The following is a 144,179-nucleotide window of genomic DNA, read 5'->3' on the forward strand; positions in this document are numbered from 1 at the left end:
TTTTCGTGTCTTCGATGTCTGACCGACCTCTAAGTGCTCCACAGTGCTTGCTTCAGCCACCTCAATGATCATTGGAACAAATTGTTTTCATCTGCTCGTTCTGATAGGGTGGTGGTGGGGAGGGAGAGAAGAGGTTGTTCCCATGCTTGGGGTAGACACCTTACCTAACTCATCCACAGATGTGTGGCCTGTTACCTTCAATCGAGGGTAACCAATGTTTAAAAGGTAGACTTGAAGTCAACCTGCTTTATGTGCCAAAGAGTTAGTGCCTGAGGCAAAGAATCTTGTTGAAGTTGAAAAGCTTGTTCTAGCCAAGATTCTGAGAAAATAAGACAGGCTGCTTCTTGAGGGGGGAAAAAAAAAACCAACCAGAGGTGTTCTCTTCCCACTCCCCCTCCCATTCTTGGTGAGATTGTTGCTGCTTTTCTTTTAAAGAAAACAAAAACTGTAAAAAGCTTCAGGTATTTGGACTAAAAAAGCGTAAGAGTCCAATCTTCCCATGAAGAAGATAAGAATTCTTGGAGAAGGAGAAAGCAAAGAGAAGCTCTTCAAACACGTCTAGTGGAACAGCGGCCAACAGAGACCTTGTTTTCAGCAGAGCATTGTCAGGCAGAGACAATGTATTTGGATAAAACTTTGTGTAGACTGTGCACCTAGCAGAGACCAACAGAGAGCAGGTCCAGTGGAAGCAGTGTGATGACATCACCAGAAAACTTTAGGGGCCCTGTAGGATAAAGCCTAAGCCGCCTTTCTACATGTGCATCTTGGCTACAGGTATTCACTACCCATTTGCTTTTCTACAAGTATTCCCAGACCATAGATGTTCCCTTTGTTTATGTCTCTCCATAGTGTATCTTGGCATACATATGTAGGAACATACGTATTCCCTATGTGTATTCATTCTTACTATTGGAAGAGTATATACTTGTGGAGGAGTGTGCTCTAGGTCTATCATGGGAGAAATACTTTATAGCTACTTTTCTTATTACATTATTGCATTAAATGCCGTGTTTTGGTAAAGTAGTTAATAAGATCTAATGAACTCTGGTTTAGTTTATTCATTGAAAAAACATTCATTAAGCAAATATTGTGTGTCCTGCACTTTCCTAGGCACAGAAGAGACAAAGGCAAAAATGAATCAGTATTTGTCCTCCAAGAAGGAATTCTACTAGAGGAAAGCAGTATGAACAAAGTACATACCAAGTAATGGAGTGAGTGGTAAGAATTGAGAACAGACTCTAGGTAACACTTTAGTTGAGTCTGGAGGGAAGCTAGGGATTCTGTGGAAGTAGAGGAAAGGTAGAAGTTTTTTCCAGCCTGTGCACAGGCATTGATGTGGGCAATGTAATCTCATGTGTGAGGAATAATATGTAGAGTAATAATGTGTAGTGAGTCTAGAAAGGTACGTGTGAGAGGCAAATTGTGAGAGTCTGTATTTTTTTCTAGAGCAAATGAGAGCAACCATTTTATTCTAGAGATACCTGGGAACCATAGGAGCTTCTTGAGCTGGAAAGTGACATGTACTTTATGAATATAAATCTGGAGATAATGTGGACCCATAGAATGTCTTGAACCTATTTTAGCTTTGTCAGATGAGCCACTGTGAAAGTTGAGGAGAGGAGTACTACAAATAAATAAAAGAGCTGCATGAGTTATTTTCATTGCCACTAAGTATTAAGGTAGTTAGCATAGGCATTTACTTTGTTGACCAATTGGAAAATATCAATTTAGTAGGCCATATTAATAATAGTAACAACAAAAATGATATCAATATATGTGTAAAAGGTTTTTTATAGAACAGCCATTTATATTTTTTAAAAAACACACTAGAAAACATAGGAGCAAATAAACCGTTCCTTAAAATAATAATACCAACTAAAAACAAGAGACAATATTACATATAATGGAGATAAATGAGGACTTTCCAATAAGATCAGGAGTAAAGCAACAATGTTCATTATCACAACTATTATTTGATGTAGTACTAGAAACACTAGGTATAGCAATGAGACAAAAAATTTAGGGAATGAGTATTGTCAAAGAGAAAACAAAATTAACATTTTTTGCAGATTGCTATGATGGTTTACTCAGAAAATCCTAGAAAGCCAATTAAAATTAATTGGAAAACCCAGTAAAGTTGAAGGATATAAAATAAACCCACATAAATCATCAGCATTTCTGCATTCTACTAACAAAACCCAAGTGGAAAGAGATAGATTCCATTTTAAATAACTAAAGAATGTATAAAATACTTGGAAGCCTACCTGCCAGGAACCATATGAAAACAACCTTGAAACATTGTTTACGGAAACAGAGATAGGCCTAAATGACTGGAGAAATATTGGTCATGGGGAGTCCAGGCCAATATAATAAAAATGACAATACTACTTAAATTGATTTATAGTATAGTACTTATTCAGTTGCATATCAAGCTATCAAAAGATTACCTCATAGAGCTACGAAAATGATAAAATTCATCTGGAGGAAAAGAAGGATTAAGCATCTCAAGGGAAATAATGGGAAAAAGTGAAGAGGAAGTTAACGTATCAGTACCAGGTATCAAACTATACTCTAAAGACATAACAAAATTATTTGATATTGGTTAAGAAACAGGCCAATCAGTGGAACAGATTAGGCATAAAATGTATAGATTCAAATGAATATAGTAGCATTATATTTGATAAACCAAACACCTTGGCTGCTGGGATAAGAATTCACTATTCAACAAAACCTGCTAGGAAAACTGGAAAACAGTCTCAGAGAAATGAGATAAGGAACAAGACCTTGCATCATATACCAAGAAAAACTCTAAGTGGGTAAATGACTTAGATATAAAGGGTAACATCATAACAAATCAGAGGAGAAAGGAAGAAACTACTTTTCACAGCTATGGATAGGGGAAAATTTTATGAACCAAGAAAAGAATAGAAAGGATTAGAAAAAGATAAAATAGGGGGCAGCTAGGTGGCGCAATGGATAGAGCACCTGCCCTAGAGTCAGGAGGACCTGAGTTTAAATCTGGCCTCAGACATATAACACTCACAAGCTGTGTGACTCTGGGCAAGTCACTTAACCCCCCGATTGCCTCACCAAAAAAAAAAAAAGATAAAGTGAACAGTTTTGATCATATAAAATTTAAAAGCTTAAATTAGAAGAGAATCACAACTAGAGAAATATATTTGCAGCAAGTTTCTTTCATAACCAGTTTAATTTACAAGATATGTAAGAACTGATTAAAATCTGTAATAATAAGAGTCATTATACAACTGGTGAAATAGTCAAAGGTTACAAACAGGCAGTTTTCATATGAAGAAATCCAAACTGTCAATAACCATATGGGGAAAATGCCTGCAAGGTTCTCAGATGTGGCCTGTACCAGATTAAAATGTAATTGAGAAATATTTTTTAAAATATGTAAAAACACAATGGAACATAAATCAGTCAATATGCAGCCAGCAGAGATGCTTATATATAGTTTCGTGGCCCCTGGTTCTGTTTGAGTTTGACACCATGGATATAAAAGATATCAAGAAGAACATATATCACCTGAAGAGAAAGTGAGTTGGTCATGTATCGAGACTCCAGGATAACAGTGGACAACTACAATCAGAGGAAAGTCAAGTGCAGATTTCCCCTTCCCTTATTAAGGCTCTCAGTAGGCTGCTCTGTAGCTCCATGGACAAGAATCACAGTCAATAAATAAGAAGGCATGGAGGAGTTGTGATCTTTACAGGGGGGAGGACATTATGGACCTGATGAAGTGTGAATGAAGAACTTTTGTGAACGAGAAGGAAGGAGACATTACTATAAAATAATTAATAGGGTTTGGTGTCTGGATCTAAGGAATAAATGTGGTATAGTAGGAAGAGCACTAGATTTGGAGATGGAGGACCTGGTGTCAAATTCTGTTACTGCAGTTTACTTTGTATGTGACCTCAGATAAGCCAGCCTCTCTGGGTTTCCGTTTCCTCAGTTGTAAATTGAAGGAGCTGGGGTTAGATGACCACTGATGCAGCTAGGTAGCACAGTACAGAACCTAGAGTCAGGAAGACCCAAGTTCAAATCCCACTTCAGACATCTATTAACTGTGTGACCCTAGGAAGTCATTTAGTCTCTGTCTCCTTTGGTTTTCCCAACTGTAAATTGGGAATAACAATAATAATAGCACCTACTTCATCTATTATGGTGATCAATGAAATAGTATTTGGAAAAGTCCTGGCACAGTCCCTCCCTCTGACTCCTCTCCTTTCAGAACAAAATGTGTTAAATGACTCCAAGATTTCAAAGCTAAAAAAATATAAGTGCCATTAATAGAAATGGAGAAGTTAGGGAAGTACTGTAAGAAATGATGAAACAGACAGACAATGTCAGAGGAAATTAGAAAGATTTTTATGAACGGACAAAGTGAACAGAACTAGAAGAACAATATATACAGTGTCCTAAAGGTCTTAGTGCAATTTAGCAAGGCTTTTGGGATACCCAGTACAGTGATAGCAACATTATAAAGAAAAGCACGATGATAAACCACAGACACACTACTCTCCTCCTGACAGAGGTGGCAAACCTAAAATGTAGAAAGAGACACACTTCTTGTACATAGCTAATGTGGGAATCTGTTTTGCCAGACTGTATAGATCTATGCTGAGGGATTTGTTTTTTGGATTTAAAAAAATTTTGCTCAGCTAGGAAGAGGGTAATAGGAAGGACACATTAATTTTAAAAATGCTTGTTGATTGAGCATACTCAGCAGCCTGGACAGGTTTGGGTGCCTGGCAGGTTGGGTCTCTTACCTGCAGCATAGAGAGGGGGTAGACCCTGGGAGGCCAGTGAATGATCCTCAGGCCTGGAATTCGGGGAGTATGAGGGAGTGGCCTCAGCAGAGAGGTCAGGGCCCTCAGTGACCGTCACTGTCATCTACAACAATGAAAAACATAACATTCAAGTTGTAAGACAGCAAGAAAACAGTGAACCAAGCCTTTAGGACATGGTTCTTCTTATTGAACAAGTTACCGGAGTTCCACTTGCTTTTCAGAAATTAATATATAAAAAGGAAAGTCTCTAAAAGAAATGGAACAGCCACTGTCAACACTTGGTGTGAAAAATGGTTAAAGTGTGAAAAATGGTTAACATAGTGATGTTGATTGGGAAGAAGAACAGAGGAAGAGGCTGAATTAAAGAAATTAAGAGACTTGGAGAAGTCAGTGGAGAAGATTGCTGATCAGTTAGTAGGTGTTAATGAAGAACTTGTTGGTATGCAGAAGGTTTTCTAGCCAAAATCTTGTGAGCTGAAGCTCTCAGCAAACTTGACAAGAGAGTAAAAGGAACTATTTCTTTTTTTTGTTTTGTTTTTAGGCAGTTAGGGTTAAGTGACTTGCCCAAGGTCACACAGCTAGTAAATGTCAAGTGTTTGGTCTGAGGCTGTATTTGAACTCAGGGCCAGTGCTCTATCCACTGCACCACCTAGCTGCCCCTAAAAGAAACTATTTTTACAAAGGAACTTTATAAAGTAACTAGTTTATGACGATCTTGGAACAGATTGATTCATTAACTCTTCCAGAAACTTTCAGAGACTGTAGACTGAAAACAAAGGGATTGGTGAAAAAGGTTCAGGCCTTCCTCGCTCAGTGTGACACTGTTGAAAGAAGTATTGGACAAGAAATGGATAAGCTGAAATCAAAAAATCTGGCCCTGGCTGAATGAGAATTCTGTATAAATTAGAGAGTATGATTGCTCTGAACACGAAGAAAAGTTTTGTAACACATGCCTACCTTTATTTTTAGATCATGCCTGGTTTTACTGGTACCCATTGGGAGTTGTTTTCTGAATATCAGATTTATTCCTCAAACCCATTCTTCACAGGTCCTTGAATTATTTTTGTGTGTTCTGATCCCATACGTGGTTATCCCTTTTCAAGCCTCCAGGGGCCAACAGCATTGCAGGAGGACGGGAGAAAGGTTTTCTTTGTTTTTTTTTTGTTTTTCCCAAACTGAATATAAATCAGAGGTGGCTATTTGTATCCTTTGTGGGATGAGTGGATGTTTTGCTTTGTCTCCTTTTAGCCTCATGCTTAACTGGGGAGGTACTGACTAGGTCATATTGAAACTCTAATTAACTCCTACACTCCCACATAGATGACTGCAAAACAGCTCGTTAATAAAAGTCACATGAGTGGGGCTAACAACAAGTCAAACCAGGTGTTTGGTGCTGTGTAGATCGAAACACAAGCTGACACCCTTTTAACATTTTTCAATGGGCTGTGTTGGTCTATTATATATACCACTGATAAAGCATTAGGAGTTGTTATTCCACATGGCCCTGGCACAGTGGACAAATGGGTTATGGGAGCCAATAGCTGCACAGAGGCCAATCCCCAAGGTCCGGAAGCCTGGTTCCAAAGGGGAGTTTGGGAGAGGGTAGAGAATGTAAATGTGGTGACCTTTGGAGCTAAAAAAAGAAAAACTGGGCAGGTACTAAGAAACACAAAAGTCTCAGAAGCAGGCAATATGTATTTTCTTCAAGGATATCTCTTTTGTTTCAATCTGTATCTTTTGTGATATGTTTTCTTTACTTCTCATTATATTATTATTATTATTATTATTATTATTATTATTATTATTATTATTATTATTATTATTAAAATGTAAGTTCAAATGACATGCCAAACGAACAGATCTGGGAGTTTTTCTTATTTAAAAATAAAACAATAATCATTGTAAAAAAATGCTTGATACTTGAAAAATAAACATAAGCTAAAAAAGCCTATCAGCAGAAGGAGTTTCCATATTGGTGAAATAAAGAAAATATATATTTTTTAAAGTTAGGGAGGAAAACTGCCTTGTATGATAGAAAAAAAAGAATTCAATTTTATGTGTATGGAATTTGAAGAAATGATGTTGTAGCCAAATTAAAATACTCTATTTCTCTAGACATTAGAATATCAAAGCTCAGAAAGTAGACCTTCCAGTTTCTGGATCTCATAGTCTTCTGCAAATAACTACAAGAGAACAACCTGACTTTGTTATGGGTGGTTGGTGTTTTTTGGAACAAGTCGATGACGTCTTTTCCAATCCAGGGGACAAGATTATCTGAAAAGGCAGAACGTTTTTATAAGTGCAGTGCCAGAGCTGTGTGCATTTTCTGGTGAAGAGCTTCAGTGATTTAAACTTTTCCCCAGCATCAGGGAAAGAGGGTAGAGAGATTTGAAAAGTCAGGTGACTTAGAAACAGCAGGAAAATGCTGTAATTTTTCTAGAAGCTGCCTTGTTGAGCATGTTCCTCCTCTTGACCAGTTTCACAATCCTGGCAAAATAGCCCTATCTGAAGGGAAGGCAGTGTCCTGGAGTGCAAAGTGCACTGGCCCAGAATCAAGAGATCTGGTTTGGGTTCCCTGCTGGCCCTCAGGCTCTTCAAGAGAATGAGGAAGTGAGGCAGCTTCAGTTAGGGCCAGCCTGGTCAGGGAGATCCGGGGGACAGAACAGAACCAGAAAGCATGTCCTGCTTAGCTCAGAAGCCCCAGGATGTTCACAGACGCATCATATTCACTCCATACTGAACAGGAATCCTTGCCTGAATGCAACAAATGGCTGTAGGCTCTTTGCATAATTCAAATCCTCACAGGAGCATGGTGTTTTAGGAACTGAAAAGGCTTGCAAGATCATCCATCTTCACTTCTCGGGGAGTGGGAATCTCTTCTATGGTGTCTTTGTCTAGAGGCTGAAGACGCCCTGGAGTTTGTTATGCTCAGAAGCAGCCTGTTACACTTCTGCACTATTTCTCTAAGATGGTTTTCTTTCCACTGTGAAGGAAGGGTCAACGCGTCCCTACCCCATTTTAGCTGTGATACTTTAACTAGGTGAGAACAGGTTTCAATTAATCAAAAGACTTTAGAATGAATTGCATAAGAAGTGGGTTCAGATAGGCCACAGCACCAGGATGGTCTATGAATTATCCAACAAGTTGAGAAGTTGGAGCAAGTGTGGAGTTCTAGCTAAACAACCCAAGAGGGAACTACATGGGAGTAGGGGAGGTGGAAAGGGGAAGAAAAGCCCTCATCTTCAGTCTCTGCCAGGTCTCCTCCCTCCTCCCTGTTTGGCCAGGGGAAAATCTCCTACCCTCAAAGGATCCAGAGGATGTTAGACTTCCCGTTTTTCCATCAGTGTCCTAGAACACCATGCAGACAGCAGAACAGTGGTTCCCCTTTGTGTGGTCAGTGGCATCCCTTGATGGTCTGGAGGCAGTGTCTGAATCACTGGGAGCCAATTGACAGACTGAATTCACTGATGCTACATGAAGCCCAGTGAAGAGACTACACCATGCCAACCTGGAAGTTCTTAAGCACCCCAAGGATAGGAGGAAAGGACTTCCATCAGACAGGAGCTGTTACTCCTTTGCCATGTGCTCTCCAAGCCTCAGTTTTCCTCTGGACTGTATGTACTTGGAGGAGAGTGTTGTAGACTTTGGGGGGGATGTTTTATACCAACTCTTCTTATCGTGCCACTTAGAAAATATTCCCTCCTAAAAGCTATTTAAACTTGCTGACTAAATGATTCAAGGCTGATAATCTTGAGGGAAAACATACTGGTGGGGATGAGCCAATGTCATGAGATAATTACCAACTTTGAGGGCTATGCCTAGAACCCTGAGAGGGAGATGTAACCAGCTTATCCCTAGAAACTTGATTCATCAGTAGAAGTGAAAGTTGGAATAAGAGCTTTTATGAGCTACAGCTGAGGTGTTAAACACACAGCTGCTGCATTGCAGCCAATATTCCCCCTGTACTAGATGAAAATGTAACTAGGAAATATTTAACAAAATAAAAATACAACGGAGCATAAATAATATTAAGATGTGGTTTTCTCAGTCAACATGTGGCTGTAGGGGTCCGTATGTATGGTTTCATGGCCCAGTTTCTACTTGAGTATGACACCACTGGGCTAGGAGGTCAACCATACATCTGCCTCTGAGACTCTCATCTATTCCTCCCAATTCTGCCCTTTGGGGCCAAACAGAATAAGCTCCAGTAGAAGAAGCTCCTTGAAAGCAGGGGCAGATTTTTTTCTTTTGTTTTCATATCCCTAGCTGGCATCTAGCACTTGTGCCATGTACATAGTAGGCCCTCGGTAAGTGCTGGTCAGAGGAATGAATTGTCTTTCTTCAATACAACAGTTATCACAACCTTCTGATCTGCCATGTTCCTAGTTTCACTGATTGATAGGTAAATAATTTATTAAAAGATTACTAAATTCCAATGTGCTAAGTGCTGGGGATACATATACAAACAAGCAAGACAGTCCCTGACTTCAAGGAGCTTATATTCTATTGTGGGAAGGTAATGCATAAAAGAGAGCTGGAAAGGGATAGGAGTGGGGGAGGGATGTAGTAGCGTGGTGTGGAGTTGGGGCCCTGATTCTTGCACAATAAGGCAAAAATTCTGCTAAACCAGGTTGTGAGTGATCAACAGGCCTTAAACCTGTCAGTAAATTATTGGGATGTCTGCTACAAGCATGTGAAATATCAGGACCCAGTGGTCTAGGTAAGGTTCTGGTAGAGGGAGGTGAGAATGATAGCTAGAGTGTAGACAGCATGGTGTGGGGATGACCACTGGGAAGTTGTCTACCTTTACTGTACAGTTTTAATTCATAAAGAAAATTATAAAAATGTATAAACTAATACAGACAAGATTGGTATACGATCACTCTAGCATCAGTCAAAAATGCATAGATCTAATATAATGTGGCTCTTCAAAAAGTTGTGTTCCGGGAATACAACAGTAAATGGCTCTTCTCTGATTACAGTGGAAAGAGGACTAATTCATTAGTCAAAGGACCTGGGTTCTAATCCTACTTTTGATTCTTATCAGTTTCCTCATCCATAATTATATTTGATCCTCAAAACAGCCCTGTGATATAGATGTTATTTATAGCTGAAAAAAACCCTAAAAACCTGAGGCTGAGAGGGATGAAATTACTTTCTCAGGGCCATATACAGCTAATAAATATCTGAGTCACAATTTGAGTTCCAGTCTTGGTGACTCTAAGTTCAGGGGGGGTTTTGGTGATTTTTTTCTTCTTTTTTTGAGGGAATTGGGGTTAAGTGACTTGCCCATGGTCACACAGCTAGTAAGTATCAAGTGTTTGGTCTGAGGCTGGATTTGAACTCAGGTCCTCCTGACTTAGCTCCTGTGCTTTATCCACTGTACCACCTAGCTGCCCCCAGGGTTTTTTTCTACTGTGCCATTTAGCTAGTGAAAGAAGGGAGTCGGACTAGATGGTCTTTGAGTTTCTTTCACCTCTAAATCTATCAGCCTGTGATGACTGACTCCTAGCTATTCTTTGAAGTCCTTCTGTAATATTCTGCATGTAAGGTGATCATTTCCAGATTCTAGACCATAGGAAATCGAATAATGTTTGTTTCCATGTGCTAAGGCTTCAAGACTCATCTTAAATAAAACTTTGGTGAGTAGAAAAATACAAAATTGTCTGAGTTTTAAAATATTTAAAACATTTACCTGTGGTTTACACAGCACAGAAGAATTTGTGTGTAATACCCACTTAAAGTAGTCTCGTCTCTTCCTTGGAGTTCTCCAGCATTTTCCTCACCAGATCACCCCGATGGTGACAGACAAGAAATGGGAGGGCCAAGGAGTGAACTGCCTACAACCTTTAATGTAAAAGGAAAGGCCAAAAGATCAGTAATTATTGTACTGAGTAGGTCACTTAAAACCAAACGAGTGGAGACCAGCATGCCCTGATACCAAAAAAGATACACCAGAGAGAGATGGGCAATGAAATTGTAGCCTCTCAGGTAAAGAATCTTTCTGCCTGTTAGGATGCAGAACTCTCCCTCTTTTTTTGGGTATGCAGAGATCAGAGGCTGCAGCATCCTGGATCTCAGAGATATGACAATGACCTATCTTATCTGAGTCAGAAAAGAAGACTGATATGGCTTGGTAGAATGCTGAGCATCGCTTTAGAAAATAAAAACCATTTCTGACCTTGAGTTCTTTGATGGAGTGCTTACTTAGACATGAGCCAATGGGTGGTGGTAAAAGGTTTTTACTCCTTCCATTGATTTTGAGAGTGGAACACAGGAATGTGGTCTCCTACAGGGTCACTCAGGTGTGCTAAGAAGGTGGGAATGGACAAATAAATGTTTTTCACAGTGTTAGCAAAGTGAGCGAGCAACATTTTGTAATATTCCGTTTCAATTGTTTTGTGATTATTCTTTCTATTCACATTGTTCTAGTCTGTTCACATTGTATAATGTTGTTTTCTTGGCTCTTCTTAATTCACTTGATGTCAATCAATAAACTTACTAGTTCACATAAATCTTTCCATGTATTACATTCATCACAATTTGTTTGTTCCATTCCCCAACCAGTGGAATCTAGTTCTTTGCTACCATAAAAAGCACTATTGTAAATATTGTGGTATATAAGGCCTTTCTCTTTGTCAGTAATCTCCTTGGGGTCTGTTCCTAGCAGTGCAGTTTCTAGGTCATATAGTATATATTTTAGCTATTTTATTTGCATAATTCCAAATTGCTGTCCCAAATTATTGTACTATTTTACAGCTCTACCAGCTAGTGTGCCTATCTTTCCATAACTCCTTGAATATTAATTATTCCTATCTTTTGTCACCCTTGCCAATTTTCTGGATATAAAGTAAAATCTAAGGATCATTTTGATTTACATTCCTCTTATTATTAGTAATTTGGAATATTCTTTCATGTAGTTGTTAATCGTTTGCAATTCTTCTTTTGAAAACTGTTTATTCATATCCTTTGACCACCTATCTATTGGGAAATATCTTTTGGTGCTATACATTTCTGTTAGTTGTACTCATTATCTTAAATACCAAGCCCCTTTCTGAGAAATTTGATAAAAATATTATCCTTCCATTCCACTGCTTCCTTCCTTATCCTCAGTGCATTAATTTTGTTTGAGGAGAACAGAATCTTAATGGCAAATGGGAGCATGAGTTAATTGTGTTAAATTTATTTCAAGTCCAATCAGCAAGCATTTATTAAGTGCTTCTATGTGCCAGGCACTATGCTAACCATAGGGGATACAAATATAAGCAAAAAGAATGATAATCCCTATTCTCAAGCAGCTTGAATTCTAATATGGGAAGATAACACATAAAAGAGAGCTAAAAAGCTGGAAGAATGAAGGATGCCTGGCGGTCTAGAACCTTCCTCAAAATGGAGGTTCTGGGACAAACTCTCCAATGGAAGAAGGGAGCTTCAGGGCAGAAGGAAAAGGAAGCTATTATGAAATATTATACGATAATGATGTTTACATTTAAAAAACCTAGATCAAACTAAGAGGAAGCCAAGAAGACCCTGGAATATCACTTCCTGTCCCAGGTAGACCCAAGAGGCAGCCACATCTGTGAAGGAGGATTGGAGCTAGTAGCCCATGGTTAGGCAAAGTACTTGGTGACTTACGCTGAGTTTAGTATCTGAGGGTCCCAGCCTGGAACTCTTGGAGGTAGATAGATAAGCATTGATAGTCACCTGCCTTACTCCTCCAGGGCCTATGAAAGGGGCAGGTACATCAGCATAGAGAGGAAAGCAATCTCTACCAACCATATACCCTTTTTTAAATGTGGGTAGACAAAGTTATTTTTCAAATGATCAGGTTTTCACAGTTTTATACATCTAGTAAAAATGTAAATTTTAAATTTTAAAAGTTATTTTTTGCTAGACAATTCTATCATCCAGCAATTTATGTAGAATTGTCTAGAATTTGCTAGATAGTGTTGGTCTCTGGGAAGATTTTTCCAATTTTTCTGTTTGTTTTTTTTCATTGAATAAACTTATGGACTATGGTATAGTCCAGAACATGAGAGGTTTGGGGAGAAAGTTGGTCCATTTATGAGCTACTTAATAAGACTTTTTACCCTCATTATGCTATTGTAGAGAAAATATGGAGAAAAAAACCCCACAAAACTTGTGTGCTGTGAATTTAAGAAGAGCCATTTCACCAAACCTTAAAGGTCAAAGAAACAGAGCTACTACAGGGTTGTATAAATAGACGCAGATATTCAGTCTGTTTTATTTATTCAACAAAAGGATAAACCCACTGATTCTGTCTGGTGGAGGCCACTACTGTTTCAGAGATTTCCTGCCCCCACTAGAATGTTCCGGATGAGATTAACAACAGAAAAAACATCCCCACTGGAGCAAACCTGATCAGTGACCACTCCTGAGACCCTAAGGTTAGCACATTCTCCCCAAAATCACCTGACAACCTGGCCCTATTGCTCATCCTGCCAAATAAGGAAAGCAGCTGAGCATTCTCACCGGATAGACTACTTTTGCTTTTATATCATCTTAAGGCTGTGTGAAACACTATGTATCATATCTGTGTATCTCCCTTTGTCCCTTGGCATTGCTATCTACCTAGCAACTGTCTATCATCTGATTCAAATCAAAAATTTTTAATCCTGCAGTCCTAATCTCTTGGATTAATTGACCTCCAATCAAACAAATCAAGGTGGGTAGAATCCTCCAGAAGGATTTTAGGATATCTGAGTTGAGGAATTTCCCAATATCATAAAAGAATCTTGGACCATGAATCCTTTTCAAAGCAAAACCTTAAGGACAACATGAATGAAAGTGTGGCCCACCATTGTGTTTGTGTGGTTATTGATCTGGCATCTGAGAAAGCTGAATTTGATAGCTTGTCAGACGTCAATAAGCATTTTTTAAAGGTCTTATGTTAGCTACTGTGACTAAAGTCACGAAAGTTGGGGACTTGTGCCCAACAAGCTTGAATTTCCCTGGAAGTATACAATACATAAACAGGGTGTCCTAAAGGCCTTAGCGCACTTTTAAGCCATTTAGACTGCACTAAGACCTTTGGGACACCTTGCATATACAAAGAAAGCGAAAGCTCTAATACCTGTGAGATAATAAAAAGCTTCTCTTTGTAGATAGCACTTGAATACTTAGAAAACAGCACAAATTCTTGACAAAATGGAGCCTACTGCTTTTACAAACCCAATTGATAAATTTGGGGGGAAAAAAGGGAGAAAAATGAATTGACTTACAGAGGTTGATGAAGTGCCACAATTTAAAAAAAAATCATAAAGATAATGGAGAATGATGAAGCCTTGGATAAGCCTAAGTTGGCTTTTGATTTAGCCATTCTTTTTGCAGAAAAACACCCTTGTCATTTTTGGGAGTTTATACGATTGTATATTCTTCCTCTATTTTTAAAGAAAGCATGTGAGAAGACAAATGAGCAAACTGAAACTGGCTAGATTCAAAATAAGAGCAGTCTGGGCATGTTCAATAGGTCAGGAAAATGTCAGTCAAATCTCATATACCTTGTACATCTGCAGCACAATGATAATTGATGCTTGTAAGGCACCCTAATAGCTTCAAAGCCTTTCTGGATCAAAGATTTTTTTTTTAAAAAATCAGATTATTAAGTTTTTCTATATGTATGTATATTTTTAAAGTCATTTGAGTACACAACATTGGACCTTACTGGCATAGCGTTATACGATTAATTATTGCCTGGAAGACTTTGGGATCATATTGAAGTACCTCATGAAAGAAACTACACCACATTGTACAGCTCTTTTAGCCTGGCCATGGTGAATAGAATGCTGATGCTGGAATCAGGGGGACATAAATAAAAATCATACCTCTGACTCTTCCAGCTGTGTCTCCTTGGGCAAGTTATTTAATCACTGAATGCTCCAGGTAACAACTAGGGTGGCTCCACTTCCCTGCGGGAAATTCACAAGCCAAGAGTCCACCAGCCACATCAGTGAAATCTGTTCCTTCAGTATTCTAATTCTTTTAAAACTGATAACGTACAGTAGGGAATAAATGATATCTCAGCAAGAATTTAAAAAAATTAATCAAAGTCATTGGATCCTAGAGTTGAAGGAATTAACAATGTTGGTTTACTGCTCTCATCTGCAAGTTTTTTCAGTACTGGAGGATGTAGATTGTCCAAGTTAAGAGACTTAGCTCATTTAGAGGAGCTGCGTAGTCTTCTTGTGTGCCGTTGGGTTTAATTTCCTCTTAATCATTTTTGTTCACTCCTTTTCGGTCTGAAGATTATTCACCTTGACAAAAATGATGGGCCCCAAACAGGGCGTCAGTAATTCTCTTTACTCTGAATAAAAAATTTGTTTCAAGGAGGAGAGGTATTCCTTTCATGTTATTCTTTCTTCTCTAATAATCACTTAAAAGTCCCCCTTTTTTTTATTGTCCTTAGCATTTTTTTTACAAGCTACAGCTCGTTCTTCACTTTAGTCTTTTTAAGACTATTTTTACAGGGTGATGCCACTCTTAACTATTTGCCCTACATATCCTTTTTGAGATCTGAGTCCCTGTGTAGCTGAATTGACCTCTGTATTAAATGTTCCCTCTTCTTTTTCATCAGAATTATTTGCAATTATGTGATAACATAATGAAATGAGATTGGCAAATTTCATTTTCAATCAAGAGCCACTTCCTGAGCTGACTTCCTTTTTGGAAGTGGGATCATACCAGTATTTTCTTCTTCTTCTTCTTCTTCTTCTTCTTCTTCTTCTTCTTCTTCTTCTTCTTCTTCTTCTTCTTCTTCTTCTTCTTCTTCTTCTTCTTCTTCTTCTTCTTCTTCGGCTAGGCAATGGAGTTAAGTGACTTGCCCAGGGTCACACAGCTAGTAATTGTTATGTGTCTGAGGCCAGATTTGGAATCCAAGGCTGGTGCTCTATCCACTATGCCACCTAGCTGCCCCTATACCTATATTTTCTGCATTTTTTAAAAGTTCAAAATTTCAAAGCTTTCCTAACCAAAGCACCCTAATTGCAAATCTTTTAAATTCCCTAGGGTACTAGTTAAATCAATTTCTGTTGCCAGGCGTTGCATGACAACAAATTGAGATGTGATGCCCATAAAACAAAGACCACAGTTGCTAGGGAAAGAGAATACTTCACTTGATTAAAATTCTAAGTTGCTATCTTACACACTTGTGCTTTCTAGTAGTTTATGAATGTTTATTGTCTGTCAATTGCTTCCCTCTAGTGGTAAAATGTAGCCTTGCTGTAATTTACTTTTAAAAAGCTATTCCTTAATACTAAATTTGCATTGTATAATGTTCTTTTGTAAGATGTAACTGTTTTATATGATTATTGTAACCTATGATTTTTGGCATATTTATATTGGATCATACCTGAGTCATTGCGATCACTAAACATCTAATGAAATTATATATAAAGTAGTAGTTTTGTCATTTCTTCATTTAGAACCTTAGGATTTTGGAACTGGACAGAGAACTTACAGATCATTTAGATCAACTCCTTTTGCATAGGTGAGGAGACTGAGGCCTAGAAAGGTGAAGGGATTTGCCCAAAGTCATGAAAATACTAAGTGACATAGTCAGGATTCATACCCAGGGTCTCCCAAATCCATATTCAGTGCCCTTTTTAAAAAAACCATACTAGGGGGCAGCTAGGTGGCACAGTGGATAGAGTACTGGCCCTGGAGTCAAGAGTATCTGAGTTCAAATTCGGCCTCAGACACTTGACACTTACCAGCTGTGTGACCCTGAGTAAGTCACTTAAACCCATTGCCTAATGCCGTAAAAAAAAAAAGCCATACAATTATTTTTTTATGCCTTATTAATAATTTAAGATAAAAATTATTTTCTTTAGCAATTTGTAAAGTATTTGAGGCATGCACTCAAATTATCTTATATTCACTTATCTCATGTACATGTTATACCTCATCCCCGAATCCAATATAACAAATAAAAAAAAAAAGCATAAGCTCCCAAGGACAGACACATTTTAATTTTTGCCTTTGTAGTCCGGTGCCTTGCACATGACCAGCACTTAACTGTTGCTATTTAAATTGAATTATTGTTAAATAACTTTCAGTCTCTTTAAATGTCTAGCTAATATGCTCAAGTCCCCCTGACACTGACAAGTTAATAATTAATTTTGTTTTGTTGTGCTTCTCTCCCTATATATATATCTCAATGGCAACTCTTTGGTCAGAGACACGTGTTTGTCTTTTTTTTTAATTAAAAAAAATTTTTTTTTAGTGAGGCAATTGGGGTTAAGAGACTTGCCCAGAGTCACACAGCTAGTGAGTATTATGTGTCTGAGATAGAATTTGAACTCAGGGCCAGTGCTCTATCCACTGTGCCCCCTAGCTGCCCCCGTATTTGTCTTTCTTGTGCACGCTTTTGTAATGTTCTAATTTGTGAGAAAACCCTAAGTCCCCTACAGCAGACCGGAAACTAGGATGGACCAGGATTGATTTTATATAGTGGAGAGCAGGTAGAAATACTCAAAGAATTCCAGGCTACCAAATGAACAAGTAGACTGATTCTCAGAAGCCATCATTCACTTCTAAAAAGAGACTACGTAAAAGCTGAGCTAACCCTAGAATTCAATACCCATTGTTGCTTACTATCCCTGCTGCAGTGAAGTTTGTTAGCTTGACGTTCTGTCACACTATTTCTCTGTGAGGGACAAAGGTGGAGAAGAATGATGGATCCAGGCAGTTCTAATGATGAGTCCCAAGGAAGGCTGCATCCCCCAGGAATCACGTTAGCCAAAGTGATGACTTCATAGGTTATGGACGATAGTGTGTTCATTCAGCTGTACCAAGAGGAGAATTTAGTTACAGGGCGATTGTTTCTAAAGCATAGTTTGTTAGGCTCATGTCTAGTAATGTGAATAGCTTGAGTCTTCCAGGGGCAGATTGGATGGGTGTCTGCAGGACCTAGTGGGGCTGTCAGAAATCCTAGTCCTGGAAATGCCTGGTTGTGAGGCAGACCTGGTTCTATTGGTTTGTGTGATCAGTCAGTATTCTGTGAGGGGTTAATGTCACATCAGTTAGAGACACTCCTTGTTTCTAAGAATGCATACAAGAGAACTAAATTACAAACTGAAAGCAAAAAAAAAAATGAGGTTTGATCAGTGTTTCAGTAAGAACTCAATCAAAGGCCAGTTTCCTTATCTGTAAAGTGAAAGTGTTGAATTAAGTGATCTTTAAAGTTCTCATTTACTCAAACATTCTACATTCTTTACCTTGAAATCTCTTCTGGCTCTGATATTCTATGATTTTAGTCAATGTCTGATGATCATTAGTCTCTTGGATTTCCAAGAGGTCTTACAGCTGACAATTGCTGCCTTCTCTTTTACTTCTTCTGTGGGGTATATGAATCTGACCAAAGGTTCAGTTTCCTCATCTGTAAAGTGGACTACATCAGGGGGTCTTAACCTTTTTTGTGCGCTGATCTCTTTGAAAGTCTGGTGAAGCTCAAGTACCTCTTCTCAGAATAATGCTTTTAAAAAATCATAACAGAAAGAAATGTTAAATTTTAGCTAAAATTTTAAATGCTAAATTTTAATCAAGATGGAGTGAAAATAAAGACATTCAAGTTCATGGACCCTCTGAAATTTATCTACTCCATGGAGTTTATGGACCCCAGAATAAGAACCTCTGGACAAAATTATCTCAAAGCTTTCTTCTAGTTCTGCTATTCTATAGTGCATTTCCTAAGGCCCTTCCTAGCACTGACATACTATGTTTTATGTCCTAAGGTTCTTACTAGCTCTACTTTGTGTAAGATCCACATATGGCCAGGGCATATGTGTGTTCAGGACAACTTATACCTTTGACACAACGAAGCTATTTTCTCTACTGAGATAAGGTTCTCTGTGTCATGCTTTCTGCTACCCTCTTTTGGGCTTCAGCTACTATATGGCCTCATGGGGAGACAATTTGCCAGTTTTTTTTAGCTTGATAGCCCTAAGGACTACATTATTTAGCTCTTTTATGACGCCATCTCCTCACACTCCTAAAACCATAGCTCATGAGTGCCCCCACCATGTTGCTTTCTTTAGACAGCCAGAAGATATCATTAGCTCAAAGCAAAGGGCATTACTGAAATGGTATAGCAGGAAGAGTAGCAACAAAACGTCTTTCCCATAAACATGCAGCATGCTATCTCATATGTACAGTCATAATCAAGAAGGAGAATGGACATGTTTAGAGGCTATAAGTAGAGAGGTACACACATAAGAAACATGTGACCAGTGTACACACCAGGATGGACAACTCATTTGTCTAATTCAGCATGACCACTGAGGTCCTCCAGTGGTTCCTTACTGACCTTGATCTTGTAGTCTCTTCCAGATGCCACTGTACTGGATAGAGTATACACATACATATATACATATGTACACCCATAATATCTATATCTGTTTCTATTTCTATTTTTATTGATTGGCTCCACTATCTTTATTTTTTACTCAGTTGAAATCCTCAGTGGCTTTGCCTGTCAAGTAGGATGCTACTTAGGAAACTCAAGCGGTCTACTTCCTTTTCCATGGAGCAGAACGCAACAGGAAATAACCTCTCTCTTTAGAAGATCTAATACCTAATGCCTTGAACTCTCTAACTCAGAAACTCTTTACTTTGGAATTACCTATGAGGTAACCCTAAAAGCTGGTACAGCCCTGGAAATCTCCCTTTTCTACCAGAAGACTAGATTCTGGGATCATGCTATCTAGGAGATTCAGAATTCCCTTCTTCCCTACACAGAAGGTGTCTTTGAATTGCCCTCTCAGACTGCATGCACATGTCTTCTAAGGTCATGTGTTTCTGCTATGAGACACCATGACTGAAGAGGTAGGAGGAGGGGAGAGAGAAATCCGTTTATCCCCCCTTGCTATGTTCTCTAAGAGACACAAGTGGAATGGTGAAGAGCTGGTCCTCCAGAGCTAACTCTTTCCTTCAGAACTATTTCAGAGGGAGACCAACCTGCTTTTTAAAGGCCACCAGGATCATAATTGATAATCACCCACCAGAAGTCCCCTGGGTCCCATCAGCTGCCTTCCTCTAATGGCCAGTGTCATATTATGTTATCAGGTTGTCTAGGAAACTCATTCTCATTCTGTTAGTAGGTTACTTAGGTAAAACCTTTAAACTATTTATACTTTATATTAGAAAAAACTCCCCAATTTGATCAGGGATTTCTTTCTCCTCTCTTCCTTTATACCAAAAGGATTCACAGTAGCTCTGTGACTGTTTCCTCATGCCTTTAAAAAAGCCTAGAAAATCAAAAGTAGCTGAATGATCCTACAGCCTTGGGTACACAGATGCTTCTCACTTGTTTGGCCTTTAAAAAGCACCACAAAAAGATGAGGTTGTAAGAATAAAAATGGGATAGCTAGGCAATGCAGTGGATAGAGTACTGGGCCTGGAGTCAGGAAGACCTGAGTTCAAATCTGGCCTCAGACACTTACTAGCTGTGTGACCCTGGGCAAGTCACTTAACCCTGTTTGCCTCAGTTTCCTCATCAGCAAAATGAGCTGGAGAAGGAAATGGCAATCTACTCCAGTATCTTTGCTAAGAAAACCCCAAGTGGAGTCATCAAGTTGGACGTGACTGAACACCAAGGAGTAAGAATATAAGTCAAGTCATAGAATTTGAGTTGAATAGAATTGTAGAGGCTATCCAAGCACCTCATTATACATGTCATGGGAACATGGTCTTTGAGGAAAATGTCACAAATATCTTGTATGAGCTTCCTGAAGCCTTGAAGCCTTGTCAGGTTCCCCAAAAGATACCTTGAAAATATTTTTAAAAAACCATTTCCACATTAGTCATGTTGTAAAGAAGAATTAGAACCAAAGGGAAAAACCACAAGAAAGAAGAAATGAGAGCGAGAGCGAGAGCGAGAGCGAGAGCGAGAGAGAGAGAGAGAGAGAGAGAGAGAGAGAGAGAGAGAGAGAGAGAGTAGTATGCTTCCATCTGCATTCAGACTCCATAGTTCTTTCTCTGGATATGGATAGCATTTTCCATCATGAGTCTTTTGGAATTGTCTTAGACCCTTGTATTGCTGAGAAGAGTTAAGTCTATCAAAGTTATTACTCACACAATGTTACTGTGTACAATGTTCTCCTGGTTCTTCTCACTTTACTCAGCATCAGTTCATAAAAGTCTTTCCAGGTTTTTCTGAAGTCTGCTTGCTCATAATTTCTTATGGAACAATAGTATTCCATTACATTCATACACCACAGCTTGTTCAGCCATTCCCCAATTAATGGGCATCCCCTCAATTTCCAATTCTTTGCCACCACAGAAAGAGCTGCTATAAATCGTTTTGTACATGTGGGTCGTTTTCCCATTTTTATGATCTCTTTAGGATACAGCCCAAGAAGTGGTATTGCTGGGTGAAAGGGTATGCACAGTTTTACAGCCCTTTGGACATAGTCCTTGAAGAATTTGTTACTAAACCACCTGTTTTTAACCAAGTCTTGTGGAAAAAGGTAAAGTTCCTTTATAGAGAAAGCAGAGCAGATTGTAGAATATATTAGGATACTAAATGGGGACTCCCTCTTCTTCAGCCATCAACTTAATGTCAACAGAGGCTGGGGTTTGGTCCAAAGGGAGAGGCTGTAATTCAAATAGTATAATTGGTAATAGCATAATGGACAATTGTGATTATTGTTGGGGATGGAATAGAGTGGATGTCTACTTACATAGAAAGGAAGCCTTTGATACCTGGTTAGACATTGAATGTGCAGTAGGTGTGATTTTCAGCAATTACAATTTTAAAATTTTTCATTTTTTGTTATTTGGAACTAAATAAAGGTAGCATGGTATAATAGGTAGAGAGCTGAATTTGGAGTCAGAAAGATCCATGCTGAAATCCTGCCTTAGGTACTTATTAGTGACCATGGGTAAATCACATAATCACACATCTGAGCCTCAGTTTCTTTATTTGTAAGATGAGGATGATAATAGCACTTATTTTAGAGTTGTTATCAGGATCAAATGAGATATTTGTAAAGTGTTGTTCGTTTAGTCAGTAAACAAGCATTTATTTAGTGCTTTCTATGTGCTAGGCATTGTGCTAAGCAAAAAAATAAAGGTATTTGCACACCTAAAAGTACTATATAAAGTTAGCAATTAGAATTTAGGTAAGGCCAATTGTATGTAGCTCTATTGTAGGATCAGAAGATCATAGATCTAGAACCCTAAAGGACCTTTGAAGTAATCTGCTTCTAACTCCTTCATTTTACAAATGTGGAGACTGAGGCCCAGAGAGGTTAAAGGATTTGCCTGAGGTCACACAGGTAGTAAATAATTTGAACCGGGTTTGTATGTAATAATATGATCCGTGGATGTTTTATATTGTGTGACTGCATATAGTCTGTGTGCCTGTTATAATGTCTATGTTACTCACATTTTCAAAGAATACAACTTTTAAGTGGGAAGAAAGCAGGTATATTTGTATTTGATGGACTTTGCAGAAACTGCTTTTTGTTGTTGTTATTCTGAACTTGATAACTACAGCAAAATGAACATTTCCATGTTCAAAAAACAGAAAAAGATTTTATATATACATATATGTATGCATACATATTTATGTGAAACTGCAGATCTCTACTACATACACCAAGTAGCAACATGCCAACAATAAGCTCATGAGTTTACATTAACTTTTAAATATATAATAAATTCAACATGTAACTTTCAAAGCTGTCCTATTTGTCTGTGACTCTTTCTGGACTCTGTTCTGTTGTCTTCTTTGCATTTAAAAATTGATTGCTACCAATAAAAACATCTTGGTAATTAATCTTCCTTTTATTACACACATTTTCATGAACTAAAATATTTTCTTATTTTCACTAACAGCCTAGATAAAGAATTGTTTCACTAACATTATATTTTTAAAAATTAATATACTAAATCTCATTAGCTTTGGTATAACTCAGTACAGTTAATATTGGCAACAACAATTTATATGCATACTAATAACCTTAAAATAAATATTAACATCGACATGACCACATTAATCAGAAAATAGGAATATGATTAGTGTTTTCTTCATATGTAAATTCTTTTATATGAAGATAATAAAATATTAAAGACATTAATTTGTCCATTTCTAAATATCCTTTTATCACCAAAGATTTGTTCATATGAGAGCCAGAATATTCTAGATCCCTGAAAACAAGGTGGATCTGAGTGTTCTTCACCTGCTCTGGTCACATGTGGCTCCATTTTGGCATATGAACCATCACTGAATATATAGAGACCATATTGGAATGTCTTACCCCTCAATTATTTTTTCCCCCAATATCAATGGTCTTTTTTTTTTTAAATTTAGAACTGGAAAAAAACTTTAGAGATCATCTAGTACAACTCTCACATTTTTGCAGATGAGCAAAAGACCTGCCCAAGGGCATACAGGTAATAAGGAACCAAGTCAGGTTTCAACTTCTAGTACACTAGCCAGCCCTAACCACTCCCCCACAATCTTCTCAGCCCCCAAGGTACAAACAATATCTAGGTAGAGAAGTCACTTAGTGCCATGGATAAGTCATTTTGCCCCTCTGAGCTTTAGTATCCTCATCTGCAAAATGGGTGTAATACTACTTGCACAGACTATCCCACAGAGATGTTATGAGGAAGAGGTCTTTGTAAGCACTGAAGTGCCTAAGAAACGTGAGGATGTTCTGTACATTGGGAATGCAAATTAATTTTTACATTGGCCTAAGCAAAACAGGGTTGGAAAGGCTAATCTGCTGTTAAAAAAAATAGAAGTGGTTTTGAGAGTTCATTACTGTTCTGAATGATCTGTGGTAATGTTCCTTACATTAGCAGACAGCTTAGAATTGATTATGTGAAGCCTAAAAGAGCTGGACAAATCACAGATATGACATGATTCATCATTGTCATCTCTGAGCCAGGGAGATGGGTTCACTGAAAGATATGCTACTTCTGAGCACTGAAGTTATGCTTTCTGTGGGACATCTGTAGAGAGGGGAAAAAAATAGCAACAGCTTGGTTTGAACTGTCCTTAAAATCACAAAGATTCTTTATTTACAGTATCTCATTTGACTATCACAACAAACCTAGGAGATAGGTACCAATTCTTATCCTCATTTTACAGATAAAGAAACTGAGGCTCAGAGAAATTATGAGAGTGGTCATGTAGCCAATTAGTGGCAGAGTTTAGATTTGAACTCAGAACTCCAGCCTCTGAATCCAGGGCTCTTTCCTCTGACATTCAGTACAACGCAACAGAGCAGAGGAAATCCTACATAGGTATACTGAGGCATAGCATTAAGCTCAAACTTCTATTTTTCAAGTGAGATGGAGCTTCCAGGGGTAGAGTAGTGTTGTAGACAGGTGACCTTGGTATCAAGAAGACCTGGGTTCAAGTCCTATCTTGGACACATACTAGTTGTGTGACCTTGGGCAAACTAATGAACTGCCCAGGGCTCTTAGGCTGCTAATACTTGGCTATAAGTTACAGATGAGTTGCAGGTCTGCATTCTGGGCAGTGAATTTCCTCCTGGGGTGTTTCCTGCCTTGTTGAACACAGAGCTAGACTTAAAAAAATATGGAATTTATGTGCTTGTTTGTGGTGGACAGAAGGGCAGTGTTATATTTTACTTGGCCTGAAGACAAAAGTGGAAAATCTTCTTCACATCTGGGTTGATTAATACAAGTGTGGACAGTTTAGGAAAACTTTGCTACAAACATCTGTGCCTACCCGACAGATCCTGAGAAAATGCTTCACTTTGCAAACAACTCTCTCCAGGATTCCTATGATGAGTAATTCAATTTATGGACCTATTTACACAACAAGAATGAATCTATTTCATTCAATAGACGTTTGTTAACCAATAGAATGCTAGCATCTCCACCACCATGTTCTTTTCTGTTTCCCTTAAAAGAATACAGCATACATCAGTTGGAGGATATCTTGACTTTCCTAGGTCCACACATTTCCTAGGATGAGAGTCTCTAGAGAAAATGCCATTATTGTACATCTTTGATTACATCATTAATTCCTTTTTCAGGCAATGAGGTCCATGCAGCATACAATTTACAATCCCTGGTTATAATTACTGACAGTTTCCATTGACTTTTATAGAATCTATAAAATCACTGCCAATTAATTAGTGGCCAAAGCATTAATGATGAAAGGTCTTCATCCAGATCAGAAGCATGAGAACCCCCAAAATTATGCCTTAATTAATTTCACAGAACACTTTTTAGGAAGAGGATACTGTTAGGGGAGGCAATTAATACAAGATATCCTCTGCTGTCACAGTTGCTTCTTCTATTTTGGTCTTTATCTCAGGAAGGGGAATCTGACTTATGGCTACCACCAGCAAATTTGCTGCGTGAGCAGTAGCACTTGCCACACAGATCCAGAAAGACTCTTCGTACTGTTCCTCCAAGACGACAAACTGAAAGATCTTTTCCTGAAAATTGGCAATTCTGTCTGTGAGGTCATGGAATTTCACAGCCGCCATGAAGCTCCCAATGGCCAAAGCAACGACACCACCTACAACCAAAGGGAGATTCAAAATTCATGTTGGCAATTAAAGACTTCATGGTACCTTGTTTAAATTGTAGCATCTTGGTTAGGATTGAACCAAATTTTATATAGGCTAAATCAAACCTTTGAAAGCCCCATATTAAACACTGTTCATTTTCAATCTGTGAGGGAGTCATGCAGCAAAACCACTCTGATCCAGTCTAAGGAGGAGTGAGTCCAATCTGAATTAGGAAATGTTTTTTGAAGAAATGCAATCTTATTATTTAGAAATACCTATAGCAGTATGAGCTAGGCTAATAAAGTACTATTACATAGAAGTCATATTGAATCTATTCTAATAAACAGATAAGAATCTGTTATAAGTAATTCATTAGTTGTTTGAAATGGCTGCTAGTAAAGTATTTGGAAATGGCTCACTCTTGTCAATAGATTAACCTTCCTGCATTTTTAATTACATCATTAGTTGGAATTTCAGCCTTGTCTCTTCTGTTACCCCAAATTCCAAATTCATGGGATCCAATTCAATTTAGTAATAATCCTCAAACATCTTTTATGAGCAAGGCGCTGTGCTGAAGGAGATACAAGTAACAAATAGCTGGAAGAATGGAATCAGACACAACTTGCTCACCACAGAACATAAATCATAGGATAAAGTTAGACACAGGACTGGAGTTCTAGGAATTTAGAATCTGATGGGGAAACGAGTGTACAAATAAGTATAACACCAAATTTTGCTATATTTTGTTGATGATTTATATTTAGTGACTTGTAAGAATAAATGAGACAGAACTTCCCTTACCCCTTACATGCTACAATTAATTCTTTATGCCTATTCATAGGGTTTGTAGACTTAGAGCTGGAAGAAACCTTAAAGGTTATATACAGGCTCACCTCCTTCTTTTACAGACAAGGAGTTAAGTGACTTGTCCAGGTAGTAAACAGCAGAGCCGTGATATGAATCCATGTTTTCTAAGTCCAAATTCAGAATTCTTCCTACAGCACTGTACTATGGGGACACTCATATTAAAAACTTAACTGAATAAAGAAACTACAAATCCTTAAACACCTGAGGATGTTCCCATGGGCCTCATGGAAGAGAGGCTGGGTTCAAAGAGAGTTTCCAACTATACTGTGACTCCTTCTACCTTGTTTCTGGATATCTTTTCAGCTTGCATTTCCACTTATTTATTTGGCACAGGGCTTATCACCTCCTTATTTAGCCCTGATTAGCTTTTTCCATAGATAAAGGGTAAGGAGAGGAGATAAGAGTAGCTAACAAGTACAAAGAGAAAGGAAAGAAGAGAGACCCATATACCACCCTTTCTCTGGCTCAGAGTTGTAGTTTTGACCTTGGGATCCTATCACAGGATGGAGAGCTGGAAGGGACCTTAGAGATCCTACCCCCAATTCTATAGATAAGAAAAAATAAGGATTAAAGAGGAATAGATAGTAATCTGGGTTGCAAACCACTGGCCTCCAATGCCAAATCCCATTCTCTTTCTACTCTGTTCTGCAGCCTCTGCCCCATTCTGCTTCTCACCACCGACTTCAGGTACCCACCTGATTTTGGAATGCACCCCCTCCCAACCCCACCAATGGTAGTCCTTGGAGTAGGGGGATGTAGTTAGACTAGTCACTGTGAACTGATCAAAAATGGTTACAAGTTCAGGTTGGGTTGATGGAAAGGATCAGCTTGGGGGAGGTCAGGGATATGCTCTACTCTGTAGAATCAATCTTGTGGTATGTTGTATGCTTACTGAAAAGCCCTCCAAGATTTTCAAGTTCAATACTGATTATTTTTTCCCATCTCCAAATGGATTTGACCTTTGGTGGTCAGCACTCTTACCACAATCAATTAATTAATCAATTGTAGTAGGCACTGGGGATACAAGCAGAAAGAATGGAACAATCCCTACCTTCAAGGAGCTTACCCTCTAGTAGGGAAGCCACCTGCTTTCTCCTATCATCTTTGTTTGATGCTGCTATTGAGCCTTCAGCTCCTGAGCGCCATCCATAGAGCCTTCATCATGCCTCCAGCTTGTATCCCCTTCCCCCCCTCGTCTCCCCATTTCCTTTCTTCTCCTTAGTCCCTGCTCTTTCAGCATCATTTTCTCTTGTCTTCTCTTCCTCCCCATCCCTCTGTCTCATGCCCTGAATCACTCATGAATCCAAATAACCATGTATATATTTTTGGGTAAACAAAAATAGATTATTATAATAGCCTGAGTAACTTAAAACCATGAAAAATAGATTTTAATGGATAAACTTAGGGAAAATCAGAAACTGATCTTAAATGGCAAAGGTATAGTAACCACAATATTGTAAAGACAAACAACTTTGAAAGACTTAGGAACACAGTGCAATATCAGCTGTGATTCTAGTAGATTTGTGATGAAACTTGGCTGCCCACCTCCTGATAGAGAAATGCTGGACACAGAGTGTAGTTTGAGATATACACACGTCTATATATGACATGTGTACATGATGTTTATATAAATATGTGTGTAAACATGACACAAGATGTGTGTATATGTGTATGTAAATATGTATATACATATATTTATATTTATGTATTTCATGGTCATTGCAAGAATTTGTTTTGCTTAACTATACATATTTGAAACAGGTGTTTTATTTTTCTTGCTTCTCAATCCAGGAAAGGGTGGAGGAAACAAAGAGGGCAGAATTTGAAAAAAATAAAATTAGAGAGAAACGAAGAAATAGCAAGCATTTTAATGCCTTCTTACAGTAAAGTTAACTGTATTTCCATCACAGTTTGACAATTATGTGGACCTGAAACAACTTAAGAGTGTGTCTTACCTGCAAGTACATTCCACAGACATATACCAGCAGGGCCATTTACTGCACGATACGGGACCTTTATCATATTGAGGACTGCAAACCCCATACTGACCAGGGCCAAGGCCATGGCCACAAAAAGGAAGATTAAAATCATTACATGAAGGCCAGTGTTCAGCTGTTTCACCATGTGAGGAAAGACTGGGGAGAAAGAAACAATCATTGTTGTATTTCATTAAAGGGTATTAAAGTACTATACTATGGGCCTATGGTATTTTAGTTGTTTCTTTGTAAAGTGCAAGTGACATTTATTATGAATGCAGTAATGAATTGGGGAAGGGCCAAAGCAAGCAGGCACCCTTCTAGGAAAAACCTTCATCTTTTCCTGTTCTTGATACATGGATTCATTGCTGCTCATTGTGAGGCCAGAACCTTTAGACTCCTGTCTTTAGGCATTAATATTGCGCACAAACAGCTGAAAAACAAATGATCACAGGTAGCAATCTAAATTGACTTGACCTTTTGATCTAGTTATCTTTCCTCAATGCTGATTCACACCACTCCTTTCTCCTCTTACATGGTTCTTTTTCAAAGGAGAACTGGCATGAGGGCTAGGTTGGTATTGCTTATGGGCATTGAGCAACCTGAAATATAGGTATCATAGGATTTAAAGGACTTGGAACATCATCTAGGCCAAGTCCCTCATTTTGTAGGTGAGGAAACAGATTCCTAGAGAGTTAACCTGACTTATACAGGGTCATATAGGTAGAATGGAGCTGACTTGGGCCTTTTGACTCCCAACCCTGTGCACTTTCTGCTACAGTGCATTCCAATGTTACATTACCAAATGCTTCCTGTCTAGTTATACCCCTGCTTTAACTAGGAATTTTTGTACCTGGGGTGACAGGCACATAAAGCACCATCAGAGGAGGAGCTGAGGGATCTGGTGGGGTAGGTAGGGAGAGAGTTATGTCAGCAGAGCTTTCAAAGCTAATTGGATGGTACCAAGCTGCCACTGTTCTGAAAAGAGAACAAGTAAGTTACTAAGGATAGTTGTCCTTGATTGCCACCCCAGGGCTCTGAACTTTCTTTCAGTGCTGGAGGAGTCCTGATCCTCACCTGGGCCAGGACAGACATGTTTCCACATTTGAATCTAACATCTGGTAGTGGGGCAACGACGTCCTCTTCCTCCCCTACCTTTCGCGGGTAATTAGAATAAACTGCCCTGGAGACTACACATCCTTTTCTACCACCATGCTCCTATGGATACTTTGGTATCAGTTTTGGAGGGAGGGTCCGGGTTCTGGGCCCATGGCAGGCCTAGGGGAAGTGGATATGCCTGGCTCCAACTTCCCCAGATGTCGAAGGAAGGACAATTTCAGCCACAGGAGGGCCAGATGCATAGCTATTTGCCCCCACACCTAATATGGGGCATTAGGGGAGAGATGTAGCTTTTATCAGGAGCCTTACTTTGGTGCACTCACGTTTGCCTACCCAGTTTTGAGCTCTGGAACCATACTTAAATTTGTTGTTCCTTTGCTCCCTCTTCCATTTTTGATGCCTGTCTCAAAACATATGCTCTATAACTTGTTCTGCATCAGTCCCCTAGATATCATAATTGGTGCCATGTTCTCCCGGTATAGATTAGAATAGTAATTGATAACAGTCTAGCCAGACTGGATGCCTTCTGCTAAGGAAAGAAGACAGATGGACAGAAACAGCTAAAATGACTAATGAATCCAATAAGTGTAGTCCTTGTCACCAAAGGAATTCTGTCAACAAGAGTTTATTCTAATCTGACCTATTTTATGACTTGTGTGTTTAAGAGTGCCTAGGGTCTGCTTATCCTAGATAAGTGCCTTTGTAAAAAGCTAACTTTTGTCCACTTTAGTATAAAACCCCCAGAGACCCTAACCCCCTCAGGCCATTGAATGTGTTTATAGCTCAGGACAGAGCCAATATCTTGGGTTTCTCCTAACAAGAACAAAACTAGGGGCAGCTAGGTGGCGTAGTGGACAGAGCTTGGAATCAGGAGGACCTGAGTTCAAATGTGGTTTCAGACACATAACACTTCCTAGCTATGTGACTCTGGGCAAGTTACTTAACCCCAAATGCCAAAAAGAAAAACAAAAAACAAGAACAAGACTGGAACCCGACAGCAGCAATGAGGAGAAAGTATAGCACGCCTATAGGACATATTCACTATGTGTACTGAAAATGGTTTCTATGTCATTAATAAAGCCTGTAGTAAGATTTGAGGTGGATATGACCACATTTCTGTTCCTTGAGATCCAGAAAACTAATGTAACTACATAGATGTACAGTAATTTTTAATTGAATTTCAATTTTTTTCTTCATATCTTTTAGAAATTTTTTGGCCTACATATTTTTAGTATACAGTAGACTAAAGTTATGATTTGGCTGAGTGGAAGTTACTGTTTTCACCCACACAGTCATGATAGGAAGTGTGAATTTGTAGGAAACTAACAGGAATCTAAGTGCTACATAGATGTCATTCATATTTATCATTATTGTTACTTTGTTTTCATTTTTTTGATGGGGTTCAGGTAGAAAGGATCCTGGGAAAAGTTACTATCCTACTTATTTTTCCTTTATATTCAAAGTTCTATAGACTGTTGCACAGGTAGACAAAATTATTATCGGTATCATTACCTTCTACTTCAGTTAAATAGCAGACTTTGATACTTGCGGCACAGGCCACTGTACTGAAACCAGTTTCTCCTAGTTTGTCCCTGGTTTCTCTTTGGTTAAAACCAGTGGTCCCTTCTTTGTCCTCATCCTTCCGTATATCTCAGCTTCATCGGACACTGTTGACCTAACCCTCTTTTTTCCATTCCTGCCTTCCGTGACACTATGTAATCTTCAATCTGTTGTTGTCTCTCTGACGATTCTCTCCCTGTTTCTTTTCTGGGCTATTTTTCCCTTGTGGACTAAATGTCGAGGGGCTCTAAGGTTCATTCCTAAATCCTCTGCTCTTCTCACTCTACATCCTTCCTTAAGGGAGTCCATCCCTTTGCATCTTCAACCATCTCTATGCAGATGACTCTCAAACGTATGGAAGTACTGACGTTATTCTCTTTTGAGCCCTATATTTCCAGGTATCTCTAGGAGATCTCCCCTTACATGGAGATTTACTTACAATTTCCGATGACATCTGAAATTTAACACTAGAAAATGTCTTTCCCTTCAGTCATTCTTTCCCAGTTTTCACCCCAGTTATTTGGGAGTCCTTGCCTCTCCTCCTTGGCTCTCATTTCTTTGTGATGTCTTTTAGAGTTCTTGCTGTTCGTTGCCTCAACTACTACCCCTCATTCAATTCAGTTTAGTTCAACAAACATCTGGTGCTGTTGGCTCTGCCTCAGCTGTCTGGTTGGTCATCCTACCTCCATAATATTAGATCAGAGGATTTGAAGCTGGAAGGAACCTTAGAGATTATCTAGTCCAATTCACTTGTTTTATAGATGAGGAAACTGAGGTCCAGAGAGTTAACGGCGACTTACCCAAGCTTACATAAACAGCTATGTGATTCAAACTCATATTACCCCGTTCTAAAACCTGTATTCTTTACAGTATACTGGACTGGCTTGTAATTTTCTCCATCTAAAACACAACTGCTAGGATAATCTTCATGAAACAATTTTTATTCATATTTCTCACCTGCTCAAGGGCCTAAAGTCCTATTAAGTATTTATTCATCCATCCATCCATCCATCCATCCATCCATCCATCCATCCATCCATCCAATGGGATGAGCAAAATTAGAGAATTTACCGCAAATGTTTACATGGACTCTTTGTGCCCAACCTGTGGTAGAGCATTCCAAGCTCATATTGGTTTGATCAGCAACAGTCGGACACACTGTACCTTGACTCTAGTATAGTGATGTCATTTTGGTCCTCTTTGAGAATGAAGGACAACCAACCATCTCTCTGTCTGTCTGTCTGTCTATCTATCTATCTATCCATCTATCCAATCTGTCCAGTTCCAAATTCTCTCCCTCCCTCCACCTCTCCCCCTCCCATTGAGAAGGCAAGAAATACCACATCCACTATACATATGATTTTTTTTTTTAGGCAGTTGGGGTTAAGTGACTTGCCCAGGGTCACACAGCTAGTAAGTGTCAAGTGTTTGGTTTGAGGCCAGATTTGAACTCAGGTACTCCTGACTTCAGGGCCGGTGCTCTATCCACTGTGCCACCTAGCTGCCCCCTACCTATGATTTTTTTTCAAACACAAACAGCTCTACTTGGCCTTTAACTAGTTCCACTAATTTATATGGCTGGTCTCATTTTATTGTTTCATAAAATTTAGAGGTAAAAAGGGCTTTAGAAATCATCTAGTCCCACATTTTCATTAAAAAAAATTAGGAAATGGAGTCTAAGAGAATGGCAGTGACTTGTCCAAGGACACATGGATAATAAAGAGCAGATCTGGGCTGCAAACTCAAGTCCTCCGACTCCAAATTCCCCACACTGAATCTTTCCATTACATACCACTGACACCGACTCCTTGTGAAGGTATTGGAGCAGGCGGGAGAACCTGAAGCCTTGAGGCCACATGTGGCCCTCTAGGTCCTCAAGTGTGGCCCTTAAAGTTTAGATTCAGTCAAAAGGCCACACTTGAGGACCTAGAGGGCCACATGTGGCCTCAAGGCCACAGGTTCCCCACCCCTGTATTAGAGTTTGAGAATGATGGCAAAAGGCTAACAGGTGTGATGGCAGGCTTCGAGGGCTCACAGTTACCCCCGTTCTCTAGGAAAAATCAAGACTTGCTTATTAGAGAAGTGGAGTATGGTAGGCTCCAGATCTGTCTACAGTTAAAAAAAAAAAGCTGTTCTCAAATCCTGGCTCTGCTACTTACTACATGTGTGAGCTTGGGCTTCTCTTCTCTGGGCCTCAGTTTCCGAATCTGTAAAATCAGGGGATTGAAGTAAATGATCCTATGATCCCTAGGTGTGTGAGTGCCTGTGGAGTTTTGCAAAGCAGAATGCACCAGTGGGAGGAAAGAATGTCTGGAGGACAGAGTAAATGCATGGGGGTGGGGGGAAGAAGGTGGAGGGAAGAGGAGGAGGGAGAAGAGGAGCCTTCCAAAACTGAAAATACACAAGCTGAGTGTGCTAGTGGATATCACCTGGAATCTCATATCCAGAGATATCACTAGAAAGGTTCTGGAAGAAACAGAGAATACTCTAATCCAGTGCAACAAGCATTTATTAAGCTCCGACTACGTGCAAAGCCCTATGCTAGGCTAGACCAAAAAAAAAAAGTCCCTGCTCTCAAGAATCATTCTTCTGGTAAGATACAAAGAATAAACAAATAAACACATAGAAAATGACTTGATGAGAGACCCTATTAACAACTAAGAGGATCAGAAAATATTTCCCATAAGAGAGGAAGGCAGCTAAAGGAAGCTAGAGATTAAGTGGAGGTAAAGGAGTACCTTCTGGGTAGCTAGCTAGGTGGTGCAGTGGATAGAGAGCACCAGCCCTGGAGTCAGGAGGACCTGAGTTCAAATGTGACCTCAAACACATAACACTCATCCTAGGCAAGTCAGTTAACCTCAATTGCCCTTACAAAAAAAAAAAAAGGAGTAGCTTCCAGGCAGGAGGGGCAGCTTGTGCAAAGACACAAGGAAATGGAGTGACAAGTTTGGGGAATGGCAGGTAGGCCAGATGGACTGAAACACAGGGCATGGAGGGGAGTAATGTGTAATAAACCTGGGAAGGGAAATTTGAAGGGCTTCAAATGTCATGTTTGTATTTTATCTTAGAGGCAATATAGAATCACTGAAGTTTCTGGAGCAGAGGAATATATGGTCAGATTTGGCTTTGGTAGCCAAGCAGAGGCTAAATTAAATAGTCCCTCTGCACTCTGAACTGGAGTACCATTAGGAGGCAATTGTAATAATAGCTAGCTTTTATACAGAGTTTTAAGATTTGCAAAGTGCTATTTCATTTGATCCTCATAATAACCCTGTGAGGTAAGTGTTACTATTATCTCCATTTTACTGATGAGAAAACTGAGGCTGAGAGAAGTTAAGTGATAATAGTCCAGGTGAGAGGTAATGAAGGCCTGAACTAGTGGGGAGGTTGTATAAGTGAAGGGGGAAGATTCAAGAAACCCATTGAGGTAGAATTGATAAGGCTTGGCAATCTGGCAACTTGGCCATGAAGGAGAGGGGGAAAGAGAAGGGTCTAGTAGGATAATTGAATTTGTCAAACCTTTATTAGAAGGATAGTGTGGTTCCCTCAACAGAAGTAGGAAAGTTTAGAGAAAGGGTGGAACTGGGGAGATAAGAGTGTCTCTGTTTTGAATATGTTGAGTTTGAGATGCCTACAGAGAATCCAGATAGAGATGACCAGTCTTTGGTGATTTAAGACACGAGTCCAGGCGAAAGACCAGAGTTGGATTCATAGATCTTGGAGTCACATTCACGGCGATAATAATTAAACCCATGGGGACTTCCTCCTCCTTTTTCTATCTCCTCCCAAAATAAGTTATGGCTAGACCATAGTTACTCACTAGTGAATAAAAGCTGCTCCTTGGTTCTCTTTTTGAATTCCTTCCTATCCCCAACTAGATAAGATACTTTCATATACAATCCTTGGGTTTTTTTGGGGGTGGGGTGGAGGGTTGTTCTTTTAATATTGAAATGTTGATGTTGATATTGATGTTGGGAAGGAGTAAAGTTTGGCTGCCCAGCCAAACCTGTTCCCCAGTGACTAGTGGTAGTTACATTAGTTTAAAGAAATAATCTTAGGGTAAATAAATGGTCCTGGATTTATCAAACCAACTCATCAAGAAGTATTTATTAAGTGCTCACTATATACCAAGCATGGTGCTAGGTCCTAGAAGAACAAAGATAAAAATGAAATGGTTCTTGGCCACACTCCACTAGGGGAAGCCAGCAGCCATTCAGACAAGTAAATACAAAAACTAAGCTGTGTGAAAATACAAACCAGCTTTGGAGGGGACAGCAGTCATAATTTGGGGGAGGGGGATCAGGGAAAACCTCTTGTAGGAGACGTTACTTGAGCTGGTCTTTGAAGGGAGTCAGGAATTCCAAGAGGCTGGGTGAAGACCTACCCTTGGCTGGAGAAAGTCTGTGAACCTGGCTGCATAGCTGGCTGTCACTTTGCATCCCAGATGCAAGCCAACAAAGGAAAGAAACTGCCCAGGGCTTCCAAATGGAGCTGTATCTAAAACACCTTGAAGAGATGGGTATCTGCCTCATTCAGAAGTTTCTCCAGATGAGGAAATAGTCAAATAATTTTTTCTAACATCCCACTCAACTATTATTATTATTATTCACTCAGAGGCACTGCTGGTTTGAGGGGGATGATTGTTCTCTTTCTCACTGGTCTTCCTCTGGGACAAATACATAGTGTATGATTGCTTGTAAGTGAGTGTTCCAGACTCAGAGACTCAGAGACAGTAGGCTGCTTTTTCTGTTACAGGAGAGACTCACAGAACAGCCATATTAGTCCTGTGGTAGAAAAATGAAGGAATAAAGTCCATGTATTTCGTGGAGCAACCACTTCCTACCCCCACTCCACACTCTGTTGGTCCCAAATTGCAACTGCTATTGCCTAAGGCTTCATGTTATGTTCAATAGAAAGTGAGGAATACCCTCAACATATTGGCGGATGCGCTGTGGGAAAACAAGGACAAGAGATACCCAAGAAGAGCAGGGATGGCTCGAGATCTGGGGTGTTGGAAGGAATAGTCTCATCAATGAGACCATGGATCCATTTGAGTATCTGAATATTACCTTATGCTAAGTGTCAAAGGTGGGGGTTGGGGGCAGCTAGGTGGTTCAGTGGATAGAGCACTGGCCCTGGAGTCAGGAGGACCTGAGTTCAAATCCGGCCTCAGACACATAATATTTCCTAGCTGTGTGACTCTGGGCAAGTCACTTAACCCCAACTGCCTCACTAAAAAAAAAAAAAGAACAAAAAAGAATAAACCCCCCCCCAAACCAAAGGTGGGGGTTGAACCTAGACCCTTAGACTCTAGAGCCAATTCTCTTTCTACTGTATCAGAGATCTCCCTTAAATACACTGACTGTATTGGAGGACAGTAGATGTTCAGAGGTCCTGGTTGACCTCTGCGCTGCAAGTTACTTAAACTGTTCCAGGGCCAAACTTTTCTCGTAAAATAAATTCCTTAAGAAAATAGAGACTGTTTTTTTCTTGTTTCTTTTTTTTGTGCCTGGAATATAGTATGAACTTGATAAATACTTATCAATTGGTGAATTGAAAAAATGAGCGGTTTGGACTAAATGACCTCTAAGGAGCTTTCCAATTCTAAATCTGTGATGATCCTTTGTTAAAAAAAAAAAATCATGGTGACAAAATCAGAAAAAATACACAAAAAAGAAGAAGAAATCAGAAGGGATCATTGATGTCTATATATAATGGGAGGGGTATGTGTGTGTATGTGTGTGTGTGCATGATACCTTTATTACACAAAAGTGAAAGGACAGAAAGGCTTAGATGGAAGGAATAATTTGATACCTGGGTGCACTGTTTTATCTGAATCCTTAGGATCATAGGATTTCAAGTTTGAAGGGATCATAGAGTTCATTTAGTCCAACTCCTCATTTTTACAGATGAGGAAATTGAGGCTCAGAGAGGTTAAACAAATTGCCCAGGGTCACATGGGTTCAGTAAGTGGTAGAGTCAGAATCGAGCCCAGCTCTTTAAATGCCAAATCTAATTCTTTTCACAATCTATTTCCTTCCTTACCTCATGTTCACCTGTATCCCCTGTGTTGTGAGGCGCAAATGAAATAATGGGCGTAGAGCACTTTGCAAACCTTAAAGCGCTATATAAATGTCAGTTTTATTGTTATTGTTATTGTTATTATTATTATTAGTCTGGTGATGGCTTCATTCTCTGAGCCTTCTACTATTGCTTTGCCCAAGCAATGTTTAGAGTGATACAAGGATATATTGGTAATTGCTTAAATCACCAGAAAAATGTATGCAAACACAATTTTAAATTTGATTTACATTATTGACACTTTCTTAAAACTAGATAATCAACAAAATGGGAAATTGAACCCTGATTTGTAGCAATTGAGGATTTCTTCAGTGTAAATGCTCACAATGGAAATTTAACAATCTATTTTAGAAGGCCTGTGTCCTTATAGTTTTTTATTTTTATTATGAACTTAACAAACATAAAAAACAAACATTTTAATGTACAAAAAAGAGGACTGCGTATGAAACTGTGAATTTCTGTTAGTTTTTAAAGTGCATATTAAATGTTTAACATGATAGTGTTAGTGCCTTCCCTCTGTTAATTATGTCATATTTATCCTGTAGATAGCCTGCTTTGTATAGATTTTTTTTACATGCTGTCTTATCTGTTAGATTGTAAGCTCCTTGATGGCAGACACTGGTTTTTTTGGGGGGGTCTCGTTTTATATCCCCAGTGTTAGCACAGTGCATGGCACATAGTAGGCACTTAAATGTTTATTGATTGAGGGTAACAAAACTGTCCTGCTTGTCTATGTCCCCTTCTGAGCTTCCTTCTTTGCTCTTCTGAACATTTTAAAAAATACTTTTTCATCTTTATCACTACCCACCAACTCCCTCCATATCTGTCTCTACTTAACAGAAGCCTTGACTTGTAATGAGTAAACAAAGTCAAGCAAAACATATCCACACATTGCTCGTGCCTGAAAATGTATGTCACACTCTGTACCTCATGTTTAACATGTTTAGCAGTTTTCTGAAGTCATGATTGGTTGGTCTATTAATCAGAGTTCTGAAGTTTTTTTAAAAGTTGTTTTCCTTTACATTATTGTCGTTTTGAAAATCATTCTTTTTATTCTAATCACTTGCATCAGTTCATAGAAGTTCTTCCCAGGCTTCTCTGAATTGTTAATATTCATCATTACTTACTGATGCTCCAGTTATCCCCAAGAATAGGGCATCATATTTACCAGTATCTTCCTCCTATGTCTCTTACAGGATTATGGGGTTTCATAACTTGACTCTAATCTCTTTCCAGATTGAGTTCACATTTCTACCCATCATGTATTCTATCTTCCAGCCACACGGACCTTCTTACTGGTCCCTGTACATAGTGTTCCAACTACTACTGCCTATGCAGAAGATGTTCCCCCATGTCTGGAATAATCTTCCTCCTCACTTATTTTTAAAAAATAGTCACAAATCTACAGCTTAAAGGGACGTCTGAAGCTAGCTAATCCAACATCATAATTTTCTACTAAAGGAAACTGAGGCCCCGAGAATCAAAATGACTTCCCCAAAGTCATGTAAGTAGTTTCAGAGATGAGATTTGAACCTAGGTCTTCTGACTTCCCAGAGAGTATTCTTTCCACTGAGCTATTCTGTATCTTATCTCTGTGTATTTATCTTACTATTATGTACTTATCTATGTTTTTATCTTACTGTTTCTCAAATGTTCCCCTTATCTGGGTTTTGGTCAGGTTGTGTCACCTGTGCTTGGAAGGCACTCCCTACACACCTCTGCCTCTAAGACTGCGTAGCTTCTTTCAAAGCCTAGCTTAAAGGTCACTTCCTACATGAAGCTCTTCCTGATCTTTCTAGTTCCTAGTGTCTAGCCAATGAAATCCCCTTGTATTTACTTTGTAGATATGTAATATCAACTTATATTCGAATAGATTATTTCCCTGAACCCTCATCCCCCAGTAGAATTAAGATTTTTTTTTTAGGCATTTGAGGTTAAGTGACTTGCCCAGGATCACACAGCTAGTAAGTGACAAGTGTTTGGTCCGAGGCTGGATTTTAACTTAGGTTCGGTGCTCTATCTACTGCGCCACCTAGCCGTCCCTAGAAATAAGCTTCTTGAGAATAAACACTTCCATTTTTTTTTAAACTTACAACCTCAGTGCCTAGTACAGCAAGTAACTGGAATGTGCTGGGTGTGTAATAAATGCTTGTGGATTGATTGATTATATAAGGCATATAGATGTTCAGGGACTTGTTGGAGATGATGCTGTTAGCAAGTGTTAAAGGTGAGATATGAATGTAGGTATTCCTGCCTCTAGGCCCAGCACTCTGGTATCCGCTAAAGCCATGATGCCTCTTTTTATTTCACAGATGAGGAAAATGAGACCCAGAGAAGAGACTTGTTCATATTTACACAAGGAATAAGGATGAGGTCACTTGGATAGGTAGTAACCAAAGGCAGGGTTCAAACTCAGGTCCTTTGCCCTCTTTTTGTTAAACCAACTTGTCTTTCTCTCTCTCTCTCTCTCTCTCTCTCTCTCTCTCTCTCTCTCTCTCTCTCTCTCTTTCTCTGTGTGTGTGTGTGTGTGTGTGTGTGTGTATGTGTGTGTGTGATATACCTCTTCTCATACCTATATATCCCTGGAAGGTCACTGTCATTAAATGTGGTCACAGAAACTTACATCTCAATTTAAAAAATTCTCTACCACTTCAAATTCTTAAATAACAACATTAACTAACAGTAAATTCTTAAATAACAACAGCACATGTTTATGTATCACCATAATTTGTAAAGCACTTTCTTCACAATAGTCCTTATGAGGTAGGTAGAGCAAGCATTATTATCCCCATTTTATACATGAGGAAACTGAGACTCAACCAGATGAAATGACTTGTTGAAAACCACACAACTGTTCAGTGCCAGAGGACTTCTGACTCACAGTCCAGTGTTCTTCCCACCAATAATAATAATAATAATAATAATAATAATAATTCACATTTCTTTGAGGTTTATAACAGTATACTATCTTTGTTCTCATGGAGAGCAATGGGAATTTTCATTGGCTATTTCCCTGCCTGGAATAGACTGCTCATCTCTTCTTCCGGCCTATCATGGCTTCCTTCAAGTCTCAGCTAAAATCCCATCTTCTAGGAGAAGTCTTTCCTGATCCTCCTTAATGCTAGTGCCCTTCCTCTCTCGATTGTTTCCAATTTATCCTGTATGTTTACCTTGTCTCTACGTGGTTGTTTACATGTTGTCTCCTCCATTAGACTGGGAGCTCCTTGAAGAACAGGGAGTATTTTTTGCCTTTCTTTGTATTCTTATTGCTTTCTTAGTGCCAGGCATAGTCAGCACTTAATACTTATTTGAGGACCAGATGACTTACTGACAGTTTAGCACATAGTTTGGTCCACTGGGTGCCGTCTCAGCAAACATTTCTTCCCTCAGGAGACAAACAAATGCTACATTTAATGAAACTTATTAGTTTAAAAGATTTTAAACCAGTTTCCAGGGCATGCAGAGAAGCGTGCGATACTCACTGGTGAATCGGGAGTGCCGGCCACCCAGCCCACATTGCCGCACTTTGCAGCCCCGGAAGAGTCCGTAGTAAATGTCTCCAATGAATTTAACTAGCTCTGGATCTGTGGCATTGACCAGATCCACTCCGGTCTGACAGAGGATCTTCCCGCTCATCCACTTGGGGACTGCCATAGCAATGATGATCAACAAGAAGGATGAGAAGCTCAGCAGTGAGGCCAAGCCGAACCACGTCTTCTTAAAACATCCAGGCATCCTAGTGGGTTGAAGAGATCATCCCCGAGGCCACGCGGCAGCGGCAAGGGACAGCGGCATCCTCGCAGCCAATGTCAGCTTTTCAGTACAGGACATTTTAAAGTGCATTTCCCCCTCTCCTTTTCCTTTGCTGCCCAAGCACATGTTTATTATGACAACATCCTGAAATGGTTGCACCGACAGCCTTCATTAGACTCAAGTGTGCGCAGAGGATGGTGTTTGTTCCCTGAAGGAAGTAACCCTATATCAGCCTCCGACTAGTGTTTCAGCTGATGGTTTAATTGTCTCCTGTTTTAAATATTCAAATGACACTGGGGTGCTTATCATAAGTACTTGAAAGAGCAAAACCAAGATGAGATTGTAAGGAAGTGTCAAAGAGGTGTGAAAAGAAGCTGAGGAGGAAAATCAAGTGATTGGGTACAAGAATTTTGCTGACAATGAGACTGTATCAAATGTCATCTCTTTTATCCCTGACAAGACCTTTCTCTCTTTCTCTAAATGTCACTGCTGTCCGATCTCTTGGGACAACTAATAACAGGAAGAAATGACCTTCCTTTCTCCAAGACATTTAATTGAAGTGTATAAACAGTGCTTTATGACACCTGGATTTGTCAGTGGGTGAATCTTCTGAGTGTAAAACTGCAACATTAATCAGTTTGGGGATTGATGATACTGAGCAAACCGAGTAATATGTACTGGAAAGAGCACCAGCCTTGGAGGAAAAACAATTCTGGCTTTGGCACTAACTAGTGAGGTAGTCATTTAACCTCTCTGACCATCAGTTTCCTCATCTGCAAATTGGGGCTGATGATACCTACACTATCTGCCTCACAGGGTTGTCATGAGGCCAGTAAAGCAAGATATACATGGGTGCTATTATTATTATTGATGTTGTTGTTGCAAGGCAATATATACAGTGGTCAATAAAGATGTAAGAAGATAAATAGGCTATATTCTTGCCCTCGTGGGGTTTATAATCTAGTAGCAAAGACAAGACAAATACACAAATAACTGTGGTATCATGCAAGACATGATACATATATTTGAGATCATAGGATTTAGAGCTGAATGAGACTTTACCGAACATCCAATACAGTGGGTCTGTCTCAAACTTTTTGGTCTGAGCACCCCTTTGTTCTCTTAAAAAATATTGAAGACTCCAAAGACAGTTTGTTTATGTGGTTTATAGCTATTGACAGTTCTCACATTAGAAATGGAAACTAACCAAATGTTAAAATATGTATTCATTCATTAAGAAATAATCATATAAAACCAATATAAAAATAACCAATATAACAATATAAAGCAAAATAAAAATAAAAATATATATTAACATATTTTTATGAAAAACTATGATATTTTCCTAAACAAATAAAATAGTGAGAAGAGTGGCATTGTTTTACATATATATTTTTCAAATCTCAAATTTCTGGCTTAATATTAGACAGCCAGATTCTCTCAATCTGTTGTGATATATTGTTTTGGTTGAAGTATATTAAAAAATTGAGCCTCACACAAATATGTAATTGAAAAGTGAAGGAGTATTTGAATAGACAAATAATGCAAATACAAATAATGTATTAGTACAAAAAATTTTTTGCCTTATAGAAACCCTGAAAGGTTCTTGGGTTCAAAGACAATGCTTTGAGAACCACTGATCTAATGCAACTGCATCATTTTATAAGAGGAAACTTGGGACTTTAAAGTAAAATGACTTGTCTAAAGTTATTAATCAATCAAATACTTATTAAATGCCTACTATGTTCCCAGTAGTGTGCTAGGCCCTGGAGATACAAGGACAAAGAGTGAAACAATCTCTGCTAGCAAGGAGTTTACATTCCAGTGACAGAAACATGTGTGTGTTTGTATACGTATATATGTACATATATATAATACATACATTTAACTACTTTGTATTAATTCACTTTACACATATATTATGGCAATGATTAATATATTTTATATTTATATAAAATGCTTATATTTTATATTTACAATATGTTTTATACAACATATTATATTTTAATGTAATATATAGCATATAAACTTAAAGTGAATCAATACAAAGTAGTTAAAGACAAGGTAGTTGGGAAAGGAAGGCACTAGCAGGTGGAGGAATCAGGAATGACATCATCATAGAAAAGAGGAGCTTTATGATGTAGAAGTAAGGATGGAATGCATTCCAGGCACGGAGGAAGAGTTGTATAACAGGGAAGTAGCCAAATTGATATTACACGTTGTATATCTATATCTATACCTATCTATCTATCTATCTACATACACCTTATGACTCTTGGAGTCCTACATAGTAGACACAGAATGTCACAATGCCTCATAAGATGCCTTTCTTAAGCATCCAGTGAAAGAAGATAATATCTGGGATGTTCACAAGATGGCCCTCTCTTTGAGCCCCTATGCTCTAGGCCCCGCAGTTCTGCTCTGATGTATATGTGGTACAGCCTCCCCAAAGGCTGAAATATCTCCTCCGGAAATGAATGGGTGGTCAGCCAGAAAGGTCCAGACTGTTTACTTCCTGCTGCATTAGGCTTCCAGTGGCAGCGCTGAGCATTTAAATCCTTTTGGGCCAGGTTTGCAATCTTGGATGATTTGGAATATTGCTCAAAATATAAAAAATATGAAATTTACAACTCAAGTCACCACTTGCATCTGTAATCTCTCTTAGTTAATTATCCCCTATATCCATAGGACATAAATATGCATCATACTATGGCCACAAGGTTCATTAAATATAACAAAAATCATTGGATCATAGATTTAGGGCCAGAAGGGACCAGAGTGTACATCTTGTGCAAACATTTTACAAATGAGGAAACTGAGGTTCAGGGGTTAAGTAACTTGTGTGGAATGTAGGCTCATTGAGGGTTGGGATTGTTTCATTTTTTGTACTCTGGATTAGAGACTATACCAAGAGAAAGAAAGGGAAGAATGGTCAGAGAGATTTTTCTTCTTCTCTAGCTCACTGGCTAATGGGATTTTTTTCAGTATTTGCCAGTCTCTACTCCGGGATCAGACTTGCCTCAGTGGAGCTGATCTCCACCCTACTTTAGGGTCACAGTCTTGCTTCTTTCATCCTCTGATCTGAATCACCGGACATAGGCTCTTGGGCCCTGGCGTCTTGTAGCCACCATGGTGTGACAGTCTCAATCCTCCAGGCAGTCTGACCACACCAGCTGCTTGTTCCCCATGCCCTATTAGCAAACAGGAAAGTGAAATTTTAAGGACAACACAAGGAAATGGAGGCAGTCAAATTCGGAACCCAGTGTCCACACCTCTTCCTTTTCCCGTGGCCTTTTGCTCTTTTCGAGTGTGCATTCCCCTGGTTTCCCAGCGAGGGCATATGGTGCCATCTCCAAGCTTTCTTTCTCCGTTAAATCACCACCCTGAACCTGCAAGCACATAATTTGATATAGATAAGAAAGCATGGCACGGACACAGGTTATGCTGGGTTATGTGCTTTAACCCCCAACTCCATTGCTTTATCATTCTACATAGTACTCATATGGCATAATAATGACAAATGTATATAGCAACTTATGCCTACAACATACCTTCCATATATGATCTCATGTGATATTTACAAAACCTTGAATCATTTTGGTGTCATTTTCCCCATTTTTCAGATGGGATAACTGAAGCTCAGAGTGGTTAAGTTACTTGTACAAAACAACATAGTGAGTGAGGATCTTGGGCTTGAATCTGGCTTACGTCTTTTAATTCCACGTAAAGAGCTTATTCTACTACATGCCAGGAGCACGCCTGGCAAAGGTACACCTTGGCTGTGGCTGATATTAGGATAAGCAAAACACATAAAACCAGGGACATTCTGAAATTATGGTATGTTTTGAGTCTTCTACAAAAGACATGCAAATGAAATATGTTATTATGATTATGTGCATATAATGTTCAATTCATATAATTAGTAAGAGTATAATTATTGGAGGAGGGGGTTCTTAACCTGGGGGCCATGAACTGGTTTTAAACATTTTTTGATAACTTTTTCAATATAATTGGTTTCCTTTGTAATCCTTTGTATTTTTATTTTTGTGCATTTAAAAACATTATTCTGAGAACAAGTCTTCATCAGAATGCCAAACGGTTCTATGACACGCACAAAAAAAGATTGCACAGCTCTGGACTGGGGGGGGGGGAATTCAGGAAGGCTTTAGGGAGGAGGTGACATTTAACTTAGATGTAAAGGATATTAATAGGTGAAGACAGAGGAGCAGAATATTCTAGCTGTAGGGAACCCAGATTAAATTGACTTCTGTGGACAAAGGAGAGGTCTACGGGCTATTCCTTTTTCTTTCAGATAAGTCAGACAATAGCCCTTTAAATATTATGTCTATTTTTTATTTATTACATAAATAAGTGGCACAGTGGATAGAATGCTGGGCTTGAAGTCAGAAAGACTCCTCTTTCTGAGTTCAAATATGGCTTCTGACACTTGCTAGCTATGTGATCCCAAGCTTAATTTTCTTGTTTGCCTCAGTTTCCTCATCTGAAAAATGATCTGGAGAAGGAAATGGCAAACCCTTCCAGTATCTCTGCCAAGAAAATCCCAAATGGGGTCATGAAGAGTCAGACATGACTGGAAAATGACTAACAATAATATCTACTTAAATTTTTATCTGCTTGGACAAAATCTTTATGTGTCTATGGCTGGAAGCTACCAAACACTTATTTTTAGAGCTTATCCTACCTGCGTTATTTTCATTTACTTTTCCCACCTCACTTAGGGCTCAGAGATCTAGAACTGGGAATGGACCTTAGAGTACAGTTAGATCAGACATTCTTAACTTGAGAATGATGAACTTCTCTATTTTTAAAACAAAGTATTTTTAAAAACAGTATTTCAATATAGTTTCCTTTGCAATCCTATATATTTTACTTTATATATTTAAAAACATTGTTCTAAGAAGAAGTTCTAAAGGCTCCCATCACAATGACACAAAAAACTGTTAAGAATTTCTGATCTAAGGGGGCAGCTAGGTGGTGCAGTGGATAGAGCACCAGCCCTGAAGTCAGGACCAAACACTTGACACTAGTTGTGTGACCTTGGGCAAGTTACTTAACCCCGTGCCTGAAAAAAAAAACAGCTGATCTAGACCAATCTTTTCACTTTACGGAAGAGGAAGCTGAGACTTAGGGAAGCTAAGTGATTTGTCATACACGGAAGAAATTTTAGAAGTGTAATTTTTAATTCAAGTCTTTTGACTCCAAAGCTATTTTCCTTCCACCCTGTCACAAGGGTGGAGAAAGCAAGGGTTACAGCCATCTATAGTGTTGTAGGAGGACTGAAATGAGATAATGTATTTAAAATTCTTCATAAACATGAAGGGCTAGAAAAATGTAACCACTAGGTGGCACTAGTAACAACTAATTTGATCTTGTTCACTCGAAGAAGCCGGATGGGGGAAGCCACTTTCTTGGGCTATGTATCCCTCTAACCAGGGGAAGGAACAAATTCCAGTCTATTCATGTTTCTTAGATAGCGAGCCATCTTCTATAAACTAATCTCTGTCTCTGTCTCTCTGTCCCTTTCTTTCTCTCTCTCTCTCTTCTCTCTCTCTCTCTCTCTCTCTCTCTCTCTCTCTCTGAGTGGCCCCAGTGGTCATGGTATTTTACAGGGTGTAGTTAGTGTGGCTTTACCCAAACAAAATAGCCATGAGTCCCTATCCCATCAGCAAACCCCTACCTCTTCCCTGAATCAACTGTAATTTGCAGAGCTCTTTGTGGCCATATTCTACCGGAATAAACAGACATGCCTAAATATAATGCCTATATTATACACATAAGTACATATTTTTACATTTAGGTACAGAATCAATAAAAGGAATAAAATAACACATAGCAGAATACCTACCAAAGCTTGCAGCTTTTTTCAGACTCAGGAAATCTGTAACCAGTCTACAGACACACTCCAAACCCAGGAACTATGGGAAAAACAATTCTCATTCGCTACTGCCTGGTTGAGAATTGTGTCACGTAGGCCGCCCCCCCCCCTTTCCTTGTCAATTCAGTTTTATTGTGTGAGCAATCATTATATGGGACTCAAACAGATATGTCAACTCTTCTTTTTGTGATAAAAGTATAAGAAGGGCAGGTTTATCTTGGTTCTCCTTCTACCTGTCTGATTATTTCTTCTCGGGCTCTGCTGCAAGATTGTTATTCGGGTCCTATCAGTGGATATTCCCCAAGGATTTATCCTGGGCCTTCTTTTCTCTCTCTATACCTTTCTTGTTGATATCATCAGTTCTCATGCAGTTAACTCTCTCTGCAGATAACTCCTAGATCTATGTATCCACCTCCAATATTTCTCAAGAGCTCTAGTCCTACACTAGTAAATATCTGTTAAGACACCTGTACCAAGTTGCCCTATAGACATATCACACCCAACAGATCTAAAACAGAACTCATTATTTTCCCCTAATAAACCGACGTTTCCCATCTTAGAGGCATCTTCAACTCATTCACCTCCACCTCCCACCAAATATGCAATCGGTTACCAAATCTTGTTGATTATACCTTGAAAACATCTCCTATAGGGATAGCTGTGTGACACAGTGGCTAGAGTGCTGGCCCTGAAGTCAGGAGGACCTGAAATGAAATCCTGCCTCGGACACTTACTAGCTACATGACCCTGTTTGTCTCAGTATCCTCATCTGTAAAATGAGCTAGAGAAGTGAATGGCAAACCACTCTTGTATCTTTGCCACGAAAACCCAAATGGGGTCAGGAAGAGTCAGACACAACTGAACCACAATGTATCCATCTCCATTCAAATTGCTACCATGACACTTCAGGCCCTTGTGACCTCTTATTTGGATCAACCTAATTTCTTCCCAACTACTTTCCCTCCTTCCAGTGTCTCTTAGCAATAATCCATGCTCCACACATGGGCTAAATTAATCTGACTAAATCACAGGTCTGACCACATCATTCCCTTTATTAAGAAGCTTCAGGCCTCCCTATTAGCTCTAGGCCAAAATACAAACTCCTTAGTGGGACCCTTCACAATCTGTCTCCAGACTGCCTTTCCAAGCTTGGTTAGAACTAGTCTTCATGCCCTCTATATTCTAGCCGAAGCCTACCTGTCCTCTGAACTCAGAATTCCATTTCCTGCCTCCATGACTTTGCATAGGCTATTCTCTATGCCTAGGATACACTCCATCATAACTTCTACCTCTTCGAATTCCTGTATTTGTCAAGGTTCAACTCACATGCTTCTTATAGGAAGCCTTTCCCGTTTCCATTAGATGTTAATTGCTCTCTCCTCAACCAATCAAATACATAATTCTATATTTATGTGTTCTATTCTCCCCTCCCCTCCTTGAAGACAAGACATGTCATTTTCATTTTGTCCCAGTGCCTGGCGCACAGAAGGCACTTAATGTTTGATGGGTTGGCCTAGACTGGATTAGTTGGTTTTCTGGGGTCCAGAAGAGCAAGTCCCATCCTTTTCCCACATGACAGCCATTCAAATATTTAAAGACAGCTAACTTCCCCTCCCTCCAGGCTATCTCCATTTCCTTCAACCAGTCCTCATATGGCTTGATCTTTGAGTCCTTCATTATCTTGTTCACCTGTGGATACTCTCTAGTTTATCAGTGCTCTTCCCAAAACATGGCACCCATAACTGAACACAGTACACTAGACAATGGACTCATGTATACTTCTGTTGACTTCTTGTTTCTCTAGTTCATTGTACTCACTTAGATAATTGGGGAACTTCCTGTTTAATACCACCCAGTCTGCTATCACCAACTCCCCTTGCATCTAGCTCAGAGAGCTATCCCTATAGGAGAAGGTATAATCAACGGGATTTGGTGGGACCTGAAGGAGAATGAGTTGAAGATAAAATGAACAAGTTCATTTACATATCAGAACCCAGAGAGCTAACAGTGACTGCCAGGGATGAAACTTTTTGCTCAGGGCCCAGCATAACTTCAGCCACTTTCAGTGTATGTTTATGATGCCCAATGGAGCTCTCCTGTATGTCTCTGATGTAGTTGCTTCTGACTGAGCCCCCTGCTTTTCTGGATGTCACATTCTTGGTACTACTCTGCCTTTAGCTCCTCTTTCCCCCCATTCCCAGCAGATGATGCCTGGCACTTTCTTTTGATTCTCCAACTGAGATCATCTTCTACCCAGTAGAAATCCTGACACTGAACTCTTCCCTGTTGATTTCCTACTTATCCTTTACAACCCAACAAATGCTACTTCCTCCATGAAACCTTTCCAGCTAGAAATGGGCTCCTGAGAAAAAAGTGAGGCTAGTGTCTTTGCACAGCCCTCCCTCACTTAAATCCAATTCACTTGTAAGCATGGCATCACCTTACTGATGCCACGGGAATGAAGGACAAACAGCAAACAACAACCTCTCCCCTCACACCACACACAACACTTTGTTTTGTAATTCTGATGCGCTTATGATATAATGTTGTATTTTATAGCTACACATGTTAGTGTCCTGTTCTCCTCCTAGATCCTACTAGACAGTAAAGTTCCATGAGGCTAGAGACTTCGGCTTATCTAAATTTCCTATCTCCCCCAACACTTCATTCTGTGCTGGGGACACAGCTGGTGCTTAATTTTATGATGATTCGTGTTATAAATGTTGTCCCACATCTTCCTCCGTTAGGCCTCTACATCACTGCCTTTCCCCACCCCCAGGTGAAATTAATCTCTTCTTCCTCAAATTTCTCTTGCAGGGATGTCTTCATTTCCCTTATCACATTCTCTGTGTATCATAACTAATTTGTAGACACGTGTCTTCCCTCCTGTTAGACCGTAAGTTTCGTTAAAGCAGGATTTGTTTTATTTATCTATGTCCAGGACCAGTCGATGATTCGAGAGAGGGACCTATTATGTTCTAGTGAAACTTTGTAGCTTCCTCAGAGCCTAGTAAAGGGACCAGGTACAATGCAGTGGTTTTTTGAATGAACGATTTGTAGAACTGAGTTCTGTACACAGCTCCCTGGGCTGCTAAGTATGAAAGAAAAACCTCAGGAGAATGGTTTCTACCCCTGGTGACAATAATAATAAGCAAAACCTTAGTGTTCACAGATAGAGGCGTTCCCCATCTCCTTCCACTTTACTCTCTCCCGCTTTGATCCAATGACATTGGGCTCCTCCCTCACACTGGACGCTCCAGCTCCGGACTCTGCGTTTTCATTGGCTGACCCTCCGATCCGTAATTCTCCCCTTCCTTACCTCCGACCCTGGCTCCTAGCCCCCAACCATTAGCCTTCTTCCTTAATTGTAGCGCTCCCCCCCCCCCGTGGATCATCGTCACGGTAACTTGCACATACCCCTTGTGCCTAGTTGTGTGCACGGCGTCTCCCCCCCCTTGGGCTCCAGCCTTCCTTCTTGGAGGCGGAGCCCGTGCTGCCCCTTTCTGCCCTGGGCCTGGGTGCGACGCGGCGCACCCCCCGAGGTCAGCCAGACTAGGCGGCAGCAGCGCTTCCCGACGCGCAGAGCGGAGCGTACCTCCTGTCTGTCTTGCTCGCTTAGCACGTGTCGTGCGGGGTGGAGGCGGGGCCGGCCGGAGGAGCGGCGGGGGCGGACGGGGATGATGGCAGCCGCGGCTGGGGACGCGCGCCGGGTGCTGGTGTACGGAGGCAGGGGCGCACTGGGCACCAAATGCGTGCACGCTTTCCGGGCCAAAGACTGGGTAAGCAGACCGCTGCTCCGCCGCCGCGCGGCGTTTCTTTGTGCGTGGGACTTAACGGGGGAAAGTAGCATTTGTATGTGTGCACGTGGGGGGGGGTTGGCCTTTCCGAACAACCGAGCCGGGGGTGGGTTTCCTTGTCTGTGGGCACGGCCTCACTTCTTGTGTACTTCCGTGCACACACGCACGCCTATGCATGCGTACACGGCTCTGTTCGTGCGCATGTTCCCGCTTCTAGGGTACCCCAAAATACACATAGGTCCCTTCCACTCTGCTCGCGTGCTTGCCCCCGGTTTTGGGATACGCCAAAATACCCGAACCCCTCCCCTGTTCTCGTATGCATGCTCCCGCTTTTGGAATACTGCAAAACACATGGACCCCTACTCTGTGATCGCGTGCATGCCCCTGCTTCTAGGATACCCAAAAACATATGGACACCCTCCTCTCTGGCGCATGCTCGGATGCGCCCACGCATTCCCCTCCCCCGTGTCCACGCCCTCCGTTCTCTGCTACCTTCTTGCTCTTGTAAGGGTGGGGTTGAAACATGGACCTGAGGGGCGGGTATTTTACCTCCTAGGCTTAAAGAGACCTAATTCTTGTAATGGGGTGTTAAAAGTGTACGTGGCTGCACCTCTCGGACGCACCTACCTGTGCACTCCCCAGCCCAGCAAGGGTCCTCATATTGGCTGGCAGGGACAGGGTCTCCTGGCTTGGAGGGACAGAGGGGAAGATGGGCCACAGGGAAAGGGCACTGGGGAGACTGGGTTGCTCCTGTGTCGTCCACCCACTTCATTTCCCTCTTCCTTGGGGAAGAGGAAAGGAGGGGAAGCTGGGGTGCAGCCCCAACAGGAGGTTGTAGTTTGCAGAGTTTGTAGATTAAGGGTGGGATGGAAGACTGGGTGAATTTGGGGGGCCGGGGTTCCTACGTGGGCTTTGTTACTAATAGACTCTTGAAACCTCGGGCAAGGCACTAAACCCCTTCGAGTGTCAGTTTCCTCTTGTGTCAAATAAGGAAGTCTGCATGATCTCTAATATCCCCTCTAAACCCGGATTTTCAGAGGACTAGGGCTCCCCCCTCTTTACTTTTGTGCTTTTAATTTAAGGACATTCCCCTTTAGCACCCGTAGTCTGTAGTCCTGGGACACAGGCTTGCAGTTAGGTTCCTTTTGTTGTTATTACTACTTTTACAAATTAAATGTGCAAATCTGATTGACACCTTCCTTTTCTTCCTCCCTCCCTTCCTCACCGCGGCAGTGACAGGCTGGCATTGACAGTGTTAACTTCCTGGGAGTGAAGGGAGAAATTAGATCTGGCAGGCTGGGGTCAAGGTCCTTGTACTTGTCCATATGGGGCCTCCTGCCGGCCTAATAGAGGCTAGGCCCACACCTGTGCTGGACACAAGATTTTTCTTTTTTTCCTGGGGATTTTGACAGCAAGTGAACACCTTAAGGAAGATTTGCCAAAACATTTACGCGTTGAAAGAGGAATCTGTCCCTATTGAGAACATTCATAGCTCGTTTGACCAGTAAAATTTATTTTTCATCTGTAGGGTCAAATGGGATAGTCAGGACTGTGAGGGAATTCCCACTTGAATGAGCTCCAAGATCCCTTTAGGAACTGAGCATCTCAGGCACGGTCAAAGGAAACTTAGCTTGGACAGTGAGGGATCAATGAATGTGGGGTAGATAAAGAAGGAATAGGAGGAGAATTACTAGGCATTTACTATGTGTGCCAAGCACTGTGCTAAGGGCTTCAGAGTACTAGTGAAAAAAGGAACTCGCACTTTAATTGGGGGAAATAATGCTGGGTGTATATGAAGGCCTTGGAATGTAAGAGGGGCAAAGACAGAGGTTCTGAAGAAGAGTAGCCTGAGTCACAGCAGAACAGGGATTTTGAGTTTCCTAATGCAGGGGTGCAGATGAAGGGGAAAGGGGTCTGTTGACCTGTCAGGAGGGGAAAAGGTAAAGAAGCCATCAGCAAGGAGCTTTTAGGTGACTCTGGGCTTAGGGGAAGGGCAAACTGCCCTGATTCCAGACCTGGGCAGTGTCTGGAAAACAATAATGTTAGCCACGGATTTTTATAGAGCTTTAAGATCAGTAAAGCATTTCTGCAGAACATCACTATGAGGTAGGAAGTGCAAGTGTTATTTTATCCCATTTTAACAGGTGAGGAAACTGAGGCTCAAAGCCCTTTTTTGTTGGTGGTTCCACAGCCAGGATTTGAACCTAGGTCTCCTGACACCATGTCCTGACAACCGTGTCCAGCATTACACTGCTTCTTAGATACGTGTAGAAGACCTTGACTCCAGAGGCCTAATCAGTTAATGTTATAGGGAAAATCCCTTCCATGGAAGCGATGTTTACATTAGCACTAATTCCATCTGTCACCTTAAAGCGATCCCCTCCACTTTTCTGGGTCTCAGTTCTTTATCTCTAAAATGAGGGACTTTTGGGATCTGGACCCCAAAAAAGAAAAGCTCTGGACGTTCTTACATGGCCAAAACTCTGGCATTCGTCCATCTTTGTGGCTACACCCAGTCTCCCAGTTCTGTTACCCTTAACTAGTCCTCCATTGTCTTACCTCCCTATGGCCTCCTGCCACTTCCCGCCTTTTATCCTAGCTAGGCTAGACCATGTGGTCCAGGTCCCTGGCGTTCTATTACTTCAAGTCCCCACAGACTACTTGGCCTTCCCTAGATCCCTCCCACAGTCTTTCTGTATATAAGGTCCATCTTGTCTCCATTAAGTTGCTTAGAGTCTTAAAATCTAAACACTGCTCAGATTCTTATAATCTAGCCAATAGCTCACTAATGTTCAGACTCCTTAAGAGTCTACCCAATATGGCGGATGTTCTAATAAACCTTGTCTTTGGTTGAGAAAATAAAAAAAATTAAAAATTAAATTAAAAATAAATTTTAAAAATTAAAAAAAATAAAACGAGGGACTTTGACTGGAGGACCTTTAGAGTAATTTCTAGCTCAGATGTTCTGATTTGTCCCTCTTGATCTTTTCAAGGTTTGGCTCATCATTTGATTGTAGTTCCTTTGCCATTATTTTTTATTTAAAATTTTTTTTTTAATAGAGCTTAATCAATTTTAAATCTGGAAGAGATTTAGGAGATGACCCAGTGTTACCTCTTCTCTCTCCTCTCCTTCCCTTTACATTTGGGAAAACTGAGGTTCAGAAATATTAGGTGATTTGCCTAATATGAAAAAGTGGTAGAACAGGGACTGGAACCGAGGTTCCTGATTCCCAGGCAGAGGTCCTTTCTCCAGTTTTGAAAGGCCTCTGTTTTGGGGCAACTGTGTTAGGTTATAGGGAGAGTAAGTTTGATGGTAAAACAGGAACTTAACTCTTTCAAAGTTGTTTGTCTTTACAATGTTTTATTTATATATATACATATATAAATAAACATATATATTGTCATGAGAGACTTTGTTAAATGCCTTTCTAAAATTGAGGTATTCACTTAACCCTGCTTGCCTCAGTTTCCTCATCTGTAAAATGAGCTGGAGAAGGAAATGGCAAACCATTCCAGTATTTTTGCCAAGAAAACCTGAGTGGGGTCATGAAGAGTCGGACATGACTGAAACAACACAATGTGTCTGGCATTCTGGGGGGCAGCCAGGTATTTCACTGTATGCTAATGCAGGCCCTGGAGTCACAAAGACCAGAGGTGTATTTACCAGCTGTGTGACCCTGAGCAAGTCACTTAACCGCTGTCTGCCTCAGTTTCTTCAACTGTAAAGTAGGACTAATAGCAACTGTCTCCCTGGGTTGTTGTGAGAATCAAATGAGATGATAATTGTGAAAGTGCTTAGCACAGTGCCTGGCACATAGTAGGTACTATATAGATGCTGGTTATCATTATCCTCCCTATTACCGATCTCTTTATTTTGTTAAAAAAAAAAAAGAAGTAAACTATGTTAGTCTAGCATGACCTGTCCTTGATGAAATCTTGCTGGCTCTTTGTGATTCCTGCTTGTGTTTCTAGATGTTCAATCTCTATCTTTTTAATAGCTTTTTCTAGAATTTTACAAGAAATTAAAGTCAATTTTTCTTATTCTTCTTTTTTCTTTTTTTGAAAATCAGGGCCAAGTTTACTCTTCTCCATCCTGTGATCTCAAAGATTGATGACAGTGACTTAGCAGTCACATCCTGACAGGTTGTTCACCACCCTGGGACTGACCCCTTCCAGTTCATCTGGGCCTGGTGACTTGTACTCAATGGGCCCTGTGTTGTGCCCTTACCCGATCCCTAATTCTCTTGGGTTTCAACTGCCTGTGCACCTTTTTTGTTCTATTTACAATCCAAAGGTTATTTTATTTAGCAGAGAAAACAGAAGAAAATAAAAGCAACAGAAGTGCTTCAATCCAATCAGTTAGTTAATCATTCAACATTTATTAAATGTCTTCTATAATATGTAGCATGTTCCACATTTTTGTTGACCTGAGCTTTCCCAGGTGAACCTTTAACATTCCTGGAGTGTTCTAACAGGACCCTGCTAATTTGCCCAATTTGAAAATTTGCTCTCCTTTGAATAATCGTCCTGGGCCTCTTACTGGTACTGGCTAACGAGATGGGTCCCTTGAATAGTTTGAAAACATTACTAAATTTTTTTTTCAGCTATTCTTGGCCACTTAGGAAGTGGTTGCCATTGATGGTATTTTTCTGTCTGGGTCTATTACAGAAGCCATGTTATGTTATGTTATAAGGTAAGGGACTTGACCTATGGGTTCAACAGTTTGAAAAATTCCCAGATGAGGAAACTCCTTATTGCACTTAGCGTAGGGTTAGGAATTGCCTAGATCACTGAGAAGTCATCATTTCCCAAGGTCACACAGCCAGAATGTGTCTGACATAGGACTCGAATCCAGATCTTTCTGAATCTGGCACTGTCTCCCTAGCCACTCTACCATGCAGGCTCTCATAATGGAGTTAGAGAAGAATGCATGACCTTGGAAGAATCAATTGACTTTTATGGGCCTTGGTTTATTTTTGATCTAGATGGCCTTGAGGGTCCTTTCGATCTTCAATGATCCTACAGTCATTGTTTCTATCCTATCTGTAATTTTGAGACTCTGCTCTTCCTTTTTTAAAAACCAGGGCGTTTGTTCTTTTTCAGTCTATACTCTCCCTCTAGTAGTCAGGAAGACCTGGATTCAGATCTGGCCTCAAACTCACTCACTCCTGGCTGTGTGACCCTGGGAAATAGATCAGGGAGAGCTAATTTAAGAATTATTAGACTACCTGAAAGCCATGAAACAGAGCCTAGACATCGTATTTCAAGAAATCATAAAAGAAATCAGCATCTACCTCATTGAAGTTTTTGTAGATATAAATAATGAAGTGAAATCATAAGTCTAGTCCAGGGTACAGCCTCAAGGTGACATGTGACCCTGTGGGTCCTCAAGTTTGGCCATTTAACTGAATCCAAACTTCACAGAACAAATCTCCTTAATAAAAGGATTTGTTTTGTAAAACTTGGAATTTGTTAACAGGCCACACCCAAGGACCTAGAAGGCCACAGGTTCCCCGCCCCTGGGACTCTAGTCTCTTTTATGTTGCTAGGGAAACGTTTTCCGGAGTGTAGGTTAAATTTGCTAAGAGCTCCTCTCTTTCTTCAGCTTGTCCCTCTGGAAAAACAAACAATCTATCTGCATCAAGAGTGAAAAACAAACCTACCAGCTGCCTCCAACCTAAAAACTCAACTTCTCACACTCCCGGCCCACCTCTGCATACATGGAGTCTGTGGTGATGGTGGTGAGCAACCCTGAAAGAAGGGGAGAAGAAAAACTAAAATAAACTAGGAGATAAACAATAGTGAAAATGCACATTTTAAAATCCCTCCTGTCCACTTATTTCTCAGAAATGCTTGCCTCTGCTCACAGTGGGTCCCACCAGGACCCTCATTTGATCTCTCAACAACTCTGTGAGGTAGGAGCTATTGTTAGCCCTGAGGCAAACAGAGGTTAAGTGACTTGCCCAGTCTTCTCACTTCGGGTTGTGAGATATATGGATGTTGCCTCTGCATATCACTTAAGCAGAGGTTGGAGTCAGAGAAAGAGGTTTTTTTTTTAAAATTATTATTTCCACAGAAAGCCAGGTGGAAACTTTAAGGAATGCAGTCTGGGGGTTAGGTGGAAGTTGAACCAAAGGGAGTTACATTAGAAAAATAAAACTCTCTTGGTGGTGCATAGACTAACAGGTGGAAAACCGGTTCTAAGGTTAACAAAAAAGGGTGTACCCAAGTAAGGGTTGGGGTCACCAAATTGTGGGGAGTGGGAGATGTGGGGAAATTAGGCACTTCTGATAGGCTATAACCTCTATTGTACCCAACGAATGGGGAAACAGGAAGGAAATTCTAGTGGGGAATAGGGAATAAAAAGGTATGCATTTGTTCATGCACATGCTGCCACATGCATGCTTTCACATTTTTGGGATGCCTGGCCTTCTCAAGTAGTTAATACAACTTCTTCCTGATTCAACAATGGCTTTGTGGAATTCGTAATATTGATATAGATAACAGGGTCCACCGTAATTGTATTTCGCTATCCCAAGCTCTGCCTCTGCTAACTCATCCTGTGACTTTGGGTAATTCTCCACCTTCTGGATCTCCATTTCTTCATCTTTGAAATAAGGGAACATGAGGAGGTTAGGGTTTTTTGGAGAAGAGAGGCCTTATCACAGAGTATTGAAAAGCCTGGAATAGTTTATAAACTACCCTTTCTAGTGGGCTTTTTTGGAGGTTCCTCAGCTGCCACATTGTCTTATAAAGATAAACAGAGTTGTGTCTCTTTACTAAATCTTTTGCTTTCTTGTTCACACTAGTGGGTTGCCAGTATTGACGTGGTAGAAAATGAAGAAGCCAACGCCAGTGTGGTTGTTAAAATGACTGACTCCTTCACTGAGCAAGCTGACCAGGTGATCATAAAAATGTTCCAGGACAAGATAGAGTATTGTGAATTCAAAATTCAAATTTATTCGGCAATTATTAGACACCATAGTGGGTGAAAATTATTAGGGACTATAGTGCGTGACAGCCCTGTGTTTATGACTAATTTATCTAGTAATGACCATAGTAATAATAGTTGTTATTTGTAGAATAATTTACAAAACAGTGCTTTAAATATATTATCTAATTTGATCCTCACAACACTGTGGCTATAGATAGGTAAGTATTATCAGTCTCATTTTACAGATGAGAACATTGAGTTTTTAACTCATCTTGGGTTTGAAGAGCCTGTACTAATGTCTCCTGCCTCTGAACTGAGTGCTACAAAAGTAAAACAGAATCAGTAGATAACAGAAGCACTACAGAGTTCCCTGAGGGTTCAGAAGAGGGAGTAATTACTTGGGTAGGGTGGGGAGAGAGTGGGTATCAGGGAAGATTTATGGAAGAGGTGGTATTTGACCTGATTCTTGAAGGATGGTTAGGATTTAGCAGGTAGAGATGAGATGGGGTGTAGGAAATGAGTGAGAAATCTTCACTGAAATAGAACTTTAGATGTCATAATAAAAACTACTGTCATTCCTCATTAGAGAAATGTATGACTAGAAAAGGAGATGAGGAAGGGAGTAAGATTCCTTCTCTTCCCATTCTCCCCTCCCCACCCCCCAGCATTAAAGATAGCCAGGTAAACAGAAATTTGGATTTTATTTTATTTTTCTCTGAGTCTCACAGAGAGAAATTTCAGTCTGAATAGGTATAAAATCATCCATCTGAGGAGGGAAATATACCTAATAGATAGCAATTTGCAGACAATGAAGCAGAAAGCTTCGGATCCCAGGAAAACTACAGGCGACAGAAAAATAATCCTTTGAGGAGATTTTAGTGCAGGGACACTACTCCGTGTCTGAAATAAACAAGGCCCGGTGGTTAGCAGCTGGTTCCGTGCCCTCATGTGCATAATGTGCACAAATACCCAGGGAGAGAAGAAAGGTTCTCCACAGCTGGGGTAGAGACACTCAGCAGAGGGAACATGCAGCTTAAGGATGAGTAGAGGGGAGTTGGGAGCCAAGTCTAAAGTAGTTGATGATAAAACGAGGGAGCTGAGGGAAATGGGTTTCTCTTGGAAGGCGTGGAGTGGGTTAAAAAAATGAGGAGGAGGAAATGAGCCTGGAAAGCCCTATCTGCAGAGGAGTAGTTTAGGCCAAGAGGTTGGCAGGAGGAGAGGTAATGGACTTAAGCATAGGATGGGGAAATGTCTTGATTTAAAAAGATGCTCCCAGTAGCAATTGGAAGATGTTGCTGCCGGCCTTCTGAGATATCATGAACAACATGAATGTTTTGTTCTGGGATCTCGGTGAAGAAGTAGAATGCCTCAGATATGTCTTCAAAGCCAAGAGTGGTGCGGAAAGAGTGCCGGGTTTGGATTCAGACAATCTGGGTTCCAGTCCCAACTCTGTAGCTCATTACCAGTATGTGTCCTTGCATCCATCTTTCACCCTCTTTAGGCTTAGGTTCCTCATTTGCAAAATGAAAAAGGTACACTAGTTGACTTCTAAGGTCTCTTTTCAACTCTAATATAATAAAAATAATTATAGCAGCCAGCATTTATGTAGTGCTTTAAAAATTCACAAATTTTTACAGATTTGCAAAAACTTTGCAAATAGCATCTCATTTTATCCTCACAACAACCCTGAGAGGTGGGTGCTGTTGTTATCCCCATTGTACAGGTGAGGAAACTGAGGGAGACTGAGTAAATCATGCTTGTTAACTGCTTGATTCTCTGACTTTCTGAAAAGCATGTAGTTTGTGGCTGCCGTTAATTGATTAGTTCTCTGAGATCTGCAAAGTTTCGTCATGGTTATTCAGTTTACAGACATAAGGCATCTCAGTTTGCAGTCTGTTTGATATTAGAAATTGATTAAAATAAATTAAAAGGAACCCAGGAGCTTGGGCCAGTAGAAGCCTATTCAGGTTTCATCCTTTGATGGTAGTCATCTGGGAGGGAGTTGGAGGGGAGAGAAGAGAAGGAAAAAAAAGAAATTTACATGATAATTTTGTTGTAAGTTTGAAAAGAGTAGCAAATTGGGCACAGTAGATTTGTAGTTTCATGTACAGTCTTTTTTTAATTGTACTATGTTACGGAAATGCTTGTTTTATTACATAAATTTAAAAAATCTTAAAAAACAAAACAAATTTAAAAACCTGCAAAACTTTGTTTCGCTTTGTTGAAGGTGACTGCTGATGTTGGGAAGCTTTTGGGCGATAAGAAGGTGGATGCCATTCTCTGTGTGGCTGGAGGATGGGCAGGAGGCAGTGCCAAAGCTAAATGTAAGCCTTTTTCTTTCTGCATGATTCATTCCTCCATTTGTTCAACACATCGTGCTTCCATGTGCTAGGCACTGAGGGAGAGAGACAAAGATAACTGAGGCTCCCCTCTCAGGGAGCCAGTGTTTGGGAGGGAGGTGCAAGCAGACTCCTGTGCCTGAAGGATCACTACTGTAACTACAGGTGTAGCCCAGAGGATGATAGGAGAATGACAAGGCACCGAATTCAGCAGGAGGGCAGGAAAAAAAAAAAAAGAAGCTCATTTCCAAATGCTGCTGACGCTGACTGAGAGGCCAGCACTTCTTTTCATTGGCGAACAGATGGTCTTTGAGTAATTCCATTCCATTCAACAAACATGTATTATGTGCCTGCTCTGTGTAACTCAGTGTTGTCCAACTCAGATAAAAATGGGGGCCACTAGACAGTACATAAGGGTCCCTGCGGGCCACATTTTGATTTAGAAAACCATGTATTAACATTATCTGTGTTCCTTTGTATCTTTATTTTGTTAAATAGCTCCCAATTACATTTTAATCTGATTCAGGCTAAACTCAGGAAGGGGGCCTGCATGTTTGACATCTCTGGTCTAGCCAGCAGTTCTTAAACGTCAGGTAGCAGTCATGGGGTCGTGAAAAATTTGGTAACAGCAAAAGGTTTCTGAATGCGCAGCGAGCAAAAATTAATTCAAAATCAAACGTGTAATGAATCCAACGTGTTTCTGGCAGCGCTTGCCCACGTTTCAGTGCAACTTCACTGCAGCCATGGTTCTGAACACAAAGCATGAGTACTTTGCCCTGTGCATTGCCATGCAATGCTGATAAACTGCTGAAAAATGTGAAAGAGTGGAAAAAGTTGAAGAAGCCCTGGACTGGAGAGTATACCAGCTACGAAGTGGTATTCTCTAGGTCAGCAGTCATCCATTTTCCTATTACTATGGAAATGTTTGTTTCTTTTCACAAAGACTTGTTGATTTAACCACATATACTTCTGCGTGATATGACCTGGGAACTTGCAAGCAGAGTTTGAGATCTCTCCTCCCTTCCCATCAGTAAGGACCCACCTATAGCATATGTTGGGGATGATTTCAGAAGGAGGGCAGAGCTCAGATTGACTAGGACAGGGAAAGGCTGCTCTTCTCATCCCCTGTTCCCCACAACATGTCTGTGTGTGTTTTGAAAGCCATCATCGTTCTGTTGTGTCCAGGATATTAATTCCTCCTGGGTTTGGGTCTGTTGTTCCCTAAACATCAGTGTGTAATTCAGGTAATTATCAAGAAACAGACTCCCACCTGGGGGTGGATGAGTCATACTAATGATTTTGCTAAATGGACTCCATGTTCAACAGCCTCTGTTTTGCAGACGCCTTTCATCCTAATTGCAATCTCTCTTTGTCTGTTTTTTTATGTTCTTTTTAAACATCATTATCTCTTTCTCAGACCAAAATACCTCTCTCTGGCCTCTACCCTTCTATATGTGTTGTTTTCTCCATTAGAAAGTAATAGGGACAGACTGCATTATTTTTGTGTTTTTATCCCTAACAATGAGTAAGTATATCTTGGCATATAGAATGCCTTTAATAAACCAACCTTCCTTCCTTCCTTCCTTCCTTCCTTCCTTCCTTCCTTCCTTCCTTCCTTCCTTCCTTCCTTCCTTCCTTCCTTCCTTCCTTCCTTCCTTCCTTCCTTCTTTCTTTCCTTCTTTTTTCTCTTTCTCCCTTTCTTCCTTCCTCCTTCCATCCCTTTTTCCATCCTTCCCTTTCCTCCCTCCCTTTCTCTCAAGTAGACTGTTCCTTTATATGAAATAAAAACAAATCAACACATCAATAATATCTTAAAATATGTACCCTTTTCTTTTCTGAAAAGGTCACCACTGCTGTGGTGCTTCCTCATCAGTCCTGTGGTTACCACTGGTCACTGCCATGCCTAGAGTTCTTAGCATATATATTTGCAGTGATAACTCACTTTATAAAGCATGTATGGCTTACGAAGCAGTGTATTTCTGCTCTGTGGATAACTGAAGCCCAGTGCTTTGAAGGAGTTAAATCAGTTGCCCATGGACACACAGTACGTGGGGAAACTGGTGCTTCGGCCTAGGCCAAGGGTCGGGAACCAAACTTGGATTCAGTCAAAGGACCAGCACTTGAGGACCTAGGAGGCCTCATGTGGCCGCAAGGTTTCAGGTTCTCCACCCCTGGCCTAGGTCTTCCGACACAAAGTCCAGGGCTTTCTCCTTCCACTGCTACCTGTCCCTGTTGGTACCCCAGGCTTGGGGTATTGGGGAGCTCAGATGATATAATGAATATAAGGCTCTTTGCAAACTTAAAGTAATTTATAAATGCCAGTAGTTATTATTATCATGCTCAGTATTATAGTACAGTCACCAGGCCTCCCATCCAAGGGAGGAATTCATTCCCTGAGGTTGTTGATCGATACAGAATTCTGCTGGTAAATACTTAACAGCTTAGCTGGGGAGATAACTCAGGCACAAGCACTTTTAAATTCATTCTTTTTTTAACATTTTCTTAACTCCAGACAGTCAGCCAAACAGTAAAGCCTGGATTCGTAGCAGATTGTAGATTTCTAAGGTGAAAATACTCACACTGAAAATTAAAAAATCAGTCTGAGAACTCCCCTGGCCAGGTCCCTGTGGAAGCTGCTCCAGAAACATGTCCCTTGCCGTACCAGTTTAAACTTGTTCCCTGCCCTGCACCACCTCTGCTAGCTAGTGCTTAGATTTTGCCACCTAACCCCTGGGATTGCATGGGTGGGCAATTGGGCTAGATTAATAGCTCTTACACCACCAGTTAAGGGAGTAGTGGTATGGTGTAATTGTGGCCAGAGACCATTCAGACCTGGGAGTTAACCTCTCTCTCCCTCAATTTCCATATCTGTTTAGTTGTGTCTGACTCTTCATGACCCAGTGTGGGGCTTTCTTGGCAGAGATACTGTGATAATTTGCCATTTCCTTCTGACTGATGTTGAGGCAAACAGGGTTGAAGTGACTTGCCCAGGGTCATACAGCTAGTAAGTGTCTGAGGCCAGATTTGAACTCAGGAAAATGAGTCTTCCTGACTCCAGGCTGGGCATTCTATCACCTGCGCCACCCAGCTGCCCCTTTCTGATCTGTAAAGTGAGGTTAATAGAATCATAGGATCTTAGAGCTAGAAGGGGCTTTAGAGGTCATGTAAGTCCTCCATTCCCCTTAGTTATAGCCCAGAAAGGATAACTTCCTCCAGCTTATATTATCAATTGATGGTCAAATTGGGGTTTAAACCTTCTAGTTCATGGTTCCCTTTGTGCTCCCCCCTTCTTCCTAATACTGGCTGTTACCTTATGGGAGTTATCTAAGGCTTAAGATGATTAAATTTATCATTAATGTGATTACTTGTTATGTATCTCTTTCCTCCTTAGAGAGCAGGAACCCTTCATTATTTGTTATAGCAGAATCCTGCAGGCGCTTAATAAATGTTTGTTAAATTGAATTAAATGAGAACATATATGGGAAACTGCTTATAACTTTTCATTGCTGGGAAGATGAAAGAAATTAAGGGAATATATGGAGGCAGAGATAGACCAGTTCATGCTTCAGTTTCGATTCTGGCCAGTTTGTTATCTTTAGTTCCAGTTTCCTTTGGCTAAGTGGAGAGATTAAGCCCTAGGGCTCTTCCTTGGTAATTGCTAGCTGCCCTGATGATGGGGCATCTGGTGCGATTTTGGTGGAACCCAGGGTTCCTTGTCGTGTCCCATTTCATGTTGCTAGATTGAGGACAGGGCCTCTAGCTGCTTTCTTGTCACACCACACTTTTGTTACTAATGGAAGGATGGTGGCATCCACACCATTGTAGACTGCGCGAGAAGACCATAAAAGGAATTCATTTCTATGGCAGTGGTCTTCAAAGAGGGGGCCTTAGAATGACTCCAAGGGGGCTGTGGCTGACTCCAGTCAGAGATGGGAAGATTGTTTGCGTTCCCCCCTTTTCCTTTCACCCTCCCATCCATTCAGTCTTAGGCTTGTCTTCTGCACAATGGCTCCATCCTCTTCAACACTCCCTCACTTCATCCACTTCCTCTCTCACAGCCAAGCTTCAGTGACCTTCAGTGTTAGACTTTCAGCAATTATGGCTTTACTTGATCCCAGTCGAGTGAGCCGGCAAATTTCCAGTACTCCCTCATGTACCCCCTCCCTATGCGCCCTCCCCCCCCCGCATGTGGGATCTACCAGTGATCTCTAGGTAAGAGGATGGATGCTGAGTAGTGAATCATCCCTCCCCTAAACATGCCTCATTTTTCCAGTGGAAAAGACTGAGTTACAGAATGAATAGGTATGGGTTTGTTGTGATTGCATTATTTTCTTCCTGACCCAGTTCTGAAAAATGAATCCAGTCATTAGTTGAATAGATTCTCATGTAAAATATAATATTATATATAGTATTAATACATATTAATATATGGTTATATATAATTAATATACAATCTATATATTACCAATATATAGATCATAATCTATAAGTATTAAAATAATAAAACTAGAACTAAAATATTATATTTATAATCTGTACTATTAATATGTACTAATATACTGTTAATAGCTATTACATAAGAGGTAAGAAAAAAATTCCCTAAAAACTCTGAAATTCCCAGTGATCCTAGGTCTACCATGGCCATCATTAATAACATAATCAATGGTAGTGATGATCAACTGTGAAAGACTTAGCTGCTCTGATTAAGATGATGATCCGAGACAACCCAAAGGGCCCATGATGAAAAATGCTATCTACCTCTAGAGAGGAGAACTGGTGAACTCTGAATGCAGATGGAAGTTACTTTTTTTAAACTTCTTTTCTTTTTTTTTTTTTTGGCAACATGGCTGATATGGAAATGTATTTTGCACGATTTCACATGTATCATTGGTATTGTATTGCTTACCTTCTGAAGGGGTGGGGAAGGAGTGGGAAGGGAAGAATTTGAAACTCAAAATTTAGAAAAGTGATTGTCAAAAATTTTTACATATAATTGGGAAATATTTAATGAAATAAATAAAAATATATTAAAATAATAACATAATCATAATATGCTCTCTGACCTTTATGTAGAACTCTTTAAGGTTGACAGCATTCTTCTGAACTTCCTTGTATCTGTGGAGCAAAACTGATAGTTGGTCTTTCAGGGTATAAGGTATGCCTTGTTCCACAGCCATGGTCCCCTCTTCACTGCTCAGAGGAGGAAGTGTGTTTCCTCCCCAGTTCTGTAGGACTAAGACTCTACATCCCAGTTCAGTGGTTCCATATCACCTTACGTATCCTTTACCTTGTGGTCTTGCTGGAACTGCTTCTCTTCATTCTATTTTCTTTCCTCTGTGTCACTTAAGGTCGTAAGATCATGAGTTTAGAAACGAAGAAGGCTTCAGAGGCTACCTAGACCAAACTCCTCCCTTTACAGATGCGGAAACTGAGGCCCAGGGAAGTTTTTGTGGTCCTTGTCCAAGCTCATGCAGGTACTAAGGGTCAGAGGTGATCCTCGAACCCAGGTACTCCCCAGTCTAGAACCAGCGCTTTTCCTGTTCTGCGTTGTGTTGCATATAAACATTACTTCATCTCTCTGCATTCCTCCTATTTATCATTTCTTTATAGTTTCATAATAGCTTGTTATTTTAAAACTGCACAGTTGGTTTGACCGTTCTGCTTTTGGTTTCTTCTTCAGAAGAGGCTCTACCCAGGACCTTTTTTTCTTTTATTAAGCCCCTTTGGGTCAAAGGGTATGAACAGCTTAGTTACTTTTCATTTATAATTTCAAATTGTTTGCCAGAAGTGGTTGTACTAATTCTCAGTTCAGCCAGCCATGTATTAATTTGACCAATCAGATTTTAGATTTTTTTTTTCAATCCATTTAGTAAGAAATGATTTGATACTTGAAATGACTCTTTCAGGGCCCAAGTATTAGAATAAGTGTGGAATTACAATCTTGACTTCCCTTTTATAGAAGAATTTAAAGCTGGAATTAAAAGCCCAGCCATAAAAAGTTATGACTCTGTAAAAGTCCAATTTAATGACTATATGGGGATATTCTTACAGATCCTTATAATAGGTTTAAACTTTATTAGATACGTTGGATCTTATAAATAAAATATTCTTCCATAAATTGTAACAAGCTTTGCATTTAAGCCAGTTCACCAAAGTATAATAATTTAATAGCTAAAAATTTCCCATTTAATTTTTAAAAATAACATTTCTCATAAGAAACTATATTACAAGAAGGATAAAGGACTGAAGCTTCTCATTTGATGGGGGAGAAAAAACAATTTGGTATAAATTCATAGATAGTCTCGATTCCTGTTTTGGCTGGAGTTTGAATATAAAGGTGACAATGTTGCTACCTGGGTAAGAAGAGTGTAGGGACAGATGCCATCAAATGGCCTTAGAGGCATATTTGATCATGTTGGCTGGTGGCAGAATCGTTTGCTTTGCTGCCCAAATGAGCCCAGCTGGGCACTCACTCCACACTATTTAGACACAGAATCGCTTGCAATTTTTCTACCAAAAACAGGTTGTATGAGACATTGGTTTTCACTATTAAACAAAGTCCAGAGATAGGGGAGGAAATGTGTTTGCTGAATGAGGAGGCAGTGATATGAGTAGAGTAGAACCATAAGACTGGAGGTGTGACCCCAAGCAGGAATTCTCTTCACAACCTCCTTGAAAAATTGTCTCTAGTTTCTACTTGGAAGACCTGCAGTGATGGAAAACTCACTACCTAATGGGCAAATCTTTCTGTTTTTGGACAGCTCTGATTATTAGGATTATATTTAGCCTAGGGTTGGGGGAAATTCTTTATAGAGGGGGGGAATAAGCATTTATGTGGGACCTACTGTGTGACAGGCACTGTGCTAAAAACCCTTTTACAAATGTTATTTCATCCTCACAACAACTGCGTGAGGTAAGTTGAGGAAACTATAGGCAAACGGGGTTAAGATACTTGCCTAGGGTCACACAACGAGTAAGTGTTTGAGGCCAGCTTTGTACTCATCTGCCAGCAGTCTAGCCACTGTGCAACCTTGCTGCCTCATTACTGTAGACAGCTCCTGGTATGGAAATTCCTTTTAACCTATGCAGATCAGTGATTTAAGTTTTTAGTGAGTTGCCTGGGGCACCAAGAGGTAAAATGACTTGTGCAGGATCACATGAGTAGCTATGGTACAAAATAGATTATGAGTAGATAAGAGGCATAAAGTAAGGAGATAGGGGTTGGGCAGCGAGATGGCACAGTGGATAGAGTGCCAGGCCTGGAGTCAGAAAGACTCCTCTTCCTGAGTTCAAATCTGGCCTCAGACACTTACTAGCTGTGTGACTCTTGGCAAGTCCCTTAACCCTATTTGCGTCAGTTTCCTCATCTGTCAGATGAGCTGGAGAGGGAAATGGCAAATGACCTCAGATGGGGTCATAAAGAGTCTGAACAGTAACAATGGTTATTTGTGATGATGATGGTTGTGAGTGAAGTAGAGGACGGAGTTGAGATCAGGAAAGGTTTTATTGGGTAAGTGTCATTTGATCTTGTTCTCAAAGGATAGGTCAGATTTCAGCAGGTTGAGATGAGATGGTATGTAGGGAATGTGTGAGGAAGAACTTGAACCCAGGTCTTTCTGATTCCAAGGCCAGGCTTCTGTTCACTGTACTGTCCTTCCTGTAACTTCTACCTTCAAGTCCTAATTTTGCCTTCTTTAGCTACCCAGAATTAAAGTCCATTAGAATGTGAAAATAAGGACTGGCTTTTTTGTCTTCCTTTGTATCCCCAGTGCTTAGCACAGTTCCTGACACTTAGTGCTTAATAAATTCACGTTGATCGTCTCAGCTCCCTCCTATATGATAGCCTTTTGAATCTTTGAAAAAAGGTATTGTTCTCCTGTGTGTATGTATATATACATATGCATATGTATATCTGAATATATATATATATATATGTGTGTGTGTATGCGTATGTGTATATTTAGGGATGGAGGAGGAAATGGCAAACCATTCCAGTGTCTTTGCCAAGGAAACCTCATAGATGTCATGGTCCACAGGGCCGTGAAGGGTCAGATACAACTGCACAACAGCCATAACAACAACATTTAGGGAAATTTTACAGCAGGAAATGAAATACACTTTCCTATAAAAATCACTGCATGTGTTAAGTGTGTTTGGCTATGTGATTTAATATTTAGTAATTTAGAGGGACACATGTTGCTAGCTTCAAAATTTTCTCATTGCGCGTCTATTCACATACCATCCTACAACTCTGAGGGATGCTGTTTTATACCATCTTAGAAGCTCAGAGTTGGAAGGGATCTCTGAAGCCGTTTAGACTAACCTGTACCGCAGCAAGAATCCCCCTCTTCAACCCACCTGAGAAGTGATCTTCTACCTGGGAGCCCTTCATTGACCGGGAGCTCAATCCCTCCCCCAGGTCAATCCATTACATTTTGGATTAGCTCTGGTGGTTTGGGAATTTTTCCTTACTACAAGTCTAACTGTCTTCCATAGGGGATTGCCAACTTTGTGATCTTGGACAATGTGTAAGGTTACTCTTTAGGCCTCAGTTTTCCTTCTGGTAAATGGGGGTATCAGCACCCACCTTACAGAGGTGTGGTGGATATCGAATGAGATAATGTGTGTATATCTTTGAAAACAGCTCTGTATAAATGCTAGCTCTTGTTCCTTCCTCTTCCTTCTGCCTTCTTCCTTTTTCTCTTCCTCCTTGTTCTTGTTCCTTCTAATTCTGCCCTCTGGAACCAAACAGAACACATCTCATTTCTTTTACATTTGACAGCCCTTCAGCTGAAGATAGTCAGCATGTGCCCTTAATTCTTCTTTTCTGCAGGATAAATATTCACAATTCCTCCAACTAATAATCCTCCCAGGCCACGAACTAGAGACCCTTTATCCTCCTGGTAGCCCCCTTCCTGTCATTCATTCCTAAGATGGGACAGTGAGAATCAGAACAATGAGGTAAATTGTTTGGGAAATAACTGGCATAAAATAAAGAGTGAATTGAAGTAAGCTCTTTATTTCTCTGCTGTTGGTCATTAACCAGGTGTGTGTGTGTGTGTGTGTGTGTGTGTGTGTGTGTGTGTGTGTGTGTGTTTTTACCCACCTCTAGCTCTCTATAAAAACTGTGACTTGATGTGGAAACAGAGCATGTGGACCTCAACCATTTCTAGTCACCTTGCAACCAAACACCTTAAGGATGGAGGCCTGCTGACCTTGGCTGGGGCTAAGGCTGCTTTAGATGGAACGCCAGGTAAGTTGACCAGACAGCTGAGTAATAATAGTGTCTGGAGGAGAATGTTGGTAAAGTTGGATGTGGGTGGGATCTTGGGTATTGGGTTGGGGTGGTGTTTGAGCCTTCCTGCTCTTGATTTTAGGATTGCATACAGGCTCTGATTGCTCCTTATTTCCCTTTAATGGTCTTTATGAATCTCTCCATGAATTTTTCCAAACTCTTTGAATCTTTTTTCTTCCTTAGTTTCTTGCATGTATGAATGGGGATGGTCACATAATGAGATGCTTGTATCAATATCCTTTGAATAGAGAAAAAAATTAATCTTATTTATAACAACCTTTTTCCAGTTTCAAGGGGGTATCTCCTATTTCATGTTTTGGAATTTGGTGCATAAGTCATCTCCCGAGTACGAGTTGGCCAAAGGAAGTTTTTCTTTGGTGGTGTCTCACCTCCATTTATACAGCTACTTTTCAATTTTTTGATGGTGTTATCTTCTGTCCTTCTGGCCGTCCAAAGCCTGAGTGCGTCACCCAGACCTGTGCTACTGTGTGATGTGCAGTGACCCGAAATTACCTGTATCTTTGCTCCTCCCTCCCCACCTCCTGCTCTGGCTGTGCCGTAAATTCTGATTGAACCGCTTCAGACTCTTCCTACAGGGAAGGACGTTGGTGTTTTTCTGACTGATCACATCTTTTCTGGGCTTTGGTTTCACAGACTGAGAAATCCTAACCTTTATTAGCTTCTGCTCTTGTTCCTGGAGGATAACATGCATCAGATAGTAATTCAGGGATCACGGATATAGAACCGGAAGTCACCTCACACATCATCTGGTCCAGCTCTTTATTTTACAGATGAGGAAAATGAGATTAAGGGAGTTTGAGTAACTTGCCCAGAGTTACATAGGAAGTGGCAGGTGGGATTGAACCCAGTTCTATTGACTTCAGTCAGTGAGAGGTTGAACCTGCCCCTCCTAGATCTTGGCTGATTTCCCAGTGAACTGTGACAGGAGAGATTTGGGTCAGATACCAGTTAGTGAAGCATTTTCTTCTAAAAATATTTTTTGTAATGAACAATAAGCAACAAAATGAGCTTTTCATTACACAAAGGAGAGGATTGTTTGTGATACTGAACTTCTATTACAGTTTTTTTATAGTGTATAACAGTTTACACAGAAGTAATTAAATTGCCGTATTTGATCTTGTCCAAGCTATTTTTTTAGAGTATTTTAAAAATGTTAATTTCTCTTCCCTTCCTTTACTCACTCCTCTTCTTTCCTTCTCCTCTTCCTCTATTCTTCCTCTCCCTGTGTTCTCCCTCTTCCTCTCTCTTTCTCCCTCTCTCCTTTTTCGTCTCTCTGTCCTTTTTCTCCCTCTCCCTTTTTCCCTCCTCTTTCTCTTGCACCTTCCTCTTGTCTTCTCTGTCACCACCCTTAGAAGCTCTACCTTGAAAGAAATAGTAAGCATAGTCAAACAAAATAAAGTTTGTTAAGCCTTTATTATTATTATTATTATTATTATTATTATTATTTTGGTGAGGCAGTTGGGGTTAAGTGACTTGCCCAGAGTCACGCAGCTAGGGAGTGTTATGTGTCTGAGGCTGGATTTGAACTCAGGTCCCCCTGACTCCAGGGCTGGTGCTCTATCCACTGCTCCACCTAGCTGTCCCTAAGCCTTTTTAAAATATATGAAATGCCTACTATGTGCTTCCCTCACAGTTGGGAGGGGAAGGATTTCACTGGGGTACAGGTACATGGAACCCCTTTCTTTCCTCCTGCCTTTTGCTTATTATATTTATTTCTTCCAGAAAATTGTTCACTTGGCTTTTATTTCCCTTGTTCTTGTAGGCATACTCAGTAAGGAGAAGAGATTTTTTAGTATCATTTTAGGAGTTTAATTTAGCTCTCTGAACTGTAAAAATTTTACTACATCATCATTCTTCCCTGTCTGCCTGTGTTAAAAGTAGCCGATTAAATATCGCAGAATAGCTTAGAATCTCTCAGGGGCTGGGGCCCAATCTTTAGCCAGTGTTGTAATCAGTGTATTTAGATGTTAGGGATCGAGGGCTAAGGGACTGGACCTGTGATTGTATTGGTATAGAAATTCTCAGATGAGGCAGGTTGGTTACCCCCCCACTGCAGGTTGGTACCATAAGCAACATTTAGTCGTAGAAAGTTGCCTGTTGGCTTGTGTTCTCGATGGGTGTGGGGAAGAAAGGGAAGAAGATAATTTGGAACTCAGAAATTAAAAAAAAAATGTTAAAAACTGTTTTTACACATAATTGGGGAACAATAAAAAGTTAAATTAGAAAGTTGTCCAGGACATTGGGGTTGAGTTGCCCAGGATCTCAAGCTAGTGACTTGAACCCAGGTATCCTGGCTTTGAGATTACCCCTCTAATCCACTGGTCCATGCTACCTCTCATTTAGATGTTAGATAATTAAATTAATTGAAATCTTTTTATTTAGCATACAGTAGAGGCACTTAGAAAACAAGTAGGGGGATGAATAAGAAGGGAACCTGTGTAGGAATTGAGATAAATACATTTTCTATCCTGCCACCCTCTGAAATGGCTTTATTATTGTTGATAAGTCAACTTTCTCTTAGTTGAAACTTTTAAAGAGGAAGCAAAAATTTTATTGATCATTACCACTTCTGTACTTGTCATGATCTTCCCACCCATAAGTCTGATGACCTTCAGTCTGTACTAAATATTGGGAACAGGACTGTGCAAGTTGATGTTTCATTCCACCTTTGATTTCATTTCCCCTATACACCTTAAGCAGGCACAGTCCCAGGGAAACCTGCAAGCAATTTAAATCTGGAGGAATCAGGGTTAACCATCCCTTCAGGCCAGCAGGATTTCGCCAACAATTTAGAGAAACAGTAATGCTATTTAAGAAAAAAGAAAGGGAAAAAAACCCCACCTCCAAATTATTTCTCTGTTTATCGCAAAGATTCTTTTATCATGTCCTCTACTAAAGCTTTATTCATATGGGGTGTACTGAAGAGGGTTCTCAGGGGTTCTCTGGTGGGGGACAATTTGGGGGATTTAAGAATAGGCTCGTCAGCAGACAGCGTGTTTGAGACCAGCCTAGCTGAATTGAGAGAGAGTTAGGAGATGCATTTCTCAACCATAGCAAGATAGAAGTCTTTCAACTGTACTAAGTATTTTGCTTTGCATTCTACTATTGTTAAAAAATTGTAATGATAATGATGGCCTAACATTGAGTGTTTAAAGATGCAATGGCTGAACATTGGAATGAAAAATTATGTAGATCGTTTGTCAGGGAGGAAGTATTCATCCTCCCCCACCGCCACCTTCTCACCATACTGCTTAGATAAATTAGACCTTTCATTCGCATGTTGTCCACAGGATGAAACTATTATCTATTACGAGTTACTTGGTTATTTGTTTCCTCCCTCCAGAAAGTACTCAGATCACTTGTTTAAAATGAAAAGAAAAAGTGAACTTTTGGGAGAATTCCCTTGATGCTTTTTTGGAGAGGCTCAGGGCCTAGAATTTAATTCTCTTTCATGTTGTGAGCTGGATGGTTTCAATCACTCTGGAGATTCTAAGTCATCAAGGATTACCGCTGGCCTCTTGCAAAACACGTGCGACCGATTAAGCAGAGATGCCAGTGGAATTGTGAAACATGCTGGTTGTTTGTCTAGAACAAATAAATACCTTACTGAGGACTTGGCCCCATATTGCAATTATACCTTGTTGTTGAAGCAGTGATAGGTTTTCCTCTCCGGGCTGCTGTATTTCATGAACTTTTGTTACTCCAACAGTGGGTTGTAATGTAAACAGGCCTTTGCTGGCCTTACTCTGTGTCAGTACTGTTTAAGTACAGTCTCATAATTTTCTGTGCATCCAGATTTTAGGAACAGAAGCCATGGTGTATCTCAGTATTAAATTCACCTGATAAGAGTAATATGTGCTAATAAACAATAGTCTTGATACTTGACCGGCCCCCTTTCTTTTCCTTTTATAAAATGTAAATTTGATTAAAAAAAATTAACAAAAATGTATGTTCTTTCTTTCTACCTCTTTCCTCCCATTGTAAAAAAAACCCAACCCACTTCCATTTCCAGTACTGCTTTACATGATTTCTGGGGCATATCCTTTTTGGGAATGGACTGTACCTTATTTGCACTTACCCTCAGTCTTTCTATTTGGCTCTTTGGGACCCTGGCAGCTGTGATTCCTCTGAGACCATGGTGTTTATTATCCAGAACCATGTAGTATCACTGGGAGACTTTGGGTGTTAAAAAGATGGGCCTTAAGACAATCCCAAGGGACTAATGATGAAGCATACTATTCACCTCCAGAGACAGAACTGCTATTGATTGAATACAGACTGAAGCATGCTATTTTTCACTTTTTCTTTCATTTTTTTCTTTTATTTGAGTCTTGTACAAAATGACTAATATGGAAATGTTTTACATAATTGCACATGCATAATCTATATGTGATTGCTTCCTGCCTCAGGGAGGGAGAGAATAGAATTTGGAACTCAAAACTTTAAATAAAAATGTTTAAAAAATTATTAAAAAAAATAGAAAGATGGACGTTGTTGCAGATAAGTGCTTAGGATCTTAGAAAGGGCTGCACAGTATCCCCCAAACTGTTAAACCTGGTGTCCTGTTCGTTTCTGGACCCAGACCACTGTCCATCTATAGCTTCTTTCCAAGGCAAAAAAGTACTGATGAGCTAATTCAGTGAGTTGTCAAATCCCATTCTGTTAAGTTCTGGCTATTTGAGAAAGTATACCTGAAGTTTTGCTTTCTGACACCCTTGTAGATGCATGGATAGATTTTTTTTCTTTTTCTCCACTAATGAGTATTATCTCTGCAGCTACTAAATTTGAATTATTCTTGCAGACAACAATTATACTCATAGACAACTGCACTTATTTCCTCTGTGTTCTCGGTTCTCATTTCTATTTTTTTTTTTTGGTGAGGCAGTCGGGGTTAAGTGACTTGCCCAAGGTCACACAGCTAGTAAGTGTCAAGTATCTGGGCCGGATTTGAACTCAGGTCCTCCTGACTTCAAGGCTGGAGCTCTATCTACTGCGCCACCTAGCTGCCCCTCATTTCTGTTTTCTTACTGCCCACTTATTTCTCAATCTCTTGCAGTTTGGCGTTTGACCCCTTGCTCAATTGGAAAGTCGAGGTTAACTAAGGCTACTAGTGATCTTTGGACTGCTTAATGTAATGGACTTCTCTCAGTTCTTATCCTTTTTGAACTCTGAAGCTTTTGACATTGGTGACCACTCCCTTCTCTTGGTTTTGTCTCCTTCCTGGGCTTTAATGACTCTGACGATCTCCTGATTCTGTTCCCTGCTTGACTGTTTCTCACTATTCCTTGCTGGATCGATTTTCTTCTCACTTTTTCATCATGTGGTTCCCAGGTCTCTGTCCTGGACAACTTTCTCTTTTTCTACCTTCTCTCTTGGTGACTTCTTCAACTCCCATGGGTTCAAATATCATCTCTATTCAGATAAACCCAGATCCATGTGTCCGGCCCTGAACTCTCTCCTGAGTTCCAGCTCCACATCACTGGCTGTCTTTTGGACAGCTCCATCTGGATATCCTATCAGAAGATCAAACTCAACAGAACTCATTCTCTCTTCTTCTTCCTTGTCCCCAGAATCCTTCCAGTCACCTGGATTCACAACTGAAGCATCAGTCTCAGTGCTTCTTTCTCTTTCATTTCCCCACCTCTTGTCTTCTTTCTACATAATATTTTCAAAATGATTAGCACATAGTAGTAAGTGCTATAAATGTTAGCTGCCATCATCATCATCATTATTATTTTCATTATTATTATTATTATTATTGCTTTCATTGTACCACCCAAGTCTCTCAAAATTTTATAGATGAAGAAATTAAGCTCAGAGATGTTAATTGTCCTGCCCAACGTCACTTGGCTGTAGGTGGCAGAACTGGGATATTGTTTTTATTTCTTGTCCACTCACACGGCTACCAAGTGAGTTCAAATCCTCATCACTCTTGGCTGTACTTTTGTAATGGCCTGCTTAGGGGTTATTACAAATATGGGTCAGCATTCCCCTCTGTCTTCGCTCTTCTTCCATCTTCCACACTGGTGAAGCTGACATCATCAAAACAAAAATCTGATTATGGCATGCCCTTGATCAAGAACCTTTAAGAGCTCCCTGTTTCTTTTAGAGCAAAATGCCGAGTTCAGATCTTGACCTTTAAAGCCCTCTGCAATCTGGATATGGACTTCATTACTTCCCCTTGCACATTCTGTGTCCTAGCCAGAGGAGTCTACTTGCCATTCCATCTCCTACCAGCATGCCATTATACTGTCTGTCCCCCAGGTGTGGAATATGCTCTCACCTCTCTTCTACCTCTCCTCCACCTCTTAGAATCCTTAGCTTCCTTCAAGGTTAGGTGGTACCTTCTGTTGGAAGCCTTTTCTGCTTTCCTTGGTTGCTAGGGCCTTGTCCCTTCTCAAATTACCTTTTATTATTTATTTATATGTTGCATTTCCTATTAGATTGTAAGAAAGTAGGCTAACTCGGGGCAGTGACTGTTTTTGTATTTCTCAGCTGTGAACAGAGTAGACCATTGATACATGTTTGTTGAATTATTTAGGAATGTGTGTGAATTATGTAGGAATACATATACAAGTGTGGAAAATGGGCAATCCATTTTCTATGGATATATACAGGGAGTCTCAGTACCCTTAAGAAGGTTAAATGCAAGAGCTAATCATTGTCCCATAATTATTGATACTACTGCTACTACTACTACTAATAGTAATAGTAATAGTATTATCTTGCCTGTATGTGGCCCTTAAAGGCATTTTAGTGCATTTTAGAGACATTGCTTGTGACCCCTCAAAACAATCCTGTGAGTTGTAGATAGAGTCATTATTATTTCTAGTTTATAGACCAAAATAAGATCAACTAAAATAAAATCAGAGAGGTTGAGTTACTCACCCAAGGTCACATAGCTAGTAAGGTGTGGAGCTGGGGCTGGAACCCAGGTCCCCTGACTCCAAGTCCAGTACTCTCCTTATTTGACCTCTCTGTTTCACACCAGCCAGAGATGGAGGATACACTGCCCACACTTTGCTCATCACAGCAGCTCAGTTATCTTGATTTCAGACCTTTTCTTTTGCTCTTTAAGATAGCCTTGGAAAGGGTGAGGTGATTCAACACTTGAATCATCATCTGAAGCATCTCTGGCTCTAAGGCATTTATTTGAGATTTGTTTCTTCGAAGAGTAAGGAGGGTAGGAGACTGTGTCTTTGAGTTGTTTTTTTTTTGAAGTACAAACCCTGGATGGGAACAGTATCTTAACTGATTTCCAAACGAGCATCTTTCCTCAGCATTAAGGATGCTGCAAGATATACAGGGATCTGCATCTTGCAGGAGTTTTATGATGCTGTTCTCTTAGAAGCAGGCTAAGTTCATAGCTCAGATGCTGCCATTGCCTACCCTTTAAAGCATTGCTTTCAGACTGCCTCATCCATGAAGCTTCCTCTCTTCCCCCAGCTAGAAGTGGTCTTTGACTTTTTTGTAGCAGAATTGTTTCTCTTTGTGTCTTCAAAATTTCATTCTTGAGAGCATCTCATTCCTCTTGGATTTCATTCCCCTGTAGAATTTCAGGCTATGGGGTCTTTTAAAAAACTTCATAAATCTAGTTTTATTATTATTTTTGGAATTTGTAAGCATTTATGTTTTCTTTCTCCTCTTCCCCCCTCCAGCCTGAGACGATTATCTTTGAAAGATCTCTTGGCCAGGGCTCTTCATCTCTAAAATGGAAAGATGATACATCTTGGGAATATTAAGACAAAGAACCCAGTGGTTCACTTCATGTCTAGTAGAGTTTTAGTTACAATACATGGTGAAAAAAAGATAGATCTGCCTCGTACAGCTCACAGCCCCTTCTTCCTCCACTGTTGAGGACTCAGGGTTTCCATTCCTGAATACCTGGTGGCTTTCAGAAGCCCTGCCCCTTGCACAAAGCTCTGTCTCTTCCTGGCATTGCTGCTCCAATTTTGAGAATACTCCATATGCTTGTAGAGTACTTTATTGTTTTCCTAGTACTTTCCCTTACACTTTTTCATTTCTTTACAACTATTTAGGATTCTAGATCTAGAGATGGAGGAAATTTCAGAGAGCCTCCACTCCATCCCTGTCATTTTACAGAAGAGGAAACTGAGGCCTGTGGAGGTTAAATGACTTGACTAAGGTCCCACAGGGAGTAAGTGTCACAGGGAAGATTTGAATCCATGTCCTCTGACTTCAGAGCTAATACTCTAGCTCTGGTGCAGTGAATAGAGTGCGGGGCCTCGAAGTCAGGGAGACTTGAGTTCGAATGTGGCCTCAGACACTTACTAGCTGTTTGACCCTGGACAAGTCACTTAACTTCTTTTTGCCTCAGTTTCCTCATCTGTAAAATAGGGATGATGATAACACTCACCTTCCAGGGTTGTTGTGAGTCTCAAGATAATATTTTCAAAGTGCTTAGCACATAGTAAATGCTATATAAATGTTACCTGCTATTGTTTTTTCACTGTTCCACACAAGTCTCTCAAATTTTATAGTTGAAGAAATCGAGCTCAGCAAAATTAAGTGTCCTGCCCAAGGTCACTTGGCTATAGGTGGCAGTACTAGGATATGAGCCTGGTTCTTCTGACACCTTTTCCAGGGTCTTTTCTGCTCCAGTATTATCTACACAGAGATTAAGTGACTGTACTATATCACAGACTCATTTAGTGACAGCTGGAACCCCGGTCTCTCAAATTCCAGTTCTGTGTTCGATATATTTTTTGTTTTTTGGAGGCAATTGGGGTTAATGCCCAAGGTCACACAATTAGTAAGTGCCTGAGGCCTGATTTGAACTCAAGTCCTCCTGACTCCAGGACCAGTGCTTTATCCACTGTGCTATATTGTGAAGGTCTGCTGCTGGTGAGAACTTGGGCATGCATGTGTCCATGTACAGCTTTTCTGCATAGCTCAGGTTTAGACACAGGGAAGAGTAGACGTCCTGTTCCAAGCTCCTGAGATCGGGTGTGTGTTTATAAAGGAACCCCTCGTCTGTACCGGGTTCACCCATTTCTTTAGCAACCCATCATAAGCAAAACGATCTCTTTTCTGTCTCCCCAGGAATGATCGGCTACGGCATGGCCAAGGGAGCAGTCCATCAGCTGTGTCAGAGCCTGGCCGGGGACAACAGTGGCATGCCGCCGGGTTCCGCTGCCATCGCCGTTCTTCCGTAAGTGACTGCATCATCTCCTCTGCCATTGTCTAGGTCAAGGTTCGAGCATAGCTGGGGTTCACCCTTCACCAGGGGCCAGTGTGTAAAATGGAATCTGAGCATATTTAAAATTGTTGTAGTTACTCTTTGTTGTGTAGATGTTTTTAAAATACAGAGACTATCATCTTTTATTTGGTTATAAAAATGCCCTTGGTTTATTTTATTTGGACAAGTTTTCCATTGTCAGCAGTGAGCTGTTTCTGAATACCAAGTGGCCTTGGGAAATTCCTTCTCTAATCTTTTGAATCGATCAGTGTTCAATCGATATACATTTATTAAGTACTTATTGTGTGCCAGGCACTGTGCTGAGTGGTAGGAATACAAAAAGAGACAAAAGACAGGAACATACAGTCTAATGGAGTAGAAAACATACAAAAAAATGGAGACAAAGCTAGTTATATAAAGGATCACTAGGAAATAATTGATGGAGTGGAGGCACTAGAATTAAAAGGGGTTGGGGAAGGTTTCTAGGAAAAGGTGGGGTTTTAGTTGGAGCTTAAAGGAAGCCAGGGAGGTCACGAGGCAGAGTTGAAGAGGGAGAGTAGTGCAGGTATGGAGGACAGCCAGAGAAAGTGCCCGGATTTGGGAGATACATTAGCTTGTTTGTGGAATGGCCAGGAGGCCTGTGTCACTGGATTGAAGAGTTTAACTGCTAAGTGGGCTTAAGAAATCAGAATGTTATAATGCCCAGCTCTGGTCACATCGGCACTCCAGTGCCCCCAAACCCTCGGTAATTACCAGGTTTAGTCTGATTCTTTATCCTGACTTTCAGAGCCCTTTACAGTCTAGCTCCAACTCTCTCTCTAGCCTTATCTCACGTTTCATCTCTTCACATACTCTGTGTCACCCAGATTGGCCTCCTGGAAGCGTGTCCTGGGCTTTTCACTCACCTGTGCCTTTCCTCATGGTATTCTCTGTGTTTGGAATTCCTTCGCCAGCTTTCCCTCTGTGACACATGTACTTTGGAGGCAGAATAATGTCATGGGTAGAGGGTTTGTCTTGGAGTCTGGAAGCCCTAGGTTAGAATCTTGCCTCAGACATTTAAAAAGGGTGCAGTTTGGGCAAGTCAGACCCTCTGGGCCTCAGTTTCCTTCTCTGTAAAGTGAGGGAGTTGTATTTGACCAATCTGTGATGCTATGACATCCTTCAAGACACCACTCAAATGGTGTGTCTTGTGAAATAAGAGGAGTTCTCTCTCATTCACTTGATCTCATAGTCCTTTGTGTCACTAATACATGTTCTAGTTTGCATTCTACTCCATTTATGTACTTGTGTTTGCCACTCCTATTAGCTTTAGGGCTCCTTGAGGACTGGGCTGTGTCTTATTTTACTTAGTATTTTTTTGCTGTCTTGCAGCAACCAGCAGGGTGCATTTTGTAGACTGGATACTAACAAATATTTACTGAGTCAGTGAATGAATTACACAAAACATAGATGACCATTTCTTTCCTTTTTTGGCAAGGGATGGCTCTGTATTAAAAAACAAAACAAAACTCCCCCAAAACCAGCTAGTTGGAAATAATGCTGTTACATTCGGGGAGGGGGTATGAAGTTTTTAGAACATGTTCAAGTGTTTAACTCAGCATGGCCACTTCATGTCCTTTTTGTCTTGTACCTAGTGCTAGAGAAATTGATTGGATTGTGCAGAAATCCCTGGCCTTCCAAGTGAAAAATAGTTTCCTTTCCTTTCTGGTTATCAGAAATACTGAAGAAGATGGTTTGGATTCCTGTCTGATCATTTTTCCCATTTGATATTCTCAGGATCTTTTGTATCTGATTGATAGATCTTATTGGTTGTTTGAATTTCATTAAAACATCCATGTGACTTTCTTTGAAAGGCGAGGGTATTTAATGAGTCACAGGACCGGCAAGCAGGTGGACTTTTGGAGTAATGTCTAGCTCAATACAAACATGTAAGTCTGTTGAAAATAATTTCTGTAGATTGAACACGTAATATTTAACAGTGAAGGATTACACTGGAATGGCCCTTCCTTGAAGCCAGCTGCCATGTTTAGAAAATATTGCATCAGGAGGGTAATAGAGTGAATGAGGGAGAGAGATACATGCCATTGGAGCTTCTGTTGAGTACAAAGTAGAATCTGGATGTGTTTTAGGCTCCCAGGTGCTGCCATTTCCTTGTCCGTACTCTTGAGTTGAGCCTTAGTTTTCTCATCTGTAAAATGGGATGGCGTAGGGCTAGACTAAATGATGTTTACTCTTTTTTTCTTTCTTTTTTTAATAATTTATTTTGATTTATCAACAATTGCTTCCCTAAGCATTTGAGCTTTAAATTTTTCTCCCCCTCCCTCCCCAAGATGGCATGCAATCTGATATAGGCTATACATATATATTCCTATTAAACATATTTTCACATAAGTGATGTTGTAAGGAAGAATTAGAACCAATAGGAGGAACCACCAGAAAGAAGAAACAAAACACAACAGAAGAAAAAAAATAGCAAATAGTATGCTTCAATCTGCATTCAAACTCCATAGTTCTTTCTTTGGATGTGGATAGATAGCATTTTCCATTGTGAGGCCTTTGGAAATGTCTTAGATCCTTGTATTGTTGAGAAGGGTTAAGTCTGTCAACATTAGTCATCACACAGTGTGGCTGTTCCTTTCTACCTCTAACCCTGGACACCTAGCCTGAGTCAGAAGAGAAATCTTGTTATATTTGCCCAACAGAAATAGTCTCTGCCCCTACCCCTCTTCATTCAAGCATCACTCTTGTTAGCCTTTTCTGAGGGTTGGAGGCAAAATTGTACTTCTGCATTCTAAGCTGGCCACATGTGGGTGTGTAGGTATTGGACTGCTATTTTTTTTTTTAAAGTTTAGGCCAGTTTTTAGATGGGCAGGGTCTTGCCCTATCAAGCTGCTTCCTTAGTCTACTCATAGAAACTATCCTTTGGGCAAGGCCTACTGTCCTGGACAGAGTTGACATTCAGTAATATGGGATTGGGATGGGGAAGGTATAGGGTGGTGTGACATAGTTCTGTATTGCTTCATGTTGAAATGAATAAGCATGCACACCACTCATTTTTTTTTTCAGTTTTTGGTTTGGCACATAGTAGTCACTTAATAAATGCTTTTTGACTTAACATATTCATGCAACCAGCATTTATTAAGCACCTTCTGTTTGTAGGGTACTGTGCTAAGCTCTGGGGACAAAGATGGAACAGTTCTTGCTCTCAAGAGCCTTACATTCTTTTGGGAGAAAATAGCATGTCCATAGACAAACTAGGTAGTTTCTGGGGTGAGAGAAGTTCCCTAAAAGGGGGAAGCACAGAATCAGGAAAAGCCTCCTGTAGATAGATGGTGGCATTTGAGCTGTGCTTTGAAGGAACCTGGGGATTCTAAGATTCTGGCGTTCCCGGACGGCCTCCTCTTTCTAACTACTTCCCTTCAGTTTTGTGGGTAGAGCATGCAGTGTGTAATTGGACTATATTTGGATTTTATTGAGGTTCAGTGTTGCAGCCCTGCCCAGAGCCTCAGAGAGGCCATAGGAAGGAGCATCTCTTATCAGAAACATGGCATACAAATGAAAGCCTTATCTCTCTTATCCACAGGGTTACCCTGGATACGCCAATGAACAGGAAATCAATGCCTGATGCAGACTTTGGTGCCTGGACCCCATTAGAATTCCTTGTAGAGTAAGTATGCCTGGGATGCCAACTCTTTGATATTTATTCATAAGACTAAGGGTTTACTGGAAAGTAGGAAGAAATCTTAGAATAAAGGATACTGGAACAAAAAATGTGGAAGATTAACGTGGAGAATGTGGAGTGAGAGCTGGAAGGAAGGGTCCGGAGAGACCATTTCATCTACCAAAGAGGCAGGGGTCACACTCCATGGCCCTTAATAAGATACCTGCCAGCTCTAAGATGCTACGATTCAGTGATGGTTTTTAAAAGAAGGCTTTATTGGGGCAGCTAGGTGGCACAGTGGATAGAGCACTGGCCCTGGAGTCAGGAGGACCTGAGTTCAAACCCGATCTCAGACCAAGCATTTGACACTTACTAGCTGTGTGACCCTGGGCAAGTCACTTAACCCCAATTGCCGTGCCTGCCCCTCCCCCCAAAAAAAGGCTTTATTGTTACCTTTTTTTTTTTTTTGCATCACCCTCATTTCTATTCTGTTGAACCTTTCTATGTAACAAAGAAAATAATTTAAACTAAGCCACCTGTCGGTGACCATGCCTTCTCTAATTTTTGGGAAGCATGCCTTGGTTGTATAGTTTAATTTAAAGTCTAAAATGAAATTGAGTATGACATGGGACCATTTAACCAATTTAATAGGATCATAGGTCCAGAGCTGGAAGGGACCTCAGAGACCATCTGATGGTCCAGCACCCCTCATTTCAGAGATGAGAGCACTGAGACCAAAGGTGGTTAAGCATGGGAAGGAAGTAAGCATTTATGAAGTGCTTGCTATGTGTCGGGCACGGTGCTAAGCACTTTACAAATATCTCTTCTGATCTTTACAACAACCCTAGGGGGGAGGTGCTATATTATTATACCCATTTTACAGTTGAGAAAACCGAAGCAAACAGAGGTTAAGTGACTTGCCCAGGGTCACACAGCTAGTAAATCGGAAGCCAGATTTGAACTTGGGTCTTCCTGACTTCAGGATTGGTCCTCTACCCACTGTACCACCTACTACCTTAGAGATAGTAAGGGAATGAGTGTAAGAGTGTAAAAGGCAGGATTTTCACTCAGGCCCTCTGATTGAAAAGTTAGTCCTCCTGCTGTTTCACACCTCCTCTCAGTAGAACAGTGCCATTTACATGGACTTACTCCATGCTTCTACCATTCCTCCGTGTCATGCTCTTAGTTGTATGGAAGCAATGATGAGAGTACACTCCTGGGTGGAATGCCTGCTTCACGCCATTGTTTTCTGAGTTCTGAGGCTGCCTCCATTCTCTGGAGGTGGGCTGCTGGAGTCGAGTTCTTCTCTTCATCAGTGACCCACCTTTAACCCTCCTTCTAGAAGTCATTCCTGGGGATCCCTCTAACTTCCATCTTCTCCCAGCTTCTTTGTCGCCTCTGTCCTATTGTAAAGGGACCAGGGCTGCTCAGGGAGATTTAATCCTAGACAGCAGCTCTTCAGTCTGAGGGACTGAATTAGTGGCGTGTCCAAGAAACTCTGATGAAGGGGTGGTACGGTTTATTCCCAGAGTTCAGTGTCCTCTGTATGGAGTGTCTCTGCTTAGTGTCTACGTATGTCGGCATGCCATGGAAACTAGCACAGAGTTTTATTAATTAGCTGGAAGTACCTTATTTTCTTTGAAACTACATGTAGTGAATTTAGGGCCGTCAGCTCCACCAGACATGTGTATTTTTGAATACAGATATTGAGGAAATATTGTTTTGCTTAACTATGCATATTTATGGTTTTTCTTTTCTCTGAAGTGGTTAAAAGAATATGCCCCTAGCTGTGGATACTCTTCCTAGAGGGTAATTCTTAAAATGTTCTGGAGATAGCAATATCATGGGAATAAAGTACACAGCGTCCTGAGATGACAGAGAAGAGGGAGGAAGGATGGAAGGAACATTTGGAATTATAAGTTCTAATTTGTTTATAAAATTAAAATTTCTTCCCCATTACTATGTAGGATGATAGCTTTAGAGCTGGAAGGAACCTTGTTAGGTCATCTAATCCAACCCCCTTGTTTTACAGGTGAGGAAACTGGGGCCCAGAGAAGTCATACAAGTAGAAAGTGGCAGAGCCAGGATTCAGTCTTAGGCTTTCTGCCCTGCTGCTCTAGACGTATGTTAGTTATTTAAGTGACTTTTATTCTTTGTGTCTTTTTTCTGCAGATTTCTAAAGTGATCAGTGATATTTAGAGTATTACTTTATACCTGGTGTCATAGGTCTTGAGAGACAGTGTTATGTAGTGAATAGAGGTATGGCCTTGGAGTTCAGAATGCCTTAGTTCAAATCCTGACCCTTCACGTATTGTATGGGCCAGTCACTTAACCTCCTCGGTGCTCCAAGTGGTCCTCTGAGACTACAGGTTACAGATGAGTTCACTGATCTGCCCTGATGGGGAAAGTCCACATCGCAACCTCCCTATACACCTCATATTGCCCGAAACCATCATTTATGTGTAAATAGATGTATTTTGTAACTTTTTAAAAAACCTTTTCTTTGTGACAGAACCTTTCACAACTGGATCACAGGAATAAACAGACCAAGCTCCGGAAGCCTAATCCAGGTGGTAACCACAGGAGGGAAGACTGAGCTGACACCAGCTTACTTTTAATAAGTCATCTGAGGTTGCAGCACCAGAAGAAAGAACTGACACAGAATCCTAATGCTCAGTGTAGTTTTCCTACTGCCCCATGTTTTCCCAGCAAATCTGTAGTCCCCCTTCACAGTGCCAGGTAGAGATCAGTATTTCTCTTTCATTTAATGTGTTTCTGCCTCCTTTTGAAAAGTGTCAGATGTTCATTTGAAATAAATAAAAGGAGGATCATAAGGGTGAAGACCCCTAGGTAGGGGCGTGCCAGAGATGTCATCCGGGGACGTTGTTTGGTGTCCTCTGCCGCCCTCATCGTAGCGTGCGCTTTGTGTCTCTTCTGTCCAGTCCCTTGCAGTGACTTCTCTTCCTGACTGCCTGAGTGATGTGTGCGTTGGTGTCTTCTGGTCATGGTGTTTTATTGTCAAGATACTGTTTGATCCAGTATTTGTGTAATGGGATGGATTGTTGTGGTCCTGACTAAATTGCCTTAAATGTCCATTAGCAGGGTAGGTGAAGGATGGCTCTTGCCCGGTTGTTGTTCTAAATGTTTCATGTGACTGCCCACATCCCCTCTGGATGGGGGAGGGAGGGAGGGAGGGAGGGATGTCTTAGCTACAAGGGAGGCAGTGGTGGTTGTCGTCACACGGCATGTTTAGGCCTTAATTGATGCTGCTTAGTTTACAATTTTGAACGCTTTTATCAAAATGGAACACATGACTCACTGTCCAAACAGCATTGTCTACAAAATGTCAGTAGTCGCATTTTAGGTATTTTATCCATACTGCGAACTGTTTCTATGATAGCTTTGTACAGAGCTGGATTTTTTTTTAAAATTGAGTAGTCAGGCAGTTTGTCCCTCATTCTCCTTTACTTTTTGATGTTATATAATTAATTTAAAATAAATAGAGACTATTCCCACCATATGGATGACTTTGTTTAATTTGGCTTTGTTCTCGTTCTCTTGTTGACTCTTGGAGAACCATAGGTTTTATTTGTTTATTTTTAATAACTTTTATTGATTTTCTTTCTTTTTTTATAGATCAGGCTCATTTTTGGATCTACTGATCTCTCCCTTTTCTCTCTCCTCTTTCTTCGAACAATAATAACTCTTATGTGCCAGGCACTTTGCAATTATTATCTCATTTTATACTCACAGTAATTCTGGGAGGTAAGTGTTATCCCCATTTCTCAGATGAGGAAAGTGAGGCAACCAGTGGTTAAGTGACTTGCACACCTAGTAAATATTTGAGGTAAAATTTGAACTCAGCACTCTATCCACTGTACCACCAAGCTGCCTTCTCTGTAGATTAAGAAGGGATGTTTCATTATCTTTTTTTTTTCTTGGACCTTTTAGTAGGCTTGTAGTATTTAGATCTAAAGAAGATTTTTAACTTGGATAACATAAGCCCCTTATTTTAGAGCTTCCTGGTTGCACTATTTACTACTTGTATGACCTGGAAAACTCCATTTTCTTGATTTCATGATTCAGGGGCCCCCTAAGTCAGATCTTACCTGAGCAAGAGTCCCCTTCACAATACTCATAAGGGGTTATCTGGACTTGCTTGAGGACAGCTAGTGAAAGGAAAATCCACTCCCTATGGAGACAGTTTTGCAGAGTTATTGAATAGTCTTAGAGCTGGAAGGGGTTTGAGACATAGGGAAATGCAATGATTTGCAAAGATCACCCAGCTAGTTAGGATTCCAGCCACATCTCCACCATTAATACCCAACCCAGGGCTCTTACACAGCCCCTCAATTTTCCCCCTGGAGTCTGTTCTTTTTAACCAGAGCTCCTCTCCCTTGTTTCCAAGGTTTTCTATAACTTGGCCCCACCCAATCTCTAAACAAGTACTCCTTTATTAACTTGAACTTTGAGAAAAATTATTGCCTCCTCTGCCTTTGTCCTTCTGCTCTTCTCAAAAGCCAGCAGCATCTCCCAAGCGGTAGGAGGTGGATGTAGCATGAGGTGTATTTGAATTCAGGGGACCAAGGTTCAATTTCTTTTACTGCTGTCACTTTGACTTTCTGGGAGACACTTTCCTTAATTGTCGAAAAAGAGGAGGTTGGGGTAGAAGATCTCAGAGATCCCTTCCTGTGGCCAAATTAGTTTGAGAAATTCCTACTTAAAATGGTTATTGTTTTTCTATTGTAGCTTTAAACTCTGAAGTCACGCATACTCAGAGAAATGTATCTCCTGTTTAATGCATTAACTCCATATTAATGAAATTCAAGGAGGGGAAATATGATTAAATATATAGAGATTCACAGCACAGGTGACTTTTTCTAGGACTAACAACCATCATTTAGGTCTGCATAGTGCCTTAGGATTTGTGAGGCATTTTCCCGACAGCCCTATAAGACGTATTTGGCCAGGATCACCCCCATTTTCTAGATGAAGAAATAGGCCCAGAGATGTGTATTACCCAGGGTCACATGGCTAGCAGGACTTCAAATCCAGGTCTTCAGACCCAAAGTCCTAAGCTCTTCTCTTATGCAGTGATGCCTCAGGAATATCGCCTTTCCTTTAAATGTGTTTCTTCTAGTACTGAAATGTCATATTTTATGGAAAAAAAGGAGAAACAGTAGATAAAAGATCATGGAAATCCCAAGATTTGGAGCTGGATGGAGCTCTGCTTATCTAGACCAACCCCCTCATTGCCCAGACGACAGAACTGAAGATGAAAGGACTTGGCCAACATCATACAAGTAGTAAGAAGCAGAAACAGGATTCAAACTCGGGCCTTCTGGCTTCAAATCCAGTGCCCTTTCTATGCTACCATCTTGGTGGTAGATCCAATAAGTATCTGTTAAACTAGAAGTACACACAGTGGTTCATGCAAGTATTAAATGGCTCCATAATTGTCTGGAGAGGCATGTTGCAAAAGGCAGTGGTGATTAGTGTCAACTCTGGGGACATACTAAATGCTGTAGGAGAGTAGATGTAGCATGAATAACTGACACACCTATGTACACGTGTGTATGGGTATGTGTATGTGTATATGAGAGAACTCAAGTTTGCAAAATGCTTTATACACATCTCTTATTTGAGCGTCCTGACCATCCCCTAAGGTAGGTACGATGCATTTTACTGATGAACAGCCTGACGCTCAGAGGATAAAATCACTTACCAGGGTGCACAGGTAGGTGAGTGTTGGAAGGAGGATTTGAATCTAGGTATTTTCTGATTGTTTAAGTCTGGACAGCATCCACTATGCCAGGTTAGCTCTCAATGACATGCAGATAATGTACTTTTTAGACCTTGCAGTGGTTTTGACCATGACCAAATCCAAAACTTCTAAAAAATGTGTTGTAAATAGCTGCTCACAAATTGTATTTGTGTAGCTCGTGGGGCTGTCTCATTTCTGGCCTCTAGTTATCTACCCCTGGTTTTAGGAATGGGTCAGATAGCTTTTAAACCATATAATAAGCCCCTACTGTGTTTTACTATTATTAATCAGCTATAGAACTTAATTCGTTACAAAGGTTTTTTTAAAATTAAATTGCCATGTAAAAAAGGTAATAACCTAAACTTTTTTCAGTAAGCTTAGAACTATTTCCCTCAAAATACAGTTAGTGGGAGGAATGGACATGTGTAAGAATTAGTGTGGGATATCTACATACAGAACACCTGTGTAAAGGGGTGCACCTGTAGGGAATGTGTGTGAGCACACAGATGAGCAGCTCATGGCACTGATACAGCAAAGCTATTGATATTTTCTACTGAGGCCATTATGCTGCTCTGCTGAACTTTCTCCTTATCAGATATAGTTGTAACAACAACAACTAACATTTGTGTAGCATTTATTATGTACCAGGCACTGTGCCAAGTGCTTCACAATTATTTCATTTGATACAACAACCCTGGGAAGGTAAATGCTATTACTATCATCATTTTTCGGATGAGGAAAGTGAGACAAACAGGTTAAGTGACTTGCCCAGGGTCACATAGCTACTATGTGTCTGAGGCTGGATTTGAACATGGGTCTTTTGAATTCAGATCTGGCACACTATCCATGGGGCCATGCTCCCCACCGGGGATTGTTCTTTGCTGCTCTTCACCGCTCCCTTATCAACTCAAGCTGATTTCCAGAATCCCTTAATAGGCTGTGCAACACCACTGTGGATGCAGTGGTTATAACAACTCAGTTACCTTCCCTGTCTTTTTGGGTCAATATTCCTCCTCCTTGCAGAATAGCAGCTACAGCTCTTTCAGCCTATTAGTTTGTTTCTAAGGGTGGTGGCAGGGTCCAATGGAAAGAGTGATGACTTTGGGCTCAGAGGATCTGTTTGAAACCTGGCTCTGCTACTTTCTCTATTACCTTGGGCAAGTCACAACCTCTCTGGGCCTCAGTTTCCTCAATTGTTATGTGAGGGAATTGGGCTAGATTACCTTGTTGTCCCATCTATCCCTGTATCTATGATTCTTCAGCCTTCTGTGCTACACAGCAAGTAGGTGTCTTTAAAGGCAAGATTCAAATTCAGATCATCCGTGTCTGAATTCAGTATTTTCCGCATTGTGTAGTTCTATAGCTTTTTTTTTGCTCTGCTTGACAGTCAACTACTATGTCAGTAGTCTTTTGTGGATCATTGACTTGCTGAAGTCTTGGGAATGATAATATATGAGGGTGGATAGTTGGATGAGGTTTGAAGAATGCTGGCTAGATACAGTGGGCTGAGCTAGTTTGCACTCACCATCCCTGTGAGTCCCCAAACCCAAACTCTCTTCCTTGGCCACCACCACTGTCATGTCTCTATTAGCATGTAGAATTATGGGTAGTGACTGTCTCATTTCTGTCTTTGTATTACCAGCATTTACTACAATGCTTGGCATGGAGTAAATGCTGAATAAATGCCTTTTCATTCATTCATTCATTAACAGTTTTTCACTGTGATGTGTAATGTACACATAAAACCAGCTTCCTGTTACGTATGCTCAGTAGGGCTGATGGTACACTCATATGACTTACATTCGCCAATGCATGCAATCAAACTTTATTGACTCTTCAGGAATATAAACAATCCTTCCGGGAATAAACCACCAACTCGATTCCTAAAGGTCCAACTAACAGTCTCCAATGCTTGTGCTCCAATAAGGTTCCTTCTCTGCTTGGTCAGAGGTTATTTGCATCTCCCTCCAAGGTGGTATTCTAGAAAGTCTCTGTCAATTAACACTGCTTTTAAATGAACCTGGGATGCTCAATTTTTCTGAGAATGGGGAATGTAGGAAGAGTCCGCCCTAGTTGTGACCCAGGAACAGGCTGATAGCTGGGGCCTCCAGTGGGCTTTTATAGTTCTGGCGAATTGTGTTTACAAGTTCCATCTGAATTCTGATTGGCTATTGATTACCAAATCTTCTGATGAAAAGGAACTGTCAATCAAAGCTTCAGTTTCATAACATCATTAGCAAGTATTTATTGTTTACCAGATTTAGGACATGTGTGTATCATTAGCAGGTGTTTTTCAGTTTTGGGGGGGACACATACATGTCAACATACAGCATCAGTGGATGTTTACCAGATTTGGGGACACACATATGTCAATGCATATCATTAGTGGTTGTTTACCTGATTTGGGGACAAATATACATGTCATTACCAAACTATACATAAGTGGTAATCTTATAGAAAAACGACTCATGTAACAAACTACTTAGTTACAATATGGAGGCTTTAAATAAAATGGAGTTGTTCATCCTAAATTAACATCATTATTCCCACTGTATTGCACAATCATAATACTATGCATTTTAACTCAAGTGTTTGTAAAGCCCTGGCCTAACCTCATTTTACAGAAGAAGAAATAAAACTAGAGAGGGAAAGATTCTCTCAGAGTCATGGCTCTAGTAAGCATTGGAGCCTAGGTCCTCTTACTATAAATCTAGGGGCCTTTCCATAGCACCATGTGCCTTTCTAGCAATGTGCAGTGTGCAGTTTCATCTCTTAGAGACTCAATTTTCTCATCTGTAAAATGAGGTGAATCCTACTTATATCACCTAAGTCTCAGTTGTAGTGAGATAAATACTTTGTAAACTATGAAGTACTATGTAAATGTGAACTGAATTATTATCTGGCAGAAGAGACATGGGAAAAAAAAAAGACTTGATCAAGGACAGTTTTCATAGCTCCAAAATGACTAGATTTCTCTGAGAGGCTTCAGCAGTGCTCTGGAACTGGCTCTCTTGGCACAAGGCTGCCGTCTGACTCTCCATGTTCCTCCCTCCCTCACACCCCCTCCACGCTCCAAGCAGAATTTCTGAATTGATGACATTTGCATCATCCATATCTCACTGCCTTGATCACCAGGATCGTAAAACCCTTTTGTTTGGCCTCACTTTTCTTTCCTCCTTTGTGTTGGTCTTTTCCCTTGATTCTGATCTCTGTACTAACTTTCCCCCTACGAGATGTTGCCTTTTATGCAGTATCATCTTCCTTAAGACAAGAACAAAACAGATCATAAATCCTTAGGAAGGCAGTAAAGGAGTACCCTGGACATGGAGAGAAATCACAACTCCCCACAATTTATAGTCCACCATGAACCAAAACATTGTAACTATCTTCCTTACCTTGACCTAGGTCTCCAATAGCTTTTGTGTTGGGTGAATGAGTTCCCTCCCCTTGTTCTTTCTCTTCCCAGGTGCCTTATGGGATTAACCAAGAGGGCTTGGTCACAGCTTAAAATGATTAAAGGGAGAAGGTTTAAAAGCAACCTTGTTTACCAGACTATAGGCATATTCTTTTCTTTTTTTTCCCTAACTAAACGAATGTTAGATGTAGTTGTCTTTGACTGCAGGAAAATTGTTTGGCGGCTCATCTTTGGAGTTCATTAATTAAAGAATTAAGTAATTAAAGTTCATTAATTAACAGGTTAATACCACCTATTACTACCAAGATCATAGAATCTCATAATTGATGACTACAGAGGTCATCTAGTTTAACCCATACCTGAACAGTATCCCTCCTACGTATTTAGTGTTCTGGTGTTGGAAAATCCATTGCCCCATAGAAGACCCATTCCAGTTTTGAACAGATTAGGTGATAAGATTTACAACTTGTATATAGTTCTTTGTAAATTACATACAGTGCTTTGCAAACTTTTCAGTCCTGTAAGATCATGAGTCTACATGTATATACATGCATAACCACGGTAATAAGGGAGAAAGGTTTTTTTGCTCAGTCTAGGTGGTCCAGAGACTAAGTTTCATTACTGCCAGATCAGAACAAGGACCACCAACAAATTGCTTATTTACTTTGGCCCTTGGAGGTGCTTTATCAGCACTTTATCAGACTGGTTTATTTTGATTAGTGAGACTTTTGAGGAGGCAGGTCCTAAAATCAATAGAAAACCAAATAGATCCAATTTGGTGCTGATGATAGAAAAGAAGTCTGAAACTGTTTCTTTGATTTATTATCAGTGTCAGGGAGTATCTACATTCTAGTGAATGTTAAGTTTGGCCTAGAAGCCAGGAAACGCACCATTGAAGGTCTATCTCCAGTACCTACTGGCTGTATGAGCCTGGTCAAGTCACTTTTTTCTTAGTGTGTTTTAGGTCAGTGGTCAAAAATGAGGCAGATGGCTGCTTATGGCCTACAACATTCTTAAGTACTGCCCAAACCAGATTCAAATGTTATTGGGAAATATTTACAAAATAAACAAAAATATAATAAAACAAATAAAATGATGAATAATATAAATAAATAAAATAATAAAATTAATATGCTGCCCACAGGGATCCTTAAGTATGAACTGGTGCCCCCAGCCCCTTCTGTATTTGAGTTTGGCACCACTGCTTTAGACAACTCTCTAAGACTGTAAGTTGCAGAGGAAGTGCTGACCTACATTGGTGGAGGGAGTCCCCACACCTGGGAGTCCTCTATATGATGAAATCACAAGTCCAGTCTCCATTCTAATAGAGGGTTTGTTGATGCCAGGTATGAAAATAAAGAACCGGAGAGGAAGGCATAAGAAGTAAATATCTTGAGCGCCATGAGCATCAAGAAATGTTTGAAGAAACTTCTATGTGTTTATAGAAAGACATAGACAAATTTCATTTTGTCATTGTATTCCCGGGTGCTTAATAGATGCTTATCCTTATTTCACAGAATGAGAAGCTGTGGTGAAGAGGGCTGGGGGTTCTGGTAGAAGGTGTGCTCATGTTGGTATGATAGAGGATGGTGAAGAATAGCGTGTCATATGAAACCACATGGATTTGCCTATGGCAAACTGGGCCTGTTGGTTCTGTTATTAGAGAATCATAGAATTTTATAGCTGGAAGGGGCCTTAGGGATCACTGAGTCTTGCTGTTCATCTTAAAAGGTAGGAAGTTGAGGTCCAGGGAAGTTTCAGTGACATGTTTCAAGGTCAGAAGAGTGTTACATAGACAGAGGGTCCCGAAAGTCTCAGGGCAGTTAAAAGCTTTAAAAGCTTACAGCTGCTCTGAGACTTTTGGAACATGTATATTGCCTCATCTGAACCTCAGATCAGTGGCGTAAGGTGCAAAGTATAGGAATTGTTATTCCCATCTTACAGGTAAGGAGACCAAGGCTCAGAGGGGTTATTTGCCCATGGTCAACACTACATGACTGTTATGTGTCAAAGGCAGGATTCAGTCACTCATCTTCTACTCTAGCCACATTCAAGGCTTCTTGAATCCCAGGCTAATGCTCTTCCTACTATACCATCCCCATTACAGTGTGGTTATCTTTGTAATACAAATAAGTTTTAAAAATTAGAATCTTAAAAGAATTTCTATATTAAAATGTTTTATTACAAATGGAGAAAGTGTGACAAGTTCAGTTTCAAACACATCATCTTAGAGTCTGCCTTTCATGCTGCAATGAATCAGCCCACTGATCAATCAAAAACCATTTATTGAGAGCTCATTTTATGGCAGACACTGTGCTAAGTACTTGGGCTACAAAGGTAGAAACAGTTTCTGCCCTTGAGGAGCTAATATTTGAATGGGATAAGCATCCTGGACATAACAAGGAATGAGAAAGATACGTACATTGTAATTGTTTAGGGCTTACTATATGGTGCTAAGTGCTTGGGCTATGAAGGTAAAAATAGCCCCTGCTCTTAATGAGCTAAACATTTTGAATGGGAGAGACGACACAGAAGATAGATGTAGTGCAAATGGGAGGTGAGTTCAGAGGAGATGACTGCATCAAATACACACACTCCACTAAGGAGTGGAGAACATACAAAGCATTTTTGATATCTTCATTGTGAGGCCTGCCTCTGTCTGCTAAAGCAGATCATTGGCCTCCTGTGACTTAGTAGATGCGTCCTAGGGAATCTCTGGACACCCATGGAGGTTGAAAGACTTGCTCAGGGTCATACAGCTAGTAAGTGTGAGAGGCTGAATTTGAACTCAGGTCTTCCTGCCTTCAAAGCCAGCATATGATGATCCATTACCGTATATATCCCAGACCCCCAGAAATTCATGGGATCATGATTTAGACCTGGAGGGGGGCCTTAGTGTCATCTAACCCAACATCTTTATTTTACAAAGACACTGAGGCTCAGAAGGTACGTGACTTGCCTAAAGTCACACAGAGTCAGAATTTGAATGCAGGTCCTGTGCCTCAAGCTGCTGGGACTGAAACTGAAGTGGAAATTGCTTCAGGGAAGTTATTTGTGCCAGTGGGTGGATTTCTCTAGTAAGAGTGTTGCTCCCCTAATTTGGGGCAGGGTCCAGACTGGGAAACCTAGGAAAGGAGAGGGTCCAAGGAAGAAAACAGGTAGGGGTGCTGTTCAGAGCCTTATCCTAGATTTTGCTTCCCCTGCTTTCCCTTTTCTGCTTCTTTTGAAGGAAACTGTCTGCCTCAAATCATAGCTTTTCTTTAAAATGTGTAAGTGATGTAGGGAGATTGCCACTAGAGGGCAGGAAGGGGCAACATATCAGGAAGCCAAGGCTGGAAACCAGGCTGAATTACTCCTTTTAATGCCTCTTTCTGGTGAGAGCTCTCTCCATTTACCCAGGGAAGATCAATACCTCACCCCCAGCATGGGCATTGGGTGTTGCTTAATTTGTCACCCACCTCTTACTGCTCTTTTCCTTCCAAGCTGGTCCCAGCCCCTGACCCCCACATTTTCCTTCACCATGTGCCATCAATCCTGTCCCTAAGCTTTAGTAGATGAATCCACTGATGGGGTTGAGAATAGGGATTGGACCTATGATTTCATTGATATAAAATCCTGGAGAGGAAATTCCTGCTTCCAGTGCACATTGGAACCTTTTTCTCTATACCATGCTGTATCTGATGTGTGTGCTAATATATGTAATCACACACTTACATATGCATCCCTAGTTTGTGTGCTTAGATCACCTAGCTTGTACCACACAATTAACAATCCCTACATCTTAGTATCTCTTAGTTTATAGGCCACTTTCACATATATTATCTCATTTGAACTTTAGAAATTGAATTCTTCCATTTGATTATGGGATTATAAAGTCCCAGAGTTGGAAGGGATATCAGAGTTTTTCATCCAGCCCTAAACTGAAGTGTGAATTCTCTTTACAACATCTCCAGCCCAGATTCAAGCTTCTGATTGAGGGCATGCAGCAATGAGAAACTCACTACTCCATGAAGCAGTCCATTTCATTTTCAGCTAGCTCTAATTATTAGGATTTCCCTCCTTAGCTTGAAGCTAAATCTTCTTTTTTGTAGCTTCTACTCATGAATGAAATTTTCCTGTCTGGAACTATACAGAAAAAAAATCTCTTTTTTTATTCAGAACAACCAGGTGTTATCCTTTTTAAAGAGAGGTTTTGACTTCTGGATTTAGAGTAAGAGAACATGGATTCAAATCCTGGTATTGTTCCCTTTGTGACTTTGGAAAAATCCCTTAATCTCTCTGACTTTCTCTTTGCTCTTCTATAAAATGAAGGGTTTGGACTAAGTGATGTGTAAGGTCTTTCTAAGTCTATGGAGCCTTCAGAAATTTCCTCTCTAAGTCCTCTGTTCAAGACAACCAGCTCCAGTTCCATTAATAGTTCTTTATGTTTGCATAGCCTTGAGTATGCTCTCCATCTTGTTTACCTTTTTTGAATACACAATGGCTAGAATTCATATGGTGTTTTAAGATTTACAAGGTACTTTACAAATATTACCTTATTTTATTTTCATAATAACCCGTGGTATTTTACAGATGAAGAAACTAAGGCAAACAGAGGGTAAGTGACTTTCCTAGGACCACAAAGCTGGCAAGTATGTCTGAATACAGATTTGGACTCATGTCTTCCTGACTCCAAGTCCTACACTGTATCTGCTGTATCATCTAACACCTTCTAATGCGTTCTAGTTTTTCAATATTCCTCTTTAAAAATGGTACCCAGAAATGGGAAGCGTAATAGCTAGCATATATATCTATATAGTGCTTTAAAATATTATCTCATTTTATCTTTACAATAACCTTGGTAGGTAGGTGCTATTATTATCTCTGTTTTGCAGATGAGAAGCTGAGTCAGACTGAGAGTTAGTGACTTGCCCAGAGTGACACACCTATGTCTGAGGTCAGATTTGAACCCAGGTCTTCCTGACTCCAAATTCAGCACTCTATCCACCGTACCGTCTAGAACTCTCTAATACATTCTGGTCTCTCATGCCTCTCTTGAAGTGTGGCACTCCAAAGTAAATGCAGTATTTTGATGTGGTTTTACTAGGACAGCAAGACAAAGTCATATTTTGATTCCCTCATATGACTTAGGAAGGGTAGATATTATCTTTCTCCCTTCCTTCCTTCCTTCCTTCCTTCCTTCCTTCCTTCCTTCCTTCCTTCCTTCCTTCCTTCCTTCCTTCCTTCCTTCCTTCCTTCCTTCCTTCCTTCCTTCCTTCCTTCCCTTCCTTCCTCCTTTCTTCCCTTCTCTTTTCTTCTCTTCCTTCCTCTCTTCTTTCCTTCCTTCCTCCCCTCCTTCCTTTTTACTACCTTTCTTTCTTTCCCTCCTCCACTCCTCCATTCCTGCCTTAAATTTCAAAGATGATAAGTGACTTCCCCAAAGTCATTAGTAAATGGTGGAACTGAAACTAGAACTCAGGTCTTCAGATTCTTCTTGTGTTCTTTGTGTTCTTTGATCACTGTTGTTGCTGTTTTACATGTGAGGGTAGAACAAGCAGTCCTTATCATCTTGACATGAATTACTCTCTACCTTTGCATATTTCATCCCAGAATCTTAAGAGGCTTTGCAGGAACCTGTAGAATTGCTCAATAAATACTTGAGGGATTGACAGGTTTGTCTTCCTCTGATGTCGGCCAATGTGGTTGCAGTTTGATTCTGCCCTATAGGTGGAGAAAGTGAGCCCACTGCTCGTGGACAGAGGCATGAGAATAATTGTAAAGTGCTTAGACTAGTGCCTGGCACACGGTAAGTGCTATATAAATGTTAGCTATCATCATTATGATTATGATTCCAAATACCCAGCACAGGGCTATGTACGTAAAAGCCCATCAGTTAATAGCTGTTGAATGAAATAAGATAATGGACATGGAGGATTTCACAAACAAAACTAATAGGTAACGCAGAGATGTTTTCTGCTCCCCTCCTTTCGTGTATAGATGGGCCAGGGAAAGTGTGGCTTAATGAAATGAGAGGCAGAACCAGGCAGGCATACCAGGCAGCCCTTGGGGCCTCAGCTGACCTGACCCCAGATGTTAGTGACTGTGGCACGCTAGTTCAGTTCCTAGTCATAAGATTTTGGAGCAAGAAGGGGTCATTTGGTGAGACCCCTGCATATCACAGGTGAGAAAATGGAGGCCCTGAGAGCTGAGTGACTTGCTTGAGGCCACCCAGCTCGTCAGAGGCAGATCTGGGACTGGAGCCCGCGTCTCCTGACTCTCAGATCCTTCCTGCTACACTCTCCTGTTTCTTCATTAGCTAGAGCTTGATGCTGTTGAGGCCACAGCATGGCCATTGTGGATCAGTGGCTGGACATTGCTTCCTGGCCCCAGGGAGCCCATTTCAAAACTTTATTGCCTCCTCTTTCTCTTTTTCCTCTTATCCAATCAATTTTCAAGTCCCATCTGTTTTACTATTGCTATAGCTCTCTCATCTCTCCCATGTTCTCATTTCCCACTGCTACAGTCCCAGTCAAGGCCCTCATGATTATCTGCCTGCATTATTACAGTAGCTGCCTGACGAGTCCTTCTGCCTTTATTTCCCCCTTTCTGTCCCCCAACTCCCAAATCCATCCTTTGCAGCTCTGCCAAAAGAGCCTTCCTGAGGCATATATCTGGTTGTGTCCTCCTCTCAAAAACCTTCAGTGTCTCCCTACTGCCTACTGAGTGACAAGTTTAAACTCTTTTATCTGGCATTCCATATGGCATATAATCTGGTTCCCCCTGACTTTTCCTTATCAACTTCACCTCATATTATCTTTCATACACTCTGCACTGTAGTCAAAATGGAGAGCTCTTTCCCTCCCAGTGGACACCTCTAGACCTTTTTTATGCTGTTTCCTATACCAAGAATGATCTTCTTTCCCTTCTGCACCTGTGGAACTCATCCTTTAAAGTTCAACTTGAATAACTTTTTCATGAACCCTTCCCTGTCCTGATTGGCTGGCAATGGCTTTTCCTTTGGGAAGTTACATAGGACTGCATTTTGTGTCCATGTGATACATTTATTAGTTACTATTATGTATTACTTATCTATATTTATGCCTTATCCTCCAAACAGACTATAAACTCCATGAGGGTAGGGTCCTTACATACATTTTCATATCTGTCCCAGACCCCAGCATGGTGAGTACTCAATAAATTTAAATTTGGGCATACAAGACAAAACCAAATAGTCGTCAACCTCAAGATGCTGGTGGAATACAACATGCATACAAATAAATAAATTCAAAATAATTTGAGGAGGGAGGAAACATAAATGACTGCAGTGTCAGGGATCAGGAAAGGATTCATGGAGGAGGTGGCACCTGAACTGAGCCTTGAAAGAAAGGGAGGAATCTGAGAGGTGGAGCTCGATGAATCAAGAAGCATTTATTAAGTGTCTACTGTGTACCAAGCACTGTGCCAGGCAATAGGGACATAAATGCAAAAATTAGGTGGTCTTTGCTCATAAGGGTTTAAACTATTCCTGGTCTGTGCTGGAATAAATGAAATGAGGAGGGAATGAATTCTAGGTATAGTAGTCTTGGGCAAATGCACGTTGATGGGAGATGAGATGAGTTCGGGGAATAGCTAATAATTCATTTTGGCTGAATTGTAGGTTACATGAAAGGAAGTAGTATGAGGTTCGAAAAGTAGGTTGGAGCCAGATTGTGGTGGCCTTAAATGCCCCACAACATGTGTGTATTTTATCCTGGAGTCAACAGGGAATCCAATGGGTTTTTGAACATGGGAATAAATTAATGTTTGCACAGTTCAGTTGAAGATCGTTTTATCCTCGTGACAAGGATTTCAAGGAGGTAGTGTATTGTTGAAGAAACTGAGGCACAGGGAGACTGATCAGTTTGCTGGAGTGTAATTTTTGCAATTCTAATCATTATTTGGACAAATACAAACTGGCCTGTGACTTTAATTTGGAGAAGATTAAGCCCAGATGACCTTTCAGACAGCTTGAACTACTGAAATTAACCGTGCCTGGTGCATTTAATACAGTACCACTACTAGTTTGTAATTTCCCCCCATGATAGACCATCACTGAAACGCCACACTTGACTCCATTAAGAGATCCTACCGTCTACTGAGCTGCTGTCAAGGGAAAGTAACTGAGTTAGGTGGAATTCTAATTCAGTGTTGCTTTTGTTATTTGAAAACTACAACTCAGTGTTGCTGTCAAATTAACTTTTATCAGAGGAGAGAATCAGAGCACATTGTTACTTTAGGCTGGCTCTTATTTGTGAATCAGTGTTTCTGTTCATTTTCTCTAGCTAAGGTGGAAAGGAAAGGAATTAATGTGCTGAAGATGCAAATGAGCATGCCATTTTAGCTCCAGAAAAAAAAAATATGTTGCATCCATTTTTCCTTGAGTCTTCACAATGTTTGTAATTCATACAACACTTTTCTGCATTCTGATTTTCAGATTATGGTTTTAGGTGAGAATCCCAGGAACAAGCTGTACTTCTGTCCCTGTTTATAAGCTCCCTAGGCTTGGTTGTCTAAAGCAGTAGCAGAGTGATGACCATTCAAAAGAGTAGGACAAAGTAATACAAGGTTTTGTATATATATTTTTTAAAAGTTGTATTGCCACAAAATTCATAGGATATGAAGTAAAAGAAAAAACAGAGTTTTTAAAAAGATAAAATTGTTGCAGTGAATAAAGGCTCAGATTGCAAAGGCCTCGACAAGTAGGGTGAGATCCACATCGGAGAGTATGGGTCACAACCTTTTCTGACAAACAAAGATAAAAAACTGGAAGATAGGCATGAAGCTTGCTGCTAAGCAATTTTATCCATTCCCACTGGTGATTTTTTTAGAGAATCAATAAAAGCCAGTGGCATCACCAACAGTGCCTGATTACTCTAAGGGAAATAGCATAGCTACTATGCCTTGCTTGGAAGAGGTCTTTTGATGACCTCAGATTTGTTGGTTCTAAAAGAATATTTATCTTTCTCCTTCACTTTGAGTCTTGAGTGGATTTTGAAATAAGGATCAAATATATGAAAGGGAGGAATAGCAAAATGCTAATGACTGTAATGGCTTTGAAATGCTCAAAAGTGAGGGTGTTGTCACTAAAAGATGTATTTTTATCTTCTTACCCCAGAGACAGCATATTATTGATAATCATACTCGAAGTGGGCACTCCCTTCAGTGATGCAGATTTCAACCCATCCCTGCTAGCTTATCTTGTGTGTAATTCTTATTTGTGTTCCTTTATAAATGCTCCAGTGAGGGGACCAGGATGTGTTCCTCTAACATCCTTCCCCTAAGTGTTTTGACATCATATAAATACCAACTACTGTCTATTAGTTATGTCAACAGCCCATCTCTTTTTATGGTCAAACATCTCTCTGATGACATCCTTTATATTACCTCTCCTATATAATTATTCATTGGTAACGGGTTTATTATTACTAATAATACCACCAACAAATTAGTAATTATAATTATTAAACTTTTGCTAAAGTCCACATTGTGAAATAGAGATGACCCTAGGTTCTCAAAGGCTATAGCTGCAGAGCACAACTTCTAGGTAAATCCTATCAAGCAGAAAAGGCTTCACATATGGACCTGGTGATGGCCTTTGTGTCTGCTGTCCGAAGATTAGCCTGGCTAGTTTCAGAGAGGCTTGTCACCCAAAAATTGCCTATTGGGATGATTTTTTGGCATGGTGACTTGTGATTAAGAATAATATTCATAGCTACCATTTACAGTGTTTTCAGCCAGTCAGTCAATAAGTATTTATTAAGCAACAGGCACTGTGTTAAGCAGTTGGGGATACAAAAAGAGGCAAATGACAGTCCCTACCCTCAAGGAGGGGCAGCTAGGGGGCATAGGGACTGGAGTACTGGGACTGGAGCCAAGAAGACTCATCTCCCTGAGTTCAAATCTGACCTCAGACCCCTACTAGCTGTGTGATCCTGGGCAAGTCATTTAACCCTGTTTGCCTCAGTTTTCTCATCTGTAAAATGAACTGGAAAAGGAAATGGGAAACCATTCCAGTATCTTTGCCGAGAAAACCCCATATAGGGACATGAAGAGTCAGATACAACTGAAGACAATGGAGCAACAGTAGAGGATGATGGTATCTCATCTGATCCTCACAACAACCCAGCCAAATAGGTGCTGTTTTGATTCTGTTTCATAAATGGGGCAGCTGAGCCTAGGAGAGGTTAAGTGAACTACGAGGAAGGTGCACGAGAATTTGAATCTAGATCTTCCTGATGCAGGCCTAGCACACTGCCCACTGGATGACTTAGTTGCTCCAAGCAGTTGGATGAAAAACATCCAAACAAGAGGAGGCATGCTTTGGAGACAACCTTCTACTTTGAAATCGTGGATCATTTGACATGTAAATAAGTAGAATAATCTTTGGGAAACCCTTAACATACATTAACTTATTTTATTCAGCACCTATTACTTGAGGGGTTTTTATGTATGTAGCCCTGTGCTAGATGCTTGGAATAATAATAGCTAACACTTACATAGTGCTTACTATATGCCAGGCACTGTGCTAAGCATTTTACAATTATTATCTCATTTGATTCTCACAACAGCCTTGGACGTTGTTGTTGTTGTTATTATTTTTTTCCTTTTTTTTTTTTTTTGTTAGCTAGGTAATGTTAGCTAGGGTTAAGTGACTTGCCCAGGGCCACACAGCTAGTAAGTGTCAAGTATCTGAGGATGGATTTGAACTCAGGTCCTTCTGACTCCAAGGCTGGCGCTCTATCTACTGCACCACCTAGCTGCCCCGTGTTATTATTGTTATTGTTATTATCTGAATTTTACAGATGGGAAAACTGAGGCAAACAGCAGTTAAGTGATTTACCCAGAGTCACACAGCTAGGAAATGTCCCTGCCCTTAAGGAATTTCTAATTTAGTTGGGAAGAGAAAACATGCACCCAAAGCATTTAGGGAACAAAATAAGACAGAGAGGCAGCATGGCGGTGCAGGCTTTGAAGACCAGCATTAAACAAGTCTCACCTGTGATAAGTATGTTCTGTGAGAATACCTCACTCTCAGGCTCCTCTCTTCCCCCCACCCCAAGGCTAAAACAGAGTGCAGAGAAGGTGTTGATCAGCGTTGGCAGGGACAGCTTCCTCACAGTGAATTCCCTATATTAATGAAACCACAGTACTGAGTGAAGAAAAAAAGACAGTACATGATGAGGTGCCTGAGTAAACCATAGACCATGAAGTACGGGGTGAGATGGGAAGAAGTTGGAAGTGCTAGGGAGGGCTTCTTGGGGGAGGTGGAATTTGAGCTGAGTTTTGAAACGTGGCTAAGTTTTAGATCCTAGGAGAGAAGTAAGAAGAGCAGCAAGTTAGTGGAACCAGGGGGATTATAATAGGGAAATATTGTGAGTAATGGCCAAAAAATGGGAGTGAGCAGAGCCTGGCTGGGGAATAGTGAGTTGTTGGAAACAAGGTTGCATGGGAGCTATGGTCACCTAAGGTGTTTCCAAGCATTATGGAAGATGAATGAACTGAAGAAAGCCATTGGCAAAGTTCTCTGTTGCTCCAATTTGCAGACATTCTGAACCTGAGAACAGTACAAAGCTGCCTCAATGAAATCCCCCGTCATGTAAAAGTGATAAGTGGGGGTGGGGAACCTTTGGCCCTTGAGCCACACTTGAGGACCTAGAGGGCCACATGTGGCCTCAAGGCTGCAGGTTCCCCACTCCTGGTCTAGCTATTCACAATGGAAAAATAAAAGGTGCCTAGGCTGTAACTTGTAGCTGGATGGGTAGCTCATTCAATTAGTCCATCAAATTATATATACAGAACAGGTGCTGCAGAAGGCCCAGACCTGAAGAGTAGGAGATGTTCCAAGCTAACTGCAGACACAAAAACCTATCTCTTTAATGCAGATATTCTCCTGGTGTTCCTCTGTAGCTACAAATCATGGAACACCACACTTCTGGAAGAATTAGAATGAGTAATAACCTTATGGTGACAGAAAGCCCCCGAACAAGGTAAGTAGGCAGGATGTAGGATGTTACTGATCTTGACTTGATCTTGAGGTGTGGTCAAAACAATTTTATTGAGGATATTATGGAATGGTAGGGCTCAGAAGGAACTTGGAGATCATCTACTCCATCTCCTCATTTTTTCTATGTCTAGAAAATGGGGTTGCTAATGTAGGGATGTGATTTTGAACCATTTATTTCATATCTCTTTCTTCATCTATGAAATGAGGGGGTTTGACCCAATGACTTTTACTGATCCTATGAGCTTAAGCATTCTTTGAGTCTATTGTATGGCTCTTTGTGTGATCCTAAATTTCAACTCTTTAAACTTGAGTTGTATTCGATGTTGCCAGATTTTGGTGTTCCATGTCTCCAGAGGTAGCATCCCATGTGGGCCAACTGTAGTGTTCCATGACTATAGCATGTGTATTCAATGTCTCTAGATTATATTACTACATGTCTCACGTAATGTATTCCAAGTATTCTGCGATTCTAGATTGTGGTATTAAATGACTGCAGACTATCGCATTCCATGATTCTACCTACCTCCCAGACTTGTTGTGAGGCTCAAATGAGATAATATTTATAAAGTACTTAGCACAATGCCTGGCATTTAATACTTTTTTTTTCCTCCTTCTCAAGATTTTAGTATTCAGTGTTTCAAGACCATAGTATTCCATGACACTAAACCAGTGGTTCTTACCCTTTTTTTTGTGGGTCATGGACCCCTTCAGCAATCTGGTGATGCCTATGGACTCCTCAGGATAATGTTTTTAAATGCATAAAATAAATATTATAAAAGAAATCAATTATATTTAAATGGGGTTTTAGTGGTTTTATTTAAAATGGTTTTTTATACATACACACATAAATATAAATAAGTTCATGGGCCTTATATTAAGAAACCTATGGTATTTTTTTGTCTCCAGACAATAGTATTCTGTGACTCTAGATTGTAGTATTACGGGTCTGTAGACTATAATATTACATAACTTGAAGGCATACAATTATATAGGAAGAATGTTAGTATTAAAAAGATGGGCCTTTGTTTCAGTGAGAAGCTTGAGACTGTTAAGAGAACTTTGTAATTCCCCAAAGTTAATGCAGTCTGCTTTTCTCTCTCCTTGATCTCCCTGAGGTGCCCAGTAGGCACCAATGGGCTACAACATTGCAGATAAAGAACTAGGAAGGATGTAGAGTATAAAGGAAGGAATCAAATCAGTGTGTGAACAAAAGAGAAGGTTGGTCGTGTGCCAGTAGTGATGTGGTCCATTGGTGTCCTGGAAGACAAAGAAAAATTGAAGAAGGCCCTCAGCACATTAGGCTGACTCAGAGGGAGACATGGGCATATACATACATACATACGTATATACATATATATATATATATATATATATATATATATATATATATATATGTATAGACACACACACATACACACATACATAGATACATATATGCATGTATCTATGTATATATATCTATGTGTATATGTATATATACATACACATATATATATACACATATATATGTGAATATATACGTAGGGGTGTATATATACACATATTTTTATAGATAAACAATATATTTATGACATGTTTATATATTATGTATGTTTATATATAGCTATATAAACACACATATATATTTCTATAGAGAGACACATAAACATGCAGTTTGGGCCAAGCCAGCTGTCTTCTTCACTTTCTCTTGAAAATGTTTTCCCTTTTCTCTGGGAAACACATTAGTATCAATTTCATTCTTTATTGTTTATGTTAAGTTGATTATTTTGATAGAAACTTTAATTGTACTCCTTATGCTTGGGGGGCCTTGGTGGAATAATATGTTTGATTGGAAAGAAATGTAATTTCTCAAACATTATGATTCAGTTGTCTGAGTGAGACTTTGGAGCCGAGTTTTCAAATACCCCTTGATTGATGACGATGGCAAAGAGGTGTGTGATGTAATAATGTACGCTCACCAGTCATCAAGCAGCTTTCTCAACTGGGTAGGAGCTTCATCCTCCTCCCTCCCACTCCTCCAACAAAAATTGGGGCCAGCTGCTTCACTAAAAGGCATAGGGAAGGCTGAGCAAGCAGCAATTTCCCTGATTTATGATTGATTAAGTAAAGCAGGAATTTCTTCTCATTAAAGGAAGCTCAGCTGTTCCCTTGAAGTCTGGCACAGTTGTGCTATTCAAGTCCTTGAACCTAATAGAGTTCTTGACCTAGTAGAGGTCAATGCTTAACTGAAGGGGAGGGGAGGGAGCCCCCAGAAAGGATTGGTTGAAACTCCAGCGAGAGTTGAAAGGTGAAATGGGATACGATAATGAACCTGAAAACATTAGGCAAAGGGCTTGTTGGTGGAGCCTGAAAAATAACAGTACTTTGTGTTATCTGGGAGATAACATTTATAAAATATGAGAATAGATTAGTTGGTCAATAAACATTTATTAAGCGCCTGTTATGGTCCAGGAACTGTGCCAAGTGCTGGGGATACGAATATGAAAAAGAAAGACAGCCCTTGCCCTGAAAGTGCTTACAATCTAATGGGGAAAGTGATACACACACACAAAAAGCTGAAAATAGATAGGGAGGAGAAGGGAAACCTAATTCTATTAGTGAGATTTCTGGGGGCAGAGTGGGGAATTCAAAGATCAGAAGCAGTGCCACTGTGTGGGAAATGGGGAGATGTTTGTCCTGAGCCCTTTTTTTGGGTGTGTGATATCTATATCTATATCTCTATATCTATCTATCTATCCACACACATACACACACACACACACACACATATAATATGTATACAACCTCTCATTGTATTGTACTTTTATCTTTTACAGTAGATCTGATACAGGCGTTAAATAACTAAAGACAGACCTCTGGGGGTCTGAGGGAAGGGGAAATGGGAGTAGATGGGGTAAAACAGAATAATAACAGTTGACATCTATATATCTAATTTTGTTTTGAAGCATGTTTTACATGTATTATCTCGTTTTAACCTCTCAACCCTGTGAGACAGGTACTACAGGTAGTATCCCCATTTTACAGATGAGGAAACTGAGGCCCCCAAAAGATTAAGAAATTGTCCATGGTCACAGAGGTGGTAGGTATCAAAGGTAGGATTTGAACTCAAACCTTGCCAGATTTCAAGAGAAAAGGGACAGATTCAAGGAAGAGGAGAGTGCAACATTAGTAGGGAATAGATTTGGAATTGAAAAGAGGAAGGTAAGTATTAAAACACCTCTGTGATTAAAAAAAATACTTCTGAGCAGGAGCCTCTTTAAACATGTTATGGGAATTATAGGGCTAAAAAGGCAGAGGGGGTTTGGAGAGGAAGCCATTTTCAAATTCAGAGGGGGACTTAAAATTTTCAGGTTGATATTCAGTGGAGAGGGAGTGCTAGTAGTCATCCAATGATTTACTAAGGAAACCTAGATTAGAGGGACACAGGGAAAGAAGATGGAATATTACCATGGCCAGATGTGGTTTCCAAGGTGGCTACTGGGGACAAAGCCAGTTCAAGATGGCCGCTCAAAGCACTGTAAAATAGAGCTGGGGATAGGAAGTGGGGAAATGTTTATAAGGAAATTATGCAAAGATAAAATTGACCAAATATACGTCCAAATGTCTTTTGGAGCAGTAGGCACCAGGTTATGGAAAGTATCAGAAAGACTGAGGTAGGGACAGAGTTTGTGAATTTTTGGTCAAGAAACAAAATTGTCAAGGGACTAGCTCAGCTCACTACAAGAGCAAGGATCCTATACTAACCTTGAAGGGATAAGACCAGCTTAACCTTCTATCTCGAATGCACATTGATGAGGCTGGAGACAAGATGGAAGCAACTCCGTTTAATTTTAACAAAGCATTCACTTAAGTAGTAAAGTAACAGGAGCTTCTTCTCAAGTCATGATGATGTAGAGCTAGGGACACATCCTGTGCACTTATGCTGTGCTAAGGACAGCGCATGCACATCCTGTGCACTTATCTGACTCCAATTCCAGATAAACTGCTAATGACCATACAGTAACTAAAGGAGTTAAAGATTGTTAAAGATCCATAGAATGGAGCACCAAACCAGGCAACCTTTGCTCATTGATCAGTCATCCGAGAGGGGCCTCCGCCCATCAGTTAGACCTCATGAACAGCCTGTGGCCCTCTACATCCTTACAGATCCCTAACACAAAATGGCATCCCTGTTCTTAAATACCTCCTTTTAGAGCCCAGGGGAGGAGAGAGGACAGCTCATTTTTCAGTTCGGACATACACTTTGTAGAGAAGGGGGTAGGGAATTAGAAGCACAAGCAGACCTAGAAATGACAATTTTTCTTTTTCTTTCTTTTTTTTCAAAAAAGTAATTTATTTTGAATTATCAACAATCACTTCCATAAGCTTTTGAGTTTTACATTTTCTTCCCCTCCCTCCCCCAGATGGCATGCAATCTCATATAGGCTGTACATATACATTCCTATTAAACATATTTTCACATTAGTGATGTTGTCAGTAAAAATTAGAACCAATAGGAGGAACCACAAGAAAGAGGAAACAAAACACAACAGAAGAAAAAAAATAGCAAATAGTATGCTTCGATTTGCATTCAAACTCCGTAGTTCTTTCTTTGGATGTGGATAGCATTTTCCATTATGAGACCTTTGGAGATAGATGTTGTAGATCCTTGTATTGCTGAGAACGGTCAAGTCTATCAATATTAGTCATTGTACAACGTGGCTGTTACAACGTTCTCCTGGTTCTACTCATTTCACTCAGCATCAGACCATACAAGACTTTCCAGGTTTTTCTGAAGTTAGCCTGTTCATCATTTCTTATAGCACAATAGTATTCCATTACATTCATATACCACAACTTATTCAGCCATTCCCCAATTGATGGGCAGCCCCTCAATTTCTATTTTTTGCCACCACAAAAAGAGCTGCTATAAATATTTTTGTTCATGTGGGTCCTTTTCCCATTTGTATGATCTCTCTGGGATATAGCCCTAGAAGTGCTATTGCTGGGTCAAAGGGTATGCACATTTTTTTTAACTCTTTGGGCATAGTTCCAAATAGCTCTCCAGAATGGTTGGATCATTAGAAATGACAATTTAAAGGCTTCAGTAAGATGTGGAGTGTGGAAAACAAGTGAAGATTGGGTTTGTCCAACTTTTTCCCCTCAACTCAAAAATGGCCACTTAAAGAGTTTTTGGTGAGGAAAGCAGATGGGAAAGAGGGCAGGATTATTAAGTTTGGGAGAAAGGGGGGCCCAAGAGAGAAGTTCCCAAATATCTTCTCCCCAAGTCACTAAGATGGATGGTGAAAGGGAAAGGAGAGATGGGTTTGTAATCAGAAGAGTGGCCCTCACTGACCAGACACACTCTGCCCACTACCAAGAAAACCATGAAAACTAGGAGGGAGCATTTGTTGAGTCCAATAGAAATAAGAAAAAGGAGGAAGTAGGGATAATTGTTGGAGTATTTTCACCAGTAGTCATACAAGTACCTAGATGGCATTGGAAACAAACTGGTTGGTAAAGGAACAAAGATGGCCTCGCTGCTCTAAACCTCTTACATACCAACAGTGGGAGAAAGTATTCTTCCAGGGAATCAAAATGGCTACCACCCAACAGGGATGGGAGTTGAGAAAGAGTGTGGATAGAATTATGGTTCTGTTGTAAAAAATACCTTTGGGGCAAGGAGGGTGTTGGGGAGGGGCAGGGAAAGGACATCAGGCAGGGAAAGAGGCATCTACAAAACACATTCCATAAAGCCCTGGGGGAAGGAGGGAGAGGGAGGGCTGCAGTGTGTAGACTCAGGTCGTTTTTTATTATTTGGAGTTTGAAGGCTGCTCGGCCAGCAAACTTGTCACGCTGTCATTAGTGGCAATATTGACTGTGTTAGTGTGGCATTCAACATTTGCTTCCACATTGGGGGTCACATTCATGAACTTCACAGCCACCAGAGGCTGTGTATAATTCACATGGAACTTCTTGCCGTAGTAGGGAAAATACATCAGGTCAGTGTTGCCATTGGCAGGGAACATAGCGAAGTCACCAGAATTTTTGGCATCCTCATTCTGCTTCCCTGCACAGGTAACATTCATGCTCTGATTGGCTCCTGCATAGAAGCTGATGACCCGGTTCATCTTGATAAAGACGCAGGGCTGGCCAGTGCTGAGCCCTGAACCCAGCTGTGTCCTCTTGAGCTGACAAGCCCGCTTGGGATAGTTTATTGTCAGGTTGCTCATAATAGTGCCCCTGGAGGCAGACGTCATTCTTCTGGGCCTGGATTGAGTCATTGTAGGGCTCCAGGAATTTATCGAGTATCTGCACATGCTGGTTTCAGCTCTTGGTGTCACTGAAGTTGACCAAAAACCTCAAGGTTGTCCATATTGGGATGAATCAACAGGCTTGGTGTTGCAAGCTGGTCCTGGTCTGTGGTCTGAGACAGTCTGCAGCATGACCCACAGGCTAAGGGTGAATAAAGCAGTTAAAACCCCATAGAAGACAAGGTAGAAGAGGAGGATGGAGGCCCAACTGCTTCCAGAACGGCCCATGAATTCATGAGTCCGTGGGTTCCACATGAGCTCTTTCCATTCCTCCATCACCTCTCCACCGGTCTTCTCCTTTTCATTGACCATTTCTGTGGCTGGGGGCTAGGCAGGCCTGGAGAAGGGAGATGAGAGGCGGGGAGGCGGGGTGCTGGTAGGGGTGTCAGATTGGGGGACCTTCGGGAAAGCCAGTGCTCAACGGGCTAGGAAGACCCCCAGGGAGCCGAGCCTGTCTGGCCCAAGACTTTGCTTTGGATTCTTGGGTGTGATGCCCTGCAGAGGGAAGGGGAGCACTAGAAGCTGCAGTAGAGGAGGAGAAAAAAGGTGCTAGGCATAGATCTAAAGGCAACCAAAAAGGGGGGACAGTCAACGGAGAGTAGAGTGGGGCAAAGCCCAAAGCCGGGCTTGCAGCGATGGTCCCCAAAACCAACCCAGAGGAGCAACAGTGGGTATAAAATAAGTGGCCCGATGAGGATGTAAGGAGAGCTGGGGTGTGAAGAAGCAGCGTGGAGTAAGGAGGGGGGTCCCCAAAATCTGGCGTTAGAGCTGTTGAAGGCAAAGGCAGCAGGGGCAACAATGCACAGAAACCCTGGTGAAAGGAAGAGGCGGGGAAAGGTGGCGGGGGCTGAAAGCTGCAGGTATAGGGGGACTGGGAAGGAGGGCGCAGCTGTGTAGGAAGCAGCCAAGGACTTGGGGGGAAGGCTCATCTTCGCAGCAGTGAGGGCCTGAGCCCCCTTCTTAAATGGACATTTTGGAGGTATGGCTCTGCCCTTCAACTGGGAGCAGAGGGTACTGATGAAGTGTTAGTTCCAAGGGTGATTTGATCTGGCGAGACAAATAACAATTTATGGTTGGGCTGAAATTTCCTTGGAGATCAGGAGCATAAACCATGTGACTTGGACCTAGAAGGATCACCTGGTATAACCTCCTCATTTTACAAATGAGGAAATTTAAGACGCGGAGAGTCTGTCCCACAGTGAACAAGTTAATAGGCTGGGATTCACGTCTAGATCCAGACCTCTTTCTCTCCCCTTCGACTTGTTTTGCTATTGCCTTAGAATAAAGCAAGGTCAGAAAATTTTCATAGATTTAAATATTTATTTTCATATTCAAATCTGTCTATACTTCTAATGACGAGAGTGCGGATTAGAATATTAGCCTTGATCAATTCGTACTGGCAGTTTCCATTGTTGTGGCTATGCATGGACCACTTGCTTGTTCTGATGAGTTTTTGGGCTTCTGATTGGGCAGCCTGTGTGGTCCCTCATTTTCTGTTGGGTGAGTCTCTTGCACAGAATTTATGGGAGGATGTGGATGTGAGTGGCACAGGATATGAAGGCAGGAATGGGCAGTGATCTGCCCCTTTGTAAGGGATATACTCCTCATCAATCAGGTTCTTGATCCGTTGGAATCCTGGAGTGCTAGAAAATGGCTGCTTCTGGGATACAGTCTGTTAATTGGGCCCCCTCTCTAGGATCTGTCATGCTTTTCTACTGGACCCTCCTAGGATCTCTGAGCAGGATCACCTGCCTTTAATTCATTTGCCACCCCAGATTCATGCAGTAACTTCCTCTGTCATATATAGTTCAGTAGGCTGGGTGACCACTCATTTTTTGTTCCGGATAAGCAGCTGAACTTAACAAAGATTTCTTAGGAGCAAATAACAATACTTTAAAAAAAATATTTCAAGAGAGAAAAAAATATCCGCAAACCATTTAGAGTCTCTCAGTCTTTTCTGCCTCTCTCAATTTAGCATTGCTCACACTGCCTAATGGGCTTCCATTTGGCTATTTACTTCACTTATATGACAAAAAAGCTTTCATCATTAGTGCAGTATTAATGATGATTATTTTTATACTGTCTGCTTCATTATGACATCTGGATATTTTGGTCTGGTTTTAGCAGAAATAAAGAAAATCAGCTAAATTGCTTGGTGGAGACAAAAAAAAATTATAATTTGCTAGAGAATTCGCCATCAGGTACCAATCTGGGAGAGGAGGTGAGGGAGATCTTGTCAGCAAGAACTTCACAAGTACTTATTGGATTTATGGGAAGTGATGGGAATGAAGATTCATGTCTGCTAATGTCTAGGTGACCAGCCTTTGCTTTGTGTTACCTGAAGGGTTGTGGCATTATCTTGCCATGGATGTCCACGATTCTTTTATTATTTGATAAGCATATGTTAAGTACCTACTATGTGCAAGTCCCGTGTCTTTGTAATAGCTAGCATTCATGTAGTACTTTAAGCTTGGCAAAATGCTTTAATATGATATCTCACTTAATCTCCACCACAACCCTATGATCCAGATATTGTTATTATCTTCATTTTAGAGATGGGATTGATAGAGGTAAAGACTTACCTTGAAGCCTCATTCTGCCGAAAAACAAAATAAAACAAAATAAATTATCTTATCCACTCTGGACTTGCTTGGATTCTGGATCCAATTCTGACCAACAGGGAAGACATTCTTGGTGATGTGAAAATGATTGGAAGTTTGGAAGGAAGTGATCATGCCACCTTAGAGTTTCTTATAGCCAAGGAAGAAAACACTGGACCTGGTCAGACATATGCCCCAGATTTTAGATTAGCAGGTCTTAAACTTACACCAACAATAAATATGAACTTATAGCTAGTCGATTTAGAAAGGAAGGTGGTTTAAGGTCTCTGGAAGAAAAGAGACTCTGAAAAATAAAATTATGATGTAATAAAAAAGGCTTCTATTGAGGGGGAAAAAGGAGAGAACATCTGAAGAGACCATAGTGTCTGCACAGGGAGATCTCCAGTGATCTCAGATTTTTAAAAGGATTATGTACAAAGGATGGAAAGAGGAGCATATGACCAAGGTCAAACACAAAAGAGCAGTATGTCCCTATAGGAATATTGTCCTCAAAGTTAAAGGGCAGAATTGTAAAAGTCCCATTAGATTGTGAGCACCTTGAGGGTAGGGACTGTTTTTTGCCGCTTTTTGTATCTTCCACAGTCCCTGGCACTAGTAGGTGCTCAAATAATGTTTGCTGATTGATTTGAGAATGACCTTAGACTTGTGAAAAATGTTAATGACAGTTAAAAAAATTTTTTAAAGTTATATCTGAAACAAGAAGAATAAAGAATGGATAAGTCTACTGCTTGGAGTAAATGACATAGTAACAGATCATATTTTTTTTATTTTTTTAAGGCAATTGGGGTTAAGTGACTTGCCCAGGGTCACACAGCTAGTAAGTGTCAAGTGTTTGGTCTGAGGCCGGATTTGAACTCAGGTACTCCTTGACTTCAGGACCAGTGCTCTATCCACTGCGCCACCCAGCTGCCCCCCATATTAACAGATCATGGAAGGAAAGAACTCTTTAACGATGATCTCATTTCTATACTCTCTATCAAGGTGTATGCTCTTTGAACTCCAATGGGTAGACCAAATGTGGTTAAAAAGGAGCTGAAGCTCCAGGTAGATAAGGAGACAAGAAATGAGTACCGACCTAGTTGCTCTAAGTCCCGTAGCTTGGACAAATTGCATCCCAAACAAACTTGATTCTTTCAAGTCCCAGCTAAAATCCCACCTTCTACAGGAAGCCTTTCTAAATACCTCTTAATTCTAATGCCTTCCTTTTGTTGATTAGTTTTTATCATGTATGTAGCTTATTTGTAAGCTCTGTGAGGGCAGACCTTTCTTCATGTTGTCAGCACTTTGCACAGTGCCTGGAACACAGTAGGCGCTTACTAAATGTTTATTGAATGATCGGACATTGAAAGAATTTTCAGATGTAATCATTGGTAATCTTTGACTAATTGCAAGAAAAGGGAAAATTGTCAGAAAAATGATCTGGATATGCAGTCTCTGTATTGGGAATTCAGGTCTGTTGTACCACATTGAAAGAGAGAGGTTGAGAAACTAGAATGAGGGGTCTAGAAATCATGCTTTATGAGTAATGGCTGAAGAAATGGAGAGCTCAGACAGACAAGCAAGCAGAGGCATATATAACTGGCTTTAAACATTTGAAAGTTTATCATGTGGAAAAAGGATTGTAAATCTTTATTATGTGTCAGTCCAGAGGACAGATTTTCGCTTGATCTAAGCAGGCAGTTTCTAACAATTAGGATTGTTTAATAATGGAATGTACTACCTTTAAATTTTTATTTTTAAAAGACTGGGTCTCCCTATGTTGCCCAGGTTGAAAATTCAATGGCTACCCATGGGCCTAATCCCAATACTGACTGGCATGGGAGCTTTGGTCTGCTCTGTTTCTGATCTAGGCTGGTTTTCCCCCTCCTTAGGCTGCCTAGCTCCCAGGGGCCTTACCATATAATGATGCTGGGCTTAGTGAAGACACTCTAGCAATCTAGTTCACAGCAAGTCAGAATTTCCCAGCTCAAGAGATCTGCCAGTCTCAGCCAGTCCAGTAGCTGGGATTTCAGATGTGCACCACCATGCCCAGATGGGTTGTCTTGTAAGGTGAAAAGCCTCCTCTCTCTCCCCTCAGCTCTTACTGGATGTGTTCAAGCAGAAGGGCTAGCTGTGACCATTTGTCAGGGGATACTGTATAATCTGGGGTTCATGAACTTATTTTTAAAATATTTTGATCACTATATTTTGATTTGATTAGTTTCCTTTGTAATTCTATGTGGTTTATTTCCTTCCTTGAGTAACTTGAACAGGATCATGCACTGGGGTTACAAAATCATATGAAAGATAGTCCCTGACGGTAAGAAACTTACATTCTACTGGAGGGGAGATACCAAATGTTCACCTATAAATACATAAAATGTGTAAAACAAATAGACAGAGGCACATGTTCTCAGGTTTCCCTCACCTCAAGGTCAGCCCCTATTCACTATGGAATATTGCCTTCCACAATCAGACTGAAAGTCAAACTCTTCTAAGTTGTTACTTAAGTGGATCGAATGCTCCATGATTCGTTCAGGTCAGCATTCAGAACCTAGAACATCACAGACATCCAATAAATATTGGTCGAATCAAAGCATAGCTCAGATCTCATCATTCTGCTGCGTAAAAACTTTTGATGGCTTCCAATCATTCATAGAATAAAGTTGAAATTCCTTAGTTTAGCACTTGGGGATGTCTACAATCTGATTCCAACCTAATTTTTTTCTAGATTTATTTCGCACTAATCTGCCATGTATTCTATACTATGGCAAAAATGGGCTCTCCTTGCCACCCTCTGAGCTTTTTCCTCCCTGCCCCACACCTCTCAAATTTCTCGGGTCTTTGCTTTTGTTCATTCCTTTTTCCATGTCCTGATATGTCCCACTCTTATCTCTACCTGCTAATATCTGATCCATTGGTCAAGGCTCAGTTCAAATGAAACTTCCTCTATGAAGTCTTTCTTGATCCACCTACCCAAGTAATCACTCCTTTTTTATTTGAATATTTCTTTGTATTTCTATTATGCACTTATATTTTAATTTGTATTGTGATTATCTGAGTATGTGTTTTATCTCCCTTTATAGAGTATGAACTCAGTGAACACAGAGACCATGCCTTATTTATCATACCTTCCCTTTCCCTTTCCCCTCACCCCCAACGTTCAGCACAAGTTGAAAGTTAATAAAATCATACAAATTTCCTGTAGTTTAGATTTACCTGGAACCCTTACTCTCTGAAGTACCGTCAAACAGATGCTCCATTGCTAACCTTGCTCAGGGGAACCTTCTGAGGATTAAGTGATGCTTGCAGTGTGCCCACACAAGCGTTCAATACAGACCAGGGGAAATGCAGTCAGTGTGTAACTGAGTCTCTTCACAAAGCAGGGAAATGAGAATCACTGGACTTCTAAGGGTGCCCTGCCTCAGTCCTATGTGAAAAGAAAACTAACCGTATTTGTCTCTTCCAGCTTTGGTATTTTCATTTTTTATGTTATATTTAAAAATTCATTGTCTAGAAGTGCTAGCTTGAGACAGACGTAATTTGGTCTTTTTCAAAGCTCATCTAACCAGACATCTATGCTAATGGAAAAATAATCATAATATTTTCACTGAATGCAGGCACTTGTTGGTATATGTTGGTAAATTGCATTTATTAATGATTCATCACATCATTTTTTTTTGCTTCCTACATTAAAAACCTTCACTACAATAATTTCATTCACATGTGTGTCTTCCCCCACACCTCCTTTTTTTCTTCCTTGGCCACTTTCACATAGTTTACATAGAACATATTTGTTGGCATATAGATATGAATTATGACCATAAATGGATGTTTCTCAGGAAGCCTGGTGGTGGAAAGATTACCTTTAAAAGTTGCCTCCAAGGTACAGTGAATGATCGATCACCTCGGGTCTGATGCTGATGAGGTCTGGGCAGTGACTCAGGGGACATAACAGGTGAAGACTGGAGTCTATCGGTTGGTGTATACACACATGAACCCACGAAGGCTCATATACATACAATCAGTCCACAATTTCATCCCCTCAACTTAAAATGATCTTTTTTTCACCTTTTTCCAGCCTCCAATAGCTATTTTTACCTCTGCTTCAAAGTCCAGCCACCTCCTGGCTGTCATAATCTTTCACTTTCTCCTGTGGATATCAATGAAGCAGGATTCATCTGGGATATAGCACCTTTAAAAAAGCTGCCACACCCACATTCTTTGGGGGCCTTGTCAATTTATTGGGACCCTCCTATTTCAATGAGTCATTTTTTCATCTCTAAAATTCCTTCCTCCTGTTCTGTCATTGTCCCTACCTCACTCACCTCAATTCCGCATCAGCCCGCCATTTAACTCCTTCATTTCTACTCACTTCCAAACCATCCCTTGCATTTGGAGGAAGTCCTAAAACCATGGTGACTGGGTCCTTTACAAATTCATGCTTGTCTAATTTCAACTGGGCCTTTACTACTGGGAAGCCTTTATTTATCTCTGATTAGATTCCTATCATTCTCCCCACTGTGGCTGTGCTAAAGCATCTCTCTCCTCAAGTTTCTCATCCTCAATCCCCTCTCTTTGCAGATGATAAATTCTTCTCATTTCTCCATCTTATCCTCTCCCCTTTTGATGCCATAAGAGGACAATGTAGGCCACCTCCTTTGTTTATCAAATGAAATAATTACTGTAGAACAGTGTCTGGCACATAGTAAGTGCTATATAAATGTTTATTATTATTATAGTCCTAAAATTGGGTTAAAATAAGCTTTACAAATGTTAGATGGGAGAGGCATAAGAAGACGAGAATTCATGTGAAAAAGACCTAGGGATTCTGTGGATTGTATGTAGGTTATGGCAGCAGCGCCACCCCCAAACAAATCCACAAACTCTTGCGATCTTGGGCTGCATAAAGACAGTTTCCAGAATATTAGAAGTGATAGTCTTTTGTACTTTGTCAGGATCACACTACATCATCTGAAGTGATGCCGTTCCTCAGGACTTCTACTGTCTCTTGACTATAAGTGCTCTTCCCTGTCCTTGAACTGTGACCCAGAAGTGGTCATAGGCAATGGAGTTGCCAAACAGCGTCAGGTACCGCATCCAATGGTAGCACAGATGTCCCTTGTCATCTCTTTGTGAGCGGTTGCAAAGCCTTCTGACTATCTCTGCCTTGAGAGTTCCTGAAGCTGCTGCTGTTTCTGTCACCACCACCTAGTCTCACCACTGGCTTTTCATCCATGTGGGCTCCAGGCTAGCCTCCTCCCCCATGTCACAGATCCAACTTTCTGAACTCCCAACTTGCCTGGTGTTGGAAGAATGTCTCACTCTGACTTTTTTTTGGCTCTGCCACTCCAGAATTTGATTTGAGGTGTGATTTTAAAGTTGTTTGGAGGGAAATGTTAGGACGGCTCAGTTGAGCACTTTCTCTACTCTGCCATCCTGGCTCTAGATGGTAAGTTCTAAAAGGGCAGGAATCTTTGTATCTTTCTCATAACTTACACATTGCTCCGAGCATATTAGGCACGTACTTAATGATTGTTGAATTAATAAACAAACTTCCCTTCCAATCATTGCCTTCTTTCCCTCCAAGGAAAAATGAATACAATTGCCTTCCCTGCCACTTTCACACTTGTCTTTTATGTTGCCTTTTTGTAACATTTTTTACCTCCAAAGATACAGAAGTGGCACATTACCTGATGGGTTTCTGTTCAGATGAATGCAATTGGTGCCCAAAATGTTGGAGTGAGCTAGAGGCTGCCCATTTTGATCTTTCAGTAGGAAAAAAAGACAACAAATTTATATAGTGATTACATGTGATGACTCATTGGTAGGGGTCCTCTGTCCAGCAAAGCACAATACAGTTCTGAGGTGGACCCTAGTCTGGTCTGATTGAACAGCCATGGCTGAAGAATCCAATCCTCAGCAGCCGAAATGGAGAAGAACCTGTTTGACTAGCTTGACAAGGCTAAACCTTGGAGGAAAGATATAACCCAATACTATGTCCACACCTGAAATCTTCTCAGCTTGGTTGGGCCTATCAGAATTTATGCTTCACTAGAAAATGTTGCTTTCTTTGTAGCCTCCTGGGATTGCTAAATAGTGAAGAGGAAACCTGACTTTATCAAAATATTTTATTAAGAGGAGCAAACCTCATAACCTATGTCTTGCATTTCTGCCATTGTAGTGAGAGTTCCCATCTCTCTTCCAGGACCATTAGCATGCTTTAGCATAGTTAGTAAGTCAACTAGCATTTATTAAGTGCTTACTAAGTGAGTTCAAATCCAGTTCAGACACTTACTAGCTGTGTGGCCCTGGGCAAGTTACTTAACCCCTATTTGCCTCAGTTTCTCCTCTGTAAAATGGGGGCGCACTAGAGAAAGAAATGGCAAAACGCTCCAGTAGCTTTGTCAAGAAAACCTCATGGACAAAAGTCCATGGAGTCATGTAGAGTTGGACACAACTGAATGACTGAACAACAACAAAATGCCAAGTGCTCAGGATGCAAAAAAATGCAGAACAACAATAGTAACAACTCCCCTTCCCCCCAAAGTCCCACTCCTCACCCTTAAGGAGCTAACATTCTAATGGGGGAGACAAGTAGCTGCTGGATTGCTGGTCCAAGCTCCAGCTTGGCAATGTGTGTTCTCTGTTGCCCTGGCAACCTTCATATTGTTCTTTTGTATTAGTGATCTAAGTCATTTTTCTGGGTTACATATACTGTGGTTTCCACTGATTCTGAATTCCTGTATTTCCTTGTGGTTGAGTTCCCATCCTCCAGTTAGTTTGGTAAACCCTGTGTGTAAGTCCCAAGGACCAGAACCCTTTATTCTTCCCTCTGCCTGTCTTATCTTATGTTCTTTTGATCATATGCTCATAATAAATGATACAGTTTTAAAACAAAGCCAGGAAGGTTATTGTAAATACCAGTGAGGGGCCTTCTTCACCTCCCACAGCCTAACAAATCCCTGCCTTTAGCCAGTTAACTTCATGCAACAATGAGTCATCAGAGGACTTTGGTGGAAGAATATACCATTCAATGACTCTGGAAGAGAGAGTGAGACTGATGACTGAGGAACTCTGCCTCACTTAAACCCAATTCACAGGAGAGTCAAGACATTCCCCGTGATGTCACTTGGTCCTCTTTGAAAACAAAAGCAAACAACAACCCTATTACTATTTTGATCTAGCATATAAGGAAATAGGTTCAGGGAATTTACTCAAGGTCATACAGACTTCTAGTAAATTAAAGCTCTAGAAGTCAAACCCAGGTCTTCTGACCCCATAGCCCATGCTCTTTCCACTATATCATTTTTTGGAGGAAGGGCAAAAAAGGGAAGAACATATTGCTTTTTACCATTGTTGTTTCCCTGAAGATTTGTCCCACATTTTGTCTCCAGGAAACTGGAGAAGGAACACATCAGATTTAACTCTGAATTTAAAGTCATGGTTTATAGCCATCATATGCAACTGGGTGTCACTATCCAGTAGGGGCTGGTGTTACCGTAGGCTCAGACTGTCACTCTAGCATGACTGGTTTAGACTTGTAAAGTAATCTCCGGGTGGCTGAGGGGAATGTGTATTAAGCACAAGAGAAGGGAAAGATATTGAAGAAGGCAAGTTGGTAGGATCCAATAATGTCCTGTGTGAGGCAAGAGAGTGGAGAGTAAACGGCTTCCTTTCCTATGATTAACTTACTGGGTAACCTTGGCCATATATATCATTCCCCCTTCTCTGGGACTCAGTTTACTTATCTATAAATTGGTGGAGTTAGACTATATGGTTTCTAAGACTCTTTCTGCTTCTGAGATTGTCTGATTATTATACTTTTAGGTAGCTAATTATATTATACAGTTATACAATATATGAGTGTATGGTTGGGAGTCCGTATGTTATTCTCAGAAGCTAGGCAGAATTATAAATACTATTCTTCTTAGAAACCAGAGTTTGTGGAGAAGGGCTCTAATTTTCCTCATATGAGCCAGGCCCCCTCTGAGGCAGAATCCTGAGATTGCCACCAGTTAATTCACCCTCCAGGCAATTTGCTTATAGGGGAAGTAGGAAAAAAAAGAAAATGGCCTCTCTGCTGCTCTTCCCTTCTGAGGGAATCACTTGGACAACTGAGAGACGTAAACTTTTCCCTCTCCATTTCCAAGAACCTCATGAGTCTTTGACATAAGGCCCAGCTGCTGGAAGGCCTGTAGCTTTGGAGCATATTGGCAATAAGTAGCCTCTTCCTTGATGCAAAGAAGGATTTGGAAACAGAGACTGTGCTAAAGGTAGAGATTTTCAAGGAGGTAAGTAGGTTATATGGAGAAGAATGTATGTGGGGAGCAGTTAATAGAAAGCAGACCTGAGAATCAGGGAAGCTTGAGTTCATTGCTCACATCTAAGAGGTTCTGGCTCTGTAACCCTGGGGAAGTCACAAGGACTCTCAGCATATCTCTCTAAGACCATAAGATACGCTGATCTACACTGGGAGAGGTGATCTCCTTGCTAGGCGTTCCCTTCACCAATGAAATGACAGAGGTGGATCAAAGCAGTCACATAGTAGACAGCCACACAGTTTTTCTAGTATTATCCTTCCCTACTTTACAAAAGGGTGCTTGGAGAAGTCTGAGGGCAGCAGAAATTCTGGAAAATCTTGAAGACTGGGGAGGGAGAGGAATGGAGGCAATGATACTTTAGGTCCACCAAGAAAACCATCCAAAACATATTTATTAAAGCTTGTTAATAGTTGAGAGGGTAGTTGTGTATGCGCATATGGCCCAATGAGATAAAATGTCTTGCTGTCTCATGCTGTGTGGATATGCAGATACCCTCTGGGGACACAAAGGATGCAGGTATACTTCATGGGATTTTTTTACTCTCTTGGCTTGTGGCCTGTACTTAACGAAACCTGGTATACTGTTCTTTCTACCTCAGAACAGACTAAGACTATCTCCCCATTTGAAGGCATTCTCTTCATAATGTTCTAGTTCAATACAATTCAGTGAGCATCTAGGGCAGTTAGGTGGTGAGTGGATAGAGCTCTGGGCCTGCAGTCAGGAAGACGTGAGTTCAAATATGGCATCAGACACTAGTTGTGTGGCTCTGGGCAAATCATTTAGCTAAATGCATGTACATAAAAAATAGAGTTAGACTTGGAAGGGACTTTTTTTTTTTAGACAGTTGGGGTTAGATGACTTGCCCAAGGTCACACAACTAGTATGTGTCAAGTGTTTGGTCTGAGGCCGAATTTGAACTCAGGTCCTCCTGACTTCAGGGCCAGTGCTCTATCCAATGCACCACCTAGCTGGCCCATTGGAAGAGACTTTAAAGACCGTTGAGTCTAACCCATTCATTTTACAGATGAGGAAACTGAGGTACAGAGAGATTAAGTAGTTTGACCATGCTCATGATGACTTTTTTTTTTTATGATTGACAGTTAGAAGCTGTAGGGTTCTGATAGCTTCCCTGGTGTTGGGTTGGGATCAGCAAGGCTGGGACTTTAGGAAGATGCTAGGTTGCTTTCTTCAGCTCCTTTCAGATGAATGCTGCAGGGTGCTTATCTGCCTGGGCCCTTTGTAGTGCTGCTTCCCTTATTTTTGCTGAGGCACTGGGAGACCCATTGGCTGGGCTGTTGCACTGCTGTTCCCCGTCTTTCTTCTAGTTCAGCTGTTCCAGGGTTTTTTATTCCTGGGGTGATATTTTCTGGGTTTTCAGAGGTTGATGGGGGCAGGGTGAGAGCAACTACCTTTTTACTCCGCCATCTTCCACTCAAACCATTTTCCAGTCAAGTGGCAAAGTTTTATTGTAACACCAATAGAAGTAAGTGAGATTCTTAGGGAACCTGTCCATGCTCATGATACCTTAAGGTCATGTCTAAGAAAAATTCCTCTCCATTGAATGATGCGAAACTCTTTTATTTGTGGTGTGTAACCAATATACTGTTATAGTATAAGAACTGTAGGGATGCCATACAAGGTAAAATACATGGTCCAACCAGACTGGCAGTAATGACAGGGGACATCTTTGTGGGAGAGCATGGTTATGTGCAGGATATCTACCTTGAGGTTGATTCAGCATTCCTGATTTTCCTGTAAACTCTCCCTAGTATGGTGGAGAGGAAAGACCTACTGGACTTGCAGCCAGGACACCTGGTTTGAGTCTTGATTCTGATACTTATAAGATATATAATCATGGACAAGTTACATAATTCCTCATTTAGAAAAAGTTTGTAATTCTTTTACTACTTATCCCTATAGGCTTCTGGAGAGAAAATGTAGATACAGCATTACATAATTTTAAGCCACTCCACATTATTAATAAACTCTTCTGGTTGGGATGGGAGTCATGACTAGAATGTGGCTCTGGAAACATACACCTTATTCAAAAAGAACAAGGTAAGTAAAAAGGCTGGGAGAGGAGTATGTGTTAAGATGGTGTATACCATGTGAGGAAATTCAGTGACCAGGAGGGGGAAACATGGTGAACATCTGGATGAAGATCAATAAAGGCAGAAACGTAATGAATATTGAAGTATGCTACAGACCACCTGGATAGAAAGAAGAAATATAGGAGCATGGGAAATAAATCACATGCATGGCACAGAGACATGATGTAGCAGTGACAGGGTACTCTATTTATTTGGCCATCTGTCTGACCTCTGTCTCTGCAAAAATCAGAGCAGCTCATCTTGACTTGCCTTCATGGTAATTTCATACTTCAAAAGGTAGAACCAGAGAGAGGAAACTTCCTATTTGGTGTTTGGTTGTCACCAGCAAAGAAGAGCTGAACAGAAATAATGGGAGCTGTGCTGAGTAATGATCATTCCATTTTAGAATTAGTGATAGAATTAAAGAAAGCTGGGCATACAGAATTTGGCATGTATTCTAGATTTTGGGAGATTTGGGGTTTAGAGAAAGGATAAGAATATACCATGGATTAAAATCTCCATGGGAGTTTAGCTCAGGAGGGGTTGGGAGCTCTCAAGAATGAAATTCTCGATACAAAGAGGGAAATAGAGAGTTACTAAAGAGACCAGCATATCATTGACCAATTTCAATTTTAAAAAGCCATGTGCAGAAAATGGAAGCACTAGGAGGTAACAGAAGATGAATACAAAAGTGTGTCATGATCTTGTCATGACAAGCTGAGATTGGCTGCTCAGGATAGATGGCATGATTGTAAAGGACTACAGAGAGAAGATTGAACTATTCATTCTTAATTTACTTCTGTTGACTCTGCCAAGGAGAATGATCTTTGGAATGGGAAAAACAGTATGACATCCCAAATGGGAAACAGAAACCTCAGATAACTACCAAGATAGCAGATGAGTTTTTATCTATTCTTGATGATTTTAAGTCACCAGGCTGAAAAGAATTACTTGATGAGCTTTCATTAATGAGCCAGTCAGTGATTTCTGAAAAAATCAGGAAAGATGTCATAGAACTTGAACAGGGCAAATGTTAGCCTAGTTTTCAAAAAAGGGAAGACAGTAGAGTCTGCAGATTAGAGGTCAGTGAGCTTGACATCAATTCTTGGCAGGAACATAAAGAGATGATTTGTAAACATGTAGAAAAAGATTCTGTGATTTCAAAGAAATAACATAATTTCACCAGTCAATAAGCATTTATTAAGGGTTTACAATGTGCCAGACCCTATACCAGACACTGGAGATACAAGGACAAAAATAAAATATATCCCGTCCTCAAGGAGCTTACATTCAGTTGGAGGTAATAATATGTGTGTATGTGTACACACACACACACACAAGGGTATATATAAATAGAATGCCAGACACTTTTTTTTGAGGAGGGGAGGGACAGGTTCTAGAAGCTAAAAGTCTAATGTGTGAGGTGGTCCTTGAGACAGGATTAAGGCCAGGTCACATCAGACAACCTTATTTTCTATTGTGATAGAGTAAGTAGCCTGGGTAATGGTGTGGAAATAATTTTATTTAGAATTTTGGAAAGTTTTTGATTAAGTCTTTCATGCTATTCTTATAGCATGGCACAGCTCAGAAATTTGGAATTAGTGGAATGGCTCAGAGTAGTTATTGATGGTTTGATATCTAGTCTTTAATTGAATTCTCAGGGATTTGTGGTTGGCCTGTACCACTTCACCTTTTTATTAGTGACTTGGATAAAGACATATTTGGATCAGTGACTTAGATAAAGGCTCATAAAATTTGAAGATGACAGAAAACTAGGATAGTTGATTAATGTTAGATGACAAAGGAAAGGTCCAAAAAGATACCAATAAGTTAGTATGTTGGGGTTGAATCTAATAAAATAATATTTTGTAAGGAGAAATGTTCTCTTAGACTTTTGTTTTTAAGAAATTCATTTCACAAGTATATATGTGGGAAATGTAGGCGGATAGTAGTTTATCTGAAAAAAGGCAGGGAAATTGTAGTGGACCACAAATTCATTATGAATCATTGTGATATGGAAGGCCCGAAACTAATGTAACCTTAGGTTGCACTCAGAGAGGCATGCTGTAGAGAAGCAATAGTCCCGGTGTACTCCACCTTGATCAGGACACATCTGGAATATTGTTTGGTCTAGGAATGACAAGGATGACCTAGAAAGCATTCTCAGGAAGGCATGATGATAAAGACCTTAATGACAATACCAAAATAGTAGGCTTTATATATTACTCTAAAGTTTGCAAAGAGCTTTACAAATATCTCATTTTATGCTCACAGCAACCCTGAGAGGTAGGTGCCATTATCCTTATTTTACAGACAAGGAAACTGAGGCAGACAGATGTTAAATGACTTGCTCAGGGTCACACAACAAGTAAGTGTCTGAGGCCAGATTTTGAACTGTAGTCTTTTGGACTCCAGGGATACTTACTATAGAGTAGGGAAGACTATGGTGGGAACTTGAGGGCTGTCTTCATAGAGAGGAGCCAATTGGAGTAAGCATTTGAATAGTCTTTCTAGGCCCCAGAAGGTAGGACTGGGATCAATGGATGGAATTTTCAAAGAGGCAGATATAGGCTTCATGTATGGAAAAACTTAACAATCTGTGGGGTTCTCCTCTAATGAGATAACTTTTTTTTTTTTTTGCTGCTGTTGTTTTTTAGCAGCTCGGTGGGCTTGGAATCAGGAAGACTCATACCCATGAATTTGAATCTGACCTCAGACCCTTATTGGCTATGTGATCCTGGGCAAGTCACTTAACCCTGTTTGTCTCAGTTTCCTCATCTTAATTAGATGTGGATTAGACTTGGTGGTCTAAGGGGTCCTTTCCAAGTCTGAAATTCTGTGATTTTATTATCTACCTTTTATTGAGAAGGACTGTGGCCCAGGAGAAAGAGCGACGTCTTTACAGTTCAGGGACCTAGGTTCATATCCTGCCCCTGTTACTACTGGTATGACCTTGGGGAAAGCACTTACCCTCTGAGCATCAGTTTCTTCCTCTATAAAAGGAAGGTGTTGGATTACATTGGATTAAAGCTATGATCCTGAGATATTAAAATGTTTTCATTCTAAGAGGACAAAATAGAACATAATGAGGTAATTGTAGAAATAAATTTATGCAAATTCTACCATAATTTTTTTTACTACCAATATTTTTATTATATTATTACTTCAAATAAAGAACTTTATAATTTTTGGAAATGTGAATGAAATAAAAATACTACAATTTGCTGATTGACATCTGTGTCTTCCAACGTGTTCACACATCTCAGAAGATCCTGGCTCATAAATTATATCCTGCAGGTAAATTAGGCATTTTTGCAGTTTGCATAAGCTCTCCTGAGCATGGTACTAACAAGAAAACAATTTCAGCATGCACTGATTGCTGCATACAACACAGCTCCCCCTACCTCTGGGCTTTGGGGAATAAGTTGTGCTGGACCAGTGAATGTTGCAGATAACTAAAGGATTGCAGCCAACTTATTTTAACTCTCTTTAAACAATGGAAGTCTTTCTAGAATGTACTGTACGCTCCCCTGCCTTCTAAAAATATTTTGCTGTAGATGAGTCTCTAGATGATGTGGAACGTGAGGATGAATGACTTTGCCTGTCCTTATGTTATTATATGTAGCAGGGGTCCCCCTGCGTCTCTTTTCTCTCCTTCCTCCTCTGCAGCCCCTGGTGATTGTTGAACCATGCCACGAGATGGCACATCTTCAGCTTTGCACCCTGGAGCCTTTAGGAGCTATAGTAACCGTGATACAGAGAACCTTACATTTGTATATTGCTTTATGGTTTGCAAACAACTTTCACAAATATTATTTCAGCTGAGTCTTAAAACAAGCCAGTAAGTCTGGTATAGAGGAATGAGTAGTGGCTTTGGAATCAGGACCCCAGGGTTTATATCCAAATTCTGATACTTACTGGCTGTATAGTAATTCCGAGTCAGCTGGGTGGTACAGTGGACAGAGTGTTGGGCCTGGAATCAGAAAGATGTGAATTCAAATCCAGCCTCAGATGCTTGCCGTGTACCCTGGGCAAGTCACCTTACCTCTGCTTGACTCAGTTTCTTCAACTATAAGATTGGGAGATAGCACCTACCTTTCAGTGTTGCTGTGTGAGGATCAAATGAAATAATATTTGTAATTTAGCACAGTGTCTGGTATTAGTAGGTGATTAATAGGTCCTCCCTGCCTCCTTCCCTGCTTCCCTCCCTCCTTCCTCCCTCCCCCTCCTCCTCCTTCCTTCCTTCCTTCCTTCCTTCCTTCCTTCCTTCCTTCCTTCCTTCCTTCCTTCCTTCCTTCCTTCCTTCCTTCCTTCCTTCCTTCCTTCCTTCCTTCCTTCCTTTCTTTCTTTCCTCCCTCCTTTCCTCCCTCCTTTCCTCCCTCCTTTCCTCCCTCCTTTCCTTCCTTCCCTCCTTTCCTCCCTCCTTTCCTCCCTCCTTTTCTCCCTCCTTCCTCCCCTCCCTTTTCCCCCTTCTCTACTTCTTTTCTCCTCCTCCTCCCCCATCTCTCCCTTCTTTCCTTCCCTCTTTGCCTTCCTTTCCTCTTTGCCTTTCTCCTTCCCTCTCTTCCAACCCAGGACAAAGAAACTTACCCCTTTCCAGCTGTTTGTTCACTTGTAAAATGGAGATAATAATTACTACATGATCTACATCACGTGGATGTTGTGGGGAGAAGCTTTGTGAACCTTAAAGCATCATAGAGATATGAGCTTAAGTATTATTTATCCTCCTTTTACAGATGAGCATACTGAGGTTCCTAGAGATTAAGGGCCAGGGCTTGAACAAGGCCAATGCTTTATTACACCATGATGCTTTTCAGTAAGTCTCAAGAACATATGGCCTTTTTGTTCCTTTGGAGAAATGGTTTCCAAACTTTTTAGAGCATTTATCCATATAAGAAAAAAAATATTCTCATACACCCCCACCCCCTGTAGCTATATATTTATTTATCAGTTACATGCCTGAAATATTGAAAAGCAGCATGGCACATGTATAAAGAGCTGACCTCAGAGCCAGGAAGACCAGGTGCCAAGTCCTCTCTCTCACACTTATTGGCTAAGTGGCTTTGGATAAGTCCCATAACCTTTGGGTGTACTCGGCAATTCTCTAAGCCTGAGCTCAGAGAATATGCTGACATCCACTGTTCCCTATGCTGACAAAATCACTAGTTCAGTCCTTATCCTACTATTAAACTAATATTTTGTGTACGTTATAAAACGCAAGTAAAGAGAAATTTTAAAGGGTGAGAAAAAGGTAAAATAAACAATATTTTTAACTTTTAAAAATTGTATTTATTTAAGGTACAAAAAAACCTTCGTTGCTCTTCAGAGCAATGTCACTGAATATACTTCGTTATTTAAAAAAATCCTTATATATGTCCTGGGCAATAGCATGGACATAAATGATAATTGTCTTAATTAAATTTGGTCAATGTAGCTAGCCAAGCAGATGATTTTGGTTTTTTAGATTTTTTTGTTATTACTGAAAGAAGCACAATAAACCTCTAAATAATGTCATTAACAGTCAGTGAACTCAACAGCTTTTCAGGAGTTATGTTTCTCTGAGTGTAGATATTCAACCTACACAATGTCAAAACAAAAAGCTAAGTGAGTTGTCTCTGATTTCAATTTGGTAGAAAGTTTTCCATATAAATCCCATTCCTCTTTCTAGAGGTGTTTTTGCTTAATGAATGGTATCATGCTATAATTTCCTATTATTCATGGGTCTGCATTGCTCTAGAGCAGTGGTGTTAAGCTCACGTGGAGACAGGGCCACTAAACTGTATATAAGGAACCTGGTGAGCCATATATTGACTTAGTTTTAAACGGTAATATTATCTGTGTTTTACGGTATTTTTAAAAAAATTTATTAAATACTTCCCAATTACAATTTAATCTGGTTAAGACATCACTTGAGAGTGTTGTAGGTTCATGCATGAGGCTGGGGTATTCGACATCTCTGCTTTAGCAGGTGGATAGAGGTACTTTCTCTTGTCTTCCTATTGCTGGGTTTTCTTTTCAACCTTTTAGTGTCTACAGGCTATTTTTCTCATCTTCAGCCCCTGTTAACATCACTTAAAATTTCTGTTCCCCTACTGTCCTCTACTTTCTTCTTCCCCTCTTCCCCTCCTTTCCTTTCCCTTTATTAATTTGTTGCTGTCACTTTTCTGCATCCTTCAGTTTTGGTAGGAAAAAACATTCCTTTTGTAGCAATCATAGGTTATTCAGCGAGTCTTCATTACTTCTGCTCAGAGGCTCCCAGGTCTAACTTTGGACCTCAGGCTCTTAGCCATGTTTTTATGGCTGTTGTTGGAGCCTCCAAAGGTTTGCTTCTTTGTTACTAAAGATAGCTTTTGGCTATTTCCCCATTTGGAGCTGTTGTAGAAATCTGGCTGGTTAGAAGACTTGTTATCGACTCAGTACTTTTGATTAGAAGGCTCAGTATGATCAGTTATTTTATTGTGTCATTCTGGAAACTATACTGGCTGTGAGGCACACCAGGACAACATGTTTTAAGGTAGAAAACCCTGAACTGGGAGTCACAACAGGTTCTGCTATTGCTAGCTGTGTGAATGAACTTGGGGGAAAACACCCAGTGTTTTCAAGCTTCAGTTTCCTGAACTAGAAGAGGGAGTAGTATCTGATCTGCCTAAATAAATAGGGGTATTGTGAGAATCAAATGAAGTAATGTATCTTGAAAGAGTTTTGAAGATATGAAGTTCAGATTAAATGTATAAACATTGGCAAAGAGGGGACAATATTATCCCGCTTTTCAAAGGACAGTAGAAACCCCTGGAGAAGCAGAAAAACAAAAACAAAAAAACAAGTAAGGGTGAATGTTAATAGCTTGAGAAAAGTAGCATAATATAGCTTAGAGTACAGCTTTCAAGTTCCCATTATAGTCTTCTGTCCTCTAGACTAAATATGTCAGGCAGCTAGGTGGTACAATGGATGTAGACCCGGAGTCCAAAAGACTCTAGTTCAAATCTGGCCTCAGACACTTACTAGTTGTGTGATCCTGAGCAAGTCATTTAACATCTGTCTGCCTCAGTTTCCTTATCTGTAAGATAAGGATAAAAGCACCTACTTACTTCTCAGGGTTGTTCACAGAAATCATCAGCAATTTCATATAATGCTGACAACACTAAAGAGGAAATCATAGTGAAAAATACTGCACCTATATGAAGGAGAGAGTAAATCTTTTGAACTTTGGAACTCTGGCCCCTGCAGCTCTGATTATTGAGTGCCTCACTTATGTGACTCACTATACCTAGGCCAGCTCTAGCCATTTTCTTACCAACCGCTGTGCTGCCTGGACCCAGTATGACGTGTGGGAGACTTGATTCTTCCTGATTAATCCACTGGTGTGTGATTCCATAGCTCCATAACTCATCCCTGTAACTGAGCAAACCAGAATAAGCTTCCTTGGCTACCACTCCCTTATATCTATTGTTTCCTCCTATTAGAATCCAATCCACACCCTACTTTGGCCGTCTCCCTATACTGCTGCTTACCTCTAAACTCCACCTCCTATAGTCAGACCAAGCCCGTGGTCCTGATTTGTGAGAGGTCTTGTGGTACCTACCATGTTATATTTGGACCATCTCCTCACTATGCCATTTTGTCTACGTTTCCTTTGGTACCCCCACCTTCCTCCACTTCTCTTGCTCTGATAATAGTAATCAAGTCAACAGTAACATTCCTGGAAAGGTGAAAGCTCTGCTTCCTGGCCACTGCCTCCTTATATGTTGTTTTCCTCCATTAGAGTATAAGCTTCTTGAAAACATGTTCCATTTTGCTCTTTGTATTTGTGTCACAAGTACTTAGCCCAGGGCTTGGTACATAGTAAAAACTTAATAAATTGTTTTTCATTCATTCATTTTCCATTAGGAAAAGCCTTGTGTGGGAGTCGAGACTTGGAGGGAGGTAGAGAATCCCAGAAGCAGAGATAAAGAAAGGGGTCATTCCGAGCATGGGGGACAGCTGATGTAACATCAGGAAGATGACAGATGGAAATCTGAAAGTGGGTTGTTGTGTAGGAGCGAAAGCTTAGAAGGTCAGTTTGCCTGGGATGTCTAGAGTGTAATGAGGAGTAATGTGAAATCAGTCAGGAATAGATAGTATCTAGATGGTAAAGGACATAAAATGCCAGATGGAGTTTATATTTTATCCTAAAAGCTGTGAGAAGCTATTCAAGCCCCTTGAGCAAGGTCAGGCCCAGGGATATTGTGAAGTTCAAATGAGATAATGGATGTAAAGCCCTTTGCAAACTTTAAAATACTATATAAATGCCCATTCTTGTTCTTCTTCTCCTCCTTCTCTTTCTCATTGTTGTTAGCCTCCAGTTTCCTAATGGTTCTTAATTCTAATGCTCTCCTCTTATTTCCTATTTTTATTGTACATAGCTTGTTTATATGTATTGGCTTGTTTTCTCTGTCATTAGATTGTGAGCTCCATGAGGGTGGGGACTGCTTTTTGCCTATTTTTGTATCCCCAGTGCTTAGCACAGTGCCTGGCACATAGTAGGCATTTAATAAATGTTTATTGACTGACTTCATTTCCCTGAACCTTCTGCTGCACTCTTGCTAAGCTTAAGTAATGTTTGTAGAGCAAAACAGGGCTGGGAAGGGGAGGGGGTGTACAGACCACCGCTCTCCCAACACACACACACACACACACACACACACTCTTCTAAGTTTGTTGTTATTCATCCTTCATTCTCAAAGAAGACCAATAACATCAGGAGGGTGATGTCTTGACTTGCAAGTGAATTGGATTTAAGTGAGGCAGGGCTGGGCAAAGTCATCAGCTTTACTCTCTCCTCCAGAGTCACTGGAATCCAGTGGCAAGACATAGATTAGGATGACTGGTGATGCCTCTGGATGAAAAGGCCCTTTTAAAAAAGCTAAGGTCTTTCTTAGGTCTCAGTTTGTCTGAGGCAATACCCATTTAATAATTAAAGGCTAGGCATGAATGGAAGCCAAACATGGCCTAGTTTGTGTTCACAAAAGAATCAATCTGGGGGGGGGACCCTCAGAGCTTCTGGCCAGAACAGAAATCTGAGCCCTCAAAACCCAAACAAAGAGCAAGTGAGCCTTTGGCTGAGAGCTGTTATTGGCTAATCAGTGAAATCTAGGGTGATTTGGATTTAAAGGCATAGTCAAGTAGCTCCATTTGATTCACTTCTAAGTTTAATTTGCCTTTTTAACACTTTCTTAAATATAAATATGGGGAAGTTAGGTGGCATAGTGGATAAGAGGGCTGGGCCTGGAACTCATCTTCCTGAGCTCAAATCCAGTCTCAGACACTTCCTAGCTGTGTGATGCTGGGAACTGTCACTTAACCCAGTTTGTCTCAGTTTCCTCATCTGTAATATGAGTTGGAGAAGGAAAAGGGCAAACCACTCCAGTATCTTTGCCAAGGAAACTCCAGTTGGGATTATCATGAACAGTTGGCAATGACTGAACAAGTCTAAATAATCAAGAAGGCAATAAATTAACCCTTGATTTATAGGTGAATTTCTGAAATGTAAATGCTTACGTTGAAAATTTAACAATGAGGGGCAGCTAGGTGGGAATAGAGCACCATCCTGGGATTCAGGAGGACCTGAGTTCAAATCTGGTCTCAGCCCCATAACACTTACTAGCTGTGTGCTGTGTGATCCTGGACAAGTTACTTAACTCCAATTGCCTTGCTGAAAAAAAAAAAAATTAACAATGCTCCCAAGCTGGTTAGAGCTGGCCCCAGCACACCTCTGGAAACCTGTCTTTTAGAAATTTCTATTTCATGGTTGTATGGAAAATGGATTAGAGAGGGGCAGAGACTTGCAGGAAGATTACAATTAATTGCAGGAAGAACAATTAATCATCTATTGTAACAATCTAAGTGAGAGCTTTTTTTCCCCCTGACTACTAAATTCTCAATTGTTAAAAATGGAAAGAATAGAGTCTGCAAATTACAGGCAGGAAAGTATGGCATTGATTCCTGGAAGACTGTGGAATATATTCTAAAGGGATAAGTGAACATCTGAGAGTCAGTGAGGTTTAATGGATAGAGCCAATCTAGGGTTCAAATTCATGCTGCTTGTGTGACCTTGTGTAAATCACTTAATTGGTCAGTGCCAATCCTAAAACTATAGATTGTAGGACAGATGCTATTCTGCATTGGTAGAGGGAGTTTCATTAACAGAAGTTCCCTACATTAATGAAATCAGTTCTGAGCCCCTCTAGAAAAAAATAATCTAGAAGATCTAAAAAAGGAAGTAACAATCAGAGCTGTCCTTCATGGCTTGATCAAGAACAGGCCATGCTACGATATCTTTTTTTTTTTTAATTACCTGGTAGTTTGGGGAAAGTGTTGTGGATTGTATTGACTTTTTTAGTAGTGAAGAATTAGATGGAGTTTCCCCAGCTATTCCTGTAGAAAAGATGAAAAGAGGTTGACTAGACAGGTGGTGAATTCAGAATCAATTGAATACCTAGGTCTATAGAGTTAGTTCTACCTGGATTTGGAAGGAAATATTTAGGAAAGCTCCTAGTAGTCTTACACTTGGCCCTAGGATTTTGTCATTTTTATTAAATAAAGGGAGAGATAACACAGAGTTGGGAGGAATTGCTAAGACATTGGGCGAGAGAGTTTTGTTGTTCAGTCATGTCTGACTCTTTGTGACCGCATTTGGGGTTTCTTGTCAAAGATACTGGAGTGATTTGGCATTTACTTCTCAAGCTAATTTTTTTGTTACAGATGAGGAAACTAAGGCACACAAAGTTAAGTGAATTGCCCAGGGTCACACAGCTAGAAAGTGTCTGAGGCCAGATTTGAACTCAGATCTTCCTGACTTTAGGCCCAGGGCTCTATCCACTGTGCCACCTCTCTTGCCCCTAAGTAAGAGAGTACTGCTGCTATTAATTGCAACCAGCCTGCCATGATGTCCCCCATGTCAGTGCCTCAGGCCTGCTCCCACTTTCTCTTTCCCTGTTTATTTCCCTCTAGACTTCTTGGCTGGCTAGATGAGTCTCTGGGTTCTTATTGAGCATCTAAACTACTCCTCTTCCCTTTTCCCATGAGGTCCTCAACACAACCTTATTTGCCCAAGGGGGTCTATCAAGAAATTGTTAGGTGACATTTATCTGTATATATTTTATCATTTCAATTAGATTTTGAGCTCCTTGGGAGGGGGAACCATATCTTGTTATTTTTGCATTTCTCCTTTCCTGCACCCTCCCTCCCCAATCTCTCTTCTCCCCCAGCCTAGTACAGTTCAGCCACTTAAATGTTTATCGAATGCATGGAACATATAAATCACATTCTACTTAATTCCATGAACTAGAAACCAGGATTGCATAAACAACCTTAGCAGGTTTACATGGGAGCGGGATAATTTGCTTTTATTTCAGGTAGGATATATGGAGAAATTTCTCCCATATATGTTTTGAGAATGTTTGGGGGTAAAAGGGGTGAGAATATAGATGATTCATTTGATCTTAACACCATTTTCATTAGCTGCTGATTTCAAATTATTTAGCCTAAATAACTTATAAGTTAATTTTCCTTAGCAAATCTAACCTAATTTCCTAACAATAATTTGCTGTGGTTAATTTGAGAGAAAGATATAAATATTGCCATATTTTTATTTTTTCAAAGTATTATAAATTATCCTCAAATAATAAAATTAGGAAATAGACTCTAGCCTTGTAGTGCTTTCTATGAATGGAATAAGTATAAATTTTTTCATTTCCTGTGGAGTTATCAGTTCTAAATGTGTTTTATACATGCTCCATAAACCATTTGCTATTCATCTATAATTCTCCACCTGAGTAGGCAGTTAGTTATAGGTTTTTCATACTGTCACAACTCGTAGCTCAGTAGAATCAAAGGTAAGAATTTTTTCCTTTCAATGGAATGAATGAGCTCAGAGCATTTAGTATCTCTATCAGCCACTTTGCAGGCAATCATATGTTGACTTGTGACAGTTCTTCACTTCTGTTTCTTTTGTCTCCTCAACTAGAGTTGAAACTCCTTAAGGGCAGAGACTGAATCTTAAATTTGAATTAAGCAAGTGCTCTGCATTTTGTTGAATCCAACCATCCAAATGGGTGCCCTCAGACTGGATAGAATTGCCAGAGAAGGATGGTGCATAGAAAGGTAAATTGTGTCAGAGAAATAGTGATACTCCTGGTGGTGTGACCTCTGCTCCTTGGCAGACCTTTTCTGGTTCTTGGCTTTCCCACTTCCATCTTATCCTCCTGCCGTATAGGAAAATAGAAGAGGAAGGGGATAAGAGAAGGGGGGGTGGTGGTAGAAGGAAGGGCAGATTAGGGGAAGATGTATTCAGAATGCATGCCATCTTGGGGTGGGGGGAAGGGAGAGATGGGGAAAAATTTGGAACTCAAAATCTTGTGGAAGTGAATGTTGAAAACTAAAAATTAATTAATTAATTTAAAAAAAAAAAAGAAAGAAACCTTGGTCCCTAACCTGTCCAACCTCTGCTATATACTGGTTTAGATTCAGTTTTTGAACCTATCCATCTTTCCTGTGGGGGTGGAGAGTGTGAGTGGAAGGATTTTCCTCAGTCTTGGAGGACTGCCTAATCACCAGTACCTGGTATGGTAATAATCTTGTGATAACTGTCTGTTGAGACAGTATTAACTTAGGATATAAGTTGCCATTCACCCAGTCCCTTTCATTCCGAGTGAAGCTCCCTAGATGAGTCGTGTTGACTGTGAGGGACATGATGGGGGTTGAACAAATGTATAATGTGTGTAAAGTACTTCAGAGACCTTAAAGTATTATCATAGTATTTTTGTATTATTGCTATTATTAGGCATTTTTCTAATCACAAGTCAAATATCAACTGTGGGAAATCTGTCATTTAATTTTCTTTTTAATTAAATTTATTTTGCTTTGAAGTATTGTGTGCTCTGGGTAATTGGTAAAAGAAACAGTGGTGGGGGCTTATGATTTGTGCTGATCCAAAGTGTGCCTTGAATCTTGTGTGCATGGGTGCAAGAATAAGAAGGGTTTGGACTATGCATCTCGTATGTAGTGCTCAGGAAATTTTTGTTTTTGATTTGACTGGACATGATATTGGCTATTGAATGGCTCTGTCTTTGTTTTAGAGGAGAAAAATCCTTTAAAGGATGTTAAAATGAAATGTGTGTGACTCATCCCAAGAATCCACCTAATAACAAACATCAGTATGTGTTGGAGATGTAGGTACATCTACGTTTCTGTCAGATCATCTGTCAGACAGTTCATCAAAATGGAAAATAATTGGTCATCACTGTAGTTGAACTTTTTTCAGAGGCAAAATCAACATAAGATGTTTGACCCAAGTGGTGGCCAGGTATCAATAGTCAATCATTTTTGTTCCCTTAAAAATGGAGCCTTAGCTACATATTAACTTATTTCAAGCTTTTTGCTTAAAACTGGGAAAAGTGTGCTCAAAAATAGCATAGAAAGTCCCTTTGAATGGCCCTGAATAAAATGCTGTAAAAAAAAGAAGCATACAATATAACTTCATTGTGTTGCTGGCTTTCATAAAAATTGCTTTCCAGAATGCTTTCTCAAAGACAAATAATAGCAAAGGAAGAAAGAATTAAGAGGTGCTGGGAAAGGAGAAAAGATGCATTTTGGGTTGAAATTTGGAAGGAGATGAAGAGCTGATTAAGTAGGGGGCAGCAGAAAGGCTGTTCAGATGACAAGAACCCTCGCTCAGGCAATTTGTATATACAAAGGCTTTTAGGAAAACAGACTCGGCTGTTGAAGTGGCAAACTGGGGCATTGTGTCTGGCTCTGGAGAGTCTGGCTTTGTTGTGTGCTATCCTCATCCAACTGGCAGCATTACCTAGATATTTGGGACCCGAGAGTGTCTGTGAGGGGAGGGGGCCATTATTATCATCCCCATTTTACAGATGAGGAAACTGGTGTGTGAGGAATTTGACTTGCTCAGGATCACATAGTTACTAAGTGTCTGAGGGAGGTATTCCTGGCTCTAGGTCCAGAGCTTTCTCTACTATGCTACCTAGCTGCTTTCCAAGTAGAGGTTCTTAAGCTGGGGTTGTTTTTTTATGAATATTTTGATAACTATTTTTAGTTATCGAATTATTATCTAACTTATTTTTGTTAAGTATTTTAATGTTAGTTTCCATTTTAATCCTAAGTATTTTATCTTCCGCATTTACAAATGTTATTTTGAGAAGGGGTCCATTGGTTTCAATAGACTGACAAAGGAGTTCATGAAACAAACAAAAAAAATTAAGAGCCCTTGTCTAGAGGTCATAGCCTTCTGGTCTTTGGTATTCTCATAGCATGATACTTTTTAAGCCTTTGGGGTTCACATGAAGAACTCCAACATCCCTCCGATAGTCCATCATCCATTCACTTGCTCTTCTAGGCTATCCAAATCTTGGCCATTCTCCAAGGTTCAGCTTAAGTCTTTTTTCTCCACGTAACTTTCTTTTTTAAATTTTTAGGCAATTGGGGTTAAGTGACTTACCCAGGGTCACACAGCTAGTAAGTGTCAAGTGTTTGGTCTGAGGCCGGATTTGAACTCAGGTCCTCCTGACTTCAGGGCTGGTGATCTATCCACTGAGCCATCTAGCTGCCCCCTCCATGAAACTTTCTTTAACTGTTCCAGGTAGAAGCAATGGCTCCTTCCTCCAAAATCCAGTAACAGGAATTGTCTGTACCATTTATTTGGTATTTCAACAATTTAGCTCAACTTAACAAATATTTGCTTAACACCTATTGTGAGAAGGGTACTGTGCTAGGTTCTGGGAAAAAGAAAGATGAAAAACAATATAGTCCCCATTCTTAAGGAGCTTAGATGCTACTTGAGATGGTATGGAATGAGGATAAAAGCTAATACAATACAGAGCCTAGTGTGATAGAACAAAGCAGAAATTGAAAAAGAAAGAAATGAATATAGAAAGAATGTTTTAATTTGGGGAAAATCAGAGAAGCTTTGGCAAGGAGATGGCACTTCCACTGAGCCTTCAGGGAAGAAAGGATTCCAACAGATGGAGATGAGGATGGTGTAAATTTCAGACCTGAGGGACAGAGTACCAGAACGGGGAGACAGCAGGGCTTACCAAGTACTTACCCATGTTGGTTTTCTTTTTATGTTTGTAAGTGCCATCGCTCTAGTTGTATAGCAAGCTCCTCAAGGCTGAGACTGTTGTTTTGTCCTTCAATATATTCTCCAGTATGCCTCTAACGGTTCTTTGGAAATGGAAGGCACCCAGTACATATTTGTTTGATTTGTGTTGATAGTGCAGCCTCTGTTGCTTGGCAGCAAGCAGTAAGAGGGGGAGGATTATTGGACAAAGGCTCCATCTCAGCCACTGTCAGTATGTTTCCTTCTTTTTTCCAATCACAAGGCTGAAAAATGAGGGGTCTAAGTATTGCTAGGATGCAGAGTGACTGACAAGCATTCTGCTTTGATAGGTGTGTCTGGAGGTGTGTGTGTTTGCTGTGTAGAAATGTTTCTTTTTGCTCTAAAAGAAGTAATAGAAAATTGAGCACCTTATCAGATAAGGTGTCTTAAAAGAAAGCACACGTGTCTGGTGGACTATAGAAGTTGCACCATTGGTGTAACCCAATGGGGACCTCTTAAGGCACTTAAGAAGCACATGCATCTAGTGGCTATAGCCAACCCTTTGTTATCTTTCATGACTTTGACCAAGCTTAAACACAGCTGGTCTTTCAATTACACTCTTGAATGTGCCTACTTGTCTTATGTTGGGAGGTTTTCTGGGTTAAGCATCTTGAGTTTGGAATTTCTGTAGCCCCTGGAATTTTCTTGGTTTTTCACAGAAACTATGCTCTCTGGGATTCCAGATGTGGTACCATATTTGAATGATGGCATCAAAATGGAATATTTATATGATGGGATCAACGCAGAATGAACTTGTAGAAAGACTTTGGGATGTTCTGATACAAGTATCAAATGAAGGGAAAAGAAAATGAGAAATTATAGTTGTGTTACCAGTAGCTGATAACTGACATTAAGATAGAACTTTGATCCTGATGACAATAGTCTCAGGTAGATGCAATTTCTAGTATATGGAAACTAAAGCATAGAGTAATTAAGTGATTTGGTCATAGTCACACAGCTAGAGGCAATATGGCGTAGTCGAGGGAGAGTTGAACTGAAAACCAAGACCTGGTTTAAGTTCTACCTTGGATGCATATTTGTGTGTGTGTGTGTGTGTGTGTGTGTGACAGTGGGCAAATCACTTAATCTCTCAGTGCCCTAGTCACCTCCCTAAGATGACAGGTGCTGATCTTCCTTGGTACAGGTAGTTTCCTCACCTGGAAATTCTCTATTCCTTTGGAATTCACAGATCCAGTTCCTATCCCTCTCCCAACACAGGCAGTACCAAACTAAAAACTATTAAGGGTTGGAAGTAGGATCCAAACTTAGGTCTCTTCTGACTTCAAGTCCTTTTGGCTGAGTTTATTCTCCTCAAGAAAAGGTAGATGTAACCCATGATGCACCTAATGGAAAAACAAAGCAAGAGGTTTAGGCTTTCCTGCCGCTATTCACTTTTTACCGTGTTCCCCCCCCCCAAAAAAAAAAGACAACTATTGATGGGGCACTAGAGGGAAACAATACTCTGTGGTATTAGAAATTTCAGGAGAACACTTTCCAAAATATCAAGCCAATCACTAACTTTCGAGTTGGATTTGGGCATGTAGTAGAGGTTCAGTAAATACTTATTGGTTATTTGTGTTGTCTTAATCTTGAAAATGGGTATCTGAGTGGCTTATTTTAAACTGTTATGAAAATTTCATTGCAAATAAGAGCTTGAATTTCCATGACTCTTTTTGGGTTTTGCCAACTGTCACACATGATCTTGGTTATTCCTCACAACTCCAATAAAGCAGGTAGTCTAAGTATTATTCCCAGGACAAGGAAACTGATGCCCAGAAAATTGAAGTGACTTGCCCAAGATTACATAGCTACTAAGTCGGGTTCCTTTTTCCCCATCTTTGAGTCAAAGATAGGAGTTCTTAACCTTTGTGATGTCATGGACCGCTTTGGAAGGCCAATGAAGCCAATGGATTCCTTCTCAAAGTTTTTGATTATATAAAACAGTCAATAAGCATTTATTTATTTATTTTCATGTTTTATGTGTATTTATTGTTTATAAACTATTTTGAACAGACTTGAGACACTGGAAATCTCTCTAAGTACCTTTCACTCAAGCTGTGAATATTTGCTACAACAAGAACATTTACATGACATGTGCTTAGTAAATTACTTTATAAGCATTTATTTTTTAAAAAATATTTTTGTTAAATATTTCTTAATTACATTTAAAAAATGTAAACATTCGTTTAAAAAAATTTGTGTTCCAAATTTTCTCCCTCCCTCCCATCCCTCCCCCACCCCTTGAGAAGGCAAGTAATATGGTATCATATCATGTGAAGTCATGCAAAACATTTCCGCATTAGCCATTCAATAAGCATTAATTAAGCACTTTGTAACCAATCGTGCTAAACACTCAGAATACAAATGCAAGCAGAAAAAATGACAGTCCCTTCCCTCAAGGAGCTTATGTTCTAAAGGAGAAAGACCTTATCTAAATAGGGAGCTGAAAAGGTGTAGGGAGGGATGAAGATACACAGCTGAGGGCATTGTAGAGAAGGTCTGGGAGAATCAGCAGTGCAACAGTTCCCAGCACATAGGAGGTGCTTGATAAATGTTTATTGGATTGGATTGTAGAGGAATAAGACACAGCTTAGCCATTGTCCTACTCTTGAGTCCTCCTTAAAATAAAGATTCTGTGAAGAATTAGAGAATCAGAAGTAAAGACTCTCAGGTTGGAGAATACTTCCAATGTGTGAAGTTCAGGGGTGAAGTGAGCTTCTAGGGTGAAGAGGTTTCTGGGGTATTGCATAAAGAATTCAGGAGAGTTAGGAGTACAGCCTAGAGAAACTAATTATATTGAAATAAAGATGTACTTTTTTTTCCTTATCCAAGTTCATGGATCCTTCGAAATCCATTGACTGCTTGCAGGTTTGTGGACCTCAGGTTAAGAAGCTCCATAGTAAGTGGTGGAACCTGGTCTCCACCCCAGGTCTTTTGATGACAAATCCAGTGTTCTTTCCTTTGATATCAGTACCATTATGTAGCCACCATTGTGGTAAGTGCTATAGAAGTTATTATCCATAGTTTACAGATGAGGAAATGGGGGCTAAAAAAAAAAAAGGAAAATGATTTGCGCAGGGTCACACAGTCTAAGGTGGGATTTGAACCCAGATGTTCCAGATGCCAAATCCAAAGCTCTACCTATGAAACCACACAATAAGGTAGTGTAGAGAATTTATTGGCAAAATTTTAGCTGTGTCCACAGAACAGTCAAGGAAAAATACTTGGGTAGATTCATGATTTCATCAGTGCAGCTCAGCCCCCTATTGGGAACTCAGTTTAATCTGTCTATGTGATTCTTGTTCTTTGTCTTTGCAAAATCTTCCATAGAAGATACATATAACCCACAGGGGAATTTGTTCTTCTTTTAATATCTCAAAGCTACTAATGTAGTCCATGGACTGTCTAGTTGTTGCCTCTTTTTCTTGCCAACTAAATGATGCCTCCAGGATAGTAGAAGGCTCCTCAAATAGTGTTTGATTAGCTTTGTTTTGATAACATACCGTTGCTAGCACGCTGTCGCTAGGATAAGAGAAGAATTAAGGTTATTCCTAAACAGTGAAGAGAAGTGAAGAGAAACAGTGATGATCATGGAAAGAAGAGATAACTGGGGAATGAATCCTAATTCATATGAGACAAGTAGGAAGAACTAATAGTTAATTTATGGGTGTATGGTAGTTAGGGGCTAGATGGGACAGTGCCTGTGTAAATCATAGGGTAGCTTCTTATTGGCAAGTGGGGTTGATAAGTTTTTCTCAGCTGGAAGGAAGAACTGAAGGATCTTGGAAGATGGAAGCTGTCACGGAAGGAGGGAAACCCAGAAACTTGGAAACTGTGTTGGAAGGGCAGTTGGAGCCTTGTCTGTGGTACTGACTTTCTTGAAGAGTGGTCTGCCAGGAGAGACTTTTGCTGTTCACTGCTACTGGTTAATGTATCATCCCTCCTCTTCCACCCTCCTCCCCCACCCCGAAATCACTTACCCTTACATCTTGCTTATTTGCTGTCTGTACTTTTATAATGAGTTTTGTCTTTAGATAAATATAAGCTAGTTTTTATTTCATTCTGAGTGCTATGAAAAAGTAGATCATATTATGGGGAAAACAAAGGGAAGCCCCTGTACAAATTCAGACACACTCAAACATGCTTCAATAGGGAAACAGAACCTAAGAATACCTTAGGTGAGTGTATGTCATCATGTTTTATGTATCATTTGATGTTGGTACTAGATAAAGTTATCTTTCTTTTTAAATCTACAATAGAATCTTACATAATTTTCATATGTGTGGGAAACACCTTGTTTAAAGGGAGTTTTTATGGCTCTATTTTATTCCATGGAATCAAACGCTTTTATTTTTTGATGAGGCAACTGGGGCTAAGTGACTTGCCCAGGGTCGCACAGCTAGTAAGCGTCAAGTGTCAAAGGTTGGATTTGAACTCAGGTCCTCCTGATTCCAGGGCTGCTGTTCTATCCACTGTGCCACCTAGTTGCCCCTTCAAATGCTTCTTGAAAGCAAACAATAGACACAGTGAGATCTTATTCTCTATACCCCTTGGTTGTATGACTGTGAATATGTGGTCTGTGGACATGGTTTGTTACATTGCCATACATTGATTTGTTTTACTTATCTGTTTTTCCTTGCTATAAAGAGTTTTCAGGGAGTGGAAACTATTGGGAAACAACAGTGATATTTAAAAAAAAAACTACGACAGCAAAACCAGCAAGTATAAATAAAACATTTCTTTTTTTAAAAAAAGGAAAAAAAAGACGTAGTTTATTATAGAAAATTATCTGCAAATGCCTACCTGTTAATGGACATAGGATTTAGAACTGGAAGGGACCTTAAAAGGCATCTAGTCCATAATGCAAATTTTATAGATGAGGAAAGTGAGGCTCAGAGAGGCTGTCACTTGCTTCATGTTAAGGATGCCCTGGAGAGGTACCTAAAGAATTTTTGTAAACATGTTACAAAGCTGAGATAATAGGGATAAGGCTTGGAAATTGCCAGCATCATCTTATTCTCCCTTTTGGGGAAAAAGTCCCACTGGTGGTCTTTTTCATTCTTTTTGAAGGTATTATCTTGAAAACCGTTGAACCTAGCTCAGATGTCTTCTATATGCATCTGGTCATCTCCAGATCTTTGTCCTCACTTAATCTTAAGTGCTATTGCCCTTTCTGAGGCAGCTGGGTGTCTCAGTGGATAGAATACTTTACTTGGAGTAAGGAAGACTTGACTTCAAATCCAGCCTCAGACATTTACTAGCTATGTGACCCTGGGAAAGTCATTTAACTTTTCTTTGCCTCAACTGTAAAATGGGGGTTAATAAAAGCACTTAGTTGAGAGACAGATTGATTCAGACTAGATGGCTTCTGAGGTTAGTTTCTGATCTATGATTTTTTTTTCATCCGATGATTTTAGATTCATTGAATTGTAGAATGTTAGAAATAGGAGGTACATTATATATATATATATATATATATATATATATATATATATATGTATATACAGGGGTTCTTAACTATTTCATAGTCACTATTTCAAAATAATTGGCTTCTTTTGTAATTCTGCGTGTTTTATTTAATGCAACTAGAAACATTATTTTGAGAAGGGGTCCATTGGATTCACCAGACTGCCAAAGCCATCCATAACCCCAAAATGATTAAGAACCCCTGATTGAATCTAATCCCCTCAAGTTCCAGATAAGGAAAATGAGACCTAGATAAGCAAAGCAATTTGACCTCCAGCGTCACATAGTTCTTCTATGTCCTGACCTTTCTGGATTTTAGTAGAACTATCTAAGGTTCTGGGAACCTTAATGCAGCCCTCACAAGTCCAGATGCTCATCCTGACTCAGTCTTAAGTGAGCTTGCCCTTTCTGCATGGTAATTACAGAGGTCAAAGCGGAGGTCTCACTGTAGACATTGATCATCATATAAATTCTCTCAGGTTTGTCCCATCTCACGTCTATTTTCATGGCAGCTGAAAGTTGTCAGGATGATATCATGGTGCTCAAGAGTTAAAAGATAGAAATGTTTCTGAATGAACACATAGATAAATTTTGGTGCAAAATGAACGTGAGGTATTTAAATAGTATTTTTTCAGTAATAGTGAGGAAAAGAATGCTCCTGTCGTATATTTACAGGTTCAACAATTTTCAAACAAGGCTTCCCTATTGAAAATCTTGGTGCTGTCTTTGATCTTTTCATTTCTTTTGCCACTTAGAGTTGGTCAGTCACCAAGTCCTGACAGTTCTATTTCTCCAATGTCTCTTCCATCTGTCCTTTCCTTCATATTCCTACTTCCACCATACTTATTATTATCTATTAAACTATTGAATATTGAATTATCTATTAAACTATTGAAGTTACCAGACCTTACCACCTCCAGTCCATCCTTCCCAACACTGCCAGGCTTAGCTTCCTTATACATAGATATTCTCATGGCATTCCTCTGCTCAGAACCCATCAGTGGTTCCCAGTGGTCCACCAAGGAAAGGTCAAACTTTTTAGATTGATGTTCAAGGTTAGATGCCACTTTAAATTTCCAGCATTATCTGGTACTGTTCCAATCCATGCTCTCTATTTTGGAAATAATCTAGACAGTTTATTATCCATGAATACCATATGTTTCTTGCCTCTCCAATGGATTGAGTCTTAGGAAGATCTGAGTTCAAATCCTGCCTCAGACAAATAC

General features: G+C 40.3%; 2 protein-coding genes and 1 pseudogene across 4 annotated transcripts; 1 reads left to right on the forward strand and 2 right to left on the reverse strand.

Moving 5' to 3' along the window:
* Window positions 1-24,871: 24,871 nt before the first annotated feature.
* Window positions 24,872-41,237, reverse strand: CLRN2 (clarin 2). Its single transcript, XM_020989904.2, has 3 exons — window positions 40,413-41,237; window positions 28,150-28,329; window positions 24,872-25,335 (listed from the first exon to the last, which is right to left on the reverse strand). Exons 1-3 carry the CDS (start codon window positions 40,663-40,665, stop codon window positions 25,070-25,072), a joined length of 699 nt encoding a protein of 232 aa, XP_020845563.1. The 5' UTR covers window positions 40,666-41,237; the 3' UTR covers window positions 24,872-25,069.
* Window positions 41,238-49,987: 8,750 nt separating this feature from the next.
* Window positions 49,988-85,345, forward strand: QDPR (quinoid dihydropteridine reductase). Of its 3 annotated transcripts, XM_020992733.2 has the most exons (8): window positions 50,295-50,358; window positions 55,982-56,117; window positions 57,186-57,278; window positions 59,538-59,634; window positions 68,762-68,902; window positions 78,029-78,137; window positions 81,748-81,831; window positions 84,338-85,345. In XM_020992733.2, the coding sequence occupies exons 2-8, from the start codon at window positions 56,097-56,099 to the stop codon at window positions 84,441-84,443; spliced, it is 651 nt and encodes a 216-aa protein (XP_020848392.1). In that variant the 5' UTR covers window positions 50,295-50,358; window positions 55,982-56,096; the 3' UTR covers window positions 84,444-85,345. The 3 variants fall into 3 exon arrangements, with proteins under 3 accessions (XP_020848395.1, XP_020848384.1, XP_020848392.1); XM_020992725.2 differs by lacking the exon at window positions 55,982-56,117 and having other exon boundaries at window positions 50,031-50,358; XM_020992736.1 differs by lacking the exons at window positions 55,982-56,117; window positions 57,186-57,278 and having other exon boundaries at window positions 49,988-50,358.
* Window positions 85,346-104,216: 18,871 nt separating this feature from the next.
* Window positions 104,217-109,631, reverse strand: LOC110213307 (sodium/potassium-transporting ATPase subunit beta-2 pseudogene; annotated as a pseudogene).
* Window positions 109,632-144,179: the final 34,548 nt, after the last annotated feature.

The sequence above is a fragment of the Phascolarctos cinereus genome, unplaced genomic scaffold (genome assembly GCF_003287225.1).
Source record: "Phascolarctos cinereus isolate Bilbo 61053 unplaced genomic scaffold, phaCin_HiC Scaffold_9;HRSCAF=440, whole genome shotgun sequence".
NCBI lineage: Eukaryota > Metazoa > Chordata > Mammalia > Diprotodontia > Phascolarctidae > Phascolarctos > Phascolarctos cinereus.

Bases quoted from the DNA above. Each gene is read 5' to 3' on its own strand.
- CLRN2 (XM_020989904.2), bottom strand. From the start codon at position 40,665: ATGCCTGGATGTTTTAAGAAGACGTGGTTCGGCTTGGCCTCACTGCTG. The intron at 28,330-40,412 runs GTGAGTATCGCA...CTTTCTCCCCAG, and splicing joins CCGGCACTCCCGATTCACCA to TCTTTCCTCACATGGTGAAA. The intron at 25,336-28,149 runs GTAAGACACACT...CTTTGGTTGTAG, and splicing joins TCTGTGGAATGTACTTGCAG to GTGGTGTCGTTGCTTTGGCC.
- QDPR (XM_020992725.2), top strand. From the start codon at position 50,257: ATGATGGCAGCCGCGGCTGGGGACGCGCGCCGGGTGCTGGTGTACGGA. The intron at 68,903-78,028 runs GTAAGTTGACCA...CTGTCTCCCCAG, and splicing joins TGCTTTAGATGGAACGCCAG to GAATGATCGGCTACGGCATG. The intron at 81,832-84,337 runs GTAAGTATGCCT...TCTTTGTGACAG, and splicing joins CCATTAGAATTCCTTGTAGA to AACCTTTCACAACTGGATCA.